The 144,179-nt window shown below is 34.3% G+C and overlaps 1 long non-coding RNA gene and 1 pseudogene across 1 annotated transcript; one reads left to right on the top strand and one right to left on the bottom strand.

The window, feature by feature from the left end:
- Positions 1-43,633: 43,633 nt before the first annotated feature.
- On the top strand, positions 43,634-62,801 carry LOC113262350 (60S ribosomal protein L13-like; annotated as a pseudogene).
- A 32,875-nt stretch (positions 62,802-95,676) lies between these two features.
- LOC130543258 (uncharacterized) lies at positions 95,677-129,750 on the bottom strand. The gene is made up of 4 exons (XR_008958470.1): positions 129,296-129,750; positions 123,808-123,895; positions 97,565-97,785; positions 95,677-95,790 (listed from the first exon to the last, which is right to left on the bottom strand). It is a non-coding gene; the product is annotated as an uncharacterized LOC130543258 (long non-coding RNA).
- Positions 129,751-144,179: the final 14,429 nt, after the last annotated feature.

Here is a 144,179-nt window from a genome sequence, read left to right as displayed (position 1 = left end):
AACAGTAATAACAGTATTAGTAGCAAATATTTATTAATGCTGTAGCAAAGGAATCTATATTTCCTCTAAAGCTTCACATACTCAGAGCCTGGAGATAAAATAGATATTGCTCCCCATTGTTTTTCCAAAGTGTTTTCTCATCCACCTTCGTGATATCATACTTTATTATCTGAGATGTCTTAGTGTTGCTGCCATCTACATGGATATAGACCTTAGTCGTGTATCTTATTCTTAGATACATTTAGCATTTTTCCATCTTCTTTCCACATTCACATCCTTCACCACTTCTGTGGTTTTAGCATCTACACTGGACAAGTCAGGCACTTGGTTCTAATTATATTTTTTAACCCTGTCACACTCATTCCTCTTCCATGGTTAAATTCTCTTTGTTTGTTTTTTAAGTAGGCTCCTCACTCAGCATGGAGTCCAATATGGGACTTGAACTCATACCCTGAGATCAAGACCTGAGCTGAGATCAAGAGCCAGACACTTAACTGACTAAGCCACCCAGGAACCACCCCCTAAGTGGTTATATTCTTGATGTTCAAATCATTGCCAACACTATACAACCATTAAAAAAAATATCACTTTCAGGGTTCAATCTCCTAGCCTTGTAGTTCAAATACACCAGCACTATTCTTCTAATTTTTCTTTGACTTTATTAAGACCTTGAACACACTGACATCACATTTTTTCTGTCCTGAAACATCTACTCCTATACCTTCACTTTCCTCCTTGATGAGACTTAACTACAATTAATTTCATGGCAAATCATTATTTACACTCTCTTTTTTCATCCTGATACACAACTTTATCATGTCATTTCCTGTTTGACATACACTTTTTGTACTTATCCAACAACAACTCCAATATATCATCCACTTACAAATTAGAAAGACTTGCTACCTCTTTCCTATACACCAATTATGTAATGGTAGAAGAAAAATAGGTAACAGGAATAAATATTTTCATGTATAAGATAAAGAATAGGTGGCACAGAGCAGTCAGTAATCCACAGCATGTATAAAATTCTGTTCAGCCCCGATTCCCTGGTTCTGCTTTCAAGATATTGATGTTTCATCTATTGTCTCCATAGTTCTTGATTCCATTATCTGGACGTGGGGGGTATCTTTTCCACCATTCCTCTTCTAAGTAGAGCATTGGAAAACAGCACCCTGACCCCACTTGGTTTGCAGCTTAGTGGCTTTTTCAGATGGTTTCCTGTCTCTAAAAATTGGAGATCCAGAGCTGTTTTTGCTTTGTTTTTAATCTCAAACAATCTTGGTTTCTTAGATTCCAGGCCAGAGGTGATTTGCTATATCAGTATCTCAAACAAGTTGTGGATATTCTATGCATTTGATTGCAGTCGAGTTATATGTACAGATAGTTCCATCCACAATTCATATGAAACACAACTCTCTCACTATGCTACCTGACATGAATTAGGCTTCTTTGGGATCATGACCTTAAGCTTTCCAGGAGCATTTTATTTCCAATTGAAAAGATTTAGTAGTTATAATTTTGATCTTTTCAGAATACTTCTAAATGGATTAGCTAGGTTTTTACTCTGAGGCCATATTTTACTGCAGCACCTTGCATTTGACATTTTCCCTAACTCTGTTACAATGGCCACAACTTTGATTTGGTGAAAAGCACCTTCTTTCAACCATGCAATTTCTCTAAATTCTGCTGACACAATGGTGTCATGTCTTTCTTATTGTATAATACCACCACATACAATCAGTTAGCAACCAACTCCTATTTCAACATTCTGTGATGCATTTTCCCCCACAGAACTAAAAGTTTTTAGACAGATGTAATCTTCTTCCAAGTTAAGGTAGGTGACAGTTTTACTAAATATTTTGCCACTACTTAACACGGAGAACCATTTTCCAAATTTCTGTAACATTAGTCTTGCTGCCCACCACTGCTTATTTATTTATTTATTTTGTAAGATTTTATTTGTTTGAGAGACAGAGCATGAGAGGGGTAGAGGGAGAGAATCTTCAAGCAGACTCCCCGCTGAATGTGGAGCCTGGTGTGGGGCTGGATTCCACGACCCATGAGAACTGAAACCAGCTCAGAGTTGGATGCTCAACCAGCTGAACCACCCAGGCGTCCCCTTACCACTGGTTCTTAATGTCAATACCACATAGTTTTGGTATTTATTACATCTGTGACAACTTCTGTATAATCAGATATATAGTCACAGTAATGCTAGTCTTTTTGTCTCAGTCTCTCTCTGTATCACTGTCTCTTTTCCAGAACCCTATCCTTTGCTCTTTCTTGAAATCAGAGTTTCTAGGTTTTTATCTATTGTTCAAACTTTTCAACGAACCAACATGACCTTGTCAATTTTTGCTGTTGCATGTTCGTTTTCTATTTTTTTGATTTCTCTCTATGTCTTTAATGTTATTTTAGTTCTCATCTTGCTTTTCTTTTCTTTCCTTCTTTTTTTTTCTGTTTAGCTTATGGAGGTAAAGGCTTTATGTCCTTCAACCTATTCTAATAGATACCATCTAATGCTATAAATATTCTTTTATGCACTGCTTTATCTTTATTTCAAAAGTTTTGCTTCTACTTACATTCATTACCTACTTAAAATCTCTTTAAAATGATATTTTTATTTCTTTTTTTGTTTCATAAGTTATTTAGAATTATATTACTATTGGCAAGAATTTGGAGATTGACTAGTTATAAATTAAAAATTGCTTTACTTGATGAACACTGAGTGATGTATGGAATTGTTGAAACACTATATTGTACACTTGAAACTATATAATACTGTGTGTTAACTATACTGGAATTTAAGGAAAAATAAAAGTTGCTGTAAATTTGTAACTTAATTTCACTTTGTTGAGTAGTCTTTGAAATAAGTCAATACTTTGAAATTTGTTGAGAAGATTTAATGTCCCAATATGTAGTTTCCTATGGTAATTTTCCCATATGCATTTGAAAACAGTGTAAATCTCTTATTCTTAAGTGTAGCTCTATATATACCAATTAGACCAAGTGTTTAATTGTATTCATCAGATATTTTTATCATTAGTAATGTTGTACCTGCTTCTTCAATCAGCTATTTTTAAAGTGTTGAGGTATCCCACTATGATTGTAAATTTGTCTATTTCTCTTTATAGTGCTTTCAATTGTTTCTTTTATTATGTGTTAAAGTTAAGTTATTGGTTCTATTATAAGACATGCAAATCTGCACTTGAATTTGTGGTGTATAAATAATACTATGCATTTTCAAAACCCACAGAACTTTACAGCATTAAGAGCGAATCATAAAACCTTAATATATGTAAATTAAAAAATCAACCAGGATATCAGGAGGTCCTGGGATGGAATGCTGACTGAGGAAAAAAAGGAGTCTAACAGTATTAAAAAATACATCATCACATCACCAGAAAAGAGTGAAGAAGAAAGTGCTGACCTAAGTAACTATGGAACATTGTGTTTCAGCCGGAAAGTATAAGTCAAAAAACAACAACAACAAAAAACCCAAAACCAAACCAACTATACATAAACACTGTAGTTGGTAAAATTTTGTATTACAGGAATAAAGGCCAAAACTCAAACTGCCATCTGTATTCTGGTATCAAAAATGCGAGTAAGGGGATGGCAAATATTGGGAGCCAGTTTATTCACTTTCACAGAAGGAAGTCGCAGATAAGCAAGAAGGGAATGCACAGTGAACTGTGTGGTATTAGATTAGAATTGGAGACATTAGTATGAGCTTGTGTATAGCTTAATATAGATACTTAGGTACAGACTATAGATATATAAATAATTACGTGTGTATGTTTTAGTATATTCTGTCATTGGAGGCCTAGATGCAATAATACTCTAGTCCGTAAGAAGCATACTCAGTACTCGAATCTTAAATTCTAATACCATTCCCCCTAAAAAAGAACCAAAGATCCTTAGAGAAATAGTTAGTTCTAGAGCTGGGCAGGGAATGTATGAGATAAGCCTAGGATATCTTGAACTACCGTAGCATTAGGAAAAACTAAAAAAAAAAAAAAAAGAAAAGTAGAGTACATAAAAGGAAAACAGGAACCCAGTGAAAATATTTCCAATGGCAAGAGCTAGGGACACCATTTGGGAAACAAATGAATACATAATGTAGTAGTGAATTATAACTCAAAGTATAAAATATATATCCATGAGTTTATATAAATGAAAAATTTAAGAAATAAATGGATGGAGAAGAGATAAATCTCCTATCCTGAAGACTTCCAAATAATTTATATAAATACTCTCTTCTCAGAAAGCTGGAGCTTAACTCTTATTCTTTAAGTGTGGGCTCTGTATAATGACTTGCTTTCAAATAGTGAATTATAAGTCTCCAGCTGCCGTTAGCGGTCCACCTGGCATTCAGTTTGATTGAAGACATAAGAGTGATTTTTCTACCTTACTTAGTTTTTTTACCACTTATCCATCAATGGTTGAAGGCAGGTGTCTGTCTCCACTTTAGAAAAGCTGCCTGTAGCTCACTGTTTTCACAATATGCAATGCTCCTCTCTTCACGTTGTCCGCAAGTCTCTTCATTTCACAAGTGTTTAGATACTTCATTCCCACTTCTCTACAACTTCCAACTCTGTTCTCAATTGTTCTCCTTTCCTGCTTCCATGTAGCTCGTGCTTTTGTGAACTGCCCTGATTTCCCTTTAGACTAGAAACTACATCTCAGAAGTAACTGGACTAATAGAATGGTGGAATGGCCAAAAACACACCAGAATGGCCTACAGTTACATCACCAGTTCAGAAGAAATCCCATGAAGGTACAGAGTTTTATCTTGAAAGGTGAAATTGATACTTTGAATCAGCAACCGATATATGGCACTATCTATCCCATAGCTAGAATACATAAATCTGTGAGTCAAGGGGTTAAGGGAAGAGGAAACCCTCTCACCATTATACCCAATAACCACCCACAGAATTGCTGCTTCCTGCCCTCAAAATTTTAAGTGCTTCTCCTTGGGAGATCTTGGTTTCCAAGGGGAGGTACACTTCCATCAGGGACCACAATATAAAATCCTGCTAAACTAAGTTGAAACTACCACCATGCCATTTTGTGCTTTTGTTACATTGAATCAAGAAGTAAAGAAGGAGGTTCTATACTCTTTGGAATATTTGATTCTCATCAGCAAAGGGAAATATGATTGCAGCTATTAATAAGATCAGGAAGGACCATGTCTGAATTTCAAGGGATTTTCTGGACTTCCATTCATTAATTACATTTCCAATGGTCTAAGTTAAGGGAAAATTACAACAAATAAGAATCGACGGGACCATGGAGGATTCAGAGATTTCAATAACAAAATTTGGAGTCTCCCTGACTAGAAGAGGGACCAGTTGTGTTCCTGTCTGAGAACTGTATCATAAGGATGATTTCTGTGATTCGTCCTGCATAATGGACCACCCCGACCTGCATGGCATGCAGGCAGGCTAAAGAATGTTGTTTGTGAGACTTGTGCTGCGTAAGTGACCTTGGGAGCCTGGTTAGTTGACATTAGCTGGCCTCCAGGTCAGAATTGGCCCTTCTGGTCTGGACTCCAAGAACTGTAAATCTTGTCTTTACATCCCCTTCAGCATCAGGCTGGGCTGGTCCCTAAGAATGGAATCTGGGAGGGGAGGCAAGCACACCTAGCCCAGGCTTCTTAAAGATGTAAAGACATGATAACATAGAAATGCAGCTTGCTCCACATATTCAAGCAAATGTTTAACTTCAGACTCCATCATTTGCCCTATGGCCCTTATAGGGATGGTCAGTTGGGAGTCACCTGAGTGGGGAGTGCTTTGCCCAGGCCTCTCCATAGGGACTCTGGCCTGTTTGTCTCCATGGGGCTTCCCCAGCTAATGAGATTGGATGCAGTAAGTATCCAATTTGATGTAACTATGTCTTCTTTATTCTTCTTTACTACTTACTATTGCCCTCATCTATGCATAGATTTCCCCTTTCTTCTTTCTGTTTCTATTAGATTTTTAAAATATCAATAAAGAGTTTTTTCTCCCCTTTGAAACCAAGTGCCTGGATGCCATGAATCTTTTCTTCAGAGCAAGAGCAAAGAAAACAGAATGGTCTGGGAAAGAAGGGAGTTATGACAACTTCAGCCTTATTAACTAACAAAATGAATTCTGTAGCAGTGATTTGTCATTTGCAGTAGACTGCTTTTTGTAACGTAGACTGTTACATCCATGGCCTCCAATGGCCAACACTTCCTAATATTTTATCTATGACTAGTTTCCTTCACATTGACTCTGAGTTTGGCTCTGTGGTTACCTTTGGCCAAATGAGACATATCCAGTGGGATGTAAGCATAGCCTTCATACATGTTTTTAACTGGGAGGGACTCCTTCTCTTGAAAAGCTTTTCTAGTTTGCTACAAACTCCTTGGGTGATCTTATTTAATTTCTATGTTTTCATTTCTATCTGTATGCAAAGTAACACCAAATTAGTTACTCTAACCAGAATCTCTTTCATGAGTACTAGATTTGTAATTTTTTTTTTTTTAAGATTTTATTTATTTATTTGACAGAGACAGCCAGCGAGAGAGGGAGCACAGCAGGGGGAGTGGGAGAGGAAGAAGCAGGCTCCCAGCGGAGGAGCCCGATGTGGGACTTGATCCCGGAACGCCGGGATCACGCCCTGAGCCGAAGGCAGACGCTTAACGACTGCGCTACCCAGGCGCCCCTAGATTTGTAATTTTAACTGCCTGATGAAAATAGTTTGACACATCAAAACTAAACTCTTTCTCTTATCTTTTAATAATAGCCATCCTAACAGGTATGAGGTGATATCTCATTGTGGTTCTGATTTACATTTCCCTCATTATTAGTAATGTTTAGCACCTTCTCATATGGCCGTTGGCCATTTGTAAGTCTTCTTTGGAAAAATGTCTATTCATGTTGTTTGTCCATTTAATTGGGTTACTATTATTATTATTTTTTGCATTTGAGTTGTATTATCTGAAGTTTTAAATATTTTGGATAAAATCCTTTATCAGAGATATGGTTTGGAAATATATTCTCCCAATCTGCAGGTTGCCTCTTCATTTGGTTGTTTGTTTGCTGTGGAAAAGCTTTTTTGTTTGATAAAGTCCCATTTGTTGACTTTGGTTGCTAAGTTTTGGACCACCCCCCACCCCCAAACATTGGCAAGGTTATTATGCTAAGTGAAATAAACCAGACACAAAAAGAAAACAAAACCCTGCATGATTTCACTTACATTTGGAATCTAAAAAGTTGAATACATAGAATCAGAGAGTAGAATTTGTTATCAAGGGCAGTGAGGTGGGGGAAATCAGATGTTAGTCAAGGGTACAAAGTTGCAGTTATATAGGATAAATAAATCTAAAGATTTAATGCACAACATGATATAGTTCATAACGATATAGTTAATAATACTATACTGAATCCTGGAAATTTGCTAGAAGGGTAAATTTCAGGTGCTCTCATAACACACAAAATGGTAGCTATGTGAGGAGATGGATATGTTAATTAGTTTGACTATGTATCTATCAAGTAACCATTTCACTATGTAAATACATCATGTTGTACACCTTAAATACAAATATTTTTATTAAAAATTAAATTACAAAACCTTTTTTTCTACCTCTAAGACTTTTTCAAATATCCAGTTGCTCAAGACGTAAACATAATATTTTTTCTTACTTTTACTATTTACCTCAGCGAATTCATTTCAAATGTTTTCAATTTCTTTCTTTTGGGGAGAAGAATGATCACAATAGTATTATTGCAACAGTGTCATAGCTCGTCTTTCACCTGGTTTTCAGTGTTGGTCCCCATCCAATGTACTCTGTACTATAGTCAAATCAAATCTTCTGTTGTATAAATCTGTTATCCTAGCAGAGAACAGGAAAGAAATAGAACTGCCAAAATTTTAAAGGAAAGTGTTGACAGGAAAAAGTGATGAAATAAACAATTGGGAAATAACAGTTGAGATCTTTTTTTTTTTTAAAGATTTTATTTATTTATTCGACAGAGATAGAGACAGCCAGCGAGAGAGGGAACAGAAGCAGGGGGAGTGGGAGAGGAAGAAGCAGGCTCATAGCAGAAGAGCCTGATGTGGGGCTCAATCCCAGACCGCCGGGATCACGCCTGAGCCGAAGGCAGACGCCCAACCGCTGTGCCACCCAGGCGCCCCAACAGTTGAGATCTTGAATCAAACTAAGCATGATATAACTGGAGGAATTTATCTATTATTTTTGTTTTGTTATGGGTATAACTAAAGCATTTCATGAAAGTATCAATTTCTCATATGTAAGAAATTTTAAATAATTGTTACATTCTAAATTTTGATAATATTGGTTTAGGATTATTTACTTTTTCTCAAATCAATGCATTTCTAATTTTTAATAAAAGTGTCTTTAAGAGTTATTTTTAACAGGTTGTCATTAAATATTACAATATTACATATCTATATATTTACAAGTTTAATTGTACCTTATAGCTTATATATAAATGTCATTTTTTACATACTTTTGAGGGTGACATTTACACTGTTTGAATGATGTATACACAATATCTTCTCATGTATTAGATTAAATTATGCAATTTCTTTAAAGTTATTAGTTTTGACCTGGACAACTTTAAAACATAGAGCTTAGCTATGCTCTACCAGCCAAAGATGTAGTCATAACACTATTTAATTAAGGAGAAATATTATGAAGTTCACAAATCTCAGCAAGGGTGAGATTGTCAGTGAAAAAGCAATTCATCACAATGATAATGCAGTCACATGTTTACAACATTTATAGAAGGATCCAAAATAGAAAGAATATCATCACTGTGCTTTAACTAGATATAATTCCTCATCTTATTAAGACTCAGAATCAGTATTAAGACAAGTATATATAGATAAACTTGTTAGTGCTAAATCTATGCATAAAACAGCAAGAAAAACAGTCATGGAAATATGTTTATACTTTCATGTCTTCAAAAATATTAACAAAGTAGGATATTCTCATTATTTAAATAAATAATTTGTGCTGTTGAATCATACACATTGTAGATTACATGCATTTTTTTTCTCACTTGTTTGCCTAACTTAATTGTTCTGATGAAAGTGTCTATATTGTATATATACCCTATGCATTCAATCTGTTTCATTCAAAGACTCAGTGCAAGAGTAATTAGTGATAGAGAGCTGATAATCTGACTTTACAAGTGGGTCATAAACCAGATCTGCTATTGATGTTCTGCAGGCAGAGATCTTTCTAGCTCAATCATGTAATATAATCTAATATTTGATTTTTTACTTAAATCTTTTATGCTTCAGTTTCCTCATCTGTAAATAATGGGACTAATGCTACCTATTTCAAAGATCTGTAACAAGGATGAATGCATACATTTACAATATACCCTGCCTTGACAGCAGTATTTCTTATCAAATATTACTGGGTTTGGTCAATAAAGATGAGGGTTGGTTTACAGATATTTTTATAGGAAAATATAAATCCTGTGTAGTATTTTCATTTTAAACTGAGCTTGGAAATAGTTTGATCTTTTTAGATAGGGCTCTAAAAATAGACCTTATTCTAGTTTTTGCTATCCTATCATGCTGCAAATCATGCTGTCAGACTAATGAACACTAGTTGAAAAGCTTTGAGTTATTTGTAATTAAGCTGCTTTTTAAACCAGTGTTATTATTGTCATCTTAGAGAAACTTTTTGCCTGAAAAGTGTTCAGCACTTGAAAACAGCAGTTATATTAATTGCCTCTGTATTGCTATGGAGAAAAGAGAGAAAAAGAACTATCTTGATTTTTTTAAAAGATCTGGTATTTTGGTAATTGGCCATATTCATTCTACTTGGGGAAGTTTTTAAAAGTATTTCTCAGATTTTATTAAACATAATAGCAAAAGAACCAATAACAGCTCTAACCTATGCAAGTTTAATACGCTAAAAGCTTCAACTTCTATTATTTATTTAGATCACCTTCCCCCCTCCCCAAATTCTGGCATATTACTTATTACAGTCTGAATGTTTTTGTCCTTCCTAAAATACATATGTTGAAATTCTAACCCTTAAAGATGTTGGAATCAGGAGGTTGTGCTTTGGGAGGTGCTTAAGTTGTGAGGGTAAAGCTCTCAAGAATGGATTTAATGCCTTATAAAGAGACTACACAGAGATCCTTAGCCTCTTGCATCATATGAGGACACGGCAAAAGGCCGGCCATCTATGAACCAGGAAAATATCCCCAAACACTGATCTTGAACTCCCTTGTCTCCAGAACTTCGAGAAATTAATTTCTGTTGTCTAGAATGCTACCCAGTTTGTGGCATTTTCTTTCAGCAGCACAAATGGACCAACACATTACTGAACATCATATTATTTTTTTTAAAGATTTATTTATTTACTTCAGAGGGAGAGAGAGGAGGGGGAGGAACAGAGGGAGAGGGGAGAGAGAATCCTAATCCACACAGGACTCAATTTGGGACTCCATCCCATGACCCTAAGAACAGGACCGGAGCCAAAACCAAGAGTTGGTTGCCCACTTGACTGTACCAGCCAGGTCCCCTGAACATCATATTAGATTTGAATTTACAAGAATGATTATGGTGGGTATCCTCCTCCTGAGACGTTAATAAGAGTTATGCTCATTTCTCACACTTAATGAATTACAATTCAAGGTTTTTGTGTGGCCACCTAGAGTGACCAGATATCTTTTATTTTGGGAGCAATCTCCATTTTGTTCAAGGAGAAGGGCATTGTACCAGGGACTAAACTAGATGGTTTGTATGTTTTATGATAGTTAATCCTCATTACTCCTCCGTAAGATTAATACTATCAACCACCCGTGAAAAAAGAACAGAGGTTCGGTGGTCCAGTAGCCTGTCCAAGGACATTCAGTTAGAGCAGCAAAACAAGTCTATTGCTCTAAGCCTCCTATGTCTATACGTTCATAAAGTATTTTCTTTAAAGACATTCCTCTTTATACACGTGTATTTAATTTATATAATTGTCAAACTCTGAGGCTTGAGTTTTTAAAAAATTCACTTAAGGCATAATTATTAAAATGGAAATATCTCTCTTGTGAAGCGCACACATCAAAACCATTAGATAATGGTTTAATAATTATGTCTATATAAGATAGCAGAGTTCTGAGAAAATGAAGTACAGATAATCAATGTTGTTTCATGAACTGAGTTACTATAAAGTTGTCTGTGAATAGTATGTTCCTAATACAGCAAGCAGACATGATTCATAGCAGGAGGTTTTTGGCAGTTAGAGTGGCAAATATGTGGAATAAGAGTAAGGTGGTGGGAGCAGGTTCAACAGAAATGTGTACGAGTAGATTAAAACCCTGAGATGATCATTTATTACATTTACATAAATTAATCAGTGAAATAAAAATTCTCTGTGCACGTACATATGATGTCCTATTTTAGATATAAAATTAAAGAAAAATAATAAAAATTTTGTTTTTGATAGAATTCAGAAAGAGCCAATAAGAAAAAAATCAATAAAAAAGTAACTTTGTCAGCAGAGAAGGAAGGAAAACCTTACTTATGTCCACCAGAGGGTAGTATTGTAACACTGTAGCATTTCAAATGAGCCTGGCATCAGAAACATATTTTGGGTTTTTTTTCTCTCTCTCTCTCTCTCTCTTTTTTTTTTTTTTTTTTTTTACTGAAAACATTAAAAAATTTTTCTTAATTAGTAGTTTTAAAAGTTTTTATTTAAATTCCAGTTACTTAACCTACAGTGTAATATTAGTGTCAGGTGTACAATATACTGACTCAACATTTCCATACAATGACAGGTGCTCATCACAAGTGCACTCCTTAATCCCCAGTCACCTTTATCACCCATATGTCCCCACACACACCCTCTGGTAACCATTAATTTGATCTCTATAGTTAAGAGTGTGTTTCTTAGTTTGCCATCCTCTCTCTCTTTTCCTTTTGCTTGTCAGAACCTCAGCTTTTTCGCGGATAGATCAGTCATGACCCCATCTAGTGAGTGTGTTGTGAGGATTAAACAAATTTACTAATATGACACACCTAACACAATACCTGGCACATGGTAAAGGATAGGTAATTTTGCTATTGTTATGTTTATTTAAATAAAAAAACAAGATCGACAATATGCGGAAAACATAGGAATTATGAAAAACAACAAGGGCAAATTTCTTTCTCCTTTCCCAGATTAGGTCTGGCTCTATTGTGGCTAGTTGACATTTGCCTCATTTGCAATTCATGGCGCCTCAAGCCTAGATCAAAAGGAAAGATCAAGGAATCAAGGGAACACAGGCACAGGAATATTCTTATTTGACAGGCATTAATCTAAGATGGTTTCACATTCTCTCTAGACTTGCCAGTTGTTTTATTAAAAGTTTCCATGCTCCCTTGTGGGTGAGTGCATCCTGTTCTTCCTTGCTGAGCCCAGTGATGGGGAATCTTATCACAGGCAGAGTACCTCCCCTTCAGAGGGCTAGTCAAACTCTCAACTAGCCTTTGGCCTTTCTAGCAGTTCACTATGCACAGTCTTTTGGTATTGGGGTTCCAGGCTGTCTGGCAAGAGCTTTCCTGGGTGGAAACTATTTTTTGGTCTTTATTTTTATTTATTTATTTATTTAATTTTAATAAAAATTTTTATTACGTTATGTTACTCACCATACAGTACATCCCTAGTTTTTGATGTAGTGTTCCATGGTTCATTGTTTGTGTATAACACCCAGTGCTCCATGCAATACGTGCCCTCCTTAATACCCATCACCGGCCTATCCCAATCCCCTACCCCCTCCCCTCTGAAGCCCTCAGGTAGAAACTTCTAAGATTAATTCAAGTTGACTTCTCTAACCCAGGCTCTACCTCTGACCTTAAAATTTTCACTACTTTGATCTGTTGACGTGGATCAATCCTTTCACCTTTAGATTGCTCAGGCTTGGAGCCATCCATCAGTACAGCAAACACATGTAAATGCTCTCTGGGAGACCCACAGCAAGCTTGCTTTATAAAATATTTATAAATCTCTTGAACGACTCAACATTTTTAAGCTCTCAAAGTAAGTACCACTTATTTATTTACTTTTCACTTCATACTTTCTTCCATAGTAATCCTATAAATATAGAAGTTATAATCGTAATAAGAAACATCAGGTATGTGAGATAAGTACACTAGAGTCATTGCTACTTCTAGACCAGTACTACGATAATCTTAAATCATCTTAGAATGGATCAAAGCCTTATTTATTTCTGGGTTCCCAGTAATGCCAAGTAATGTGATTTTCATGTTTTAACATACAACAAAATTAATGACAAATAAATGAAATGCTTAGTTATATTTTACTTTATTTTTTAAAGATATATTTATTTATTTGACAGAGAGAGAGAGCACATGCAGGGAGAGCAGCAGGCAGAGGGAGAGGGAGAAGAGACTTCCCCTCCGAGCAGGGAGCCCCATGTGGGGCTCAATACCAGGACCCTCAGATCATGACCTGAGCTGAAGGCAGACGTTTAACTGACTGAGTCACCCAGGTGCCCTGAAATGCTTAGTTGTATTTTAAATAATTCATTTTATGAGACAGTCATGTTCATCTCATTTAATTTCCACTCCATAGTAAAGAAATTATTCTACTTATTTTCTGCTTAAACTATTCAACTATTAACTGATGGGGAATTTAAAAATCAAAAAAGCAAAATCAAGACTATGAAATATTCTTGATACCCAAACAGCTATGTAGTAGTGGCTAAGAACAAGATGTTTGTACCAAGTGTTTCTAAATATTAGTACAAGTCAAGCTGTTTACTCATTATGGACTTGTCAGGTTGAAGTTTCTAAACATTGATTTCTTCATTTGTAATGTATAGATAATATTCATGCCTTCATCATAGTAGTTTTTGGCCAAAATTCAGTGAAATGCACACTTAAAATAGTTATAACATTTATTGCATTGTAAGCTCTCAGAACTAATCAGTTGTTTTTTGGTACAGCAATGTTATCTTCTTTATTTCTTTGTTATCATTATAATAGTGATTAGGTTATTTTCTGTTGCTGGAACGAAAAATGAAATTCAAATTAGTTTAAGCAAAGAAAAGAAAATCTACTGTCTCATACATTTTAACCATATAGGGTTCTGTAGAGCATCAAGTACAATCTAGGTGTCAAATCATATCACCAGGAGTTAAAAGATCTCTTCTTTGCTCCGCTTCTTCAGTACTTAGTCAATTCTTGATCCTAAAATGGACATGAAAACATTGAGTCCGATAACTACATTCTCTCTCGTTTCGAGCTGCAGGGAAGAGTTCAACGCTATCCTCTCCAGCATTCACAATAAAGAAAAAAAATGTGTTGCAAAATACATCACAAGGCTTTCACTGGGACAGGTGACTAATATTTTACCAATTTTTAAGGTCATTTTAGAAATTTCAAAAACAATTGGCTCAGAACAGGACCATGTTTTTTCTTCCCCTGAAGTCAGAGTTCAGGGCCTTACTTAAAGTTTCGGTTACAAGAACAGGTAAAATGAATATCCAAATAAATGTTAATGGGAATACTAGGAATGCATTCTGAGTACCTACAACATGTTAAGTATTTAATATTTCAAATTGGTAAGCATATTTAATGTGTAAAATGGAGGAATAATAAGGTTTTCATAGCATTTTTTAAAATTTTTTATTGTAATATTAATCCCAAATGAAACTGTGCTTAAATTTAATTTTGTTATTATTTTATGACCACTTTTATCTAACCTTTTCTAAATTGAAACATAAAAACAAATATTACAACTTTTGCATTCTATTGGGATTAGGTCAGAATAAAAATATTTACTTGGAAGAAAAACTTAAGTATAAACATATACAAAAATATTGTGTATGCAAAATATTTTAAATTTCAGTTCAAATAGATACTCTTTGGTATTAGGGATTTGGAGAAAAAAAAAGCAGACAAGTTTTCTATCCCAAATATTCTGACCTACAAGTGGGTACGAGTGTGAGAGAAAATGAAAATGTACACACAAAGAAAGGAAGGTAATATGAGAGAAAGTTAATGTAATATAGAGTGATAAGAGGTTTATTATAATGAACAGTCAAGAAAATTCAAGGATAATTTTAGGACTTGAATGACCAGTTAGAGCTACAGGTAAAAATCTGGAGGTTGGTGATGAGTAGTTATGTTGTCCTAAAAAGAGGGCACTGTGTACAAAGCCTTTACAGGAGTATGTTTGGAAAAAAAGAGAGAGAGAAAGACATATATTTACTAACCTATTCCGTGTGTGATAAAGCATGGAATATATTTAGTCAATGAAGTGAGGAGGAACCCAATTATGATAGTGCACATTATTTTTGTTTATTTATTTGAGAGAGAGAGAGCATGGGGGATGGGGAGAGGGAGAAGGAGGCTCCCCACTGAATAGGGAACTCAGATGTGGGGCTTCATCCAAAGACCCTGGGATCATGACCTGAGCCACTGGGGGATGCTTAACTGACTGAGCCACCCAGGTGCCCTTATAGTGCACATTCTAATCAAAGTAAAAACGGGATTTTTTGTTGGCAATGGGAAACATTTAAACAGAAAGTTATCATGAGACTGCTTCGATGCATGAATCACATATATTTTTATATTCAACTATCCCCATTAAAAGAGAAGGGAAGCAAATTATGGGGATGGTTACTCTGCAGACTGTTGTACTCCTTGGCCATAGAAACCTACATTAGATGTAATCAAGCTTGAAACTGCCAATGCTCACTGATTAAAATATATGGAAAGAATATTTTTAAGAGCTTGCAAATTACTGAAAAAATAAGTTAAAAGATTTGCTGTAGGTAATTAAGATTGCTGGATGAAGATAGCTTCACTGACATTCTTTAAAAAATTGAAAAATTTATTGAGGTCCATAAAGAAACTTCGATTATAGAAAAATTAGAGTAACTGATATGGAAGATACATTGTGGATGATATAACAGTATTTTAAGTGTAATTTTAAGTGTAATTGAATTTTCACACTTTGTGAGGACTTAAGAACCTATTATCCAAAAATGCAACTCCAAGGCAATCATGGTATGACACAATATTGAAATGGAACTTTTATATATTAATTACGCCTTATTTTCCAATGGTCTGCATAAAACAATACAGTCATGTGCTACCATATTCAAAAGTATACATTACTGAAGAAAGTCTGTCATTGCAGCTGAAATTCATGTTTAAGCGTTAGAACAGTGTAGTTTAAAGAGGTGAAGAAATTGGATTTCTTTGGAGATGGTTTATAAGAGTCTGTGCCCTCCTTTTTTTGTTTTTTAAGATTTTATTTTTAAGTATTCTCTACACCCAATGTGGGGCTCACCCCCCCAATCCGAGATCAAGAGTCGCATGCTCTACTGAATGAGCCAGTCAGGCGCCCTGACTCCTTGTTTAACACCTCTTGTTTGCACGATGAGAATGTATCTCCTTCAACTCAAACCAAGTGAGAGAATATTAATTAAAGGTAACTCTTGGAAAGCTTTGTATGTGCTCCAACATTTTAAGGGGGCTTAGAGGCTGGTATTAACAGAGGGCCTAAAACGATTAAAAGTGAAATGCTGCGGCTTAGTTGCCTAGCCTGGCATTCTGAGAATATATTTCCACCGAATATTAGGGTGAGGATGCAGCTTTCTTGAGCTCATTTCCTTTTTAGAAAAGCAATTTGTCCAGAGGGCTTCCCACCAGGAGGAGGCTGGCAAAAACCATCAGATGCAAAAGCTGAGGGGCATGTTTAAGGAAGCCAGCTCAAGGGCAGAATTGCCCATATCAAAAAGCTACCTCTGGAGGCCCCAAAGCAGGTACTCAGAAGACCCATGAGGTCCCTCTAAAGGGAAAAGAAGTAGCGTGGAGAATCTGCCTCACCCAGAAGGCAGCCATGCTAGGCTACATACAGATCACTAAGATACACAGCAATTAAGTTCTTCCCTACCTTTTCCCTTTCCTTCGCCCTAGCCCAGAGGAGCAGAAGCAGACTCTGTTGTTACAGTAAAGAAGCACGCACCTGCTGGGAAAACAGAAAATCTGTCCACATCCATATCCATACTGCCGTTTTCCTGCCTAAAGCGGGTCACAGCAGGGGAACAAAGAAAGCTTTACACTGGATCAGTGCATGGAATTACTTTGCAAAGATGCTGACTGAACATTTTAATTACTGAAATGACACTGTTCTTAGCAGTCAAAATGATCATAAGACTTTTATTATTGGAGACGTCAAAAAACTGTGGTTTCTCTAAGTGGTAGGGCCTCAGAGTGGATTTGAAGGGACAATGCTCAAGATTTGAGTTGATTTTTCTAATTTCCTATTTGTGTCTCATTACTTACAATGAATTATATATATATATATGAATTTATATATATGAATGTAATATGAATATATACAATGCATTATATATATATATGCTTGTTTTCTCATTCACTAGTATGTTTTCTCATTCACTAGTATGTTACACTTTCTCATTCACTAGTGTGTTACACTTTCATAGTCTGTGCCAAAACTTGCCTCAGTGCTATGCTTCTTGAAGTAAATTTGAGTCATGAGTTAAACAAGTACATGGAAATACAGAGTATATCTGGGTAAGCAAAGTGGTGTAGACTTGATCTTGCCCCTACTAGGTTGTCATTACTGGTGATGACAGGGTTGAAGTGGTCTTCTAGGATAATTTGCACAATAAATTAAATGCATAGAGCAAGCTCGAAGAACACTGTTTAAGAGTTTTCCATACCTATCTGTATGTTAAATACTTTAAAATTAGAATGTAGACAAGTATTTTTGAGATAATAGCAATATTTCATGAGATGGAATGTAGAATGTACAATAAAAAGAAATTGAAAGATAAGCCTAAGAAATATGAGAAAAGTTTGGTTCTAATGACAAGAGAACTGATAAAAGAAGTTGAGATGATCCAATGAATATTAAATAAAAATTGCTATTTATAATGAAAATCCTGGTTGTTTGTTCCTTCCTAGCATTTACTCTTTTTCATTCTGCCCAATACCTCTGTTATGTTAAGTATATAGAAAAAAATTGTGTCTTGGGATACCTGGATGGCTCAGTTGGTTAAGCGTCTGCCTTAGGCTCAAGTCATGATCCCAGGGTCCTGAGATCGAGTCCTGCATCTGGATCCTTGCTCAGTGGGGAGCCTGCTTCTCCCTCTGCCTGCTGCTCCCCTTGCTGTGCTCTCTCTCTCAAAATAAATAAGTAAAATCTTTAAACAAAAATTTGTGTCTTGAAAGTGGTAAAAAAAAGATCAGTAGATCTTTTGTTAATTTTTTATGTAATTTCCCTGTCTATGTTGTACTCTGCTGAATGTTTGCATTGGCCCATGTGGTCAGTGAACATTCTGCATATAATGTCTGAATTCAAGTAGCAAATTTTTAGCCTGGTCACTGGGTATCACCAGAGCAGATATTTTAAAATACATTTTATTTAGTGATAATTTATTTTAGTAAACTTCATTCATTTGAAAATTTAGAATTTGATGAGTGTTGACCTAATATGTTGCTAAAACCCTCAAATTATATAAATAATCGCAATGCAGAATGTTTTTGTTCCTCCTACACTGTTCCCTCATATCTCTTTATAGTCTACTCTTTCCTTCACCTTGTTGGCTCCATACAATTACTGATCTGCTTTTTATTAACATATATTAGTTTGCATTTTCTTGAACCTTATAAAAATGGAATTATATGATATATAGTCTGTTTCTGGCATCTTTTATTCCACATAAAAATTTTGACATTAATCCATTTTCTTGCATGAATCAATAGTTGTTTTATTGTTTGGTTCTTTTTAAATTACTGAGTAGTATTTCATTATATGCACATATATTATTTAATCTTTTCATCATTATTGGGTAATTAAATTGTCTTCAAATTTTGCTGTTATAAAAAAGATATGAATATTTGTGTTCAGATTTATGTGTGGATATATGTTTTTACTTATTTTGGTTGAATACACAGCTTGGAATAATTGGATTGTGTTTTAGGTGAATTTTTACTTTTATAAGAATGTACCAGGTTGCCTGGGTGGCACAGTTGGTTAAACATCTGACTTATGGTTTCAGCTCCAGTCCTGATCTCAGGGTCATGAGATTGAGCCCTACGCTGGGCTTTGTGCTCAGCATGGAGTCTGGTTAAGACTCTCTCTCTCCCTCTACCCCTCCCCCTGCCAAAAAATAAATGAATCTTTAAAAAAAATTAAAAAAATACAGAATTAGCCAATTTTTTCTAAAATAGTTGTATCATGTAAAATACTCAACAGAAATGTATGAGAGTTTGCCTTTCTAAATCCTTGCCAGTGCTTAATATTATGAAACTTTTAAATTTTAATGGCCATTTGCTGGTACTTGTCATTTTAATTTTCATTTATTTGATAGTTAATGATGCTGAACATTTCTTGATATGCTTATTGGCCATTTATATATATTGTAAAGTATTTGTTAAAATCTTTACCAATTATTAAAATTTATTTGTATTATTGAATTAAGAATCCCTTGTACTATGTACAATTTTTTTTATCAGATATATGGTTTGCAAATTTATTTTTCTCATTCTGTGGCTTATATTTTCATTTCTCAACATGGTCTTTTGAAGAGAAAATGTTTTTTAAGTTATCAAGTTTTGCTTTCAGTTTTTAATAATTTGTGCTTCCTATGTAACAGTCTTGTCTATGGTGATACTGCATACTATGCTATCTTCTATGAGTTTCACAGTTTAGCTTTTACATTTATATCTATTATTCATTTGGGTTAATTTTGTTATTGTTTTAAAGTAAGGGTAAAAGTTATTTTTAAAAATATGGATATCAAGTTTTTCCAGCATCATCTGTTGAAAAAAACATTTATTGAACACCCCATGAACTAGAATACACTCTGATTTTGGGAGTCATTTTTCCTCAATTTTTCCTTCACCGCAAGGAAAACAACATGCCAATCAGCCCATTGAGCTGCTTTAACACCTTCTTCCATCAGTTTTCCACAGTTAGTCATAGTACAGTCGCCTTCCAGATAGCATGCTGTCTGTCCATCTTGGAACTTCCATCTGTAAACCAAGAGAATTTTGTTGGTCAATAGAGAGTAGATCATAGCGTACTGCCCATTTGTCAAGAAATCCGTGAACTCTTCAGGTGGTTCCAAAGTCAATTCTAGAGGAAAATAGCCTGCCTGCTCTCCAGTACCTCCTTGCATTCCTTCAATAGCATGCCTTTGAATGAACCATTTTAATTTTATTATGGCAATCACCTGGGCACTGCTTTTTTTATTAGAGTGTTTCTTCATCATTATCTAAGACATTATGGATATTTCAAGTTTCAAGAGTATTTTATGTATTTCATGATAGGGACAGTTTCAAATAATGCCCAGTAGTAATCCAGTGATTGTTTCTCAAACAGTATGTACTATAATGTCATGTCTGGAAATTTTCTGATCCAATATTCCAGAGGTCACACTGGGCTTTTGCCATACATTCCAGTCTGGAGAAGTATAAGTTGCAGATACATCCAAAGTGATATCTGAGTGAGCATCACACAGACTGAAAGGCACTGATGGAGTCACACTGTTGTCCAATGCAGATATAGTCTGCTCTTGTTTAGGCCCCATTCAAAGATGTCGTTTTGGGGACATAGGACCTATCAGTATTCTCAGATGTGGAATATAAATCCTCCAAAATACAAACATGACCAGTCTCTACACTTTCTGCTTAGTCCCAGAGATTGTGGATCACAATCTACTTTTAGTTGCCTCTAAAAATCATAAGTGGCTTCTGTCTAGGTTATTTTAAAAATTTCACCATTTGGGCAAAAGCCTTTGGACTTTTGTTGGTTTTATTAAGCAGCTTCTGTTAGTCATGTGTGTCAACACTATGTTTAAGCCAAACCTAGATTGCTCTTCCCTTCCAGATATTAACTTATCATCACTGTAGTGTATTACTATACTCAGGATTTGCATTAAGTCCAAATCCCTTCTAACCAACAATAAGTTGATGAAATCAAAGAACCCTGCAGCATACAGTGAATGTAAATTGGATCTTCTTCATGTGAACGGAAACTGGTTGATTCCTTTTCCAGATTGGTATTGAGAAAAAACAAAACAAAACAGAAAAACATTTACAAGATCCTTGACCACCAATCTTTTTTATTATGTTTTACTTTCTGCACTTTTGAAACCATATCAAGATCTGCTTGTACTAGAGGTGGTATGTGTGGCTTAAGAGCTCAATGGGGCTGGAAGAGAGAGTTAAGCTTTAGATGTCTGTCGCAGTAGCCAATTAGAAAAACAAGCCAAAAACTAAAGAGTTAAACTGTTAATCATTTACTGTGATAGTAGAATTAAGAGTCAAAAACTCAAGAAGGTGTCAACTTCCTCTGTACCATTTTCTCCCATGGAATGGTACACCATTTGAGTGCTAAGTGGGTCAGCACAGATGTGGAGGTCATCTCACTGTTGAGAAAGCCCTGAACAAAAGACACTGTTAGGTTTGTGGACTCTGGAGTGGAGAAGGGATAGGGGAAGGAGTGGAAAAACATTGGGTACTGAGTCAGTATGGGGAAAAGGGTCTTCAAGTTCTCCCCCACCTATCCTCCATAAGGAGGTCTCGGAAGAGGCACCTGAGGAAGCCCTCTGCCCAAGACCTCAGATAAAGAATTCTAGGAATGATATCACCATCAGGGCTGGGAATGTAAACAGGTGAAAAGCTTGACTAGCCAAGGGAATCTGAGTCTTTGTACAACTCCCTTCAGAGACTGGGATGTACTGGCTAGGCACCAAATCTGGTATGGAGAGGGCAGGTTTCTACTGTGAGGCTTGCCAGGTAGAGCCATTGTAACTGCCTATGGTCATGCCAAAAAATCACATATAGATTTTCAACCAGGAGCTGGACTCCTTTAGTATACTTTACTCACATCTTAATAGTCTACTCTTAGATGTCTTTGAGCCATCCATCCTTTTCATGTGTCATTTGGGGTTACCGTACAGGTAATTTGTTGGTACTATCAGTCCAGCTTCTATCATGCTGTTAATTAAAATGGCAGTCTCCTTTTATTTAGCAGATATTCTGTACTGTTTCAGTTCAACAACCTGTGTGGGTCTGGGCATTTCTATTGATTCTCATTTAGCATGTCCAATTAATACAATACTTGCCAAAGGGTAAACTTATATGCTTTTTGTTTTATAATACTTGTTAGGGAATGTGTTCCCTAATTAGGCATAATATCCATCTTAGTATTATATTCAAGTAAAGGAGATGCAACCACTTCCCATAAAGTCTGTTCAAACTTTCCAATTTCTATCCAAACTTTCTCCCCAATCCCATCAATTGTTATATCCCATATCCTTCCAATTTAACTGTAACCCCTATTAGGTTTTCACCAACAGGTTTTGGAATCACAGTGCATTAGGGTCCCATGTTGAGAATCCCCAAACAATTTATCCTCCACCCACTGGTCATTTTATACACACACATGCAAATGGCCTGGGGTCCATTCAAGAAATCCTGTCTCTTTCCTCAATCCTTATCCCAATTAATTTACTGATCTATTGCCCCCAGCAATTTGAGGTCAGTTTTCTCATTGTTCTCTTTGCTTTCTATCTTTTTAACTTCTTTCAATGTAGGGTATATACAGTGGATTCAGTTAGTGCCATTTCATGTTGAGGGACCATCTGGGGATCCTATTCATTCAGGAAACCTTTAACAGTGTTGCATCAGACTTTTGTTTCAACCCCATCAAGGTCCACGTTATTCATCCCATTTCTTAGCAACCATTTAACAATTTCTATCCTGTTGGGAAAAAAACTCAGGACCAGCCACTTTGGCTTTCCTCATTCTCTTATAAATCCCTCTACCTTTCTTAGTATCTATAATAACCCAAAGGGGAAGCAGAGACAGCAATCATGATGTAGCTTCTTAAACCATGGCTTGATTTCGCAGTAGTAAAGTCACACAGTGCTAATGAGTTACATTGTATCTCCCCCCAAACTCATATGCTTAAATCCTAACCCCCAGTACCTCAGAAGGTGATCTCACTTGGACATAGAGGTAATCAAGTTAAAATGAGGTCATTAGGGTGGGTCTTAATCCAATATGACTGATGACCTTAAAAAGGAGGAAACTGGATACAGAGACATACATAGAGGGAAGATTATGTGAAGACTCACAGGGAGAAGACAGCCATCTACAAGCCAAGGAGAGAGACCTGGAACAGAGAAGTCCTTCGCAGACCTCAGAAGGAAGCAGCCCTACTTATACTGTGATTTTGGACTTCTAGCCTCTTGAATTGTGAGACAATAAATTTCTGTTCTTTAAAGCCAATGAGTCTGTGGTAGTTCGTTGTGGTATCCTTGCAAAGTAATGCACATAGAGTCTCCATGCAGAGGAGATCTCCTTAATCACAGGATTTACTATGATCTGGGTAAAGGTCATAATAAGTAGGTGAATATCTGGATGATCGTAAGGTCAATCCAGCATGACTTGCATATACTGGCACGTCAGCTACTTCATCTGGGAATTTCCACTTGACTTTTAATGGATCAAAGGCTAATTTCACTTCTCAAGATTAAACAAGCAAACAAACAAACAAACAACTTATATAAGTTTTCATCTACTCTCCCAGGCTACTGTCCCCTGGGGAACAACGTGCTATATGTTTGGATCATGTATAGACATCTGTGATTGTGCAATCGTAATTTGTGCATTCTGCATCAACCCAGACATGCACCTCTGTTCTGCAGCATTCAAAACCAAGGAGACTGCTCCAAAGTTAGTCACTCACAAAATCCATTTTAGTGATGTTCTTCAAGAAGCTGGTAACATTGACTCACACAATAGGACAGCTTTACAGTGTATCCCCTGGTTTCAGGGGTTTCTTGGTTTCTCCTAGCCCCACCACCTGGGATAACTTCGTGGTGACAAGATGTCATAAAGGTACTAGGTGTTGTTCTAGTTTAATTTCCTCCTTTGATAGAATCCCTGAAGCTTCGTACCATAGTTTGGGCTGATGGAAATCTGAGCTCAGCGCAGTGCCAGGATTTGCCCCAACAATGTCCTTTAATCCCATTTCTTAGCTAACAGAGATAACAAATACCAAGAAATGATATGTTTAGCTTATTTAACGTTTTCTTATGCATCCAATGAGCTAACTCCTCAGGAACTGGGTCTGTCATTTCCTAAATTCCATTGGTTACTTTTATCTTCATTAACTGACATCAGTGGAGTTGTCATCTCATGCCTGACAATGGTCAGGTCACGTGGCAGCTATCCAGCTACCAAAATTTTAGCATTTTCTACCTTCATCCTTCCTTTTCCCAAACCATGCTTTTATCTTGTTTCAGTGAGTCAGTGATGCTTTTTATTTTTTCTTCAGTTTTTTTCTTTGTTTTATGTTTGATAATTTATAATACTGTGTCTTCAATACCACTGATCCTTTTCTAGAATGTCTAATCTACAATTAATCTCATTCAGTGTATTTTTCTTCTCAGACATTAGAGATTTTATCTCTAGGGTTTCAATTTGGGCCTTTTTATAACTTCTTTTTACTAAACATGCTCGGTTTCATCCAACTTCTTGAACATTTTGTCTATGTAATAACTTAGATTTCTTTTCTAATAATGCTAACACATCAGTCATTTTTTAATCATTTCATTTGATTGAAATGAAAATACGACCCTATGCTTTATTATGCTATTTATGCCTAATGATTTCTTATGTGATGCAAGTCATTGTGATTTTTCTTTGTTGATTGCTTGATATTTCTGTATTCATATAAATATTCTTGAACTTTGCACTGGTAGTTACTTAAGTTACTTGGGAATTCTGAAGAGACAATAATGACTCTCCCCACAAATGTCCACATCCTAGTCTCCTTAATCTGTAAATATATTATCTTCTATGGCAGAAGGGACTTTGCAAGTGTGATTGAGTTAAGGATCTTGAGATGGTGAGGGTGTCCTGGCTTATTCTGGTGGCCCAAATATAATGATCAGAGTCTTAGTAAGAAGAAAGGAGGAAGATCAAAGATAAAAGTAGAAGAAGATGTAACTAAGGACGCAGAACCACACGAATGTGCACTTGCCGACATTTCAAAACCCTTTGTATAAAGAGACACATTTTATGTGGTATGTGTCTTTCTCTGTCTGACTTATTTCACTCAGCATTATACCTTCTAGGATTGTCCACTTTGTTGCAATTGGCAAGATCTCATTCTTTTTTATGGCTGAATAGTATTCCAGTGTGTGTGTGTGTGTGTGTGTGTGTGTGTATGTGTGTGTGTGTGTGTATACAACATTTTCTTTATCCATTTATCTATTGATGGACACTTAGGCTGTTTCCATAACTCAGCTATTGTAAGTAATCCTGCAATTAATAAGGGTGCATATATATTTTTGAATTAGTGTTTTCATTTTCTTTGGATAGATACTCAGCAGTAAAATTGTTGGATCACATGGTAGCTCTACTTTTAACTTTTTAAGGAATCTCCATAGTGTTTTCTATATAGCTTCACCAATTTACATTCCTACCAACAGGACATGAGGGTTCCCTTTTCTTCACATCCTCATCAATACTTGTTATTTCTTGTCTTTTTGATAATAGTTATTCCCACAGGTATGAGGTAAATATTTTGTAGTTTTGATTTGTATTTCCCTGATGATTAGTGATGTTGAGCATCCTTTCATGTGCCTATTGGCCATCTGTATATCTTTTCTGGAAGAAGATCTGTTCAGATTCTCTGCCCACTTTTTTATTGGACTGTTCTTTGTTTGTTTTGTAATTGAGATGTATGAACTCTATGTATTTTGGATATTAACTTCTTGTTGGATAAAAAATTTGAAAATATCTCCTCCCATTAAGTAGGTTGTTTTTTTCATTTTGTTGGTGATTTCCTTCACTGTGTAGAAACTTTTTAGTTTCATTTAGTCCTATCTGTTCATTTTTGCTTTTGTTTTCCTTACCACTAGTTCAGATCCAAAACAAACAAACAAAAAACAAAACAAAAAACCCACTCTAAGACCAATGTTAAGGAGCTTACCACCTATATTTTCTCCTAGGAATTTTATGCTTTCAGGTCTTACATTAAAGTTTTTTAATCCATTTTGAATTAATTTTTGTCCATGGTGTAAGAAAGTTGTCCATTTCATTCTTTTGCATGTAGCTGTTAAGTTATTCCAACACCATTAATTGAAGAGACTGTCATTTCCCCATTGTATATTCTTGCCTCCTTCACCATAAATCAATGCATTATGTATGTGTGAGTTTATTTCTGAGCTTTTTATTCTGTTCCATTTATCTATATATCCGTTCTTATGCCAATACCATATGTGGAATCTAAAAAAAAAAAAAAAAAATCAAAATCCAGACTCAAAGATACCGAGAACAGATGAGTGATTGCCAGAGGAAAGAGGGCTGGGGGTGGGATCCAAAATGGGTAAAGGGCATTAATAATTATAAAGTTTTGAGTTAAAAATAAATAAGTCATGGGAATATAATGTGTAGCATGGGGAATATAGTCAATAATATTGTACTAACTTTCTTTTTAAAAAAGATTTATTTATTCATTTTAGAGACAGAGAGAGAAAGAAAGAGCACTCATGGGGGGGAGGGGCACAGGGAGAGGGATAGAGAAAATCTCTAGAGGACTCCCCACTAAGAACAGAGCCTGACACAGGGCTCAATCTCATGACTCTGAGATCATGACCCTGAGACTATGACCTGAGCCAAAATTTAGAGTTGGATGCTTAACCGACTGAGCCATCCAGGTGCCCCAATATTGTATTAACTTTCTAAGGTGATACATGGTAACTAGACTAATTGTGGTGACCATTCCTCAATGTATACACATGTTGAATCACTATGCTCTATACCCGAAGCTAATATAACATTGCATGTCAATTATGACTTAATAAAATTTAAAAAAAGATACGGCAACCAAATTTTTATTTATTTTAAAGATCTTATTTATTTGACAGAGACAGAGTGAGCGTGAGCAGAGGGAGGGGCACAGAAAGGGACAAAGGGAGAGAGAAAGGGCCAAGCAAACTCCCTACGGAGCATGTAACCAGAATCGGGGCTCAATTCCAGGACCCTGAGATCATGACCTGAGCCAAATTCAGACGCTTGACCAACTGAGTCCCGCAGGCGCCCCACAACCAAATTTTTTAAAAAGCCTACTACACTGTTATGAAATAGAAGAATGCTATATGCCTTACAAAAAGAAAGAAATATTTAAAATTTGTCCTAAACATAAGCGCTGCTATGCCTCAAAGTGAACAAAACTCCAAAGTTCCAGCAATTAGAGTTAGGATGAAGCCATGCTTAGCTACTCTCACTGGAAAAGTGGTTGCCATTCTGAAATTCAAATCTCTTCTGTTTTGTAGGGTCCATGGAACCCAGGGAAATGCTTTTTTGTTTGTTTGTTTGTTTGTTTCATTTTGTTTTACCTTCCCAGGCCAGCTTAGAGCTGGGAAAGACTGAAGGGAGCTATGAGCAGACATTCCTTACTACCAGTTTTGCAAAGTACAGATTTCTGAACTATTATGTAACATTGCACCTGATGACTTTAACCATCTTTACTCCAATTGGTGACACTTAGTTCTCATCTTACTCCTGACATTGACCATCCTCCTTGTCTGTATTAGCTGCCAGACATCTTATTAGGATTTGCTAATGTTTCTAGAATGCAATTATTGTGAATAACTATGTTAGAAGTTTTTCTCCTTCTTTCTTTTTCATAAATTATTATTTTCAGATATTTTGCTGCCTATACTAGAGTATGGTTCCAAAAAACAGCTGCCTCTGAATTTGAGGTGGGAAACCGACAGACTCATGATGTTATTTTGAGTGAAATTTCTTTCTAGTGTCACTTCTACCATTTACCTATTTATTATGTCTTCCCGTAGCAGCCATGAACAGGCACCACTGAGAATGCCCGCTGTGCAGTGTAGATGACTGGCAGCACCAGCTGCTGCCCCTCCAGGCCCACAGTGGCAGTCACCCTAAGCCTGACCATTCCCTGGGCTATTCCCGGCCAGTAATTTAGCACAGCTGCAGTACTAGCTTCGACTCATTGTGATGGGTCATGAGACTTGAATAATGGGTAACTTTGGCTCTGGTCTCTGCATTAGCCTAGCTGAAATTTTCAGAATTTTGCTGAGATTTAAGACTCTTTCTATCCAATTCTCATACATTCATCCTTCCCTGTGACATGTCAGACTGCTTTAGAGTCTGAAGGTTATCCTTACCTACTCCTTCTCCACTCTTTTTGCTTCACAGGAGTTTCCTGCAATAAATCTCTCACCATTCTACCCCCTCTTGGCACCTGTTTCTTAGAGGATCCAAACCAAAGCTCTGCCACTGAGGAAAATTGTCTGTATTACCTGCGTGCGCATGTGCGCATGCGTGCATATGTATGTGCGTATGTGTTAGTGGGAGTGCTATTAAAATTCATATCACTTATGGAAAAACCACTCTTCTTTGGCTAGGGCTTCCATATAAAATGGCAGTGATATAAAGATAAAAAAGCTTAAGCTATTACAGTTTAATCATTTAAAAACATTTCAAATATTTTAAAAAATAATTATTAGAAAACAGAGAACTTAATAGGGGAGATAAAAATGTGTGCCAAAAGAAAATAAAGCCAAAACACTAATATAACATTTTATTTCTTTTCAATATTTTATGATGTTCTAAATAAGGAAAATGTCATAAAATTGCCATTAATTAGCTGACTCCTGACATTGTTACCTACATGCTTTAGAAACTGTAAATTGGATAAAAATGGTCAACAATAAGATCAAAATACCTCCTACACATATTGATTATCTGGGGAATGTGCAGCTACAAATAACACCATGTATTCTAGAGATAAATGCTGTTTATATAAACTTAAGAAGGCGGTATCACTTCTGTTTCCTTTCTAAGCCCAATTAAACTTCCTCAAACTTTCAAATGTTCCATTTTATTAACCATTTTGTGTTCTATTCTCTAGTAAAGCCCTGCTGGAATCAGATTATTCCATAGTTCTTTCTAAATAGAGTTGTTTTGTTTTCTCTAATTTCTCCTTTGGGGTTTGCATAAAAATGACATTCTCCCGCTTGATAAAATTACCTTGTAAAATAAGATTAATTTTATTAAGCATATATTTACTGCTAAAGGAGGTGAGGCTATCACAAAATAAAAATCTATTTTCTAATATTTGCCCTTTTTTCTTTATATTTACATTTGTTATATGAAGTGCTGTTAGAAAAAAACTATGACTATGTATGAAGAATGTTTGAAAACATTAAAAATATTTGTTGATTAATTCAGTTTCCCAAATATTCCTTTTCTATGCTTTTGTCCGTGCTGATCTATTTGTTTGAAATTTCTTACCTAACTTTTGTATACAAAAAAAATCAACTAATCTTCTGTGGCAGATCTTATATTCTAAGATTGCCACAGATCAATTCTCACATTTCATAGGCTGTTCTCACAATGAGATGTCATACTTCTCCTATGGAGAGGTGGGTCTATTGCATTCCACTAGCATCTAGATAGACCTGTGCCTACATCTAAAGTATATTTTATAACTTCCCAAAATTATATCATAAAATGCAATACCACCCACTTGACTGTCTTCAGACGCTCACTTTTGAATTCTAGCCACCGTGCTGAAGGTGAGGCAAGAAGAGCTTGCAAACCACTTGAGAGAATCATCTTCACCTCGATTCTTCCAATTCCCAATCAAGCCACCCTATCTCAGGCCGCAAGCAGTCAAAATGAACCTTCCCTGCTGAGTACTTCCCAAATTGTAAGCTCAAGGTCTTAAGTGTTGATTATCGTTTTTTGCTGATAATTGTTAACTGTTGCTTTAAGGCATTGGTTTGAAGTGGCTTATCATGCAGTGATACTAGATGGAGCATCACTGTTTTAGTCTGGTTGAGGCCGCTACAACAAAATACCACAGACTTGAATGACTTCTATACGTAGAAATTTATTTCTCGGGGGGCTTAGATGGCTCAGTTGGTTAAGCATTGGACTTGATTTCAGTTCAGGTCATGTTCTCAGCGTCATAGGATCCAGTCCTACCTCAGGCTCTGTGCTCAGTGGGGAGTCTGCTTGAGATTCTCTGTCTCCATCTCCCTCTGCCCCTCCCCCAGCTCACATGTGCTCTCTCTCTCTAAAATAAATAAATAAATCTTTAAAAAAATTTTTATTTCTCAGGTTCAGAGGTCAGGATGCCATTATGGTCTTGTTCTAGTGAAAGCCCTCTTCTGAGTTGCAGACTGCCAGCTTCTTGCTGTGTCCTCACATGGTGGAAGGACCAGAGATCTTTCTGGGACCTTCTTTATGAGGATACTAATCCTCATGACTTAATCAAACCCCAAAGGCCTCACTTTTTACTATCATTACATAGGGCGTGAGGTTTTCAACAAAATTGGTGGTGGTGGGATACAAACATTCAGATTATAGGAATCACTCTCCAATATCCAACTCAAATATTTCCTCCTTTGTCAACATTCTGGTCAAATCCTCCAGACACCAGTAAAGCATTGCTTCTCTGTACATTAAAACATTATTTTCACATCTGTAACCCAATGCTCATTTATATGCCTAGCTCTTTTACTATACTAGCATGTCTTCCAAAGAGTGTATGATGACTCACATGGTTTTCCTATTTTATTGCCTATCTTAGTGCAGGACATAAGGGAATTTGTGAGAATGTATATTAAATGAATAAATCTAAGTATATAAATGAAGACAGAAATGATTAAAACAATGAGTGATTGACTAAATAGTTGTTTGATTTTGAATATATTAATGTATCTGAATGTTAAGATAATAAAGATATTTTCATTTGTTTTGCTTACATATTTTTTACGTTTACCTCTACTTTATTGCATTTCTTTGGCCAATTTTATGCCCTCATTTTCTGATTTAATATTAGAATCTTAGAATTTAGAAATAAATTCTAAATGGCCTTAGTCATCATCAAATTGTTTTCTAATTAAGAACAAACATACAGAGATAATAATAACTGACCCAGGACTACGTAGTATAAGTAAGAAAACTGGACCAATGACTATTTCTCCTTACTTTAGGCCAATATAATTCCTTTTGTAAAATTTTATTTCAACACTCATATTTTCTTACTGAGGAAACCATAACCCAGAGAAGTTCTATAATTTGCCTTAGATCAAAAAGATAATTGGTAGCAAAACAAAACTGTGTATATTTTAAAACTAGTGTTTGAAATCACAATCTGGTCTAAATCACAAATCAGTATCTCTTATACTCCCATGCATTGTATATGGTTGTGCTTAATAATTTGTTTTAAAACTCAAATCAAGAAAGTTCATCAAAACTTCATAATGCAATATAATGAAAAAAATCTCACTTATTTAGGAAATTGTAGTACTATTATATTCCCCAACACCTTTTCACTGGTCACTGAAGCACTAGTAAGTCATACAATTTTCTTACGAATATGGTGTGTCTTTAGTCTATAAGACTAAATATATACATTCTCCTCAGAGTATAAGTAAAAAGACAAGCCATAAGTTTGTTTCCCAAGTTAAATTTAAAGTTTCACCTACATAAACTCATGACTCATTTTATCCCTATAGTATAAATGTTACACACAGTATTAAATAACAAGCTTCTTGGCATCAGTAATGTGTTTTAAATATCTTTGTTTTTTATTTACTTAGCTAATAATATCTGATGAATTTCATATAGCTACAATTTCTTTTCTAAATGTGTTTGATAAACTTTAATTTATGCTTGCCTAAGTTGTATGTTCCAGATCATTTATTTCCCTGCTATACATTTCACCTTATTGTTAGCATATGATATGCAGAGCAAAACCTCCAATTTTGTTCTCCTATTTGGCTTTTATGCCCCAAATTACTTTTCATGGCATAGAAAATGTCTTATAACCTTTGCAAGTTTTGCTTGCACCAAAAATTTATCATTATTCTCCCAGAGAGTATTTTATGCTTACCCTGTCAGATTGCTTTAACTGTTGCTCTGTGCACTTTCTATCCTATTAAACAGTCATGGCCTTCTCTACATAGTGATGATAAAATAATTTTAAGCCCATATATAATAAACCATGTTTTGCCTATCCTCTTGATCTTAAAGGAATTCTAGAAGTTTGAGAAGCTGCTTTTGTGAAAATATTTGCACAAGCAGCCTTGAAACAATATGAAAAACATTTATAAAACAAGAAAAAATAGCTATACTCCTATCACTCCAACAAGAAAAATGGTTTTAATTTAGAGTTTATTCTTTTCTAGTCCTTCTCCATATCTATAACTAAATTTTACTTAATGATTAAACTATAGTTATTTTGAAGAAGAAAAATAAAATTTTTATTGTGAAATCATGTTTTTATGCAATTGTTGCACAAATCTTTTCTGTGCATTAATTCAGTAGATTTTAATATGAAAGGAAAAGATCTCTGACAAGCCCTGATATGTGGAATGTCTCTAAAAAGCAAAGTGAAATTGAAAATAACAGGAAAAAACATGAAAATGGCAATATACTTTCCTGAGATAATTGTGGTCATGACCATTTTTGGACAAATGGCACAACATTATGTTATCACAAAAAATGGGTACATATAATAGCCAAAACCCATTCAGATCAATTTAAAGTTAATTTTTAATGAATTGAAATAAAATAAAATAAAAATTCAGTTTTCAGTCACACTGTCTATATTTCGGGTGCTCGTAGTTTAATATGACTAGTGGCTATCATATTGGAGAACATAGATTATGTAACACTTCCATCAGTGCAAAAAATTCTACTGGACAGAACTTTTTTTTAATGGAAGATCTTGTATAGGCCCCCATATCTTCTGATAACTAATTAAATCAGTAAGTCAATTTCTTTGAATATCAAGATTCTGTATATAGCTCTTTTTAAACTTCTAATTTCGCAGTTGAGCCCACAAGAGAAATTGGCTTGAGTACATCGATCTCCCCACTATTTTAAGAATTGGTCATGTTTACTTCAGCATCATTGTGTATATGTCACTTGCAGTGTTTGACTATTGTAGATAACTTTTAAGTTAACTAGGAAAGTAAATTATCTAAATTAAAAACGAGTTTGCCATGAGGCAAACCACCAGGAATTTTTGAATTATTGAGAGATAGAAAACAATTTTTTTCCTATATTCTGATTGCCAAAAGGGGAAATTTTCCCCTTAACTCACATTCTTTTACTCCTTTTACTCCTTTATTCATTACACATCTGCAGAAGAGAGTGATTTATGTATTGGTAAATTTGGGAAGGTAGACATCACTCTTTCCTACCCTAATTCTTCATGGGAATGAGACCTGGAAAGAGAACCAGTATTTCCCATTGCCTGTTAAAGCCATCAATATTTTGGTTTGTATAAATCTTTTTCTCATCAGTTAGTCTCAAGCATGGAAACAACAGCGTTAGCCAACCAGTTATTGCCTTCTGAATGTTATCTTCTCTTGGCCAACTCCTAAGGGCAATATTCCATACTACACCAAAGACTGAGGAGCCTTCCAAACAATATCCCACCAGCTTTTTATAAAAAATCACAAGCATATTCTACTATCCATGAGGAAATTCAAAGGATCCAGAATAGGTAAATGATTCTGAAAAAGAACAAAGTTGGAAAACTTAAACTCCATACTTTCACATTATTGTCTGGTATTGACACAAGTATAAAAATACAGCTCAGTGGAACAGAAGGGAGACCAAAAATGGGTGCATATATATATGTTTTCAATTATCTTTTGAAAAAGGTACTGAATTTATTCAATGATGAAACAATAGTCTCTTCTACGGGTATAGGAAAATGATGGGTATCCATATGGAAAAACAAAACCAAAACCCTTAGACCAGTGTTTCTTAAAACTTTTTTTTTTCATTCTCATTTTCCCTTCACAGTAATCTTTTTTTAGTTTATTCTTCCCTAATCACCCCTAAAACTGTGAGAAATAAAATGTCTTTTTCTGACTCTGTAACTAAGTAGAAAGCTCAGAGCTTGGTAACATTATACAGGTTTAGGTGAACTCTATTCTCAATCAGAATGCTATTTAGTTATATTCTAAAGTCTCCCCAAAAAGAAATTTGAATTTAATACAGTCTCAAGCAGAAACTGTAAATGATTTCCAGAAGATTGTGCCTTAGGCTGAAGTTACTCAGCCTTACAACCTGTTTGCGTAAATGATTTTAAACGTGTCTGAATCTAGAATACAAGTCTTTGATCCAAGGCAATCAAATACAGTTATTTAATGGAGACTTCTGGGGTTTTAGACTCAAAGCTGCCTTATGCAGCTTCTTGATATATTCCTACTGAAAAGAAAATTACTGGTTTGTTATTGAGTGTGGAAAGAGATTGCTATCAAGGAAAAGCATACGATCCTTGGTAAAGGGAATAAAAATTTGAGTAGAGACAGAGTAGCTCAGCAGAGTTTGTTGATAAATGGGAAGTGGCATAGCATATTCAAGAGTATTTCACAAGGGGAATTTCAGGAGCAGTTCACCACATATTCAGTAGTCCCCATTACTCATAGGGGATATGTTCGAAGACTCCTAGTGCCTGCCTGAAACCTTGCATATACTATGATTTTTTTCCTATACCTATGATAAAGCTTAATTTACAAACAATTCACAGTAGGAGTACAATAACTAATAATAAAATAGAATAATAACAATATAGTGTAATAAAAGTTATGTGAATGTGGTCTCTCTCTCTCTCTCAAAATATCTTACTGTTCCATGCTCACCCTTTTTGTGATGACGTGTGATGATAGAATGCTTACGTGATCAGATGAAGCGAGGTGAATGACATAGGTATTATAGCATAGTGTTAGGCTACTTATAATCTTCTGCCAATATGACATAAGGAGGATCATCTGCTTCCAGACGTCAGTTGAATGTGGGTAACTGAAACTACACACACACACACACACACACACACACACACACACACAAACAGGGATAAGGGAGGACTACTGCATACATAGACTGCCTCACTGCCTGTGTGGCCAGTGAAAGAGCATTTTGATGGTCAGTCTACTCCCTTTGCTGTAAGGTCTGAACGCTATGAATTTCTCCCTGCCAAGCTAAAACATGCTACTTAGTTCACTGATAGTAGTTCGTTAAATGAAAGTTGTGAATTCTGATGAACTTATAGATGGTAAATTCTGTCAGAAAAAAAAATGAGACTAAATATACACAATGGGATAGCTGAAAGTCATGAGTGTATTTAGCAATTAGTCTCCTGCCCAAGGAACATATTTGGATATTGATATACCATTGCGCTGAATCTAATGACCTTATGATATGTTCAGGTAAATGGGTCCTAGATGGTGGAATGATAAAAAAAATTCACATATAGGGTACTAAGTTAAGGAAGTCTCTAGGGGAATTTAGAGAAAGAATGAAGGTGATTATCAGTTATATGCCCACCATAAAGACCCCGTTGCTGGCTTAGAAGAGGGTCGGAATGCCAAAGCAAGTGCTTCATTCAGATCTCTAAAATTAATGAATTTGGTTCATGAAATGACAAACATGGCTTCATCAATCCATGTACAGAAAGAGCAAATGAAATCCATTATCTCTTCACCAGGGGAAGACACTAATGTGCAAGGAACTGTACTCAATACCCACAGAGGGGAAAATACTTCAAGACGGCTTTAGCAAAATTCTTTTGGATAATTGTTAATAAGTAGATGACCTAGGAAGTCCTTACCTAAGAATGTTTCAGCAGATCTCTTTAGATGGTGCTCTTTAAATTGCTTATGGTAAATTAACTTGAATTTATTGGATGCAGCTAGCTGGAGAATGGAATTATACACATAGACTCTCTACCCACATGCCTAATGAAGTATAAAAACTAAGAAGCTCCGAATTAAATGATTTCCTTTTAGCTAATGTGATGCACACTTAGTACTCTTCCATTACTCCAAAAACAAAACATGTGCTAGTTCAGAAAAAGATGCATTTCTTTTTCCTTCTTTTTCTTCTTCTTCTTCTTTTTTTTTTTTTGAATCTGCATCTCATTGTTTGAGTGTTTTGCAGAGATTGATGATGCTTTCTTTTGCACTTGTTTTTTGCTTATATCCTTTGCTAACAATTACTAAAGTTTGGTGTTGGGTAAAATATGATTGTGTGAGCCTGCTTTTCAATAAATTCTTAGTGATTATTCTCTTTTGAACTTCTTTTTTTTTTTTTTTAAGATTTATTTATTTATTTTAGAAAGAGAGTGAGCAGGGGGCCGGGCAGAAGGAGAGGGAGAGAGAGAATCCTGAAGCAGACTCCCCACTGAGCGTGGAGCCTGATGTGCAGCTCTATCCTAGGACACTGAGATCATGACCTGAGCTGAAATCAAGAGTAGGTCGCTTACCTGACTGAGTCACCCCGGTGCTCCTCTTTTGAACTTCTTATTTAAAGCACCTAACACTTATTTAAAAACTAAGATATTTTAGATTTTTCTCCCACATTATTCAGAATACATTATGGTTTTAAGTCTATGGTCTATTTTGAGTTAGTTATTGTGAAAAGTATAAAGTCTGTGAGATTTGTTTGTTTATATTCTTCTTCTTTCTTTGCACGTGGATGTCCAGTTGTTCAAAAATCATTTGTTGAAAAGAATATCTTTTCTGCATTAAAATTGTCATTGTGTCTTGGTCAAGATCAGGTAACTTCTCTTGTGCATGTACTACGTGGACTTAAAAAAATAAATAGCATTTAGATAAAGTCGGTTGGTGTTGTCATTCGAATATATATAAATGTTTTATTCTACTTTTTCTATCAATTCCTGGTAGAAAGCTGTTGAAATTTCAAGTATGACCTTGAATTTGTCTGTTTCTTAACTCTTTCAATTTTGCTACATTTTTTGATGGCCTATTATTATTTGGATGCATTTTCTTGATTGCTATACATATGTTTTTGATCAATTGACCCTTATTACTAAGATATACACATCTTTAACTCTGGCACTATCCCAGTCTTGAACTCTACTTTGAACATTTAATAAAGCCATGGCAGCTATCCTATATTCATGGTACATTCGTTTTTCATCCTTTTGGTTTTGATTTTTATGTGTCTATGTTTAAGGAGTGGTGTTTTTATAAGAACTACACAACTGTATATTTTTACTTTTTTCTTGTGTAAAAAAAACATATAGAGACAATTTCTATAATAGGGAATACAGGAACACTTTTGTGTGGTGGGAGTGATTGATGAAAAGGAAAAATAAGAGTAACCATCTTGAAGATGGAGGTATGACTGATTTACACAGGAATTAACACAATACCTAACTTAGAGTATAACACAATAATACAACAGAACTCCATATTCAATCTATTTTGAGAGCTTAGTTTGTGTATTTCCACCCTGCACAACCGCATTTTCAGTAGACTTACATTTAAAATTCTTTCTAATAGAAACTTGCCTGAGCGGAATTTAATATCAACAAATTACTGAGATTGTTTCTTATAGAGAATGAGTGTTGGAGAAAGCAACCGTGAAAGGTTTTGGTGTCGATTACATCAGGTAATTTGATGTCAAATTCAGAGTACAAAACTATTTTTATACATTACTCAAGAAATCCCACAAAGAAAATAACAAATGAGCATAAGTTTTATCTTGCCTTACTCCTGCTATTTTATTTAGGCTTAATTTTTAAAAATTCATTTCTTCCCTAGATTGGAAGTTGTTTTGTCTAAATATATAAGTGAATTTTACAGTTGTAATGAAATAAGTTTTCATCACAAGTATTCTAAAACATGACTAATGTTAACTATAATTGTTACAGTCTTGTGTGCCAATTAAAAATAAATAGTAAATAGGTCATGTAAAAATAATGTGCATTACTCTTAAAATTGAAATTTTGTTTGGTTTCTCCATTGTTTATTTATTTAAAAGGCCTCTCTTTAAGAAATGAGTTTAAAAACGAACTAGATTATTAATATCTATAATTAACATTAAAGGAAACAGACATCTATGGTATGATGTATCATTACTATTTATCACCTTTATCCCTAAATATACTCTATTTTGAATCTATAATCTTAAAAGTATGATATCTTGCTTTTAAAATACTCAAGATATCTTTACTTCATCCTGTTTTCTATTAATCCACTTAAATCTAAAATTTCTTAGTTATATACATATAATTCCTTATTTCTGTATTTGATGGAGGCTTTGACTCAACAGAAAATCCTTTTCATTATATAATTGAAATTTCTTCCTGATTTGGGAAATTGGAGGTGGAATGGTGGCTGTCAGATCAATGATGTAAGAACCTCTATGCACAGGAACTGCCCTAGGGACTGGGTTTATCAGTATAGGAGTGAACAAACTAGACAAAATTTCTGTTTTCATGGAGCATACATTCTAGTAGCATAAGAAGGTAGATAGATAAATTGGATAGATGATGATAGATAAATAGATGATAGATAGATAGATAGATAGATAGATGATAAACTAGATAGGTAAAGATAGTGATGAGATTTATGAAGAAAAATTAAGCAGGCCCAGGATTGGAAAGTGACATGTATTTATTTAGATGGTGACATCAGGAAAGGCTTTTCAAGAGAGCTTCAAACATTTGAACTAAAAACCATTAAGAAAGTCATAGAAATCTTTGAGGAAGACCATGGAGATAGATAGACCAAAAAGCATAGAAGTCTAGAAGGAGACTAGATAGAGGGGCTAGAAGCTTGTGAAGAAGGTAGAAAGTGGTATTCAACATCACGTAATCTCATTCTTTGTCCTCTACTCAAACTCCAAAATTCCAACAGTATTCTTCCTCAGATTAAAGCTATAAAACCCCTAAAAATCTGTTCTCAGTGACTGTTTTCTTTCTTTAAGTGGGACTACTTTCAATGTGTTCTCGCATGAGTGGAGAGAATTCTCAACCAGAACAAGTGAGAGTGTTGGCTACGTAGTTTTGATTTAGCCGAACTATGCTCTACCTCGTCAAATACCAGCTACATTCCCGTTCAACTTCATGTACTTTAGTTAGAAGTATGTAAAAATTCTATAGTGTTGGATGGGTTGAAGTTTCCTGATTATATTGACTTAACACATTCTATTGTTAATAATCTAACACAGAATATCTCCAAGTACACATAGCCACATAATTATACCTATATAATTCATGTAGATTTCTAGAACAGTGCTATAATCTAGGTGTTGATTTAGACCAGTCTTGTAAAAGAAATCAGTTTAAGGTTCAAGGTGATCAAAAAGAAAGAATACAGGCACTTGATTTGGGAGACTGAGAATAGTATTTATATAAATATGCAGTAATTGAGATTATACTAATACAAATATTATTTATAATACTAGAAAAGACCCATTCTTTCCATGGCCTTCCTGATTTGGGACAAAGGTCATCAGCTGATCTTACCAAGTAAGACAGAATTTTTCATGTCCTAGCATTGAAGCAGGGAGCTAGGGCCTCATGGGAGCCCCTGTAGCCTTGTCATTTTTATTTCATTCTTTCAGCACATACTTATTTATCTCCCATTCTGTGTCAAAGAACTCTAGCCTGTCAAATTATTCAAGTTTTAGTTTAGCATGTGTCAAGTCCTTTTATTAGTTTTCTATGCAGCCAATAACTCTATTAGCCAACCAGTTTTTTTTTTCTTTATTTTCTCATACCACATTCTGTGGGGAATGATAGATAATTAGCTAGATATTTGATTCCTTTTCCCTGGGGTATCTAAGTTCCAAAGTTTTACTTTCACTCTTTTAACATGGGATAGTGTATTTTTAAGTGCACAGCTAAAGGTTTCATCATCAAATTTAAATGGTTGCAAAAATTTATCATGAACCTATTGTTAATACTGACACAAAAATATTGTACATCATTATTTTAAGTGTGTTAATGAAATCTAAAGATCACAATGATTTCCATAATTGTCCATTTTTAAAAAGTGTGAATAATTGATACTTCTTTCTATAGCAGTTTTAAATTTTCTTTCTTTTCTTCTGAATTTATAATGTCTATTTCACTTTCCCCAAATACTAATGCAAAAAATTTTTAGTTGAAATTTAAATATTTCAATAATATTTTAAATTTTTTATTTTCATTCCGGCTAGCTAACATACATTGTGATATTAGTTTCAGGTGTCAATATAGTGATTCAACACTTCCATACATCACCATGTGCTCATCAAAACAAGTGCACCCTTTAATCCCCATCACCAACTTCACCCATCCCCCTGCCCACCTCTCCTCTGGAACCCTCAGCTTGTTCTCTATAGTTAAGAATCTGTTTCTTGGTTTGCCTCTCTCTTTTTTTCCTTTTGCTTTTTTTTTTAAGTGTTTATTTAAATTTTTGTTAGTTAACATATAGTGTAATATTGGTAATATTGGTTTCAGGAGTAGAATTTAGTGATTCGTCACTTACATAGAACACTCAGTGCTCATCACAAGTGCCCTCCTTAATGTCCGTTACCCATTTAGCCCATCTCCTAACCAACTCCCCTCCAGAAAGACTCACTTTGTTCTCAAGAGTCTTTTATGGTTTGCCTCCTTCTCTTTTTTTTCCTTCCCTTATGTTCATCTGTTTTGTTTCCTAAGTCCACATATGATTTAAATCATATATTTGTCTTTTTCTGACTGACCTATTTCGCTTAGTATAATTAGTTTTTTAAATCCCAATGACCAGGTTGTTTTATGTGTTAACAATCTCTTAGATTGTTATCTTATAAGATAATATTAATTCACACCTGATAAACATATTATATAAGAGAAGTCATGAATAAGTGCATGAAACCTAAAATGGCAACTAAATTATAATTATAACTTTTAAAATTTATAGGACATAGATATATAGGAAAATAGGATATTTCCTATAGATATATAGGATAGGATATTAGACAATGAAATGACCATATGAAATTGAAAAAAATTATTATAGATAGGATATAGATATGTAGGAAAATAGGATATTTCCTGTAGATATATAGGATAGGATATTAGACAAAGAAATGACCATATGAAATTGAAAAAAATTATTTTAGCATTTTACTGTGGGCTGTGAAAATACTACATATTTATATTCAATTTAAAATGACCCCCCCAAAAATAAATGATGTGTACCTTAAGAAAAATTGTCATAAAGGAATAATAAAAAGAGATATGGACATGTGAGGATTGTTATATACGAAAGAGTGATTTTGTGTCATGTTTGAAAACTAAGTTCTGGAGTTACATATTTGACAAAATTTAATAACATCAATATCTGAAAGGGATCAATTAATGCTAATTAAATGAAGTTGCTTTCCTAAATTTTAAGCTATTATGTTTTGAATTAAATTTGGTAACACTTGCACTATCCATATACATAAAAAGATATTCCATTTTGAAAGTGTAATTTAAATGGCATTATGAAAATTACCAACAAATACAAAAAGAAATATTGAGTCTCTGGTAAATAGGGGACTTGAAAATTTTGAATTAAGAGTACTTTAAAGTGCATTATTTATAGAGGAATCAGTAAACTATTCCATTTATGTTAAGCTAAACCTAATAAGCACATGGTAAGAAAGGATAAATGTTCCTAGAAGTAGTTGATGAAGGACAGGGAATAAGATGCTTATTTCAAAGTTAAAAATAATGTATTTGAAATAGTTAATAACGTTAAAGAAACATTCAAAACATTTATTTTATGAATTGAATAAAAGAAATACAAAGCACTGTTAGGACCTATGAAAATTAAACTAAAGATATAACGATGTTTTAACTTACATAGGGAACTTCTCTTCTTTAAATCAAGCAGGAAGACCAGGACACAGGTGTATGAGAGAGTTTACTATGTTTTTGTGTTTTGAGAACAGGGAAGATGAAAATATATTCTTAACAGCAAATCGTTATTTTTCAGCATACTCTTTTTACAAGTCTAAAATATGATTCTAAGATGGATAAATAGTTGGATGAGAACTACATTAATACATAGATGTCAACTTTATAGGTTGGATGAAATAGGGCATGATTACCTTTAATATATCTTATTGATACTTCAGGAATAATTATTCAAGACAATAATTGGGATGAAAGAGTTGAGCTGCTTAAAAAAAACTATCATTTTTCTTTATTTCCAGTGAGAGCAGCAATGTATTAAAAATATGTTTGTGGTACTTTTTTTGGAATCAAATTATATTTTTGTGGACGGGCCCTTCAAAGTAGCTGCTATGACACTGTTGGATGTATAAATCTAAAGTACAATTTTAATCTTACGTGATTCTCCCCTACCATGTAATGTAAGCAAACTTTCTTCACTTTGCATTTTAGTGTAATCATAGAACTTTAGAAATTTATCAAGTTTCACACACAGTATACACATCAACAAATCTCAAATTTTGGATTGTCAGTTTGTGGCTGTGTCATTTGCACAACAAAAGAAAATTAATATCAATATGTTATGATCTACACTAAGGTTTAAAAAGTCCCTGCAAAGCCAAGATGTAGTCCAGGTATGTTTTTTCCCTTTTGTTGAAAACATGGAATATTTTTACTATATCAAAGGTAAAATACAAGAATACTATTTAATATCTTCTAACAATACATGGCCACTATCTGATACCACCTGTGGTAAAAGGAAAATTTTTTAAAAAGATAAGACTTTTTTTTTTTTTTAAGGAGTCTCCACGCCCAGTGTGGGGCTTGAACTCGTAAGAGTTACGTGTTGTACACACTGAACCAGCCAGGTACGCTTAGTCTAGCTACCTTAATGTAAGTAAGCATGGCTGGGAAATAAATAAAACGATGATATATTCCTTAGCTGTTTTGATAATAAAATAATTGATGTTAAATGGAATTTTAAAAACAACCTTATTATAACTTTTGAGAATTATCTAACGTAAGTCCTCACATATAAAAACATTAAGGGGCAACATTTTTCCCCAGGTGTTAAAAAGATGATCTTCAGCCAGTCTGCCCTTTTTTTTACTGACAAGCTGAGTGTCAAATAAACATAAATATTTGAGTTGCCAAAGTCCACCACAGATAGAATTTTGTGATCCTCTCAACTTTATTAATGTCCTCAACAGTGAGTCAATTTATTTTTATTTAATTAGAGGTGGGAATCAATCATTTTTATAGTTCTAGTAAACAGATTTGCCAAGCCTACTGTTTTGAAAAGTATTTTTGAAATTCTTGATTTGATTTCCTCCTTTTCACATTGAAGACCTAGGATAATTATTTCCAGACTAATGTTAATCCAAGTCATTGGTTACAGAAATCAAATCACGATTTTAAACTGCTTTGAAAATTATGCACTCACACGAACTGTAATGCTAATGTGGTTTTCTGAGAATTATCGAATACAATAAGTGGTGTGATACAATCTTGTGAAGTTTAATTCAGTTGCTCAGTGAAATAGTATAGATTGAGTTATCCATCCTTGACCCACTGTTTTAATTGCAGTTACTTTTTGAGAGTTGACTCAATTTTAATATATATAATGCGAGACAGTTACCATTCCCTTTATTGCTGATAAGAATATTGGTGATGATATGCACAGCTATGTCCATTAGAACTAGAAACCAATAAAACAATGTGGTGAAAGATAAAGCACAATTTTTATGTTCTGTTTTCGCTAGCCACTGTAAAAAGAAGAATATTTGTTTGGCCATAGCACAAGGTCAGGTGACTTGGTTGCTACTTCAGGCCGCTATGGCTGACATTGGGCCACAGACCTGGTATGTGCATCTTTTTTCTTTTCTCTATTTCACTTTTGTCTCTTTCTTTTTCTTTCTTCCTTTTATTCTGATGATGCTTTAGTCCTGTAGGCGATGTCTCTAGATATGGTGGTACTCAGAACTAAAGAACTTGCTGACTCTATTAGAACTCACTATGTAATAAATTTAAAAAGTCAGAGAGCTGACTGAATAGTTACTTTGAGCACTCAACACTTTAAGCAAGGCTGGAAATTAGCAGAATATCATATTGTTTCAAGGAAGCAGCTATTTGTTTATAAGGTATTGTGTATTTTTGATGTGAATTTACTTTCAGTCCTTATATTAGTAAATATGTATCTTCTGCTGTCCTTAAGAAGGGTGAGTGTTGATAACGTGTTAGTCTTGTATGTTACATATCCCTATTTTGAGAAATCTCTTTCAAAATAATGTGGATTTACTTCACATAACTTAACAAACGTTTACCAATGTATCTTATGTACAAGACTGTCTCACTCCATTTCTCTATTTTTCATCACTCATACTATTGAATGTGCTTTCATTCTTACAACAACCTTTGATGGATTTTACAGTCATAGTGGACTCATTCTAAACCTACTTCTTCCTAGATTCTCTTCCTTTACTTGACCTATTTCTGGGAAAGATAATGAATCTTATGTTATTATCTCCACTCCCATAATTTAAATCCAGTTCCAGGCCAGCTGTCTTGAAGATAATTCTAGCTTATTATCAAAGCATTATGTAAAACTCAACACATGCCAAATCACCAATTTTATTTTTAAATTGTCAAAATGTCCCTACTCCAAAACTTCAGAACCACCTTGAATATGAGGACAATCTGGTCAAATCCTCTCCTATCCCATGTGGATCAGAACTTGCTCGTGGATCTCTCATGTTATCTGGTGGTGTTCACAGCAGTCCCCGAGAGAGGTGTTTCCTTCCAAATTCTCACTCAGTGTTGTCATTGCTACAATTTAACATTGACCTCCATCATTCTATGTGCAATATCATAGTAATTGCCTTCTGGGAAGCCTATATGACCCCGGGTCCTCTCCTTTTTTCTCAAATACTGTACAATATTTTACCCAACTTCCTAGTGCACTGAGTTTTATATTCGTATCTTGCTTATCATCATTTACACTGGAGATTTTATTTTGAGAAATGAGTAAACCATGCCTAGTGGTCTTATTGCAATAAAGAGGCAAGATTAGATGGAAAATGTGTGTCTATTATCTTCATTCATATATTCTCAGGGTCTAAGAGAGGAAATAAAAAGAGAGACTTTTTATTTGTTTAAGCACATAGTGTGTGTTAAAAAAATATGCCAGATGTCTTGTGACTATACCTTTTCTCCAAATTGACAGTGACCAGGGAAAATATTTGCATGTGTGGGTAACTTATTTGATGGTACTTCTAAAGGATAAAGTGAAATCCAGAGTTCACCTGGAGATAAGGTTGTTGGAGATGATTTAATGTTGTCCAATTTTATTTACGCTACCTTGTTTAAGTGGTTGGCCTTAGTGCAATCTGTGATGAGACTCTAGAGAAAGAGGAGCGGGTCTCCTTGTTTTCCCATGGCTGGATTATAGAAATGTATAATGTATATAATGTACAATCAGGTTCATACATTAAATTAAAGTAGAAGTGATACTGTAGGAATAGTAATAATAACAGTAAAAGCTCAGATAGCCTTTTACTACACAGGCACTACTCTAAGTTATAGTTTATGTATTAGCTGATTAAATTTTTACAATAATCTTCTGAAGTAAATAACATTATCAATATTTTTAGATCAGAAAACTGAGTCACAGAAAGGCTAAGTAATTTGTCCAAGGTCATACAGCAAGGAGGAGCTGGTAGAACCATGATTTTAGCATAAGCCAACTGACAGCAAATCCTCTATGCTCAACTTCCTTGCTGTATTACCACAGGGATGGGTGTGGGGAATAAAGGGATAATGACCATCAAGTCTTTCACCTGGGATAGTGCAGGATTATGGTGCTTTATTTTCATGATGTGCCTTATGGAGGCACCAGGCAGTTGCCTGAGGATAACCTTCTATGGGATTATAGATTAACCACAGGAAAAAATTAGTCATTCAGTTTTTAAATTCAAATGAAAAGAAATCAGACTAATGAGCATTTCTAGATGAAAAATTAACTAATACAGAGGATGTTCAAATGATACCCAAGGAATATCCACTGTTAGGTTTTGAGTATTATATGCTGTATATCTTGTGGTGCCTATGGGGTTTGCCATGGGCAATCTGGGAACTAAAAAGGAGTGATTGCCTAACCTTGAAACAGATATAAATGAGATGAGGATTCTACCTGTATTGGTTGAAACATTTTCACTCTTCAAGAAATAATTATTTATTCTTTTTCTCCATTTGAGCCCTTGAAGAAATAGTCAAAATAAGGATAATTTAAGAACCACAGGGATAACTTAAATATGTGCCAATAAATACCTGGAACACTAGCATCTTTTTTGTTGTTGTTGCATTTAAGGTCAAGATGGCAAATGTGGATAATGAGACAATAAAATGTTTTGATTTTTTTCTATGTTGTTTTATTCACTCAAACTTTTTATTCATTTTATAAATAAATATTCATTGAATATTTTAAGTGTAAAGTGTTTTGTGGGAAATTGTTAATAAATTACACCCTACAATAGATTAAAATTCATATGTTGAAGTTCTAATCCCCGACATGATGGTTTTTGGAGGTGGGGTCTTTGGAAGGTAATCTGATCACGAAGGTGAAGCCCTCCTGAGTGGGATTGGTACCCTTACTTGAAGAGACACAAGAGAGATGATCTCTTCTTGGCCATGTGAGGATATAGAAAGAAGGCAACCACCTGCAGTCCAGGAAGAGGGCTCTTACCAGACACTCAATGTGCTGACAGCTCGATCATGGACTGGCCAGCCTCCAGAACTGTGGGAAACAAATATTTGTTGTTTTAAGAAGAGATTTCTTTACTACTTTATTTTAATTTGATAATTTCTGAGATGCTTAAAAGAGCTAATAATTGAAGTTGTACTTTAGTTCAGGGTTCATTAACTCAAACAAGAAGAGATAAAGGTAAATGCATTTCCTGTAGTTGGTTTTTTATCACTCAAACAGTTCATTCTGATTCTTAATTTTTGGAGGTAATACTTAATGCAGGACATTAGTTCTGATAAAAGTTCATTGATTTTTATGATGAAATCACAGCAATTAGACAGATATGGAATGAGGATCTGCAGACTAGATAAGAAGAAGGCAAATTAAGAAAAGGACACAAAAAGAACGAAGAATGATTCTAAAAAGAGCAAAACAAGTTTAAAGCACTATAGAAAATTACAAAATGGAACAAAGAAACAAAAGTAAATGTGAACAAGGAAAAAAAAGAAAATTGAATAGAAGCAAAGACAAAAGAGACAAGGAAATTAGCTTGTGGGATTTTTTTCTTTCCTTTCAACTCTGGAGATTCAGGTTTTTAAAAAGCAAGCTCTAATTACCTATTTAAAAGTTTCAGAGCTTTCAGTCTTCATTTTACTTAGGATTAAACACACATAACACACACAGACAGTAGAGTAGAGTGTTATGTAGCACAGAGGATTCATTAGGATTTATTTATAGCAGAAATACTTAAGATATAACATTCAAGCAGTAAAATTAATTTTTAGACAAAATACTAAAAACCTAATTTTATTTACTTTTGACTTTGAATACTCACTCCATTAATGTGAGATTTAAATATCAAAGATTCCAAATTCCTTCACCTACTAGAGAATTTCTCTTGAGTATGAGTTAATTTTATTGCAAATGAATTATAATTGTTTGTTCTTCTCATCAATCTTTAAATATATGAATTTTTTACATCTCACCCAAGAATTGCTTCCACTGTAAAATAGGGTGAAAAGTGGTATGCACAAGTAAAATTCTAAAACCTACACATTAGTCAATTATTAGTTAGCATAAATACACATTCATTTTTAAAGCAGGATATCTGACATTTCCAAAGGAGTAGAAAAAAACAGTATTTACAGCTCAACAGGCCCAGAGCAGGTCCTTTTGTGATCAGCTAGAGTGAAAAACCTCATAATTTATGACTCATAGGACATTTAGTAGAATTCGCAGAAGTATTTTGCTTCTGTATTGGGGAAATTCTAGTCCCAGATTAATCACTTCTCTGTACTCTAATAGCAAAATTTAAAGAAAATATCCAAAAGAATTTTAAATGGGTATCCTATTAAAAATTATCATTTATACAAAAAAGTAGAAAAATTTGACCCACTATTAACTAATTGAAACCAACCCAGAAATAATAGGAGTTATAGAAATAGTGGATAGAGGCACTAAAAGAATTATTACAACTGTATTTCATATGCTTAAGAAGTAGAATACATATTAAGTAGAGAAATGGAAGATGTAAAAAAAGACCCAAATAGACCTATTTCAAATCAAAACTGCAATGTCTGAGAATACACGGAATGGAATTAATAGCAGATTAGAAATTGCTAAAGAATAGATTAGTAAATTTGTGAATTTGAGTCTGAAACAGACTTTAGCAAGAGAAACTATGCAAAATAAAATAAATAAACAACAAGAAGGGAAGAAAATGAGTAGTGCATTAGTGAGCTCTGGGGAAGTTTCAAGTGTCCTAATATATTTCTAGTTGGAGAATTAAAAAGAGAAGGAAAAGAAAAGGCAATAGAAAGAATACTTGAGAAAATACAGAATATTTTCCAAATTTATGGAAATGATAAAACAGCAGATCCAAGAAGACAAATAAATGTCAACAACAGTTCCAGGGCTAGGAGAGGAAAAATGAGAGTATATTACCATTAGGTTCTTAGACTATATGTGAAGGGCTATGATATACCCTGGGTGTAGACTGTGACACATTAAAGATATATACAATAAACTTTAAAGCAACCACTATTAACAAAAATAATTATAACTAGGAAGCCAACAAAGTAGATGTAAAAAGAGCATACAGCACTCAACCTAAAGAAGGCAGAAACAGAAGAAAAGGGAAGCAAAGGACAGTTAGGACAAATAGAAATTATAGAACAAGATGGTGTATTCATATCCAAAAATACTAATAATAACACTAAATGCAAAGACTACCTAATTAAAAAGCAGAGATTATTCAATGCATAAAATTTGCAAGAACTAATTATATGTTGCCTACAAGAAACAAATTTTAAATATAAAATACAAACAGGTTAAAGAGGATGAAAAAGATATCCCATGGCTAAACAATTGAAACAAAAAGTTAGATTGACTATATCAATATGGAAAAATCATTTTTAGAGCAAAGAATATTATGAGGAATAAAGAGAGTTATTTCATAATAAGGGAAAGCTTATCAGGAAGCTAGAGCAAAATATTATGCACCTGATGACAAAGCTTCGAAATCTATGAAGCAGAAAGTTATAAAACTACAAGAAGAAATAATCAAATTCACAAATATGTTTGGTGTGTTCAATAGCCATCTCTAAATAATTATTGAAATAAGTAGCAGAAAATAAGTATGGCTATAAAATACTTGAGCAATACCATCAATCCACTTGACCTAATTAACATTTATAAAACATTCCACCAAATAACAGAACAGTAACATCTTTTTATGAATTTGTGAAAGATTTACCAAGATAGAACACTTTCTGAGCCATAAAACAACTGCCAAATCTATACAAAAGTCATCAACTTATACAAAATCTGTCCTCCGATAAAACTGAATTGAATTAGAAATTAATAGAATGATACTTGGAAAACCTCCAAATATTTGGGAACTAGACAACACAATACAAAATATTTTATGGTTCAAGATGTAATTAAAAGGGAAATTAGAAAATGAAAACATGACGTCAATATTAGTAATATGGAGTTAAAACAATAGAGATATTATTATAGCACTAAATACTCATTTTAGGAAAAAAGCCCCGGTCAATGACCTCAGATTCCATCTAATAAACTGGAAAAAGAAGAACAAGTGAAACCCCAAATAAGCAGAAGGAAGGAAATAATAACGATCAGAATGGAAACCAACAAAATAAACAGAAAAAAGAATAGAAAAAACAATGAAACCAAATAGGTTTCTTTATGAAGTTCAATAATATTGATAAACCTCTTGGTTAGGAAAAAATAGAGCAGAAACAAGTTATAAAATCAGGAATGAGATAGGAGTCATCAAAACATATTAAAAGTACGGTAAGGGAATAGTATAAAAAAAAAATTCATGCCCCCAAATTCAACAACACATTAAGTAGGCAAATTCCAAGAGACACACAATTCCAATGCCCACTTAAGGAGAAAGAGTAATAAGATACCTTCTATTTAAAATAAAATGAGTTTAAAATATCCTCACAAAGGAAACTTCAAGTCAGGTGGCTTTATTGTCAAATTTTACCAAATATTTAAATAAAAAATAAGACCAATTTACTCAACAAAAGACAAAAGCAAAGACTGCAAAATGATCAAAGCATTGGCCAATATCTGTCTTGAACCTAGATTTGATAATTCTTTAAAAATTAAAAAAAAATGAATGTAGCAGCTTATGAAAAGAATAATTCATCAACAGTAAATGGGATGTATCTGAGGAATGCTAGGTCAGTTGAAAGTTCGTAAATCAATGTGAGATACCATATTGACAGAATAAAAACACGCGCGCACAAAAATACTATTTCAATAGAACGTGTTCATCGTCGGGTGACTTGATATACAAATTGTGTTATATCCAACACTGAAATATGACTCAGAAACAAAACAGAATGAACTATTACCACTTGCAATACCATGGGTAGGCGAATATGAAAATAATTATGCTAAAGTCAGAAAAAATACACTATAATTCCATTCACATGACATTCTAGAAAATGCGAAGAGATCTTTATTTTTTTTTTAATTTTTAAAAGATTCTTAAAATTTATTCATTTGAGAGAGAAAGAGACAGAGAGAGCACAAGCAGGGGGAAAGGCAGAGGCAGACGGAGAAGCAGACTCCCTACTGAGCTCAATCCCAGGACCCTGGGATAATGACCTGAGCCTAAGGCAGATGCTTAACCATCTGAGCCACCCAGGTGCCCCTTGAAGAGATCTTTAGTGACAGAAAGGACATCGGGCATTTCTGGGGATGGATGTGTGTGGCAGGGAGGTATAATGCAGGAAGGAGAGGAAATAGCTATTACCAAGAGGCATGAAGAAGCTTTTGGGGTGACGATAGTTTCATTATCTTAATTGTGGTCATAGTTTGTGAGTATATCTATATATCAAAACTTTCCAAACTTTACACTTTAAATATTTTCAGTATATGATATATCAATTATATATCAATAATGTTATTTAAGAAAGGACATATTACTTTTTGACCAGTCTACAGTAAAAAAAAAAAAAATTAGTAAAGCTCAGATGAAATGGCTATTAATTTAAGGTTCTGATATTTGAAAAATATTTCCCAGATAATTCTGAAGTAGTTATTTTTCAGCTAACAGCAACAATTTTAAGTCCTAGTATTGAAAAATTAATAAAATTACAAATGGATTAGACACACAAAGTACTTTAATTCCATTTATTCACTCCATCAATAATTACCGTTTGGCAATTATGTACATATATATTTACAATATAAAAACTGTATTCCAATAAATGAGATAAAGAATAGGAAGAAAATAAATGATGGTGATGATAGATAGATAGAAAGATAGACGATAGATAGATAGCAATAGATGTGTGTGTATGATAGAGTGAGTACGAGCATGGCCGGGGAAGTGGAAGCTAATGTTTTAGGTAGAGCTGTCAAGCAAAAACCTCTTTAAGAATATGAACAATTAGAAAGTCATGAAGAAAAAAAAAAAGGAAAGTCGTGGAGCAGTTTACCACCGGGAAATTCCTTCCTCCCTTTCAGAACATCCCTACTGTAGTATGGATCTTTACCTAAAATCTTGGGACTAGATGCGCTCTTAAATTCAGAATTTTTAAAAACATTTTTTTGGAAATAACATGCTCAGTGTTGCTATAAGCTGTACTCTACTCAAACATCCATAGTTTTACAGTAAAACAAATGAAACATTTCATGCTAGTGAGGTAAGTAAAATCTCTAGATAGCTTTATGTCAGCTTAGGTCAGATTTTAATACCATGTAATTTTGGACTAGGACCGGCTTTTCACCAAAAATCATAGAAAAACTTGTATCTGTATTATTTTACTGAATACAGCTTGGAAACCCTAGCCATTCTATCCTTCTCAATTAGTTGCTGATGAAGGTATAATATAGCATAGCTACTTTGGAACTAGAAAGAAAAGGATGCATTTGAGGGATAGAGTAAAATAAAATGTACAGACAACTAATTCTACCTAGCACAAAAAATAAGTATGATAGGTAACAGTTAAGGGTCTGAAACAAGAAACACTAGGTTTTAAACTTGGCTTCACCGTTAATCAGTTATAAGACCTTGAATAATTGACCTAAATTATCTAAAATTCGATTGAGTTACTTGAAATATGGGTGTAATAATACCATTAAGAAAGGCTATCAAAACTTGGAAATAAGATAAGTGGTTATGTAGTAGTAGAGGCCCATCTGAGGACTACTTAATTATTTAGGAAATGTACTTTGTTCATTCCCTGCTCACTGTTTATTAAAGGTCCCAGAATTAGTGAAATTACATGTTACTTGTAGACTTTTTTCTAACAGATATGTAAATTATTTCTGCCCAGTAAAAAATATAGCCTCAAAATTTATGGATTATTATCTTATAGGATATTAATCACATTAATCAGTTTTGTATCTAGACTATCAATCTTATTCAAATATTATTTTATTTAAATATCTATAAATGCCTAGATCTTCAAATACCTTGTACTAGCCTTACCATATTATTCCAGTATAAATTCCAGGATGATTCCAGTAGAACGAATTTACTGAAATCTTTTATACATATGAAGTTTATATTTGTATAGGGGGTCATATTTTTAACATTTTAAAAATTATAATATTAGCAATATTAACATTGTAAGGCTGGTTTGAGAATTAAATGAGATAATCTAGGCAAATGGCAAGTATTCTGTAACTTTATCTGTGTTATTTTATTTCATTATCTTCATTGTTTTATATTCTTTAGAAATTCTCTAGTGCATTTGGTGTAGAAGAATGTAATTGCTGCCCAGATGCATCTGTGAGGTGAAGTGTATTACTGAAGGATATAAGCATTCATAAAACCTCTCAGATCTCAGCACCAATGCCCCAAGTGCTCTCTCTAGCCTTTGGGGCAGTTGGGTGGGAGAGGGGCGGGTAGAAAGTATTGAGAAGGAAAGAACTTTCTTCAGAGAAGAAAGGAATGCAGGAACTATGCTTAATTTTGTCCATTAAGAAAATCTCATATAGCTTCTCCCATGAAGAATGCTGTCAAATTTCATTAATTTCTAGGAAACATTTTGTAATCCCTTTTATATCCAGACAACTCGACTCTTAGAACAGGAAGCAGGAAAAACAAAACAAAAAAACAAACAAACAAAAAACAACCTCATGTTTTATTATAGGTCCTTTTTATCACATAACATTTTATTTTTATTTCATCCATATAGCAACTCTCTATGAAATTAATGTCATCTCCATTTTAGGGGTGAAGATACTGAGGCTCAAGGAGTTTTAACTATTTTTTCAATATCATAAAACCCATTTGTTAAAGAACCTGAATTTTATTTGCCAGTCTCCAAAGCTTTTCTTCTTTCATTGATACTTTACAACCTTTAAGAATGCAGAAAAATACTCAAGACTTTATTTCTTTGGCTGTAATTGCTATGTTTGAAAATTAGGCAATCATACTTTACTTGTACTAGTATGAAAATTTTCTTGCATCAAGACAGTTCTTTTTTCTCCTTTGATACAGTATCTTTTTCCCCCCATCAGATCAGCATTTCACACCTCATGCGGAGAAGTGCTAACAATATGCATTATCTCTTTCGTCTGCATACAGAACACATTCTTTTTCTTTTTACTGATTTTGACTACATTTAACTTAAAAATCCAGAAAATGCTTGTAGATTATCGCATGGATTGATTCATGGCTTTCATGGTTATCCTACTAAGTATTAGGATTCCAGATTACATATATATAATCCATAAATATTCCCGCAGAAACTAATATTTGTTCCCAATTTGCTACTGTGGGAATTCTGATTGTTGTGTACTTTGAACTGTTTGGATTTCTGATTGCTCTGTACTTAGAATGTTCTCAATAACTGACTGCATAAAACACCATAAGCATTTAGGAATGCAAAGTCAGAATTTCTCTTTCCAGAAAGCAGAGATAACAATCCAGTAGGTAGCTGTGAACATTAAGTAAATTTTGCATATATGGCACTTAAGAATTCTCAAACCTGAACTAAACTAATATGATTAATAGCCATTTTATACACATTCAGTAATCATCTTTTTCTGATTCCTGTCAGTACTCATGGAAAATGAGTTGGGGTTGCTGGTTGTCAGCCTGAAGCATATTTTCATTTCCATCAGGTTTGTACTCAGCGAACACTTTTATGAATTGTGTAATTCAAACCCCAAATGGTAAATCATTTGATTTATGGACTGGCCCTACTTCATACAGCAACATTTCTATCTTTTCTTTTCTAGACAACAACACAGGCAAGACACCTCCAGAATACTCACTCTATTCTTTTGTTTTCTGAGCCACTGTGTGACTGAAGACCTGAGTTAGTGGCTTTGTTATCATGAGATAATCCTGCAGTTGCTTTTGAATTACCACACATGACTGTAGTTAGTAATTGCCACTCTGTAAATGCAGATAATGCTTAGCTGCTCTTGAAGATAGCCTTGTATTTAAGCATACCACAGCTCTGTAAATTAGCAATTCTCAAACGGGGGCCGTAATCATAAACTCATAGTTTGCACGAGCAATTTAAGAGAGCTTATTTTAAATTATCACTGCTTTGTGTTTGTTGTAGACTGCCAAATAAGTCAATGTTTTGGTTTTAGTCCTATTATTTAATTTTTAATTTCAAATAATGCTAGCGTGGGAAATAAAATTTCCATGGGTTTATGATAAGCCATAGAGCATAATACCTAAAAGTCTGAGTTCACAGTTGGACTATTTGGCTCAAATCTCATATTTTCTTCATATTGGCTCTACGACCTTGGGCAAACTACTAAACTTCTAAAGAGTCTCAACCTATAAAATGGGAATAATAAAATTTAGTTACTTCATAAGTTAGGTTTTGTGAGTTAATGCATTGAAATTATATAGAACAATGCCTGAAAGAATAAGTGCTTAATAAATACTATTTTATTCATCAAAAGAGGTCACAGATGTTCTTTAAAAATGAGATATACTGTAAAAACCTAATAATATGGGCTGCTAGACTACAGAAAATCTAGATTCTAGTGTTGACCTTGATTTTGTACAAGATATGCAGGTTTCTTAAACCTCTCTATACTCATTGACTTTATTTTTTTTTCTTTTTTTAGAGGATATTCTAAATAATTACTTCAAATCTAGTCCAGTTTTTTTTTTTTTAAAGATTTGATTTATTTATTTGACAGAGAGAGACAGCCAGCGAGAGAGGGAACACAAGCAGGGGGAGTGGGAGAGGAAGAAGCAGGCTCCCAGCGGAGGAGCCTGACGTGGGGCTCCATCCCAGAACACCAGGATCACGCCCTGAGCTGAAGGCAGATGCTTAATGACTGAGCCACCCGGTGCCTATAAGTCTAGTCCAGTTTTACTGATTATCTTTTATTTATTATTATTATTTTAATTTGAGTATAGTTGACACAAAATGCTACATTAGTTTCAGATGTGCGACAGCATAGAGAACCCAGAAATAAACCCACAATCATATGGTCAATTAATCTGTGACAGAAAAGAAAAGAATATACAATGGGAAAAAAGCAATCTCTTCAATAAATGATGCTGGGAAAACTGGACAGCTACATCCACAAAATAAAACTGGACCACTTTCTGATGCCATACACAAAAATAAACTGAAAGTGGATTAAAGACCTAAATGTGAGATCTGAAACCATAAAAATCCTAGAAGAGAACACAAGAAGTCATTTCTTTGACTTTGGCTATAGTATCATTTTTCTAGATAGGTCTCCTAAGGCAAGGGAAACAAAAGTGAAAATAAACTATTAGGACTATGTCAAAATAAAAAGCTTTTACACAGTGAAAGACGCCATCAACAAAACAAAAAGGCAGCTTACTGAATGGGAGGGGATATTTGCAAATGACATATCCAATAAGCAGTTAATACTCAAAACATAAAAGGAACTTACATAACACCAAAAAAATGAAACAATCCAATTTAAAAAAATAGGCAGAAGACCTGAATAGACTTTTTTTTTCCCCAAAGAAGCCATATAAATGGTCAACAAACACATGAAAAGATGCTCAATATCACTAATCATCAGGGAAATGCAAATCAAAACCACAATGACATATCACCTCACACCTCTCAGAATGGCTAAAATAAAAAAAAATACAAGAAATAACAAGTGTTGACAAGAATGTGTAGTAAAGAGAACTCTCATAAACTGTTAGTGGAAATGTAAATTGGTATAGCCACTGTGGAAAAGAGTATGGAGTTTCCTCAAAAAATTAAAACAAATACAATATGATCCAATAATTCCACTAATGGGCATTACCAAGGGAATGAAAACACTAATTCAAAAAGATATACATACTCCATGCTTACTGCCAGCATTAGTTACAATAATCAAGATATGAAAACAACCTAAGTGCCCATCAGTAGACGGGTGGATAAGGAAGATGTGGTGTAAAAACAGAATGGAATATTACACATCCCTAAAAAAGATGAAATTGTGCCAGTTGAGACAATTAGAAGGTATTATGCTGAGAGAAATAACTCAAACTGAGAAAGACAAATACATATGATTTCGTTCATAAGTGGAATTTAATAATATTTGTACTCATTGACTTCCAAAGCATGTTAATATGTACTCTGCTTATCTCATGAGTTGGTTAAGATAGAGTAATATAATAAATACAAAATCTGTTGACATTTTGAAAGTGTTATTATCTTTTAGAATATTAAACAAGTGAAATAATGAGCTATCTTTGATGGTGTATTTTAAAAACATTTTTAAAATGTATTTTCTAATATAAAAAGTATCATCAAACGCAAGGAAATTTAAACAATAACCCTATCCAACTTTAGTTGTGTATATAGTATATTCAGACATTATCCTATATGCTTTACAATGTATTTTTATCATTTACTGCATGACATCAATCTATTATGTTGATGTTATAATATCAACAATAGAGACTTTTTCTCATTTAATTTATAACATTATCAGTGAGGCCTAGAAGATTTAAGGAATGTGTTCAAAGTCACCAAATTGCTAATGGGTGAAATCTGAAATTCCAAATCAGTTGTGTTTTATGCCAGGGCTTAAACTCTTACCACAGTGGTGGGCTGTTTCTCCACTCTAGGTATACACTTCTGTAGTATTCTTCATTAAACTAGAGAAATATTTAGAAAAACCATAACAAAAAGTGTAGTTTTTCACATCATTCCCTGAAATGACAAGAGCTGCTGCAAAGGCTACTTGACAGTGGGTCAGGATGAGAATTTTTAGCCTCAAGAGGAACAAACACACCAGAAGTGTACTGGAATGGAAAAAAATAGTCTGGTAAATATATGGCTTGGATTTCTTAGTGGGGAGTTAAATGACAGGAGGCAGAAAGCAAATGTAAATACCTGATTGAAAGCTATTGGAACACAATCATGTCAGGAAATACTGGTCCAAGACTTGGGAAGTGAAAGGTGCCTGACGCAAAATGGAAACAGAAGAAAAAATAAGTGAATAGTGTGTGAGATGATTAGTGAGTGTTTGTTGTTCAACATTAAGAATTGGAAGCTCTTGTGGAGAATGAGTTTACCAGGCTGGTTTGGAATTTTGAGTAGACTTATCTTGTGATTCACCTCTTCTAAGCTCTGTGAGATACAAAGTAAAGCCTTGGTCCTTTTTACAATCACAATCCACTATTAACATTTTCTTATGTTATTGTTATAAATCATTTTGTTGCAAGTACAGTTCTTTACCAATGTTAATACTTCAAAATGTGGAGTATTAACTCCGCTCACTGTGCTAGTGAAAGAGAGTAAAGGAAAGGACAGTTAACCTTTTTAAACACCTAATATCCACTAACCACTGGGAATATGATAGTGAATTGAATTTTCAAGCCACTGTCCTTGGTTGTATTTTAAGAGTAGGAATATTTAAAAACACTTAAATCATAAATAAGTAAATTAAATAGATTTAGATTAAATAGATTTAGTAAATTAAATAGATTAAATAGATTTAGTTGATTAGATGATGTAATAGGCAATGATTTATCATTTCCATTTGAGCAGAGAAAATCAGGGAATAAACTTGGTGAATATTTCTGGGAAAATAGGTTAGTCAGAAGGAATAACATATTCAAAGGCCAAATTGGGAATGAGATTGACTATTGCTGTAGACTGAATATTGTGCTCCCTCCCCCAAAATTCTTAAATTAAATCCTAATCCCCAATATGATGACATTAGGAGATGGGGTCTCCAGAAGGTGATTAATTCATGAAGATAGAAAACTCAGGAATGGGGTTAGTGCCCTCGTAAAAAAAGACTCTATAGAGCTCCCATTCCACTCCTGCCATGTGGGGACATGGAAAGAAGACAGCCGCCTGTGAACCAGGAAGCAGGCAGGCTTTACCAGACACAGAATCTGCTGATGCTTTGATCTTGGATTTCCCAACCTTCAAAACTACGGGAAATAAATTGCTGTTTGAGCCACTCAGTCTGTTGTTCTTTTATAACAGTCTGAACAAAGACTCCCGCCCAGGGGACATTGAGGAAACTGGGCTGGAATGTGGTGAATAAGGGAGAGTCTGACAAGATACAAGCTCAGAAAAGGAGGTAGGATAGATCATGTTAAACTTACCTCCTAGAATAAGAAATTTGGGTATCATTCTAATACATGGCCAAATATTGGTATGAGTCCTATGATTTATGCATATACATAGCCGTGAGCATTTGGGTGGGTTATTTGAACTAAAGGTAGAGAACGCATAGGAAAGAGAAGAGTTAGGAGTTGGGTACAAAAGCTGACTATAACGTGGAGAAAGCTTATGAAGGTGAGCTTAGAGATAAAAATGATCAAACAAAGGATTTGGTATTGCAATGCTTGTGGAACTTAAGGGAAAATAGAATTCTGGCCTGAGCAATGGAATGAACGATGACTCCATTTATTAAACAGATAAAGTTTGAGATGAACATATTTTGAAAGGGGGGATATGAATAATTGGGTTTTGGAGATTTTAAGTTTGATGTACTTAATTAGCCCTCTCAGGAATGGTGCATAGTGGTTGGAGATAAAATTCTAGAGCTCAGATCCAGGCTAGAAAAAAAAAATGAGTATCATGGGTCATCATATAATGTGAAAAGTGTCATAATAGATGTGTGGCCAATTTATTTAACATGCCTGGCTGGTTCAAGAATGGTTTTACAAATAAGGTTACCTTGAAACAAATTTTTCAAGGAATAAAAATATTTAGTATATTAATGAGCATTTATTTTCTGCCAAACCCTTTATATGTAGTATTTCTGGTTCAGCAATCTAAACATTATGAGGCGATTGAGGCACACCGATGACACATTATTTATCAAAAGCCATTAATGGTAAGAACTAGGGTTAGAACTTGCTTTTGTTTCGAGTGGACACCAATGTCCCTTCCCTCTGTACCACATGAATCCTGGGTTCTGCCCAACACATAGAAAATGCCAAGCACAGAGAAAGCAATAGGACAAATGTACAGAAAGAGATGGAGCACAATTTGAACAACAGAGGCCTCTGTGAGCTGAATTGGGGTATGTGTAGGGGTAGCATGTTTTAGGAGGTTGGGAAGAAGGTAATGGCCAGGTGTTACAAGCCCTCACATGGTTTGTCCAAGAGTTCAACCTTAGTCCATACAAAATGCAGAGGCCATTCAAGCCTCTCAGATGGTGGGTGGAACCATCCAGCTGGGGTTTCATAAACATCTAGTGTGTTGGTATTGTGGGGATGTAGTAACCTACATTTCTTTTTAGTTATTTAAATAACAGAACTGTATTCTATAACACAAGAGATAGATATGAAGAGCCAAAAATTCACAATTAATTGCTAACATCAACTAACATTAGAAATTTCCCAGCAGTTTAACCCCAAAATTTCTTAGAATGTGTTTTTTTTAGTTTTTCAGTATAACTACTTAAAACAAATAAAATTAAAAATCCTGTTATAAGATTTATTATATTCTATAAGAACTGTGATGTTTCAATATCATGTCATGATAACATATCATAATTAAATAACATCATGAGATTCTCTAGTTGAAATTAGACTAATTTCCAGAAATCTGATATTTGTGAAGGAATGAAAATGCATTGGCTTTGGTTATCCTCTATACATATCACCCTGATACAGATAACTGGATATAATTTATGTATGCTTAAAATGTCCATGTATTGTGATATTTTACAATTTAAATATTTCACAAAGCCTGTTACGAGCAGTGATCTCAACCATGCATATATCAATGTGTGTACCAATAATTTGCGGAACACCTTATGATATCCAAGTTCTATGTACTGGGAACATAGGAAAATAAACCATTTCTGTTTACACCTGAGAAGCTGGCATCACACTTGCTTACTCGCTTTCAGACCCTGGAAGAAACACCTTTATTCTTTAACAAAACTGCCTTTAGAAGGAAGATAGGAAAGTTTAATGATTAAGGTTGAACTTAACTGATTGAGGGTCTTAAATTGATTTCACTCCCAACAAAGACAGAAAATACCAAGAGCAAAGTAAAGGTATTATATTCTTATATATCTATTATTTGAAAAATCCCTAATTGCCTCACAAATTAAGTTGAATCTCTATGTTCTCAATGAATAATCATTATTTTCACATCCCTACTTGTTTTGCTTGCAAATGCACACACACGCATCACAAAGAAGACAGATCATCTAATGTGTCAAGGTACATCAGTGATAATACTTTTTAATTATTATTATAATTATTTTCTCATAGGTTATAGCGGCTGAGGATCTCTGAAAATTGAATAGCCAGGATGATCGTTTATTTTCTTAGTGCTGCTGTTCTTCCACTAGGTGTCAGCATGACTCCAGCTCTTTAGGACAGTCAACCAGCAAAATGCCATCTACATCTGTTCCACTTAATGTGCTTTTCAACAGAAATTTACCTGGTAAATTGATAAAAAATAATTATAAAAATGTCTGGTTATTTAATGACAATAGGAAAATTATAAGCTGGAGTGAGGGTATTCAAAATAAAACTTTTTCAAATTGATTTACAAAAACAGTGTCTTCAAGTAATATTCTAATATTCAGTTCTTTCTCTTTTGTTACAGTCAATGTATTGTATAAAATTTCACATATTCTCTGCATCTGGTCACCCAGGCCTGGAAAAATATCAGTCTTCTGAAACAATGAATCCCCATCTTTTCATGAGAAGGTGAGGTTACCTTTAGGTGTCCTCCATTTTCATGGTCACCAAAATACTAAGGAAAGCCCAATCCGTACAAACCAAGACATTGTCCCATTGCAGCCTGCCCTTTATTAGTTTTAAAGTATTCAGAATGATTATAAGCTTCTTTCAAACAAAAGTTATTGGAAGCTGTGGAGACAGATGGCAAAGGGTTTATTTACTATTTGTCTGTGCTTAGTTACTTACTGGCTTTGTGAAATGTCTGAAGTGACATTTCCGTAATGGTTATTTCTTTGCCAGGTTGGAGAGGAGCATGAGGCGTAACCAAAGTAAGTCTGAAATATTCCAGAAAATGCTTCACGATCCTCAAGTTTATTTTGCAACTGAAAAGAAATACTCCCAAGGGATAAGAAGAAGAAACAGAGATAGGAGCGGTATGGTAGGTTAGTATGACATCTATTTGGAATGGGCTTTAGACTAATTTCGGCCAAAAGGGTAATTTTTCTACTTCGGTTTTCCTTTTTTCTAAAACAGTTTGGTCCAAGTGGTTTAGATGTGAAAAAAACCTCTGTAGCTGGAGAGTCAAACATACAGAGAAAAAAAAAAAAAATCTTTAACAGTACTAAAAAGGCGTACAGGGCCATCTTTTATATATTATCTTCTTTTTTTTTTTTTTGTTTCTTTCATGATCAGTTTTATTCTTTTCCTAACAAAGTTTTCTTTCCCTTATTTTTAGTTTCTGCCTCCTTTTCTTCTCTAATCTCTCCCCTCCCATACCTTTTTTTTTTCTTCTTTCTTGGTTTCTCTATGCATGAGAAATTATTTTCCTCTAATTTATTTAGATAAACATATTTAAGAATTTTGTTGTTTGTGTTTGTATTTTTGGTTTTAAAATAAAGAACTGGTACCACCCGGGGTGCTTTGCAGCATCAGTTCTTTTCTGCTGGCTGTTCTCTCTCGGAGCAGCCTGTAGGCAGCAGCCAGGGTGGAATGGCATGATCCTGAGGCCCCACTTACACAAGGACTGTCAGTGGCACGTGGCCACGTGGTTCAACCAGAGGGCGCGGAACATCTGCAGACGCAATGCCCCAACAAGCCAAGGCAGGCACCATGACCCCGCACCCTGCGTCCAGACCGCTCGGGCCCATCGTGAGGAGCCCCACAGTTAGGTACCACACCCAAGTGCGAGCTGGCAGGGGCTTCAGCTTGGAAGAATTACGGGTGGCTGGCACCCACAAGAAGGTGGCACGGACCATTGGGATCTCAGTGGCTCCAAGAAGGCAGAACGAGTCCACCGAGTCCCTGCAGGCTGATGTGCAGGACTGAAGCTGAAGGCCAACCGCTCCAAGCTCATCCTCTTCCCCAGGAAGCCCTCGGCCCCCAAGAAGGCAGACAGCACTGCTGAAGAACTCAAATTGGCTACCCAGCGGACAGGACTGATCATCCCCTTTCAGAATGTTTAGAAGACGGAGAGAGTCCGAGTCATTCCAGAAGAAAACAACTTCCAAGGGGTTGGCAGTTTTTGCACGGCCCGTACCAATACCCGGCTCTTTGGCATCTGGGCAAAAAAGACCAAGAAAGCTGTAGGGTAGGATGTTGAAAAGAAAAAAATAAAGTGCCATTGGCAACTTGTGAAAATTAATTAATTAAGTAAGTAAGTAATATGTAGGTGTATTAGGCCAAAGGTTGAGCATTCATTAGCTCACTTAATTATTTTTTTTAATGAATAAGTGATTTCTTGGGAGAAACCATGCCTTTCAGGAACTACCACAGCTTTCAGCCTATTTAAGTAAATTCAGTATTCCAAGCAATGATTTAGTTCAAAATACATGAAAATACCATTGTTACAGATAAAACTGAAATTCTGCCTTCAAGTACAAAGCATTTAAGTGTTAAGTTGACAAAATAATTGTTATCCTGCAACACCTACATTTCTGTTCTGATGTTATATTTTTAGTAATAAAAGAATTTTATTGCTCGGTCAGGATTCCTGTAGCAGAGATGTTTGTATAATGGTGCAAAATTTAATATATATTTTACAATATAGATTGAAATGACATACATCTCAGAATATATAGATAAATGCATCTTAATTATTTTATTGATATTATTATTATTATTACATACATGTCTAGTGACATCATATCTACAGCAGTTAAGTGCCATATATGTCTGTCCATATATATATATTTTCCCCCCTTCAGGTGTCAATCATTTGTAATCTATTGGTTTCCCAACATTTTACAGCACTTCTCATCAGATTATTAAAAGGGTATTTCATTTCTCTAGACTTGAAAACTTCTGAAGTGTCCAAATTTCCCTGTGCTACAAGATTTGGACTTGCTAAGGATGTCATGTTTAGATTTTTTTTTAAAAGAATTTAAACAGCATTTGTTATGAAGCACTCTTAAGACTGACAAGGAATAGTGCCTTGGTTTACTAATTCACTTTGAATTCTGACATACTGCTTTCTCTCTCTAGGCATATATGTACAGGAGATAAATTTTTTTGTTATGGATTTGAGAGTATTAAGAGGTGGTACAGTGGAGTAGTTGCTTATAGGACAATAACAGGACATAATAAACTGCAGCAAGGAAAGCATCTTACTTGATAGTTCCAGAAAACCACGCAAATGTGTGCGTGTTCTATCGTCAGAATATAGGTGAATCCTTTTGAGGAAAAAGATGCCTGCAGACAACAAATCCAAGAAAAAAAAAACATTAACAAAATTAGACTGACCAATGTCAAATACAGTCATGGAAACAGAGATGATATTAGTAATGGTGTAATATGAAAAAGCTAATTGTCCTGATTTTGTGAAATTCTACAGATTACATACGTAAATGAGAGATTATCAGTAATTCCATATAGGAATGAGTAGATAGGTAGATCTTTGATGACATTGCCTTATTCATGCTTGTAGACATACAGTAAGCACTCAAGCTTGTTTGTATCATAAACTTGCAAACTTTTCTATCAGAGCCACCTTTTCTACAGCAAGTCTGAACTTAAATATTTCTGCAGACATTGAGTATAAACTTGCCTTTATCCTTCTTAATGCACTTTGTCTTTCTTCTACAAAACATATTTTTCTTATCTTAAGTGGGTAATGAATGGCAATTTTACCGATAGCTGATTTTGAATTCACAAACATGAAGTTTAAATGATATTCACTCATTTATTCTCTCACTCTACTATACATTCAATAGATATTAAGGACACTATGTCAAGAAGAGTTCCAGGCACCCAGGGTCCAGACAGAAATGGAGAGATCTGGTTCTTGTTCTTTCCATTTTAGTGGGAGAAGGCAGACAACATATATAGGCTAATAAATTAGAAGCATGGAAAACATCATATAAATAAGAAACTTTAACTGATAAATTTTGTATAGGGACCAAATCACAAGTGACTCCGTAATGCCATACATTCCACATAAGCAGGAACTTTTCTCCACTCACCCCCCAAGCCTAACTAAGAGGTTTAATTTTTGGAAGGTGCTGAATATATAAAGAGCAAAGAATAATTGAAAAGTAATTGTGAGGGTCGCCTGGGTGGCTCAGTCATTAAGCGTCTGCCTTTGGCTCAGGGCATGATCCCAGCATCCTGGGATCGAGCCCTGCATTGGGCGCCTTGTTCTGCTGGGAACCTGCTTCTTCCTCTCCCACTCCACCTGCTTGTGTTCCTTCTCTCGCTTGTTGTCTCTCTCTCTCTGTCAAATAAATAAATAAAATCTTAAAAAAAAAGAAAAGTAATTGTGAATAGTTAGTGGTGCATTTGAGTGATTGCATGGAAATGGATATTAAATGAAGGATTTACTATATTTTTAAGTAAATTCTTAAAATAATTAAATCAAATGTCATATTTGGCTAGATTAAAAGATCCAGTATAGCAACTTCCTGAAGGAAATAAAAAAAAAAACAAAGTTTAGTTTTCCTCTACCTATTTGAGATTACCGAATCTTATCTTTTATCAAACATGACTACACAATCTTTTAGTTTTAGTAAAGGCATGATACCCTCATGGATGTCTTCCTTCACCCTAGGTGAGATTTACCTTCCTAAAGTAGCTAAAGACCTACTTTGCCAGCGTCCCTATCATCATACTTCTAAGTTGTCCCTTTATTCTTCTTCTTCCCCACAGTTTACAAGCTCTGTAACAGCAAAAACTTTATCATCTTATATATAATAGTGTGCCCAGTGTTTGGAAGAATTACCAGCAGGTGATAGATATTTAATGCGCATTTCTTGGATAATTGACCGAATGATGGTTGTAAATAGACAACACTGATTAAATCCAGTTCTTCAACTACTGCACATTGACTTCCCTGCAACTTGAGTTAGCTGAAGAAACATTTGGAAAGCTGAAGATTTTTCTCAACTTAAATTCATTAATACCGACCCATGATATTCCCTTAGTCTTTTCACTCTTCCTCTGTTTTAGAACATTCTTTGTCTTCACTCTTCAAATCCCCAATACTTCCTCTCCCGTCTCCACTGTTCACTATATGCCTTGGTTCCTACTTCACAGAGAAAACTGACTACCTCAGAAGAGAATTTCTATAAACTGCTCTAGCCTGTATCTTTGCCCACATTCTCTGCTATTTTTTTATTCGTACTCTCTGTGCTTCTCTATGTTGACATTTTCTACTTGAGCACCTAACTTTTCTACTCGAGGATAGAGTTCCAACAGTGCTCACCTCCTTCTCCTAAATGAGAGGTTCTTGTTCTGAATTTGATATTTCTGCAAATTTGATCTTTTCCAAACACTGCTAATATTCCCTTCAGGAAAAGAAAGAAAGAAAGAAAAACACATCTTGCCTAGAGGTTTCATCCTCCAGATACCACTCAGTTTTCCTTTATAGCAAGATTCTCAATATAGAGTAGATGCCAGAGGACTGCAGATGGAGTTCAGAAGATTACACAAACAAAAAAAGAAAAAAAAAAAGCTCTTTATTTTAACTGGCTGAAGTATAATGTCCTTCATTCAATTTTTCATGTTGACAATCCACCACACAATATTAGCACTAAACAAATACCCTTTTTATCATGTTAGATTACTGCAATATCACAAAATGTCTTCTATATTCATCATCACTTTGAAATTAGAACACGAGCCTCTTCCTATATATTACTATTTAAAGAATAAGAACTAGTGCTTTAGAGTAATACTCTGAATATTTTGTTGATGTTCACTTTTTAAATTACTTTCTTTCTTACCCCTTTAAAATCTTTTCCAGTCAGGCTTCTCCTCAGACAGCTCTACAAAATAGCTTTGTCAGAATCACTGATCACATGAATTTGCTAAATCCAATAATCAAATCTGAGTCTTCTTGAGAAAGTATTTGTCTCATTTTGCTGGCTTATAGTTAACGCACTGCCTTCTCTTCCAAGGCTGCATTCACCTGTTTTCCTCCTACCTCACTGCTCATTTATCTTTGAGTTTCCTTTGCAGGCTCATCTTCATAAACAGAGCCCATTAAAGTTGGACTACTGCAGTTCTCCGTCCTTAGACTCTTTTTTTTTTTTTCCTTTAGTTGATCCTCTCCTGTGTGATATCAGCAGTTCCATGAGGTTAGGTAGACCTCATGATGATGATTCCCAACTGTATAACTTTTTTTGACCTCTCACCTGAACAACAGATTGCGATTTCAAACTGCGCCTCAACATCTATCTTGAATGTCTAACAGATATTTCAAAACAAACCTATACAATATTGAATCTGGATCTCTCCACCCCCACTCCAACCTCCATAACCTCCACCCACAGCCATATCCATCCCAGTTATGGTGTCTTTTTAGTTGCTTGGCCCAAAATCTCAGTCATCTCACTCCTCTCTATTATATTTCACTAATAATTTATCAGCAAATCTGGGCAGTTCTACATTGAAAATATATTCCATATCTGACCACTTCTTATTTTTTCAACACTTTTCATGCTGGTCCAAGCTCACTTTCGTAACCTAAATTATTTTAAGAGCCCACTAATAATCTCTCTATTTTCACCCGTGCATCCCTTCAATATGTTCTAATGGCAGAAGTCTAAGTAACTTTGTTAAATAGAAAGTCAATTCATTTCATTGCTCTGCTCTGAGCTCTCTATTACTTTTTCATCTCACTTGGGATAAAAGCAGAATGCCAGTACATATGTTGGCTATCTATTTACATCTTTGACATCTATTACTTTCCGTCTGCCTTACTCTGCACAAGGCACCTTAAGCTTCTCTCCTCTGAACACAGAGCTATATCTCTTTCTCGGGATGTTTGTACTTTCTTTCTCTTCTCTCTGGAATATTACGCTTCTATATCTTTGTGACTCACACACCGACCTCCAGTATTTATAAAATGTACATTTCTTACTAAGGTCTTCCTTTGCTCCTTTATTTATATTTTGACAATTGCCACTTTCCCCATTTCTATTCTCCTTTATCTATTTGTTTATCTCTGTGAAAATTATTGTCCTATAACATATATTTTACTTATTGTGTTTGTTGTCTACCCCTTCCCCTCCCTTCAGAATATAAGTTTTATGACTCTGTCTATATCCACCCCCCAGGGCCTGGAATGTTGTCTGACAGTAATAGTCATGCAACTTTTTTTTTTTTAATGAATGAAAGAATAAGTGAATAAATGAATAAATGTGATTTTACCATATATCTCTTCATTTCCCTATTTGAATTATCCACTCTCAGAGGGTATAACAACAAATTATAAGAACCTAATAAACATGAATGAAGTAATGAAGTGATGCTATATACTGTTTAGTTCACTAATTATAGTTTTACTTTTTAAAAGACTACCATATACATTTGGAATGTCTAGTCCCTATTCAGTGTGGGCAGGGATATGCCATATCCATCTTTGGCTATACTTTTATTTATTTATTTATTTATTTATTTATTTATTAATTAAAGATTTTATTTATTTATTTTGACAGAGATAGACATCCAGCAAGAGAGGGAACACAAGCAGGGGGAGTGGGAGAGGAAGAAGCAGGCTCATAGTGGAGGAACCTGATGTGGGGCTCGATCCCATAGTGCTGGGATCACACCCTGAGCCGAAGGCAGACGCTTAAGGACTGTGCCACCCAGGCGCCCCTTGGCTATACTTTTAAAAACAATTAGAAGCCTAACTTGTAATCAAAGAGTGCGAAAATGAAACAAAATATTTTCTAAGTATCAACCAAAACATAGTTTCACATATTAAATCTTATTTCAAAACCCTCCTTTCACAGCTCTTATGAGTTGTACCTCATTTATATTGTTTGACTACCTGAAAGAACAATTTAAATTATTCATTCAAGAAAGTAAACTACAGGCCACTATCTCTGATGAAAGCAGATGCAAAAATCCTCAACAAAATATTAATAAACCTAATCCAACAATACATTTTTAAAAAATCATTTAAAAATAAATTATTCATTTCTTGTTGATTTTTATTTTATTAAAGATAAAGCTATTATTTAATCCTACTTTGATAAATTTATTAGAATTTATAGAAATTATTTGTAGGGGCGCCTGGGTAGTGCAGTCGTTAAAGCGTCTGCCTTCGGCTCAGGGCGTGATCCTGGCGTTCTGGGATCGAGTCCCACATCGGGCTCCTCTGCTGGGAGCCTGCTTCTTCCTCTCTCACTCGCCTGCTGTGTTCCCTCTCTCGCTGGCTGTCTCTATCTCTGTCAAATAAATAAATAAAATCTTAAAAAAATAAAAAAAAGAAATTATTTGTAAATAAATATATATGAACAACTAATTGAAAAAAAAAGTTCTTAAAAATCCAGATGATAATGATAGAATTAGTCTAGGAAAGATTCTTCTCTACCAGTCTATTAACAAATAGCATTCAACAATTAATAACTTTATCCAAACTGACATTTACCTGAGTAGGTTTGAAAAAAGTAATTTCAGTTGAGATGATTTTAAACTACTTAAAAATATTTTTCTTTACCATCTATTGACTAATTGTTTTTCCTCCTAAATAACCTCTTTTATGAAAATAAAAAATGTTCTGTTTCTCTTTACAACCCTGATGAAAAGAGCATACGAACCACAGACTGATTTTAAACTTTTATATCATTTTATAGTATAATTCTTTAGAAAAATATTAAAGGCTTCTAGCAAATTTTCTTTCTATTTAATTGGACAGATAGAAAACATAATCATCTGTTTCCAATAGTCAATATGAAATAGTAATAATTCTACTTGGGATTTCTCTTATTACCAAATTTGAGTTGAATTAGATATCTTAATTATATTAAACATTTAAATATTTAAAAGATATTAAAATCTTTACTTGTAATAATAAGTAACAGATTTTTGAAATTTATTATATAACATTGCCCTATCTAATTGTATGGATTCAGAAACATCTCAAAGATAAAAATCACATAAACCAAAAACATCTTCACACATAAGCAGATTAGATCTGTACAGGGAAATATGGATTGAGGCATAAAACCTAAATTTTATTTTTTAATTTTTTAAAAAGCTTTTATTTGTTTATTTTTGTGAGGGAGAGAGAGAGAGCACACACAGGTTGGGGGGGGGAGGCTGCAGAGGGAGAAGCTGACTCCCCTCTGAGCAGGGAGCCTAATGAGGGGCTCAATCCCAGGATCCTGGTATCATGATCTCAGCAGAAAGCAGATGCTTACCGAATGAAGCAGCCAGGTGCCCAAAACCTAAATTTTAAAATGTCCCAATTACATTAAACCAGATCTTTAGTCATTTCCTTTCTCACATTAAGCTTTCTTCTAAATACAAATGCTCCCAAAATACTAATACAATTATTGGTCATGGACACTTTATTGTAAATCATATGTTAATCATTTCCTCTATATCAAGAAAAAAAAAAGGTCAAGAAATATACTAATTACATTTGTATGAGTGGTTGATGAAGAGGGAGGTAATAAAGATGCCATAAAAGGCAGGCACCGGCCTACACAACATTGCTGAAATTTTGACTCTGTCTAAGAAAAGCTTGAAAATAGGTTTCATTTCTTTGTTATTAGTGGATAGTGGGGAAAAATACCTTCTCCCAAAAATTGAAGAGGAGGGAATTCACTTCAAAAGGCCAACATTACCCTGATACCCAAGCCAGGTAGAGAGACTACAAGAAAACTATAGGCCAATATCTCTGATGAATATACATGCAAAAATTCTCAACAAAATCTAGCAAACTGAATTCAATAACACATTGGAGCATTTATCTCTGGGCAAAGATGTTTGAACATAAGCAAATCAACAAGTGTGATACACCACACGAAGGATAAAAATAGGATAAAAATCCTATCATAGCGATGTGGGGTCACAAACAAATGGTCAAGAAAGAATTCTTGAGATGTTTTTGGTGCAAAAGGTGCTTTTATTATAGCATGGGGACAGAACTTGTGGACAGAAAGGCACACTTTTGCTGTACGAAGCCAGTGTTTATATGCTGAGTGCTCATGGGGGAGAGGAAGTGCAGGAAGTATTAGATCATAAATGTCTTCTTCAAATTTCTACTGGTGAAACTGCTTTCACAAGATTTCTCAGGTGCTTATCATTCAGCTCAATATTAAATATCAGTGATATGTACAGGCAGTCATGAGACCCTTTACAAATGTAACAACTAGCTTGTATTTAATCCTTATTGAAAATATACAAGCTACTGGTCAGCCTTCTGAGCTAAAGATGAACATTTTTCTGCTTCTATCTCTCATCCATAGGATAAAAGTTATATGATCATCTCAACTGATACAGAAAAAGCATGTGACAAAATTCAACATCATTTTATGATAAAAAAATACCTTCCAGAATTCTTATAACAAAAATGTTACAACTATCAGGTAGAGTGTTGGATGTTTATATGATTTTTCCTTACCTAACAGAATATTAGAGAATGCTTCCTTGAAGAAACCTCTGGGTGGGGTAGTCCAATTGTGGGGGAGCCCAGCATAGTCTCACTAATGTAACACTGCTTCTAGCTCTCTCCTCAGTTATGTGAACTTCACCATGATTAAAAATCCATGCCTGCATCCTCCAAGGCTTAAAATCTCCTTGGAAAAGATTATACTCACATAAATTAGTCAACAAAATTAAAATTTGAAAAATTATCTTTTTGAATGATCTGTTGATAAAAGGCAGCTGTAAAAAATGATGGCAAGTATACAAAATATGTGAGAACAGGAGTAGTTAGAAAGGAAGCAAATTCCTTAAGGATCGTGTATTCTCAGTGGACTTTGTTAATGAGATAGAATGTGAAGATGGCCTTGAATATATGCTGTGGTGTTGAAAATAGAAACAAGTGGGTTGTAGTTAACAGGTGGGAAGATGATAGGATCTGTCTACTTGTAGTCAACAGTAATATACAGAAGAAAAGATGCAAAAGAAGAACCAGAAGTGTGTACTGTTTCATTGAAAGCAGATTATGGTGAACCTTTAAATCCAGAGGCCAATGTTTAATTTTAACTCAGGAAGTAATGAGAAGCCAAGATCATTTCTTTTAAAAAATATATTTTTTAAAAATCCTGTGTAGTTAACATACAGCGTTGTAATAGTTTTAGGTGTACAATACAGTGATTCAACAATTCTATACATTACTCAGTGCTCAACAAGATAACTGTACTCTGAATCCCCTTCATCTATTTCAGCCATGCCCCACTCTCCTCCCCTCTGGTAACCACCGGTTTGGTCTCTATAGTTAAGAATCTGTTTTGTGTGGGGCACCTGAGTGGCTCAGTCGTTAAGCATCTGCCTTCGGCTCAGGGCATGATCCCAGAGTCTTGGGATCCAGCGCCGCATCGAGCCCTGCATTGAGCCCCGCATCGAGCCCCGCATCAAGCTCCCTGCTCCGCTGGGAGCCTGCTTCTTCCTCTCCCACTCCCCCTGCTGTTCCCTCTCTCGCTGGTTGTCTCTCTCTCTGTCACATGAATAAATAAAATCTAAAAAAAAAAACAAAACACAAAGACTCTGGTTTGTTTATTTTGTTCATTTGTTTCTTAAATCCATGTATGAATGAAATTATATATGTCTTTCTCTGACTGACTTATTTTGCTTAGTATTATACTCTCTAGATCCATCCATGTTGTTTCAAATGGCAGGATTTCACTCTTTGTTATGACTAATATCCCATTGTATATATACCACATCTTTATCCATTCATCTATCAATGAACATTTGGGCTACTTTCGTATTTTGGCTATTGTAAATAATGTTGCAATAAACATAGGGTGCATATATCTTTTTGCATTAGTGTTTTTGTATTCTTTGAGTAAATACTCAGTAGTGGAATTACTGGATCATATTTATTACTGGATCATACTGTATTAGTGTGGTCCATTTATTATTTCCCCTTTTTTGTGCAAGAAACATATAAGCTAGGTATAATAAATACCATCATCCTTCTGGAAATGAGAAATATGTGTCACAAAATAATTAAATATTTTTAAAACCATTCAGCCGGTTATCAGCAAGTCTCAGAACTAAACTCAGACTTTTTTTCTCCAGAAGTCATGCTTTCTCCATGTTACACAATTCTAAGATTTACTTTTTAAAATTAAACATTTAGGAAAATAACAGCTACTACATTTTAACAAGAATCATGGAATGTTTTTAGCACTATCATCTCATGTTGTACATGTACCTAAACTATTTTAAGAACTTTCCACATGCCAAGAACTGTTCCAATCTCCTTATGAACACCATTATTACCTTTATTACAAAGATGATATGCAGATAAATTGAAAAGCATTAAATGGAAGCAGTTTCATCAGGGAAGCACCAATTATAGAATTCAAACGCATGCAATTGAAGTCCAAGCAAAAATAATTCTGTCCTAGAAGAAGGGTGAGAAAATATGTCTCCTGGAATTTCTTATTTTTAGTTCCTGCAAGACTGAGATGAGGAAAAAGTTATCTATGAGTCTATTTTTTTAGAAGAGCGTATTAGTTATTATTTAAATTCTATTTTATATCAGAGGATGTGAGTAACTATAAAATATCTTAGAGGATTTATTGAGGTAGTACTGGATATATAATTTTTTTAAGTACGAGAAAACCCAAATAAAGCAGTTGTTATGACTCATAGTAAGAGCGACAAATGTTTACTATATGCAATGCATTATGGTAGCTACTTATATATATTTGCTTACTCATTTTTTATGAAAATCCCTTGCAACATTTTTTTTTCATATTACGTATGAGAAAACTTTGTCTCAGGGAAGTTACCTAACTTGTTCAAGATGGCATAGCTAATAATCTGCAGATTGTTAAGTTCGAATACAGAAGTTTTGGGTTGTAATTTCAAAATCAATACTTTTGTAATTCAGTGATATAAAAATAGTGCTTATATTACATTGAAATCAAATTATATTTTAACTCTTTAATTATGCTTTCATATATAATTGCTACCATCATATATATTGTCAAAGACAGTAAAGTGTAAAGCCATGTTCAGCATTTATAACCAGTGTCTGTTTATGGTCATTTCCATAAACATAAAACTTATAAATTATTAGTAACATCTTAGTTGAAAAGGAACAAAAATATTCTTCATGATCAGAAAATAGGACACAATAATGGAGTGTAGAGTAAACTTCTTTCCTTTCTTTTTAAATAAAGATACTTCATTTAAATTTTGGAGTTGAGAATTAACTCTGAATCAAAGATTTGAAAATTTTGCATGCATTTTCAATGCAGCTGTCTGTCACTGCTTCCTCTGGAGTTTCCAGTTCCTGCCGTGGCCTGCATTCTACTCTACGCTACAGTTTCATGGTCTGTAAACCAAGTCCTACCACTGCAGTATTGACACATACATTTGTTGCAGTTGTTTAATGTTGGTCTGATTTACAAATCCGCTCTAGTAGTTGTAGTTTTATAGAGAGTTCATTTAAAGTTTACTTTTGTATAAATACCTTTAATGCACTTTTTATGTGCCTAACATTTTTCTTCCAAGGAGATTTTTCTTAGAAACAGGTTGTATTTTGTGGGTGAAATCGATTTCAGTGCATTCGTACATTTTCCAAGTGCAAATTCTCTTTCATTTGTTACCTGAACTTTATTTCTCTTAACGACATAGATTAATCCCAAATACAGCACAGAGTTTTTTATACTTGATTCAGATTTCTGCAAAACATCTCAAATATGGGCTTTTAAAAATAAATTCAGAAGGCAGTTGTTCTTAGACCCCAATCTGATTCCAGGTAATTAAATAGCAAGAAATTGAGGGCATGGATCACTAGCTTTTCTACTTAAGGAAGTGCAGTTAGCTCGGTGGTTAAAGAAACAGACTGAGTGTCCATCCTTTCTGTCAATGCTTGCTTCTACACATGAATGACTATATATGCTTTTTCACAAAGTCACTTAAGCTCTCTGGCTCTGGATCACCCATCTGTAAAAGAGAAATACAGTAATCTTCCACTTTCCAAAAAAGCTGGGGAGAGTGCAGCTAATTAGTATAGTCAACCAGATTTAGAAACTTCAAATGCAGTGTAGGTATGAAAAATATTTTGGCTTTTGCACAATTTCTTTAGGTATCTCAAACACAACAGCAGCAAAATATTTTTTTCTAAGCAAATTAAATCACCTCACATTTTAATACATACATGAAATGTTGACAATATTTACTGTCAAATAACAAAAATGACTAATACTTGTAAGGAAGGGTTCTAATTTGGCCTTCCTTCCTTCCTTCCTTTCTTCCTTCCTTCCTTCCTTCCTTCCTTCCTTCCTTCCTTCCTTCTTTCCCTCTTCCCTTCCTTCCTTCTACCTTCCTTCCTTCCTTCCTTCCTCCCTTCCTTCCTCCCTCCCTTCCTTCCTTCCCTCTCCTTCCTTCCTTCCTTCCTTCCTTCCTTCCTTCCTTCCTTCCTTCCTTCCTTCCTTCTTCCCTCTTCCCTTCCTTCCTTCTTCCTTCCTTCCTTCCTTCCTTCCTTCCTTCCTTCCTTCCTTCCTTTCTTCCTTCCTTCTTTCCCTCTTTCCTTCCTTCCTTCTTCCTTCCTTCCTTCTTCCTTCCTTCCTTCCTTCCTTCCTTCCTTCCTTCCTTCCTTCCTTCTCTTATTTGCACTCCATGCTCTTGAAGCATTCAACTTCTATGACTTTATTAATATTTTCTTCACTACTGCTAATAGCCAACTCTTTGTGTACTGCACGTTTGTTACTCTGATTGCTCTAGTAACAGCATGAAAGCTCCAGTAACAATGACCTGTATTCCAGAAACTTCAGTTTCTCTTCTTTGAAGAAACTATCCTTACCCTATTATTTTATTATGCTTGTCAGATGGGAGTTGAAATCTTCCTACATGACTCATTTTCCCTTCATCCTATGATGGGGTGTAATTTGTAGGAACTGATCAAGCAAAGCCGATCTTGATATTCCATTCATTTGCCACCAAGATTTATCTGAGGGCTGCAGACAAGCTGGGTGAATTAAAATCCTATTCCTATTTCAGAATTGTTTTGAAGTAGAGCTTGGAGAAATAACCATTTCAGTTTTAATAATTAAGTAGTGGGATTGTAATAGTTAAGTTTCTCCTAGCCACATGTACTCATCTCACCATTGTCACATTTTCATTGCATATTTCCTTATCAATATAGATCAAGCTACAATGGAAGAGAATAGAGCCAATATATAGAAAGAAACAAGGTCAAGAGATAGAATCCTGATGGTATTCAAGTTTCAGGCATTACTATGTTTCCTGCAATTTAGTTATGTAAACCAGTAATCCTCAACCACACAGACTAGCCTAACCACACAGATTATATATTTTTTGGCTTAAAGTGTTTAGTTCCTAGCTTCCATGGCTTAGGATAAAAAAAAAATACTGGCAAATACACTATACTTCTGGGGAACAAACTCATAAAATAAACTGAACATAAAAACATTTATGAAGGAAAAGAGAACTACCTACCTTTTCTATTTTTTTTGATACTTGAATATCTATATCTGAACATGTGGCCTGATAGCTACTCAGTTCAACCACAGCCAACCCAGAAATATGGCCTGAATGCCTGTAGTGTTCATAATAGGTAAAAGTATCTGACGAAGAACAAAGAACTACCATGAAATATCAAGCAAATTGTTTAATGGCAACTTAGGTAAATTCAGTCATTTAATCAATCCACATGGGTAAGGTAGGATTAGAATACAATTGCAGAATACTTTGAACTAAATTTCATACATATTCCCCCCCTTTTATTCTGAATATTCCATACTCTATTTATGACCCATCTATTTTAGGATTCGATCTAAATCTTACATTTAATCAACTCCCTCCCTTTCAGACTATGTGGATTTGTTCTACTTCTCATGGGTTTGATAGGAAAATAATAAGCAATCTTGAGGAACCTAATTAATTTTAATAAAAGGATACTTATTAAAATGGGCACACTCTCTGCACATCAGCAAATGCATGCTCCAGTTTAGGGCAGCTTTAGCAGACTCAGTACAAATGTTGCACAACCCGCTTCCTATCATTAAATGACATTTTAAGTATTTGTCACCAGGAATATATCCAAGAAAAAGAGTTCAGTGGCTGGTGTGATGATAAAGTAGTCAAGGTTCCAGAGTTCTTTTTCCAGTGATTGCAGCAATCATTGTTGAATATTTCTGACACTTTGACATGATAAAATTTCTCTTCTAGTCACTAGCAAGCAAGGAGAATGATGGAAATAAAGTAAATGTAGCTTATCCTGATGTTAGCTACTCCAGGACATCTGGGAAAATCTGAACTTGGTTGCTGATACTTGTAATATTAGCTGTTGTCATAGGTGGAAATTGAAGATAAGGGTTTAAGATTGTCAAAGTAAAGAAGGGTTTAGGGACATCAGTGTATCCTTGTCCTTAATCTTTCACCGTGCTATTTTTCCAATAGTAGTCTTGATAGAAAACCAGTCAAAGATACTTTAACATCTAGTAATTACAGAAATAGATTCTACAGATCAAGCTGGCTGCTGCCTAAATCTTAATTATTACTTTTGCAAGCATTTACACATGTCTGTCTGAATATCACATGTTCTAAGGTAAAATCATCTTTACTTTCTTGGGTGAATTATAGTTGTTGGAGGCATAAAAGAGCTACAAACTCAAAATTTCTGGAAGATTCGAGCCTAGAATATTTTTGTCTAGACCATATATCAATATGCTTCCAATTGGAATTCCTATTGGGCTTTTAACTGAAAGATTGTTTCAAAAAAATATTGTTTCATAGAAGAAAATCACTTTCTCTGTAATTATCAGCACTAATTATCTTTCCTTCCCTGATTGAGTAAATAGCACCAGTAGTGACTCACCCATACAAAAGATACATTTTCATAAAGATAGAAGTTTTATAAGCCATAAAAACTGGAATACGCTAGAATTCTTCCATTTCCTCACTCCTCTCTTCATCCCTTTGTCAGACAGTCCAACAATGCCATTAGCTCTATTTCCAAAATAGCTTCCAGATCTGTCCGTACTGTTACATCACTTTGATCGCCACCAGAGTTCAAGACAGCATCTCTTCTGACTATTGTATGATCTCCTACATGACCTCTGTGCTTCTACTTTTGTCTTCCCCCATCCATTTACCAAATAGGTGATCTTTTCACAAAGAAAACTGTATCTTTTACTCCCCTGTTTAAAATTTTTTTATAGTTTCCAATGCCATTTAGAAGAAATTCCTAACCATAGCACACAAGGTACGATGTGATCTTCCACTGCTTTTCTTTTCTTTTCTTTTCTTTTCTTTTCTTTTCTTTTCTTTTCTTTTCTTTTCTTTTCTTTCCTTTCCTTTCCTTTCCTTTCCTTTCTTTTCTTTTCTTTCCTTTTCTTTCCTTTTTCTCTCCTCCTCCTCCTCCTCCTCCTCCTCCTTCTTCTTCTTCTAACTTCTCACTAAACTCCAGCCACACTGGCCTTCTTATTTTTCTTTCTAAACTTGCAATCATTTCGTTGCCTTGATGCCTTTTCTTGCTGTTGCTACTGTTTAAAAACATCTCTACTGGTTCCTTAGAAGTCTAATATCTTAAGGTCTTAGGCCTGTGCCATCTCATCAGACAGGTTTTTCCCTGATCACTCAAATACCCCTTCTCATGACACCTTTTTTGTTTGTTTATTTTAGGTGCTTATCAGTAACAGATGAGATACCATTAATTGATTTCCTTATTTGTCTCCAATGTAAGCTCTGCAAGGCATATTTCCACTGTCAGCTCAGTGCCTACACTAATGTCTTGGAAATAGAAGGTACTCCATAAATGTTGTTGAATAAATTCATTCATATCCAAATTTATTTGTCAAGTGTGTATAATTATTTTACTTTTTCCTCACAGGTGATTTCTTACTTCACTTCCATTGTTAGTATCAAACTTGCTCCTCCCAACACCAATCAAAATTGTTATTGAAAAGGATACTACAAATCAACACTTAAAACACAGATAATGCAATTTAAAAATAAACATGGTTTTTCAATAGACATTTTCTCCAAAGAAGATATACAAAAGATTAATAAGCGCATGTAAAGATGTTCAGCTTCATTACTCATTAGAGGAATGCAAATCAAAACCACAATGAGATACCATTTCGTACACCTTTGGAAGTCTATGACCAAAAAGATATTTAATAACAAATGTTGGCAAGGATGTTGGGAAGTTGGAATCGTTATAAATTGGTGTCATCAAAGTATGCCGTGATCACTGTGGAAAACTATCTTTCCTCATGATGTTAAACACAGTTAACATGTGACTCAGCAATTCCACTCTTAGGTATATGTCAGAGAGAAATGAAAGCATGAATATTCAGAGCAGCATTATTCATAGTAGACAAAAATAAAGTAAAACAAAACAAATGACTATGAAATGATGAGTGGATAAATGAAAAATAAACAAAAAATTCATGCAATAGAATATTATTGAGCAATAAAAAAGAATGAGGTACTGATGCATGTTGTGATATGGATGAGCTTTAAAACCATTATGTTCAGTGAAAGAAGCCGGTCACAAAGGACCATATATTTTATGATTCCATTTATATGGCAAGTCCAGAATAGGCAAACCCACAAAGACGAAAAGGAGACTAGTGGTTTCCAGGGGCAAAGGGAAGGAAATTGGGCCCTGGCTGATAATTGGTATGGAGTTTCTTTTTGTGATGATAAAAATCTTTTAAAACTAGATGTTAGTGATTTTTACATAACTATGAATATACTAAAAACTGAATTGTACTTTAAAAGGGTGAATTATATATCAGTAATTGCAGCAGCCCCGGCCGAGAGCTTATGCTAAGGATATAATAGGAAAACATGTTTGTGACCTTGCGGGCTTTAGCGTAAACGTCAGAGCCCAGTGGCCGGGAGCGCCCGGCTTACACAGCAGTTGGGAACGCTTAGCTAGCTCAGGGTGGAACGCTGCCCTCAGATAACCAGGGGCCAGGAACGCCTGGTCTGCTACAGGGCAGAACACTGCCCCAACCGAAACGTGATTGCTCTTGACAATAGCCCGTGGGATCCATAGAAACATGTTTAAGATAGGCCTCACTTGCCGAACATTACATCATCCAATCCCGTGACCTTCCCCGTGACCTACCACTATTCACTAGGATATAATACGGATTATTCCCTTGATTGTCTTTGATTGTTTATTGCCAATAAATATATGAGGTTGCAGCTGTTCGGGACAATTGCACTCTTGGTGGTGGCGCACCTGGTGGTTGTCCCCTGCACCCATGTCTCTTTTGCAAGCTAACCTGTCTGTGCCTCGTCCTTCTCCCGAATCAACACCGCGGCGCTGCGGGCAGTGTCACAGCAAATAATGGCAAAAATAATAAAAGAATTTTAAAAAGTAAAATGGTATAAAATCTATTTTGTTGTTTCTTTTTAACATAGCTAAAGCAATTTCATAATTCAAACAAAATCAAAAATTACACCATAACACAAAATAAGCTAGGATCTTAACTAAATCATAGAGTGAGAAAAAAGTTCAAATAAGGAAAATATGAAATCTTTGCAAACATTCCATTTACAAAGTAAAGATTTCAATACAATCACAGCTAACCTGATTCTAAGGTCAGTGACATTTCCTTTATTATCTTATGAATTAACCATATGGTAGCTCCAAAAGTCTGCTACAACTTTATTTGGATTCCTTGGTTCATTGGATCTAGATGAATTTTCCTCACTCTCCAGAAACACTTAATTTCTTGACACTTTGGCCCTGCTAGGACAATCAAAAAACAAAACAAAACAAGACAAAATTCTTCCGAGGATCCTCCTACAAACTGCTCCTTCTTATCTAAGAGAATTAAGGCCGTTTTGTGACGTATTAGGCAGTAGTGTGGAAGCGAATGAAGATCTCACCATAAAGACAAATTCTACTCTGTAGTTGTAATGATAGTTAACGTTATACAATAGTATTTGCTGCACACTTATTTTGAACTTTGGAATAAACAGTCTACTTACATTATTTCACTTACTCTTCAAAAGAATTCAATGAATTAGGCATTGTTATAATCTCTATTTGAAAAATTGAGTAGCAGGCACAAAGAGGGTAAATAAATTAGCCAAGGCTACACAATTACTAATGACAGAACAAGAGTGTGAACTCACGGCATCTAACTGATGGCCTTATGCTGTAATACTTTCCATGTGCATAGAAGCAATAATTTTCCAGAGGATAAATGTTAACATCCATTCAGTGAAAATTACACACAAATACACATTGATTAGATGTGGGATATGGCCTTCATTGTCCTGATAGGACTGGATGTTTCACTTTTGTTGGCCAAAATGTGTTTTTTGCTTTCCTGACTCCAGTGTCTCTATAAGACTAGAGAAGCTAAAATCAGGCATTGGGTTTGGAGAAATTGTTTTTAAATTGCATGATTTTTTGTAAGTCATTCTTCACACAGAATAACCCAGACTCTTGCTACAAGGTTATCAAAAGTAGATCAGCATGAATATATAGGGACACAGAGCAGTACATGTTTAAAGATAAGGGCAGAAATGTGTTTGCCCATGTATAACCCTTTGTATAACTACTATAAATGATACTGGTGATAAATGAGAAACCTGAATATTAGATATATGAATTTTTGAGGGAGGGTTTGCAATGGGGAAAGTAGACCATCATGCTTGATTAATTTTTTAAAATATTTTTTCAACTTCCATTCCTTGAAGGACACTAATTTTTGCACTAATTGGGAATCTAATTTGCTTGTTTAAAGTATTATTATCATATCAACTCCAATAACTGTAGCTTTCCATTCTGACAACCTTCCCTTTATGATATCTAGTAGAGAATAGAAATCTCTTTTGCCTTTTGTGTAAAGATGTACCTTTCCAGTTAAAAAATATGAAAATATTTTAAATATGAAAAATAAGAAAAAATATGAAAATATTTTAAAATTAAATTATGTGTATAAGTAAGCTATATACATATATATATATATATATATATATATAAAATATATATATATCCAAGAACTTATGACCCTGAGATCAAGATCTGAGCTGAGATCAAGAGTTGCATGCTCAATTGACTGAACAATCCCGGTGACCACCAATTTGTAAGATTTTATATAGGAAATGCAACAGACCTTATAGAGACCAGAGGATTAAGTGTTAATTTATTTCTTGGAATGGATTAATGGCTGGTATTAAGAATGTATGTAAATTAACTTATCAATTATACTCTGGAATTGGGATGGTCTTAGAAATCATACTGTCAATATAATCTGAAAATTTATAAATTTAATTTCTAATAAACTACTTTTGAGTGTTTCATAAAAGTTGTATTTATCATATTAAATCATAAAATATATAGCTCCTCTTTTTTATCAGATAAAAAGTTCAATTTATTAATTATGATAAATTTAAAATGGGTAAAAATTGATTATATTTTATATAAAACTTAATTTGTTTTCAATGGATTAGAGAAAAATTTAACCTTATGGTTTTAAATGGTAAATTAGATATCCTTATAAAATTCCTGAAAAATAAATATAATTCAGGATGGTTTATGATAAGGATCAGAATTAAAAGTAAAAAAAAAGGTAGATGATATAATGTAGAGATGATTGAGGCATTTAATGAAATTCCATTTTGTATAATAAATTATTTAACAATAAATTTTTTTGTACTCCTTTATCAGAGAAATTCATTCCAAAGAGAAAGACAAATCCAGACTCACTGCAATTCACTTTCTTTTTTTCTTTCTTTCTTTCTTTTTTTTTTTGAGTAAGCTGTACACCCAACATGGTGCTTGAACTAATGACCCCAAGATCAAGAGTCATATGCTCAAAGAACTGAGCCAGCCAGTCACCCCTGCAATTCACTTTCTTACTATCTTTCTGACTCTTAAAGAAAGACTCTTATAATCTGTGCTCAATTATTTTCAAACATTTGATTCCTTCTCAATAATAAAGGGAAATATTTTGTACGGAATATTAGCACTGTAATCTGAGAGTATTTTCTCCTCTTCAGAGTTTCTTGTGTATTGCTCTTTTACTAACACTTTGTGACAGGTTTTTAACTGCTAAATCAACTCCCGGATGTGGAAAGAAAACATAAGGAATCTGTTGAGAGACACCTTGTCTCAATGTCAGTGTACTCACACCATTAATTTGATAGGGAAGGTGTCTTGCCCTATTTTACTCTGATAAGTTTCAGAGTGTCCGTGACATACATCATAGTTTTCCATTAGGGAGACCAAAAGAAGGAAGGTCTACAAATCAGAAATTTAGATTTTATCCCATAGATTGTCGTAAGTGTTTAGACGTCCTTAAAATATATAAATTATTTGCCTTGCCTTTAAACTTAGACATTTTTAAGGCTTTAGTAATGAAATTAATACTTAGGGTATTAAATTAAGACCAATAATAATTTCAGTTGAATAGCTTGAATAGTTTTGTCAATTACCAATTTTATTTGACCAGATGTGTTCAGTTTGTTTGGATTCCTTCAAAAAAATATTCTGAACATTATTATCTACAATTCTCCAACAAGGAGACCTGCAATGAATGCCTTCATTTAAGAGAAGCTGAAGTAGAATTAACAAAGGAATTTATAAACTTATTTTATAAGCTTAGCAGCAAAATCAATAATAACAACAAAAAGAATTTAGGACTATCTTAATGAAAACAATTATTTCACAATAACTAACACTGTTTCACAAAAATATGTAATTTTTATTAACAAAACATTATATGATGAAAGTTATAAGTAGGCAATGCATTACCCATATATACCATTACCTGTTTAAAGTATTCATTGGAATAAAAAAATAATTACATGTACATTTAACTTACTCAACTCCTGGTTTATTTTCCTTACATTCTTCTCATTATCAGCAAACTGGGTAATCTACATGGACTGCAATTCTTTCTCATTTTCAGTTTAATCCTCAACCTATTTAGTCTAAGTCGCACTAGAGTGCAGTTTTTTCAAAAGTCAATCAATGGCCATCTAATTTTTGACTACTTTGCAGGTTCCACCTTCGTTATCTCTTTTTCCTACTCATAAATTCTAGAGTTTCCCAAGGTCCTTGCTTTAGATCTGGTAATGCTTTAGTTCCTGAATTGTCTTTTAAAAAAATCTCTTTACTCTTAGTTTCTATTGCATGAAAAATGTCAAAAAGAAAAAATTAAGCAATTATCCAAAAGCAATCAACAATTCAATAATTTCATTTGACTTTTTGGATGGCTTTATTTTGTTACATATTTCATTGTTGTTAATTTAGTAGACATGAACTAAAAAAAAAAATCAAACCCATGTATAATTCCATCACTCAGTGAAAACCAATGTTAATAATAGTCTGGTATATAATCATCCAGTGTTAATGCGATAATAATGGCTTTCTATGTGTATTTATCATATTGTATTTTAATTTTTTAACAATCATTACTGTAACAATAGAGATAAGATTCTGCATGTTGGAGATTCTTTTTCTTGAATTTTTAAATCTTTTGTATCATTTATCATACCTGGAACTCACTGCTAAGTATATATTTGATGAATAAATAAATGAAAAAAATAGGTAGATTTCATCCATTTTCAGGCTTTAACTAATATTTATATGCCTATAACTCATGTGTTGAATGCTTTTTAGTTTCATTTTATCACCATTATTTTTAAATCATATTACCACTGCCAGCTCATATATAGTTTGCAGCGAGTTCAAGATCAACAAATCCATAACCAACTTTTTCTGTTTAAGAGGTAAGAAATATTTTATATGTTGCCCTGGCAAACTACTTACCATGTCTTCTAAGTGAGAAATTGAAAAATGTATCTCTGATTCCATCATTTCCCAGTCTTCTAGGAAAATAATTATTCTCCAATGATATTTCTGCTACCTAGGATTTACTCTCCATATTTCAACCTTATTTCTTCTTCATCTAGATATGTACAATGCCACAAGCAAATTTCTTCATTTCTATTTTCTCCCATCTTAAATCTCTCCTCTGCAATGCTCCCCTTGTTGCTTTTGTAATATATAGATTGTCAAGTATATTTTCCCTTACTTTATGTAACAGAGTCAATGATACCCATCCACTAAATGGTTTCTCCTTTTCTCTTGAGCATAACTAAACACTATATCCACCCCCCAACTTTTGCTGAATGGTTTTATGTTTATAGTTCTGTTCAATGGAATATTAAAAGAAATGGTTAAATCCTTGAACTAGACTCTGAAAGGTTGCATATAATATATTTCTTCTTTCTCTATCTTATCCACAACACTGGAAGGGAAGAAATGCAAAATCATAGAGAGATCATAATGAGGTATTCAGACCTCCTTGTCATCAATTTCAGAAGGGATGTTTGGAGTGGGAGTGGGGAGCAACTAACTGTTATTTGTACAGTGCCATAAGTAAGTAATAAACTTTATTGAGTTAAGTCATTAAGAATTGTGGGTTTGTCTATTATGTCAACATAGCCAAGAGTATCCTGACTAGTACGGAAAAAGCGATCAGGATAAGGATGCTGTTTTGACCGAAAACTAAAATACTTATCATTAGTTTATCATTTAGGCAGTGAGTTCCTAGGAAACAAATACCAGAGGCTAGAAACTTTATGACCCATGTTATATAGTGGCAAAACATTTGTTAAAACTGTCATCTACAATAATTTTGGAGACAGAGAAATGTGCTTGCTTGCCTGACAGCTCTAAGAGAAGAGTTAGAAAATACAACGTCTAAGTATTGTGTGCTGGCTACTAATGACTGTTTTGGAAAGATGTTACAAGAGATGGATAGGCTCAGATGTGTGCTAACTGGTTAGAAAAAGTTCAGAAGTTTAATACTTTACAGGACTAGAAAAGCTTCTATTCTGTCCTGAGGGAAATATAATTGAAGAAAGATATTGAATAACAAAGACCCATTAAAAGCTAACAGTTGAATAAGTGACTTGGGGTAAAATTTGAGTTCAACTGGCTTTCCAGGGTACCCTGTTACCCAGTTACACTGAAACATTTGCTTTTCTGTAACCTATCTTATAATTTCATGTCTTCATGAATCTTTTTTAAATTGTAAAACCTCTTTAGTCTACAAGGACTTTCTCCTCTTTTTCTTTTCAGATAAATGTTTAGTTAACCTTCAAAAGCAAATTTAAGTATCATCTCAAATATATAATGTCTTTTATTCTGTGTTTGATTAGCAAGTACTTGGTGTGGGGGCTGCATATTTCATATTCTCCATTGTGCCCAACTTTCCCTTCTGACTAAGAATTGTGTCAGACATTGTATTTTGTAGAATGATTTCCTTCTTGAAGTTTACACACTACATGAGTCAACTCTTGACTCAGCCTCTACTCCAAATTGGGCTTACCATAGTGTCTCTTCAACAAAGGCAGAAATCTTTCTGATGGGAATTAAACATTAACCAAATATTCTTTTTATCACTTTCCTTCATTCTTTTCTCATTCTATGTTTTTTCTTAATCTTTCTCACTTTTCCCCGTTTCTTCATTAAAAACAAATGAATACATACAACATTTCAGATACTAAGCTAGATGATATAGATTTGAGTTTGAATATAATGGGATACTCCGAGATAAGAAACAGTTATGGACTATCTGAGACTGAAGTTTCTGGAATTCTCTTGTTTGGAATTGAATAAGACCTATTTAAATAATTAAAAAATATATTCCTAACTCTAAATAGTCCTTTTGTGATAAATCTACTTGGGAAATTAGGATTCATCTTCCATTGTGGCATTATTAGTCAATGCATTGGCAGTTTACTTATTATTTTTTAGTGATGTACTCTAAATATCATTGTTCTAGGAAAGGGATTGATTCCTCTTCTGCCTTTAAAAAAAGTGAATATTGTATGTTTTTTGTCTCTAAAGGTTAAGTGATTTGTGTGTGTGTGTTGGAAAGCATATGCAATACCATGTTGCAAAAATTGTTTAAAGTGTATAAAACTGAAGTTTTTCAAGTCTTTTTTACCTTTTGTTGTTTGTTTCAAGTTTTTATTTAAATTCTAGTTTCTTAACATATAGGGTAATACTGGTTTCAGGAGTAGAATTTAGTGATTCATCACTTACATATAACACCCAGTACTTATCATAACAAGTGCCCTTCTTAATATCCACCACACATCTAGCCCATTCCCCACCCACCTCCCACCTTCAGCACTCACTTTGTTCTCCATAGTTAAGAATCTCTTCCCTCTCTTGTTCTCTCTTTTTTTCCCCCTTTTCCTATGTTCATCTGTTTTGTTTCTTAAATTCCACATATGAGTGAAATCACAGTACTTGTCTTTCTCTGACTGACTTATTTCTCATTGCATAATACCCTCTAGTCCCATCCGCATCATGGCATATGATAAAATTTCATTTTTTTGATGCCTGAGTAATATTCCATTCTCTCTATATAAAACCTCTTCTTTACCCATTCATCAGTTGATGTATACTTGGGCTCTTTCCATAATTTGGCTGTTGTTGATAATGCTGCTATAAACATTTGGAAGCATGTATCCCTTCAAATCAGCATTTTTGTATCCCTTAGGTAAACGCCTAGTAGTACAATTGCTTGGTCATAGGATAGTTCTATTTTTAATTTTTTGAGGAATCTCCATACTGTTTTCCAGAGTGGCTGCACCAGTTTTCATTCACACCAAAAGTGTAAGAATATTGCCCTTTCCTGGCATCCTCACTAACATCTGTTGTTTCCTCTGTTGTTAATTTTAGCCATTCTGACAGGGGTGAGGTGGTGTCTCATTGTAGTTTTTAAATTAGACTAATTTGAACTAATTTTAGTTTCTAAGTATCATTGTCCAATAAATAGAATCATGATTTCTTAGCAAAAGTGATGATTCCAGGGCTAGGACAGAAAAAGTCCATACATACATTAAAAGTTTCTTTTTATGGAAAAAAGTCAGGATGCACTAAAAAAAATTACAGGAATGTGTCAGAAATTCAAGGGAGCTAGCCTGAATGGGTTTACATTGACTAACAGAATAATTTTGGAATGGACATAAATAATTTGGGAATGAACATGATAGTAATGGATTATAATCCATCAAATAAAGTAAGATTCCTGAGTCCTCCATATCAAAAATTTTTAAAAAATTGGAAAGAAGGAAAATATCTTTCTTACAGTAAAATATTAATAAAGGTAAAAGGAATAATTATTGTTATGCAACACTCAGTAACAACGAATTATGGAAGAATGGATGTTAAAACTAATGAATGAAACTTTGATGATGGACAAGATATTCCTTGTCTTAAAGTATATCATCATTCCCATTTCTTACTTGTTACACAATTAACAATAGTTATTTACAGAGAGTGATCTGGAGGCTACTACTTAAATGAATCATCAAAATTTACATCGCCAAAATGGCACAAACTGCTATCATCTGCCTCTTGATATGTTGCACTAAAGAAGGAGCACTTACATAGTATCACTGTCCAAAATGCATATTCTAAACTAAACGATAAAGAACCATCAGACACATCCAAACTGAAGGACATTAAACAAATAAATGGCCTATGGTCTACAAAATATCAAAGTTTTGAAAGACAAAAAATTACAGATGAATTAATCCAGATTAAAGCAGACAAAAGAGACAGTAAGTAAAGAGAAAAGTAAATGCGATGTGTGATCTTGAACCAGAAAATTTGGCAAAACATGAGTAAAATTGTAGGTTGGATAATAGTATTGCAGCAATGTCAAATTTCCTGTGTTTATCATGGGATATATATATTGACATATTTAAGCAAAAAGTGTCATGATGTTTGCAAGTTATTATCCAGTGGTTCTGAAAATAATGGGAAAAATATACATATGTATCTATACTTACATATATATGCATGTACACATAATTGCGAGAAAGAGAGAGAGAGATTGAGAATAACTCACAGCAAAGTATTTACAAGTGAATCTTGAAGAGTATTTGGGAGTTCTTTGTACTAAGCTTGCTACTTTTCTGTAAGTTTAAATTTGTTTAAAATTATTTTAAAAGTTAAAAACTCCAATTAATTATTTCTTTTTTTAGTTCCAAGTTGTTATAACTTTGAGACTCAATTAGCACACTTTGAGGATGACAGAAGAAAAGCAGGGAATTTATGAATTCAGTAACAATAATAAAAACAACAAATAGAAAAGAGGAATAACACTTTAAGTAAACAATTGGTAGTATAATTTAAGGTAAATACTATTGGTTGTTAAGTCACATTTATTATTGAAACGTTTTACTCATTTTTGGTGTATATCAAGATGCTTTAAGTTAGTGAAAAGGAATTTAAAAAATAATAATAAGTTTTCAAAGAGTAGCAGCAGTGGAATTCAGTGAGATAGAAGGATGGGTCTCTCAGGATTTCTAAAGCTCTTTTCCAATGTGCAGCTTGCCTAGAGGAAATCACATCACACTAAAATTTGTTAGGATGTCATTAATGAGGCCTGTGCACATTTCAGCCCAAATTAACTTTGACATTGGTCTACATGCCCCAAAACTGGTTCTCTGCTACTATCATCAGAGGGAAACACTGTCTCCATGCACATGAAAATGAAACAAGTTAATTACAAATATTAAGACTGTAGGAAAAGAAGAAATATAAAGACCATTACAACAAAGTAACAATTTCTAATATTATTTCAAAACATCCCAGATTCACAGTGCAAAAATAGATTCGGTTAATTTCTTTAACAGACTCTAAAAGTAACTATAAACCAAACACTAATACTCATGTTTTTAATGTGCACTAGCAATTCCTAGGAATTGGAAATTAATGTTATCATAGTCTTATTAATTATAAATATATTAATTTCTCTATCATAGTTACATACATTTGTCGATTGATAATCTAATCAACACATTTAAGTGGATATTTTCTTCAGACTTGTAAACAATAATATTTACATACTAAGTAAAATACAGATGTATTGATTGCAAGTGCTTTTAAATAATGAATAAGATTCATAATTAATGTCAAGCAGTTGTGTATTAAACATTGATTAAAATATGAATAAAGTTCAGTTACAAAATGAACATTTTATCCTTCACTGAACTGTTATATATTAGTTTTTTTCCCTATATGATTAAAATTCTAACACCATATCTGGCATAAAATAGGTTCTATTTTTTCTAAGTTTGACAATATCTGACAATCCATGACAGCTTCTTATCTATCAAAAACTGAAGTTACAAGACTGTCCATTGTTTTTCCCTTTGTTTATGCTTGAAAACTGCATTAAGGATAACGTAGAGAAGGAAATAACCATAATACACCACATTTGTTATTTTAAATCTACTTTATAAACAATACTTGTATCCTTTATAGAATTTGATTTTATTCTATTCTAGGTAAAAGTACCAAACAGCCCTTAAAATATTTTTTTCCTAAAATATTCTCTGCATTCTGGCCAATGATAGAAATAAAGGCAATAAGTAAGAAAATTAATTAATCAATGAATATAATACTAAAACTCAAGCAAAGTGTAAAAAAAAGATTATCAATTTTAGTAGAAATCAGTATTATATACCAATTTCTCTCTCCCTTTTGATATATGTTTTCATTTTCATGATTCAGAAATTAGTGTTCATGGAGCTATAATTGCCCACATAAAGTAATAAACTGTGGTGAAAAATTGACAATCATTATGCTAATTAAATCAATTAAATTGCATATCTCAATATTCTCTCCTCATTCATATTAAATAGTATGTGAATTATTCAATTGGTTGTCAGCATTAGTCATCATTGAAGAAAACTTGATTCTGACAACCTAACTCAAAGTATCCCATCTGTGATGTGGACACTGCATGGATACACCCTGTTCTATTTTCTGATACAGTGTTAGATACAGAACCTGATCAGCATGTGCTTGAGCATTGCAAAGTTAAGCTCACAATATTTTTTGTCATATGAGTGATGGATAATGCCTAACACCAGCTGTCTTTTCAGCTGTGACCTGCCATCTAGCCTGTCAAATAACTCAATCAAAAAATCAGTATGATATGCTATTCCATTTACTGAGAGAAATGCCTCAAGTCATAACATTTCACAATACCCTTTGGTGATTTACATAAAACTGTTTCCATACCACATTTTCTTCTTCTCTTATTGATGTTAGATAATGACAGATTTATATAAGGCTCATTTTGATCATCATTAGACACTTTTCACATTTTTCTTTTACTTATTTATTAGACTCAGTATATCATCTTATAGAAGGCACTAAAGTATCAAAGAGCCCTAATGACTATTGAGCCTAAATTGTTTGACAGATCTGTTTAGTTTTAGTATTCAAGTCTAAGAGATATGCAAAACAAACCATAGCATTTTGTTTTCTGATTAATTCCAACTCCTGAGACAACTCTGTAGATATATATGTAAAAGTTTCGAAATGGGAGTAATGAGATCCTCAACTTTCTATGTAGTTAAGATGACCATCCCATAGTTACAATACTGTGTAAATAACTTACTTTTCCAGGAACTTCATAAACAGGAATGTATTTCCTCTGCCACTTATTTTTTTACTCCATCTTTTTAAGGCAGTCCATCAGCATCATGAAAAATTAATGAGTGTCATGCTTTATTGATGTACATGCTAAACTTTATGAACTATGAAGTATATTTTTACTTCTGCTCCACTTACATTAATAGGAACATTGTGGGGCACCTGGTAGTGCAGTTGGTTGAGTGTCCAACTTGTGATCTCAGGGTCGTGAGACTGAGCCCCACCCCCCAGTCCAGATCTGCGCTCAGCACGGAGTTGATTCTCTCTCTCTCCCTCCACCCCTCAGCTGGTGCTCTCTCTCTCCCAAAATGGATAAATAAATCTTTAAAAAACTAAGGACGTTAAGAGTTAGGAGATCATTATATCACATGACAAATTGAAATAGAACCGAACATCTTGAATTAAATTAAAATTGGATTAAATAAGTAATGGGGTCCAGTTCAAGTCAAATTTTTCTAATGTCTTTATATAAGAAACAGATTCAGAGCAGTGGTTATCAAATTTCCTTGTGCTTATGGGACTCATTAAAAAATGGAAAATAATGATTTTTTTGGCCTCCTTACCTACAGATTCTGATTCTTTAGGTGTGGTATTCACTCGATGTTTCATTTTTCTCAATTCCAGGTACATGGAGATTCTTTACTTTTTATCCCTTTAAAGTTATGTGATGCCATGACCAGTTCTAACCAACCAGATGTGACAAGTTACACTCCGAGCTGAGGCCTTTACTTGAACAAGCTCTTTCTCCTCTTACATTAAGTTGGGGCAAAGGTCTCTTTTCCCATGATGACCATATTAAACATGTAAGATGAGTAAAAAAAACCTTTCTTTTTCAGGGGACTGTGATTTGGTCATTGTATGTTACTGTAGAATAACTTTGTCCATGCTACCAGCAGGCAAGAAGTAGGATTGTACTAAAAGTCAGCATTTTTGAAAGTGTTATCAGTTATAAATTATACATGTGGTCCATGGATCACATTTTAAGAAATATTACTGATTTAGCCTACCCTATTGAAATTATAAATTTTTTTCCATGACACATATAGTGGAAATTTGATAATTTGAAATTTGGTAATCATTGCACTTAGTCAGATTCCGCTATAAGGTAATAGAGAAATCTCAGTTGAAGTAGCAGGTCAGATCTCTTTATTCACTTAATTCAGTAAAATTCAAGATGTTCAGTTTTGTTTTAGTTTCAGTTTTTCACATGAGTCCAGTGTTCCCTTAATGTTTTTTTAAGACCATATTTTTTTATTTTTTCAGACTATTGTTTTAGAGCAGTTTTAGGTTTACATCAAAATTGAGAGGAAGGTACAGAGATTTCCCAATTATCCCTTAGCTCACACATGCATGACCTCCCCAGTATCAGCCAGAATGGTAAGTTTTTGTTTTTGTTTTTGTTTTTTGCAATGGGTGAACCTATGCTGAAACATTATAATTACCCGAAGTCCATAGTTTACCTTAAGGTTCACTTTTGATGTTGTAGATTCTATGGATTTGGACAAGCGCACAATGGCATGTATCCATCATTTTAATATACAGAGTATTCCCGCTGCCTTTAAAATCCTATGTGCTCTGCTTATTCATCCCTCCTTACCACTCCATCCCTGGCAATCGGTGTTCTTTTTGTTGTCTCCATAGTTTTGCCTTTTCCAAATAGCATATTGTTGAAATCATATAACACATAGTCTTTGCAAATTGACTTCTTTCACACAGTCATATGCATTAAAGGTTTCTTTATGTGTTTTTGTCATTTGATAGCTCATCTCTTTTCATTACTGAGTAATATTCTATAGTCTGGATGTACCACAGCTTATTTGTCCATTCACCTGCTGAAGAACAACTTGGATGCTTCTAACTTTGGGCAATTATGAACAAAATGACTGTAAACATCTACGTGCAAGGCTTTGTGTGGACACACTTCTCAGCTCCTTTGGGTAAACACCGAGGAGTGTGATTGCCAGATCATACGGTAAGAGTGTATTTAGGTTTATGAGGAACTGCCAAACTATGGCTGCAATATTTTGCATTTCCCCAGCAATGAATTCTTGTTGCTCCACAACCTGGCCAGAATTTGATGCTGTCAGTTTCTAGGTTCTGGCCAATCTAATAAGTATGTAGTGGTACCTCACTGTTGTATTATTTTGCATTTCCCTGATAACATATGATACGGAGTATCTTCTCATGTTTATTTGCCTCCTGTATTTCTTCTTTGGTGAGGTATCTGTTAAGGTCTTCTGCCCAATTTTTAATTGGGTTGTTTGATTTTTATTATTGATTTTTAATAGTTCTTTGTATATTTTTTGAACAGCCTTTTATCCAATGTGTCTTTTGCAAATATTTTCTCCCAGTCTGTGGCTTGTCTTTTCATTCTCTTGATACTGTTTTAGGCAGAGCAAAAGTTTTAAATTTTAATGAAGTCCAACTTATCAATTATTTCTTTCATGGGTGGTATCTTTGGCATTGTATCCAAAAAGGTATCACCAGTTTCTTAACTTTTTAATGTTCCTATAAATATAAGTAGAATGAAGGTTAAAATATATCCCTTTCTTAGTATGTGCAGTCATTAATTCATGCACTGACTGCTCATTCAATCAACATTCAACATGCTTTTTAGAATACTAACTGTGGGATAAGTATTATCTATGTGGAAAGAATAGGAGATAGAAAAATTCACATGTAAAGGTCTGCTTGGTGTAGGCTTTAGATTTAGTAGTGAATTAAAGACCTTTCTCAAATTTGTTCTAAAATACCTTACCAGTATAGATGTAATGGTCTAGGGTAATTAGATATTTTTGCACTTTATTTAATGTATGGAACCAATGATTTAGTGGAATGGCCTGAAACAAAGTGTCTTTTTTTTCTTTTTAGTTGTTCTCATTTCATCCTTACTGAATGACACATTAGTGGCTTGAAGGAGAAAATCTCATTCCCCCAGTCTTCTGTATTTACACTAGCAAATTTGCTCTTCTACGGTTGGAAAAATATTGACCAGATTTATTATAATTATTCTGGAAAAAAAATAACACTTTTTAAGAGTTTTAAAGAAAAGTAGCAAAAGTAATCTGGAATTAAATATTGGCCTTCGTTAATTTGTAGTGATCTTAGTTAATTTGTAGAGTTTTTAAAACAGACTGGGATGAGTCAGATATGATTGCTCTCTGAATACATGCAGAGGCAATTCCACATGCTACATAACATTTGCTGCCTCAGATCATTTGCTTTTCAACATCTGATAAAAGTTTACAAGGGAGAAAGGACACTTTTGATGAACAGTTTTTCTACGTTAGTCCATCTGGTTCTCTTTGTTTCTTATCTGTCGGTCACATCAAATCACCATAAAGCCATATGCTTGAATCATGTGATATAGTTTCCAAAGTATAGGACTTAACCAAACTCCTTTACAGGATATAGCCATCATTTTAATAAATAATGAGTACATGCAATTTCTGTTTCTTTTTCCTGTACCTCACTAGCGCAAGAATATAAATAATCCTATGAGATGCTTTTCTGCGTTCCCAGAGCAACTACTTCAGTGATTACCATCGAGGCAGCTGAGCCCATGCTGCCCTACATTTATCTTAAGGCTCTACTAAATCTTCATTTTATTCCCCAGGGGACATCCGATTTTGTAATACAAAAATGAAAGTTTACTTTATACTAAAAATTCTGTAGGGAAGTAAGGAGATACATTCCTTCATTTGCCAAATATTTACCAAATTTCCTTCAGGTATTAGGGTATAAGAGTAAACAAAACAGGCTCTATGCTCTCATGAAGAAGACAGACATTTTTATGGGGAAGAAAGATGGTAACAATAAACAAACTAAACAAATATTATGTAGCAAAAAATGATAATAATTGTGAAAAAAATAAAGCAAAGTGAGAGAGCACAGAGGGGGGTGAAATTTCATGTAGCACTGTCAAGGAAGTACCCCTTGATATTTAAGAAGAGAGCTGGAGGAAGTGATAAGCGAGTCATGTGGGCAGCTAGGATATATAGGAAACAGATGGACAAAGGGCTTGAATTATGAGTGTACTTGGGATAGTTACAGAACTGCAACGATTACAGTGTGGCTAAAAGCAGTATAAACCATTGTGGAGGTGATGTATGACGAAGCATGTTCTTGTGCACTGTGCCTGTGCACCCAACTTTCTGTGTTTCTTCCCTCCTCTACATGCTTAGATGTCACTCCCTCCCTGCCTTAGCTTCTTGAAAAATTTTCCCTGGCTTTTGTTCACAGAGTCAGCCTGAAGGATCATTTCCTTTGTGCTGCCTCCCTGTGCTGATGCATAAGCCCCAGTAAAAGTCTTGCTTAGAAAACCTCCGTGATCCCAGTGTATTTCTACTGCTTGGAGGACCCAGGAATCCAAGTGGGTAATAAAGTAATTTAGTCATCACAAGAAGAAGGGTGAGTATACTACAATACGATATTTTGAGAGAGAAAGACCACATTCATATGACTTTATTACAATAGAGTTTTATAATCATTTTATTTTATTTTTAGTTATTATTGTTAATCTCTATGATATTGTGATTTACAAGAAACATATATTTGGTCATTCAGATAACCTTTGTCTACTGTTTCTGGCTCACAGGTCCCAAAACCTGTGGAATTTCCTAAGTATGAGGGGCAATAAAATTGTTTTTGTTGTGTTAACGAAGGTTACCCCGACCTCTGGGAATGGGCTGGAGGTGAAGCAGCCAATGGCCAATGCTTTTGTCAATCACGACCATACAGTGAAGCCTCTGTAAAAGCACAAAAGGACAGGATTCAGAGTTTCCAGGTTAGTGAACACATCAACTTTGGGGAGACTGGGGAGACGTGGGGAGAGTGGAATTCCACTGTAGAATTCCCCAATTGAAACTTCATGTCCTTTCCCCAAAGTTTGCCCTATGAAGCAGCCCTTAATATGGCTGTTGATTTGCATCCTTCATCATATCTCTTACGAAACTGGTAAACAAACATTAGATGTTTCCCTGAGTTCTGTGAGCCACTCTAACAAATTAAAACAACCCAAGGAGGAGGCCTTGGACACCTACAATCTATAGCTGGCTTGTCAGAAGCACAAGTAACAGCCTGGGACTTTAGACTGCCATCCGAAGTAGAAATAGATGAGCAGTCTTGTAGGACTGAACCCTTAACCTATGGAATTTCATGCTCTCTCCAAATAGATAGTGTCAGAATGGGATTGAATTCTCAGACACTGTGCTGGTGTCCGAGAATTACTGTGTTTACGGGGGGCCCCCATGTTGGAATTGGTCCAGGAGCACTGAAAGAATCTCTTACTGTGGCTAATTTACAAATTAAACTTTATCATAGGTATGTATACACAGGAAAAAAAAGTACTAGCCATGGTTTTGGACATCTCCTGGGGGTCTCAGAACATATACCCAACAGATAAGGGGGATTATTGTATTACTTTTTAGGACATATTAAGTATTTTAAATTTCATTCAGTGTAAGAGGGAAAACTATTTGAAATTTTAGTTTGAGGAGTGAAGTGAGGATGCAAAACAAAACGATAATAAAATCCCCTATAAGATAGTTCTCATCTTTTCAATATATATATATTTCTCAATGCACTCCATTTTTTTCCAGATCTTACTCCATTGAACCTCTACAAATCCTCTCTATTGCCCAAAAATCCAGAAAATTCCATGCTGTTTTTACCTAATATTTTCCATGAGCACAATGAAAGATTAGAACTAAGGTCGTAAAAATTATTTGGTTCTTCCAGATTAACTTTTGATTGTTTCCCTAAACCTCCTTCCTACTTCCAAGTATTGTATCACATTATTTACTTTTCAAAACTGAAACGCAAAACAAACGAAAAATCAGTTAAAACTGGTATGTTTCTGTGAGGGGGGAACACTTTGTGGTTCACAGAATAAGATTTTTTCTATATTCTTGTACTCCTCTCTGCCCCCCTTTCTTAGAACACTCATAAATTTCTCATAGTTTAATGTCTCTATGGGGCTTATGTATTTTTATTCCTCTCCATTCAATAACTTTGGGGGAAGTAAATGAAATGATTACTGGCTAGCAGTTCTTAATTCAACATTTTAGTTTTGTGACTGACAAAAATATTAAAGTCAGTTTTAATTAAGCTTTATTGATTCCATTGATCTTAATCTACATCAGACGCAGATAGAATTGACCTGTGAATGCATTCCACCACTTCTGTGTTGTATTTTCTAGGTTTAAATTACATAGTAGAAGTGAATGGATGTATATTTCTGTTTATCTTCTAAAATATCATCACCTGTCAAAATATTTGTTTAATAATAAAATGCTAGAATAACATGCTCTGAAATTTTGAGAGACAGGGTTTCATGAATAAATAGCAGCTAGCGTATTTACCTTGTCTGGAAGAGAAGTAACAGAAGCACTTTGTGTCAATCAATATGAAAATGTAATTTAATCCAATGAGACAAAAATCAATTTTCCCTTTTCAAAGTTTCAAAGTAGTTAAATATCACCTGTTCTGCTTAATTAGTTTTTGATATTTGTACAAACTCACCTTTAAACTTCATAACAATACAGCTTTTGTTTGAGCTTCAGATTTCTTTTCTCTCTCCTAATTGCATTCTGTGTTAGCTGGTGTGAGAGAGGAAGGGAAAACCCTTTTTTTCAGAGAAAGCATGTTGTTTCCATGGTGGTACATAGGACTTTCAGGCTCCGATGATCAGGACAGTCTTCTCCTGCGTTCTCAACTGCTGTAGTTAGTAAGTGAACCTTTGCCTGCAAACCACAATTTACCACAAACCCACCATGATTTTGAAAAAGAATGTTTGAAAGTTATATTGTTGCTGGTGTTTATGAAAGCAGAAAGGAAAGAGGAACTTCTACAACCAGCAATTGCCATATTTCAGCAATTTAAGAATTTAAAATCTGATTTGAAATGCCAGACCAAATGCTTTACATAGAATTAATTACGTAAAGTTGAGAAAAGAAACATAGGTTTGAATGGACATATCCAAATGTACCACATTATATGAACTGGTACTTCTAGGGCAAAATCAACTTCAGTTTAGGAAGAATAAAGCTAGGGCTCATTATTATTGCCAAAGTTAGTTTGTATGTCTCAGGAGAGAAATAGCATCTGTGGATATGGAGAAGTACAACCCAGATTCCTTCAAGGAAGGGGAATACAGGGGCGCCTGGGTGGCTCAGTCGTTAAGCGTCTGCCTTCGGCTCAGGGCGTGATCCCAGAGTCCTGGGATCGAGCCCCACATCAGGCTCCTCTGCTGGGAGCCTGCTTCTTCCTCTCCCACTCCCCCTGCCTGTGTTCCCTCTCTCGCTGGCTGTCTCTCTGTCAAATAAATAAATAAAATCTTTTAAAAAAAAGAAAAAGGAAGGGGAATACATTCTTCTTCAAGGAAGAATGTATTGTCTAAGCTCCCCACAACCTTCAGCTATCAGAATTTTCAGGATAGTCTCAACCACAGAGGGCACCCTTGTTCAAGGTCATGTCCTTTCTGGAGTGACCCATAAGTAATGATTAATAGAGTTGGGGGGATAAGGGAGTGAGAGGGGAGAGGGTGTAAGGGCTTCAGTATTTTCTGTTCAATTCAGGAAAGCTTTGATGGGCCATTTCAACTCCAGAGTTTCTGAGAAGCTGGCTGAGTTTTTTGCACCTGCCCTGTCTTGCTTTGCCTGTTTTCTTTCTTTTTTTTCTTTTCTTTTCTTTTTTTCCCCCATAGCTGTTGACAGGAAGGGTTTTGTTTCTAAGAAACATCCTCATACTAAACTCCTACTTACATTTGGCTTCCCTCAGAATATGACCTATGACAGTACTGTTGTCATGAACCACAGAATATCATTGATTCCTAAGAGATATGTGCATCAATTATAGTGATTTTTTTTATGCTGTCAGCCAAATGTTTTATTGGTCACAGAATATGGCAAAACAAAGTGACAATAATAGGTAGATTCCATGAAGCTTTATTTGCTGTACTGTCATTTCTCTGGGACTATACTTTTTTTTTTTTTTGCCTTTAAATTAGTAAAAGCTATTTTAGAGAGATGTGGTTAGGATTACAGAATTAAGTAAAACTGTATGGACACTAATTAAATAAATAGATACTTTTAGAGAGAGAAAGAAAACAAAAGCATGGTTGTTAAGAAAATGGACTCTCGTGTTAGTCTGATTTTATTCAAGGAATACCTGGCCCCTTGATGATAATGGGTCCTTGACAATTTGTTAGCCTCAGTTACCTCTTCCACAAAATGCGGTTGAGAGGAAACCAAAAATATCAATGTTTTGTGGAGATGAATAAATTGAATAACGTATATAAAGTTTTTATATGATATTTGGTTCATAGTAAGCCCCCAATACATAGCAGGTATTTTTTTAAATAAAAAAGAAGGGAATATGAAATATAAGCTTTGTTAATATTAATCTATGTGCTTAAAAATGTGGAGTTTGTGACATATAAAAACCATGCTGATCAATTATTAAATAGTAATGTTCGCCCTGTTCTAAGAAGGGGGGGGAAAGGCGTAATTCTTCCATCCAACAGAAATGTAAGGAATTATGAATGGGGCCTTTTTTTTTCATGACTAAAAATATATGTGTTGGAGAGAGGAATTCACCTCATTCTACATGCTAAGGGAAGCACTGTTCGTTACTATTATCCCTTCTAAATTACCATCAAAGTGACTTACTTAAAAATATAAAATTTGGGAGAGAAATCTGTAGATAGACCAGAAACCAGCAAGGGTGTTCTGCAGGTTATTCTCCATCTGGCCTGTACTCCTATTCTCTGACTTTGTTTGCCTCGCTCTGCACATAAAAGGTTGTATCCTATTGTATACACAATGGAATATTACTCAGCCATCAGAAAGGATGAATACCTACCATTTACATCGACCTGGATGGAACTGGAGGGGATTATGCTAAGCGAAACAAATCAATCAGAGAAAGACAATTATCCCATGGTTTCACTCATATGTGGAATATAAGAAACAGCACAGAGGATCACACGGAAGGGAAGGAAAACTGAATGGGTAGAAATCAGAGAGGAAGACAAACTATGAGAGACTCTTGACTCCAGAAAACAAACTGAGAGTTGCGGAAAGGGAACTGCGATGGGGGAGGGGGGTGATGGGATAACTGGGTGATGGGTATTAAGGAGGGCATGTAATGTGATGAGCACTGGGTGTTATACACAACTAATGAATCATGGAACATTACATCAAAAACTAATGATGTATTATATGTTGACTAGTTGAATTTGAATTTTTTAAAAAAATGTAAAAAAAAAAAAAATCTATATCCCAAAGGCAGCATGACAAAGATTTCCTGACCAGCTGGCTTCCTGGAAGTTCAGGCGGTGAGGAGATACTTACAGGTTATAGGCGACGGAGAGGAGAGAGATTTTTTAAAAAACATTTTGCTTGTTTTTGATTTTTTTTCTCTCTTCCTATTACTTTATAACATCTCTAGCAATAGCTGTGTCATTCCCGGACTGCAGCCCTTCCCCCACAGCACCTGTTCTCTATTATCTCCAGTGACCTTAGTTCCTCCCTGGGTCCATTTAGTCCAGAGATAGTTTGGGTTCTGCTGTTGCTGATTATTGATTACCTCACAATCTTTGCTTACTTCTTTAAGCTTGCCTCTACCTATGAGAGGATCCTTCTCTTGCAATCCTTTTGTTTGCACCATCTGGGGTGAATTTTGGTTCAGATCAAACCGTCCTCTGTTTATTTATATACGAATATTTGTTGACATTTTGGGGTTGTTCTGTAGCACTTCAGATATGGTAATTAGACTAATATTGTTTTTTCTTTCATTCTCTGAACTTACGAGGACACTTATACATAACACTCGATAAATAACTATATATTAATAGGTATACTCTTTCATTACATGTTAACGTAATTATGGGTATTTAGCTCTCCACTACATGTCTATAGTGTTTGATTCTCTCAGATTGAATCTCATCTCTAAGAAAATTATTTTTTAAGTTTCATTCCAGTCAAAAAAATTTATACAACAACAAATTAATTTCCAAAAATAATAAATATTGCACCAGCTCAAAGCTGAAATAACAGAATTTGGTTTGGAAGTGATCTTTTATTTGACTGAGAAATTTTGAGTCATAGTAGTTTTAATGTTTTGGATATGAACAAAATTTACTAGTTATCATAATCTATATTTTTTATTAAAGAATTCTAATCTGCTTTGATTGCTCAAATCTAAACAATTGCAAAATTGGGTCTCCACGCTTCTAAAATAATAAAAGAGTGATTAATGACTTGTTCATCATTCTTTTAGAAAAATTTTTATAACATTATTGCTAAGTAAAGATTTAAGAGAAAAATTACAACGGTGACTCATGCTGGGAAACAGAAACTAGAAGCTAAAAATATATAATTTATTACAGCATTTAAAATTAAAACTACACCAAAGAAAACCATTTGCAGAGTCTCACATTCTTAGTGGATTCAATATTGTTTTCCACCTTAAGTTCATTATTGGGAGGTCTTAAAATCCAACTCAGTGAAAAACATTCACCAAATTAGATATTTACTGACTAGGAATCATGTAGTGCCTCATTCACAATAAATAGAAACCCAAGAATGTGTATTTCTTCATCATATTTTCTGTTTAAATAATAATATTTTAAACAAAGGGAAAATTTAAAAACATGAATGAGAACAACTTCTAGACAATTTTCGTATTAGAGGACACATACAATAACAAAATAATGTCACAACTTCATAGCATTTAGTAAAATAATGCCAAATTGTTCTTGTAAATAAATAATATTCATATAAGGAATCAATTGTGTTTTAATTGGGTCTCTATGAGAAATATGTATTCATTTAATTACAATGTATAACTCATTAAGTCAATGTCACTGAAATATAAAAGTCATTGTATTGAAATATAAAGTAACTAGGAAAATTTGATCAGATTTCACATCTGATCAACACAGAACCACACATTTCATGTTGTGTAAACTTCTGCTTAGTGAAAATGACATACCTGGAGTGGCTGCTTACTGACATTTTTCTTCAAATATTACAAATATATATATATTTAAATCTCTTATATTACAAGTATTTGTTAGATAATTTACATATAAATTCATTAATTCTATGAAAGCCTCATGAGAATCTCTGTAACTAATTATGACCAATCATGAAAGACTGCCTGGCCTTTTAGTTTCATAAAGATTAGAGACAACAATTTTAGTTTGTCTCTGATTGAGGTCAGGAGACGACATCTTTACCTTGATGGAGCAAGAGATCAGACAGTGAGCTGAGGGTGAGTGTTGACAGTTATCTTGGGATAGCAGAGGCCAGAGAAGAGGTGAAATGGTAAAAATAGAAGCAATTGAGGCCAGTGATTACCCCAGTCAGAAACCAAGTTTGCTTTCTGAGATCATCTTAGGCTGTCTTTAGGGATTCCCAGTTACACATTGGAGAATTCTCAGTGAGGGTTAACACTGAAGCTCAGACATCATTTGATCTTAAGTTTATCCACACAATGATGAAAAATTTGGATATTTTCAATACTGATATATTTAATTAAATATCATTATTATCTCTTTGCCTAGAACAGAAAAATTATATTACGGGTTTTTGTATCTTTCTTGATAAAGTTAAAAATTTTTGCAAAGTACTGTAGAGAAATTTTATGAACATCAGTCTTGATGAAACTTGTTAAGACAAGTAGAGTCATAAGAAATGGGCTCCTATTAAAAAAAAAAAAAGAAATGGGCTCCTATTTCACTAGTAACTTTCTATGATGTGTATCAGGTATTTCACATAAAGGAAGTACTCAGTTAATAATAGATATTTCTTTCATGCAATAGAAGCACTCCTCTCACTTTTAAACTGAGTAACCTATGATATTCACTTCATCATTTGAGAATAAAAAGAACTACCAAATATATAGGCAATGTTATGTTCTATTTCTGAAAAATAATAGGTAATTAACGATGACATATAAAACTCAGAGAAAATTAGGAATTTAAGAAGTCATACAATTTTAGAATTTCTTTTACAGATCATTTAAAATATGCATAATAAAGCTTCTGCTACCTTATGCATAGCTTCTCAGTTGCTTTTTAATTTAAATTTGGTAGCTTATCAGTTGCTTTTTAATTTAAATTTGGTCTTAGTACCAGAAAAAAAAAAGACAGCTTTCTTTACCTCTCCCTCCAATCAATGCAAACTATGATTTCCTTTCTTTTCATGCTTATCTAAACATTATATAAATCATCTTTACGTAATAAATATTAATAAAGTCCGATTCAGTTATAATTTCAGTTAAAAACCCATCATCTTTACATACAGTATAGAGTGACTGCAACAAAATGTGCTACTGCAAACATATCTTATTGGAAACAAAATAGAAGCTTATTAACACTAATAAAGTAGATGATTTAGGGATTAAATTCAGGGGCTGAAAAGTAGAATCAGAGATTTTATTGGCTGTGGTGGCTTTGTAATGTCTCACTTTCTCGCTATGCTGATCTACCTTTCCCAGATCTCCTCTCCCTGAAAGTTTCCATTGAAGATGGGCCACATAGGAGGTCTTCGTGCAAGATTAGGAGGGCTGGGGCGGAGCAGCAGCTGTGTTACAGTTACACATGTGGTCAACAATCTACTGGCTCGTCTCCCTAGCATAAGGCTGCAGGTAGAACTACAGCTGGTCTACCATTCTTGGATCCTACTTCAGCTTTTTCAACTTTTGGGCCAGTTATTCCTCTGTCTTAACTAACTTACCTTGGAGACTCCAGGCTGTAGTGTCAGATGGATGCAGTAACCTTACAGAGAATACCCAAGCAGCTCCCACAATTGTGTAAGATCAAAGCCCTTGGCAAATTCTGTATTATATCCATAAATATCTTCTAATGGTTTAGTGCCTCTTATTGAACCTTGACATACTGGCTCTTAATATAAGCCTCTAAAATGTTTATATGCTTTAAAAGTTCAGTGATAAAACATTTATTATCTCTGGAGAATTTCAAATTAAATTGTTTGAAATGGTTTAATTTCAATTAAATATATTAAAATACATTTACTTGACATTAGAATGCATAGTTGAATTAATGATAAAATCCACTGTAAGTCTTATGTCATTTATAAAACTGCATGAAAATAGCTTTCCCTTTAGGTTACCTTGCTTCTGGGTCTATTCACAATATCCAATTTTAACATGAAATGTGTAATTTGCTTTTGCATTATGCACAGATAAGCTCTAGAATTATATTTTCTTTATTATAAAGGGTCTTTTAAAGTCCTTTGAATTACAAGTACGTTTTCTTCATTGAGAGGTTTGAGAACATAATCAGTGGACTGAGCTAAAACACAGAAGAAACACGGATTTTTTTAAAGGAATATATATCAGACAAATTAGCCCAAAAAGTATAGTCACTCATAGAAATAACTTTGGTAAAGTTTTATTTTGATTTCCTCATGAAGTATTAAATCTACAGAAATTTCAAGCAGTTGTCAAAGGAAACTTAAAGCAAATCAGAGAGCTCTTCTTCACCCATTTTAAAGACTGTAGCTTATCTATAAGAATAGGTGGATCTGAAAATCCAACAGCCTCCAGTAGAGAAAACTTATAGAACAAAATAGTTACAGAAACAATTTTCATAAACTAAAAGACTCATTTATCTTTTTATTCTACTTGAAAACTTCAGGTTTCAAATGATAATTACAAATGTGTGAGGAAAATGTTCTTGTTAGGTTATGATATTGGGAATTTCAGAGAAGTGAAATAATTTTGCCTGTATTCAGTATTTGTATTAAAATCACAGACTAGCAATGCAATTGTACTGTAAAACCAGAAGAGAAATTGGGACAAAATTCAATACTATCAATATAAACACAGCATCTATTTCCTGAATGTCTCTCTTTGGTATGTATGGTCAGACCTAACTTCAGTTTTCCTTCAATGTGGTTAGCTTTGAACTTTACCCATTTACCTGGCTCTCAGATAACTTGTTATATTATTCATCCCTTATGAAAAAGAATAAAGAATATTCTGTTAGTCATATTCTTTCATTTATTCATGATTTCAACTTTGTTCTTTCCCTTGCCAAGACTGAGGACACAGACACAGGTTTCTGTGATGAATTAAAAAACGATCAAAATTCCCCCAAAACATACATTACTAACCATGCTTTTGTTAACAAATTTTTGTCCTTAGCAAATTGTCAGTAAAAAACTTCAACTTGTCAAAGGATTTTCAGACACTGAAGGTGTCCTGCTCAGAGCCTCTAAAGCCCTAATACGTAGAGGAACTCTAAGAACAAAGCTGTCACTGCATACTGGAATTTTGTGGAAAGAATATACATTTGAGTAATAGCTTTGAAAAATAAATTAAATAAAAAGAGGTAAAGGGAAGAAATGAGATTATTGCAAAGAGAATATTTTGACATAAAATATAAACTTCAATACTTATTTAAATGCAATACACAAGAAAAGCCTGCTAAATGTTTGAGTATCATAGAGAAGCAACTTCTTTTAAGGAACTCATTTATCTTCAGTTTGGGGTGATTTTTACTGCCTGAAAATGATAAGAAGGCCTGACACACTGCCAATGCCTATTTCAATGTCAAATTGTTCCATTTTATATGATTTTTCATCATTAGATGACAACTTTTTCATAGTAGAGCAACTCAGAGACTTATCTCTTGGCACTTAGAACAAAGTGTATTATTACTGCTTAACTAATTTTATTATTTTCTCAACCACATTTTGTTCTGGAATATAATTTATTTCTATCCCAATTTGTGTTCAGTGAGTGACAAAATTACTCTGAGAAATGTGTATTATCTCAAGAAGTCTTTCAAAATTCAATCAGATATTATTGAATAAAAAAAGAAATGTTAGTAGGTTTAATGTAGCCAGAGTTTTGGCAGATATGTTTTCGTACTCACGTGTAACAGCAAGAGTGACATTTCCCTATAGATGTAGATTTGCTTCAGTGAATCGCAACAACCTCCTCTTAGTCCCCGTATGCTGTTTTAAGATTAATTACAATAGAGACTACCACTAAAAGATCGTATCCACAGATGCCTCTGAAAGCATGTGCTCATTTAATGCAGTGCTATTCACTTTTCTGTTTTATGTGTCTTCTACATAAACTCTTCGAGAAAAGATAGGAACCTCCAGGTGATCCCCATTTCTGTCCTAAGAGACAGGACATAATTGCTTTCCACATTTCCCTTCTATCACCTCTTATTTTAGCATTTAATCTTTCACTCATTAAAATAACTGCTTGAAGATGGCATTTCTTGTTGGAAAGTCGTAGATATGCTAAGTGGAGGGTGACAAATGAATTCTATCATTTGAAAACCTACTAGCTATCAGGTAGTAAGCAATGACTCTTGCCAGTTTTATTGACTATTAAAGAGACATGATATAGCACCTGCTGCTATAGATACCCTATTTCCAAGTTAAAGCTCGATGCGCTAAATTCTACGTTGGCCCTTTTGATACTATCATTCTGGAGCCAAGGCTTACATAGGTAGATAAAAGTTGTTGTTTTCCACCTCCCCCACCCCCAGGAAAGAGCACATTGTCTACAGCTAAATTATATGTATCAGTACCAACTCTGGGTATTTTAGAAATGCCAATCTTGGTAGAATTTTTCTTTTTTTAATTAGAGAGCATAAACATAAATATGTGTTAAAACATGTGTTAAAATTTATTTTCACAAATTGGTAAGATTTTATTTTTATTTATTCTGTAAGCAATGATGTACTCTCCCTCCGAGTTACCTGACAATTTTCTCTTTAAAGCAGTTCTCATATTGCAATACAGTTCTTTACATGGAGTTATGCGGAGCCTAATAACAAGTCTTACTAAATGCGATGACTTAAGGGTACATGGTGTATTATAGAAAGGTCTTGGAGTTGTGACTTTGAGACTTTGTTGTTTACTAATTTTGTGTTCATTCCTCTGAAAGTCTCAAGTTTCTCACAATTAAATTGTATGGTTGTGGTGAGGGTCACATTACATGAAACATATCATATATACTTTTGTCGTTGATTTGTTGTTGCTGTTTTAGAGAGAGAGTTGGAGGGGGAAGTGCAGAGGGAGAGAGAGAGAGAGAGAGAGAGAGAGAGAGAGAGAGAGAATCTTAAGCAGGCTCCATGCCCCAGAACAAAGCCCTGTTATCATGACCTGAGCTGAAATCAAGAGATGGGGCCTTAACCCACTGACCCACCCAGGCATCCTGAAATGTATTGTATATTTTGAATGGTGGCTGACAAACAGTAGGTCCTTAATAAATATAAATACTCTCCACAAGTACTTATATATCCAGATATCTCAACCGTGTTTTTAAATATTTCATGAAAGAAATAAATACCTATTTTTTAATTCAAATCTCTTCTTCTTAATAATCATTCCAAGAGATGTGCTTGCTCACAGGATTTAAACAATTATAAGGTGGTGATTTATATACAATAAAATCTAAAATTATTTTTAAAGAACTATTGATAAATGTTTGATTCTTTTATAGAAGATAATTTAACATTAGTGTGAAATTTAATTATGTGTTTCCTTTCTCAAAATAACAAACATAGTAAAAAAATCAAAAAAACAGATAAAAAAACTAAAACAAGCAAAAAAGATTACAAACACAAACTGTTTTTCTCTTTTCCAATTAAAATATGACACTTATTTTCAAGTTATTATCTTTTTATCGCAATTAAGATGAATTGCAGCTTTAATTACATGATTCTTTTTGAGGCATAAATAGCCAATATTTTAAAAATCATATTTGAAATTTCTGGTGAAAAATATAGTCACTGTAATAATGCCAAGTGGATCATCTATTTATATTTAAAATAAAAGTCTGTCAACAGCATTAATTTTGTAAAGTTTACCATAATGATCAATTGGTACAACAGTCATTTCATTAGATTTTGCCATGTAAGCTTTTCTAAGAAAATGAATTATTTAAAAGTTTGTCAGCAAATGGAATTTTTCCCTAAACCCATGATACTCTTATGAGCACAGTCAGTATATAGTATAAGACTGGTAAATGTCGTAAATAGGGAACGTGGGAGTAAAAGAGGAAATGTGATGTGTATATACAACTTAGACTATTTTCATCACTTCAAATAACCATTGTTGAAAAGGAGTAACATTTTAAATAAAAGTATTTCTTTTAATAAAATTTTTCATAGCATTGAAAAAGCCAGGGAGAATTACATTATTTCAAAGAGATCTTAGTTAAATCTACATTATTAAAAAAAAAATTCAGACATGCAAATTCATTAATAATCTATGGGGAAATGCTTGTTTCTACATTAAAAAACCACCAACTATATAATGATGTTAAAGCTTTTTACAGATATTTCATCTTTAAATTTATAGCATATATACCATCATTTCAAAGAATATATATTTAGGCAATTATTGTTCTATTCAATATATGCAAAAATTAAATTCCATTGCTTAAAAATAAAAACAACTTGTTGATATGCACATAAACATATCAAATAACAATTTCAGAAGCTATGACTATTTTATTTTACCCATATAGTTATATTTTTAAAATACAAAATTATTCATCAAACTATATGGTTCCTTTTTTTAAAGACTTTATTTTTTTGTCAGAAAGAGAGAGACAGAGAGAGAGCATAAGCGGAGGGAGAGGCAGACAGAAGGAGCTCCTTGCTTTGCAAGGAGCCTGATGAGGGACTTGATTCCAGGACCTTGGAATCATGACCTGAGCAGAAGGCAGCCACTTAAACAACTGACACAATCAGGCTCCCATGGTTCCTTGAAAAGAAATATATTTCCAACAAGACTTTCTTTATTTAGAGAAAAAAATAGATAAAGTTCATAATGACTTATTAATTATAATTAATATACTTAATTTCATGTCATTTTGACAGTTATTTCTAGCTGAATTCTGAAGACACTTACGTTTTCCTTTTAGACATGCAACCAAGTCTTTTAAATCAACTCAAGTAAAATAACACAAAATAAGAACTTCTAAAAGAGCATATTTATGAAATATAAGATGGATAAAATACTCTAGCCACTCCGAGATAGTTCCAACCCTTGGTTTGGAAATTGTCTTTAAATTTCCATAATAATGTCTGTTGAAGCACTACCAAATTTCTAAGGTCTTTACATGTGTCAGGTGTCATATACACCCAACTCCTTCTTAGAAATAGGAAGTTGATGATAAACTGTAACAAAAATATTCCAGGAGTCAAAGAATTGTGAAGCATTATACACAGTTGTAACTCAGGTAACATGTTTCAAATAAATCATCTCAGAAAGAATATGTAACAAAAAAGAAAGAAAGGAAAAGAAAGAAAGAAAGAAGGAAAGAAAGAAAGAAAGAAAGAAAGAAAGAGAGAAAGAAAGAAAGAAAGAGAATATGTAACTATATATTTACTATCACTCCATATTATTTCAGCTTTATTGGTACAAAGAACTTAAAGCTTTTATTTTGTTCAAAAGCTTGCTATACTAAATTTAAATACTGAGATTAAAATAAAATAAAACAAAAAAAAGTTTACAAGCACAAACAACACTGAAATTGGTTGCAAAAGAAGCATCCCTAACTTTCTTTTGTTTTTAAAATTTTATTCATTTATTTGAGAGAGAGAATGCAAAAAAAGAGAGAGCATGAGCAAGAGAGAGGAACCGGAGTAGGGAAGGAAGGAAGAGGGAGAGGGAGAAGTAGACTCCCTGTTGAGCAGGGAGCCCAAGCCAGACTCCATCCCAGGACCTTGAGAGCATAACCTGAGCCAAAGGTAGACACTTAACCAACTGAGCCACCCAGCTACCCCCTTAACTTTTAATTTAATTTAATTTTTTTAATTTTAATTTTAATTTTTTTAAAGATTTTATTTATTTATTTGACAGAGATAGAGACAGCCAGCGAGAGAGGGAACACAAGCAGGGGGAGTGGGAGAGGAAGAAGCAGGCTCATAGCGGAGGAGCCTGATGTGGGGCTCGATCCCATAACGCCGGGATCACGCCCTGAGCCGAAGGCAGACGCTTAACCGCTGTGCCACCCAGGCGCCCCAACTTTTAATTTTAAAGAGTCATTTATGTGGGAATGATATCCCTTGTCTACTCTCTATATTTTAATTTTTTTTTACATTCTTATTAAATTTTTCCAAATAGCATTTTTATTCTTATTTTTTCTTGATTTGTTCAACTTATATTAAGATTAGTAGGGACCAAGATTTACACTTATATTTATATCTACAATCCATATTGATGATAATAGTCACAATGATAGTTTATACTTATTGAGCAAACACTATGGTTGGGCACCATGTTCAACAGTTCACATGCATTTGTACTTTAATCCCCACACTCTTATAGTGTAGATTCTATTATTACTTCAAGTTCACAGATTAAGAAACAGCTTTGGAGATGTTAATAACTCAACCAGGTCAGACATTTACTAATGCTAACCATTTGACACCAACATCCAAGTTCTTAAAGTCATTATTTGGTATACTTTATTAAATAAGTTTATTCTCTGCTCTTGATTAAGATTGTATGACTCTAATTTTTAAATTTTATAAACTATTTTCAGTATAGAAAAGTATACATGCAATAAGTAATAAGCATTCATATACTTATCAGTAAGCATAAGGAACAAATCTGCATAGCAAAAATAAAATTCACTGCTTATACTACCCATGATACAACCCTTTTCCTCCTGACATCAGTCAAGAAGTATCTGCTTATATGTGCATACTCCTAAAAAATACACACAGCATTGCTTTGAGTATTAAAACAACAGCAGATCACATAAGAATGGTATTATGCTATATAATTTATATTTCCTTTGCTACTTGTTTTGTTGTTTTTTGGTTTGATATGTTAGCGACATTCATTTTTATCAATTTGAGTGGTTCCAATTTATTATTTATTTATTTATTATTTATTTTAGAGAGAGAGATAGAGAGAGAGAGGGCACGAGCAGGGGAAGGGGCAGAGGAAGAAAGACATTCCCAAGTAGACTCCCCACTGAGTGCGGAGCCTGACGCAGGGCTCGATCCCAGGACCTTGAGATCATGACCAGAGCCGAAACCATGAGTTGGACCCTTAACCAACTGCACCACCCAGGTGCCCCTGTGGCTTCAGTATATTTATTTTCATGGTTTGATAGCACCCAATTACATGAACAACCAAATAATTTAATTGTCCTTACCCTCACTGAGAAACACTTTTTACCATAACGGAACAAGGCTCTGATTATTTCTGTCTATCCATCCAATCCCAACATGTGAGAGCTTCTAGGGTATGTAACTCAGAGTCGAACTAGGTCATAATTTGCGGGTATCTTTTCCTCTATTAGATGATGCCAAATTAGTTATCAATTGCCTTATGGATAAACTCTCAAACAAATATTTCTATTTCTATTTCTCAACATTTCTACCAGCCTTAAGATAGCAAATATTAATTTTTGGCAATCAGCTTGGCCTTTAATGGTATATAATTTTGTCAGTAATTTGTCCACCCTTAATAAGTAGTAATATGGAACATCTTTTCAAATACTGTATCTAGATCATACATGTCTCTCTTCTTTGAATTTCCTTTCTGTGTGGATATTCATTATTTTTTTATTGATTTGATGTAACTTTTCATATAAGTGGTAAATATTATACTGTTATTTATTTTTTACATTGTATGGTATCCTTTGATAAAGTTGTAAAGTTTTATATGATATAGCCATCTTTTTATGTTCTGTGATATTTTTGTCTTGGCATGGACTGTGATTTTAAGTTACATTAACATATAATATAGCATATATTTTCAATAGATACTTGAGAATTTTTTTATCTGAAATAATAAAGATAATTTATCTTGTGATTTATAAGCTTTAGAAAGAATGCTTTCTTCATTTAGGTCTTTAATTGACATCAATACATTTCGTGTACGCTGTTCAGTAGCTATCAAATTCTTTCCCACAGAGGTAACCAATTATCTAAGCACGATTTATCGTATAGTTATGCTCTGCTCACTGCTATACATTGCCTTTGCGTCCTACGTCTGTATGCGTGGGTCTGCTTTTCGACTCCATACGCCCTTTAACTAATCTGTTATATAATCTGGTGTTGATGGCATAGAATTCATTGCTCCTGACTTAACATATTCTAGTATTTGGTAGGGAAATTTCCTAGTTTTTTTGTATATTAGAAAGTTCTTTCCTTCATTTAGATCTTTGCTTTCCTATGCAAATTTTAAAATCGGCTTCTTGGCTTACATATAAAATTTCCGTTAGTGTTTCTTAATTGGAGTTGCATGGTTTTTTATTGATGAAATTTTGGAATTCATATATTTACTCTAAGGAATCTTCCTACTCATTAACATGATTTAATTTTATTTCTGTTTTCTTGAATGATATTTTTTAAATCATTCACCCTCTTCTCATTGAAGGTGATAGTATGTTTCTTGTCTATTTCTTATTCTTATTTCTATTATTTCTTACTAATTTTTATTTCATGATGAGTGATTTTATTTCCTTTTACCTTCCACTGAGCATTGTTACTCCAATAGTGCCTTCTTTAATCACTGTATCTTTTATATATTTTTTATTATCTAGTAGGACAAATCTGTTTTCATTGCTGTTCTGTATAAGGACTCATTTTATTTTCATTACATGAGTCATCTTTTCAGAAGAATGTCTCTGATATATATCTATATATATGTGTGTGTATGTATATATGTATATATATGGAGCTTTAATTAGACCCATATATCAACAAATATATTCATATATAAGTATGAAGTATGAAAGCAGTTGATCTAATTATAATGAAGTCACTAGAAAATAGCATATTTCCTCATTTTCTGTATTAAACTGATTCTTAGACACTTTTATAAAAACATTTTGATAGAGAGATGCACTTAAAATTGATGATGCCACAGCTTCATTAGTTTTTGTGTTCTATGATACTGGTAGTGTATAGAATAATAGTGTCTCTTACAAAAGAAGTATCTTAGATAAAACAAAGTGAGTTATTTTCCTCAATTTTCAGAATGCTTTAGATTCTATCTTCTATATATTGTTTAATTTTTCCTATATATTTATAACATTCTTGCTGTTACAAATAGGATCTGGATATGTGCTTTTGTGTGTATACACGTGCATGTATGCACCTATGGCTTCTTTTTGCTTATATTGTGTTGAAACCTTCTAACACTATATATTAAACATTTTAAAAAGAGGTTTATCCTTATTGTTTCCCTTTATTCTTAAATGGCAAAATCTTTTCAATTCTTTATATGATTTTTACTTATAATACCTTAAAATATCTATTGATATTTTCTCTAGAAATTTCCAAGAAGAAAGAAGGAAACATGCATTTGTTCAAATTGTCATCTTGACCAGATTTTTCAACAATGGGAAGCAATACATGTCACCATTTTTTTTTTCTTTATTTTCCGGCTTAGAGTTAAGTGTTGGTGTTGTCACTCTGCAATTGAATGAAATCGATCTAATGTCTAATTAGAAGGTCTCATATTTAGAATCTCAGGATAGTGGGACGGGATTGCTTGACATGCTGCTATTCCAGCAGGGCAGGTGCCAAGTGCTTCCTTTCGGCAGTGTCCCCTTACATGTTGGTGTTATCCAGGTCTTTTTTGAGCATGCTGTGGCAACTGTCTGTTACTACCTCTGTCTCCTAGAGCTAGCATTCTTCCCACAGGGCTATCACACAGAGATTAATGCAAGAATGTAATTACTCCACTCCATTTTATCAGTAGGCCATGAAAATAAAAAAGTGAGAGCCTCCATGAAAACAAATTTACTTTTTTTTTTTTTTCTGAGTAAGTTTTTGTAAAGTAGGGCTCTTGGAACATTTCCCGTTTGTGTTCCTATAAATTGGGAAGCAGTATGATAAAATAAAACATAAATAATGTGTAATTGTTTGGCAATTAAGAGAAACCCTAAGATATGTCTCTTCTTTAGATGGCAAGTTGCTTCTTTAGAAAGGGTTTTCACATGACTTGTGCTGATGCTGTCATTGGTAATGTTATTGCTGATGCGGGTAACGTTGGTCCATCTGTTACTAATCAGAAATTCAGAAAGTTACATAAAAATTACTCAAAGTATTTCTAAATGACTGAAGGAGAAAAAAATTAACTAAACTCAGAGCTATAATAGATCACACAGAAACTAGCTGAGAATTCCAGAGAGTGATTTTCTTTAAACTAGATAAACTATGTGTCTAATAGAGCATCAGTTGGACCGATGGAAAACAGGAAAATTTCTAGTTGGTTCAACCATTCTGAGTTCCTTAAATAATTCCAATCAGTCAGGAACTATGCCAAGACTTGTGTCTTTCTGGTTTTGTGGTGTGATTTTGGTCTCTATGTGGCATTAGCCTCTCTACAGCAGACCTGGTATTCACTGTGCCTGAGGTAACTACAGGGAAGTTCTAGGCCTGAAGCCTGCTACTGTGTCATCTAGTGTCAAAAATCCATAAATAACAAAATTAAAACCACACGATCGGTAACATAGTGTTTAGTAAGAGTATTCAGTATATTGCATATATATTAATAATTCATAAATTGGAAGCTCAAGTCAACAGTGGAATGAGGCTTGGAGGTGCACTGTACCAGGACAGCTTACACAGTGAAAATGCAGAAGCTGGTTTTCTTTACAATAATTTTTTTTTTAAAGATTTTATTTATTTATTCGACAGAGATAGAGACAGCCAGCGAGAGAGGGAACACAAGCAGGGGGAGTGGGAGAGGAAGAAGCAGGCTCATAGCGGAGGAGCCTGATATGGGGCTCAATCCCATAACGCTGGGATCACGCCCTGAGCCGAAGGCAGGCGCTTAACCGCTGTGCCACCCAGGCGCCCCTTCTTTACAATAATTAGTGATAGCATTAGAATTTTCCTATCCATGCTGCTATGTGTTAAAAGTGGTCACCTCATCTCATTTGGGGGAACAGCTGAAGTTTCATTTATGATTTTCAGAGAAAAAGAAACAAACTAAGTTTCACTTAGGTTCATGAAATAAGCTAGATTTAGTTTTGCTTATGTGATTTACATGGTTTTATCTACCTAGGAAATTTACAAATCTGGTCTTCATTTTGTGTTTAATTTTAACAATGCACTGATGCTTGTCTCACTTTTCTGATTTATGTTTTACTTTTCCATGGTAATAGAAACTTACCCTGAAGCCTGGCCTTCTTTATTTGGTCCTGGAAACTTGCTTGGCTTCTCGATGTCTTTTCCTCCATGTCTTATTGTCCCAAACTACTTTAATTTTAGGTGGGGTCATAACCGTATATTACTCTTCTGGCCACCACAACTAATTGTCCTGTTACCCGTCTTATTTTTAGTATTTCCTTCCAGACAAACATGTTATTCTCAACTATATTAAACCTATAGGATATAAATCGAACACACACACCAGGAACTGGTACAGTTCTAAAATCTCAATTCCTACTATTTCTGAATGAGAAGTCCTAGAATGCTTCTTGATCAAGTAGTAGTAAGCTCTTTTTTTGGTTATATTTAGATTTAAAAATGTTAATTCCAGAGTCCTTATCCACAGTCCTAATATTCCCTTCAAAGACTGTCCAGTATGTGAAACAACATTTTCTCATTATTTATTTTTATATTTTTATATAGTTCACCTGGAATACAATTCTTACAGTAAATCTATTGCATATATCAACTTCAAAGTGTTAATGTGTTTTTTTTCTCTTTAACAAATAATACCAATTGTAGATAAAATCTAATTTTCAACATTTATAAATATACCCTATATGTTTTCTATTTGGTCTCAGAACTATTTTTTTAAGATTTTATTTATTCATTTGAGAGAGGGAGAGAGCACAAGCAGGGGGAGAGGCAGAGGGAGATAGAGAAGCAGACTCCCTGCTGAGCTGGGAGCCTGACATGGGGCTTGATCCCAGGACCCCAAGATCATGACCTGAGCTGAAGGCAGACGCTTAACCATCTGAGCCACCCAGGTGCCCCTTGGTCTCAGAACAATTAACAGAAGAAAAATAGTAGGTATAAAATGCAATGATTTTGAAATTTTATTTTACATTGATAGTTGACAAAAATAAGTCTGTAAGCTGTCATCTATTTACTTATGCATGCTTTTGAAATATTTATTTAGGGTCTATTATTTGGTAATGTAAATCAGAAGTAAAATAAATCCAGAGCCCAGTGTTCCAATTTTTAATCTAGTACTCTGATCACAGAAGATCTACTACTGTATTTGCAGCCATAATTGGTCCTGATCTATTGGCAAAATGTTGTATTATGAATAGTTTTGGTTGCAAATAAGTATTCATCCTTCAGAAGCTTCATCCTTCTAAATATGGCCCAAAGTTACTTTATAATTTCTACACATATCACTGTGTAAATATCGTGTAACCTGGTAAAATAAATAAGTATATTTGATTTGTTTTCAAAAATATCAAGCACCATTGGTTTTTTGTTTCATCTATTGAACACATTTAATCAACAGAAATATTTATTATAAATATATGTATTTTTTCTGTTAATGGTTCAAAAAGAGAAAAAGTTCTTAAGTTTCCATTTAAAGACTAACCTTAGTTTTGGCAGGTGATTTCAAACTCTGTCTAACCAAGTAAATCCAGAATACTGATAATTGCAGTATAACGTGGAATATATATCTATGATTTATAGATATTGTCATGTGTGTATATTTAATGTGAGAAAGTGGCAACAGTATTTACTATAAAACATATATGAAGAAGTTCAAAATATATTTTAATGGGAAAGGATTGGATTAACAATTAACAAGGACTAGATAGTAGCCAATTGATTTCCTTTTTAAAAAAGATTATTTATTTTAGAGAGAGAGAAAGAGATATAGAGAGTGTGTGAGCAGGGGAGGGGCAGAGGGAGACAGGGAGAGAGAATCCTTAAGCAGACTCCAGACTCCCCACTTAGTGCAGAGACGTGGGGCTCTATCCCACGACCCCGCGATCATGACCTGTGCCAAAATCCAGAGCTGGACACTCAACTGACTGAGCCACCCAGGCACCCCTAGTTAATTTCCTATTAAACCTCCTCGACAAGTATTTCTAGGAAGTGTTCTCTTTTAATTAAATCAGCAGATAGGTATTGTATATTGTAACAGCTACTTTATAAAAACATCTCATCTGTAAAGTTTTCAGGAAAATATTTTAGATTAAATTCTCCATTAGTCTATTAAGGGAAAGATAACAGAATATTTTTGTGTTATAACATTTCTAAATTAATCTAACATAGGTAAGCAAATTTTATTGATCCATTCTTAGGTCTTTGTATGACAATGAGGAATACATAATATCACCTTTATTTTCTCTGAATTGTAAAAGTTACAGTGTTTCTCATGCACACCAGAAACACTAAATCTCTTTGTCTTTTGTTATAAAATCTGTTTTATAGTAGCACTAGGGAGGCTACTTTCATTTATACGTTAATTGAAAAACAATAGTGGAAAAATGTTAGCAAGATGATAAAAAGAAGCCTATTTATTTCATCTAAACTTAGGTGTCACTTGTTCATTCCTGTTAGATAGGAAAATAACAAGACTATCCAATTAATTACTTGCATAGATTGAAATTTTGCAGCTATCTCCTGGCAAAAATGAGAAATCTATTAATCAATGAAAATGAAATGAATCATAAGCTCCCCTGCCCCTTATGCACAATTTTAATTTTTGTCTGATATGGGCTGAGATGTATGTATAGATTTGAAGATGAATAAGCTCATTTATTTAGTCAGATTTCATTCATTAAATTGTTCCATGTGTCTCTGATGTTATGATATTAAACTACTCTAGATAAAATCTTACTCAGTTTTTAAGACAACAGGCTTATTATCCCTAAAGTATTGCTAGAATGTTGAAAGCCAATATGTGATATGTTTATAACTCCCTTGTTTTCAGCATAATTGAGACAATACTATTTATAAAGCAGAGGGAGCAGTACTACTGCATATACTTAATCATACTGAAAAGTTTCTGGTGAAATTATAATGATGTTTCCTATCAGATTAACTTTGTATGTGTGGGTAAAATAGTCTAGCTAACTGTTTACTAAATAAAACTATTTATGAATTTCCTTTTAGTGGGAAAATATAATATTTGTAGGACCACACTTACTGTAGGTTGATTTAGAGTCTTCTAAACTCCTGCATACCTTTTTTATTCTTTCTTTATCTTTGGGATAGCCTGATCCAATGTCTTTCATTCAAATCTGTAGAGAATTCTGTGCCATAAGTTCAGTATTCTATCAAAATAACTATATCTCTATAATTCTAAGTTCATTACAGAAATCATTGCAATTTAGAAAGGAGAACAACAAGAAAATACCAGACCCTTCTATAGTCTTAAAAGTAATGTTATTGACTTGAGCAAACTATATCAAAAACCAGGTTGAGAGGATCATAGATAAATATTAGTTGTTATGAGATAAAAATTAACTAGGAATATTAAATTGCTCTCTCTGTGATTTTATAAAATCTGTTAACATTGAGTAAATCCATAGATATATTTTGGAGATTTCCATCAAGTCAATTAGAAACTTTCCCTTCAGTCAGGCCTCTTAACAGAGTTTTGAAATTTAACAGCAAGAGAGGAAAAGTATGTAGAGCCAGTTGCCAGTAATTTTGTGATATATCCTGGAAAATTGTTTTTATTGTGCCAAACCTTAAGGGCAATGTGTTCAGCTCTACTTAATACTATCAACAACTGAAGAGACTCTCTGAAAATAGGAAGAGACTCTCATCGTCTCTTCTGTCCCCCACTACTTCACCTCCATCATGTATCCATGCAGATCTCAGTGAGATTCCTCTTATCATCATTCCTCTGACCACTTAGGTCCACCAGCTCTCCTTGCTATTTACATGTTACCCTTATGCTTAAAGTAATTTTTCTTCTGTTCCAGCATTGGTAAACCTGTGAAGCTAGGATCTGTCATCATAAATGCAGAGTAAACTGCCTTTACCTAGAATATTGCTTTATCCTTAGAGCTTTTTCTTAAAATTGAAATGATATCCTCTGCTTCAAATTGCACAAGTGTTTCTAAAAGTTTTAGTTACTCCTTGGTGTTTGGTCTGTGGTCTAAAGGTTTCTACCTCTGATATCACAATATAACTCTCAACTACCCCTCCATCCAACCATGTATCCATTGATCAATCATTGATCCATTCATTCATCCATCTACCTATTATTTTAACAATATTTATTGACCATCTACTGAATGTTAGGTTCCTGGTGCAGGGACTACGTAATTACACAAAGCAGATAAAGTTTTTGCCATCATAGTCTCACATTCAGGTAGGGTAAGGAATAAATAAATATATTATGCAAGAAACAAGTGTTGGTGAAGATTTGGAGAAAAAGGACCCCTCTTGCACTGTTGGTGGGGATTCAAACTTGTTCAGCCACTGACGAAAACAGTATAGCGATTCCTCAAAAATTTAAAAATAGAATTATCCTACAATCCAGCAATTACACTACTAGGTATTTACCCAAGGAATACAAAAACTCTAATTCAAAGGGATACATGCACCCCTATGTTTATAGCAGCATTATTTATAATAGCCAAATTATGAAAGCAGCCCATGTGTCCAACAACAGTAGAATAGATAAAGAAGATTATTCTGTCATAAAAAGAATGAAATCCTGCCATTTGCAATGACATGAATGGAGCTAGAAAGTATCATGCTAAGTGAAATAAGTCAGTCAGAGAAAGACAAATACCATATGATTTCACTCAAATGTGGAATTTAAGAAGCAAAACAAATGAGCATAGGGAAAAAAAGAAAGAGAAGAAAATCAAAAAAACAAAATCTTAGCTACAGAGAACAAACTGATGGATACCAGAGGGAAGGTGGGTGGGAAGATGGGTGAAATGGGTGATGGGGATTAAGGAGTGCATTTGCGATGAGCACTGGGTGATGTATTGTTGAATCACTATATTGTACACCTGAAACTAATATAACACTGTATGTCAACTATACTGGAATTAAAATAAAATTAACAAAAAAGAATTAAAAAATGTGTGCCATGTAATTATGTGATGCCTGCTGATAGGGATAAGGAATCTTAGGTGTGTCTGACTATTTCATAGAGGGCAATCAGGCAGACCCTCTATGAAAAGGTCACATTGGAGCAAGTTAACAAAAAGAAGTATAGGAGTGAGCACCTGTGGTGGCATCAGGATGGTTTCAGAGAGACAAAGGGGCAAGTGCAGAGGCCTTGAAATAGTAATCTTTTTGGTGTTTTCCATGCCCAGAAAAGAAGCAAATATTACTGAAGAGAATAACCAATGGAAAAAAAGGTTGAAAATGAAGTCAGAGAACCGGATATGTGGTAGGGAGAAGACTACACATAGCTTTTTAAAGAATTATAAATACTTTGATTTATACTCTGAATAAAATAGGAAGCTATTGTACTTTGTAAAGACTGTTAACATGATTTTATTTTGTTTTTAAAAGATCTCTGACTGCTATGTAGAGACCGCATGTTGGAAAGAGAGAGAACAGTTAAGAGAATATTAAAATAATCCAGGTGATAGATTACTCCAGTTTGCACCAGAACAAAAAGGGTGATTGGATTGTGTGTGTATCGGTGTGTGTGTGTGTGTGTGTGTGTGTGTGTTTGCAAATTATGTGAAGGAAAAATATTTTTGGTATTAAGATGATTTGAACGTAGGGTAAAAGAAGGGGATCAAAAATAGTTCCAATTTTTGTGAGTGTATTTGTGTGTGTCTTTATGCATATGAATGTGTGTGGCACAGTATCTAGTTAATGTGTGTCCACCAACTGAAGTGTCAGAGTGTGAGAGAATAGTTTTACTGAAAGGATGTTTTTTGTCCTGGATTAAAGTTTGAGGTAACTTCTAAATGTAGATATCATGTTTGCAGTTTGACACACAAATCTGGGTTTAAAGGTAGAGTCTTGTGTGAAGATGAAAAGTTTGAAATCCTTAGCATGTTAATGATATTCGCAGACACGAAACTCAAAAACACTCAGTATTGAGTACAAATAAAAAAGAGAATGACTCCTCTAAGATGTAGAGGCCTACATCTTAGAAATTGGGTAAGAATTTACAGAAGGAACTGAGTAGAAGTCACACATATTACAAGAGAACCAAAATGAATAGTGTCCCAGAATTCACATGAAGAAAGTTTCTCAAGAAGGAGGGTATGATGAACTTTATCAAATACTCCTGACAGTTCCAGTAAGATGAAAGCTAAAGGTTTTGCATTAGTTTTGGCAAAATAGAAGCAACTTGTGACCTTGACAAGAAGTTTCTTTAAACTAGCAGGCAGGATGGTCTGACTAGAATAATTTCAGGTAATAATTGGAGGTGAAGAAATGGAGATAGTGCGTGTGAAGATGTTTATTTGTTTGGATTTCAAGGGGAGATGAGAAATGAGGTAGTTGCTTAAGGGAAAAGCAAGATCAAGAAAATATATATTTTTTTCTCTTGGTATGCAGGAGATGTTATAGTGCCCTTTACTATTATACTTCTGGCATTTGTTTGTTCAATCAGAATGATGGTTAAGAGGAAGAATATAATTCCTAGAACAATGTCATTGGTGGCAAGAAGGGATGAAATTGAATTTACAAAGAAGGTTGTCATATAAGTGTTTACCCATCCTAACAATTCTTAAAGCAATTTACGTGGAAGCAAATTTATTTATGTATAAAAAGAATGTGTGGAATGTCTTTTTTAATTGCTCCTATTTTCACTGAAAAATAAATAGCATGTTTATCAATAGAGTTTAGGGGCAGAAGAACACTATTTGGAGGTTTGAAGAGATAAGAGAATTTGTGAAAAAGGCACCTAGGAAAGTGGGAAAGTGGAGTAGAAAAATGAGGTAGACAAATTGGGAAACACATAGAACTTACTAAGTATTTTTGTTTTTGAATATAAAGTGAGTGTAACCAGTGCAGTTTTCTGAGGTTTTCAAACATATCCACCCACCTAGAATTGGGTACAAAGTAGATAATACTTTGGAGTTAACCAGAGTAGGGATTATGACTTGTAATTGACCATTGTGTAGGCTAAACTGAATGGACTTTGTTACACTTTTATATTAAAAATGAATATGAGATTATTTTTACTGGAGAAAATGTAATTTCTTTTTCCCTATGTTTGAATCCATAATAGCTGAGAAAGAGAGAAGAGAGAGAGAGAGAGAGGTGGGAGGATTTCTCTTCCCTTTGTTACCATTCTTACCTTGTATTATTTTAAGGTCTGATGGAAGCAAAATCACTTTTTTCCCCTAACTGACTGCATTTAGGGCTAATTTTCCTAATCTCATTGATGCAATTTAAGGTCAATCCCATGGCTTTTTTTTTTTTTTTACCTTTTTTTAAAAGATTTTATTTATTTATTTGAGAGAGAGAGCACAAGATGGCGGGGGGGGGGGCGGGGAGGGAGGTGGAGCAGCATCCCCACTGAGAAGGGAGCCTGATGTGGGACTCGATCTCAGGAGCCCGGGATCATGACCTAAGCTGAAGGCAGACGCTTAACCCACTCAGCCACCCAGGCACCCCCTTCTTTTCAATTTATTTAGTAAAATTCTCCAATCTCTTTTAGTTAAAAATAAATCCATTGTATTGATTAAAATATATACCTATTTGTAATGATTAATTTTATGTGTCAACTTTGTTAGGCCATGACACCCAGGTATTTGGTCAAACACCAAACACAAAACTGTATTTTAAGTATACCAAAATTAAAGTAAAACTAAAAAACCAGTCTAGATGTTTCATTAGGGTATTTTTTAGATAAGATTAACATTTGAATCAATAGATTTTGATTAAAAACAGAACTATAATCCAGCAATTACGCTATTATGTATTTACCCAAAGAATACAAAAATACTAATTCAAAGGGATACAAGCGCCCTGGTGTTTATAGCAGCATTGCCTACAATAGCCAAGATATGGAAACAGCCCATGCGTCCATTGACTGATGAATGGATAAAGGTGTGTGTGTGTATATATATATATATATGGTACATATACACACATACATACACAATGGAATATTATTCAGTCATAAAAAATTAAATCTTGCCATTTGCTATGATGTAGATGGAGATAGAGAGTATTATGCTAAGGGAAATAAGTCAGACAGAGAAAGACAAAAACCATATGATTTCACACAAACGTGGAATTTAAGAAACAAAATGAATGAGCAAGGGGAGAAAAATGAGAGCTAGGGGCAAACCAAAAAATAGTCTCTTAACTACAGAAAACAAACTGATGGTTACCAGAGGGGAGGTGAGTGGGGGGTATGTCTAATAGGTGATGGGGATTAAGGGTCACACTTGCATTGAGCACAAGGTTTCGTATGGAATTGCTGAATCACTGTATTGTACACCTGAAACTAATGTTTAATTACACTGTATATTAATCAACTGGAATTTATTTATTTTTTAAAATATTTATTCTTTTTAAAAAAGCTTTTATTCACTTATTTGAGAGGGAGAGAGAGAGAGAAGAGGAGGAGAAGGAGAGGGACAAGCAGACTCCAGGCTGAGTGCAAAGCTAGACATGGGGCTTGATCCCAGGACCCTGAGATCATGACCTGACCTGAAATTAAAAGTAGGATGCTTAACCAACTGAGCCACCCAGGCACCCCAATCAACAGGAATTTAAGTACAAACTTAAAAAAAAAATTGAATCAGTAGACTGAGTGAAGCCCACTACCTTCCATTATATGAGTGGGCCTCATCCAATCAGTTGAAGGTTTTAATACAAAAAAAATAAAATTCCCCGGAGGAAGAGGAACCTTTACCAGCAAACTGCCTTTGGACTCAAACTGCAGTTCTTCCTTGGGTATCCAGCCTGCTGGCTTCGCCTGCAGAATGTAAACTTGCCGGCCTCTATAATCACAGGAGGAAATGTTTTAAAATCTCTCTCTCTATTTTATAGTTAGATGACAGATGATAAACACTTAGATACATAGATATATAGATCATTGATATATATACATAAATACACACACACACACACACACACACACTCTATTAGTCTGATTCTCTAGAGAAACCGGATTAATAATAGGCACATTCTGAATTACATGGAGATAAACTTATATTCTCCCTCTGCCTTAGCATGCTCCATTTTAGACTTCTGAAGTGGTGGTAATTGATTCTCTAATTTTCCCCAGTCTAATGCTTCTTTGCCTCACAATCTCTTCAACTTGCTAAACCTGGTTAATGATCCTTCCAATGTTGGAGAAGCAGCCAGGGCAGTCCCAGTTGACTAGTACTGTAATGATCTGTCACTGACATTCTCTAAGTTCTAGGTAATCAGACTCTGTCTTTCATGGAATGCTTTGTAGACTTTTCAAACTGTCCTTTGCAGGGGACCCCTCACCTGTGTCTCACTTAAGAGAAGATATATTTCCACCAGACGGCCACTTAAAATTCCTCGCCTAACTCTCTTGATAGGGTCCATGCCTCCTTAGGCAGCCAACTGAGAAAGATGTAAAAATAGCTGCCCCCCAGCTTTTTTCTTACTCCTGAGAGACAGCCCTAAGCCTTCCTTGCCCCAACATACTCTCGGAGCTGTCCTCAGGAAGGTGCCTCTCCAGGTTCTGTCCTTCATTAAGTCCTCCTGAAAATTACCCTTCGAGCTCTGTGAGCAGACTCCAGCCCACAAATACCAAACTCTGCTCTTTTCATAAAGCCCTTTTGGCTAAACTTAATGCAAGATTGCAAATAATTCTTTCCCTTTTTCCATTGTGAGAGAAGAGTATGGATTGCAGAGTTGTGATACTCACCAAGGAAATTCTAGTATCCAATTTATTGAGGTTTTAATTTAAATCATTTTTTTATATCCACCATCCGAAATGGACACCAGTATTATTTATGTGACAGAGAGACAGCCAGTGAGAGAGGGAACACAGCAGGGGGAGTGGGAGAGGAAGAAGCAGGCTCCTAGCGGAGGAGCCTGATGTGGGACTCGATCCCGGTACGCCAGGATCACGCCCTGAGCCGAAGGCAGACGCTTTAACGACTGCGCTACCCAGGCGCCCCCGGACACCAGTATTATAAAACGTAACCATTAAACCTAAGTGAAGCAAATGTTTTCTTTTCATAATTTCTGTTTTCCTTTGTGTATCTTCGGAATTATAAATTGCAACTCTAATGTTATAATATGTAATTCTAAACATAAATATAAATACGTATCTGATCCTTTCTATTCCAAATAAGAATGTTAATTCCAAGGTTTTGCTGTTTATGTTGTTTTGTTCTGTTTGTGTTTATCTCCACTTTTAAATTTGTTCATTTCTCGAATAGGGCTATTCTCCTTTATTCCTTTAGGGTTTAATTACATTTTCATTAACTACTGGAACAAAAGTACATAAATACATAATAAACAAACACAGAATTGAACAATTGTCTGAGGACCCTGGAAGTTTATCCTGATGATCTGAAGCAGGGATGAACTCAGAGAAGTGACTTCATAGCCACTCACACTGGGAGAATCAAATTGGGACTTGAGCACGAGAAAGTTTGCATACAAACTGAATTTTTAGCCATTATGGGAAGTAGAGATTGAGTTTCTGTTGGAAACTGAAATATGTGTTTCTCTTTTTGACGGTTAGAATATATTTTTTCCTTTTTCAGAAGCTTTCCTAAGAATTTTGAAAAGACGTTGTAAGAAGGGATTTTTGTACCCACATTCACTGAAGCCTATTTTTCTTATTGCTGTGCTAAGACTTTATAGAAACTAATTCTCAGTTGGAAAAAAATCACTAAAATATGTATTATAAACATGATCATTTTTTAAAATGCAGTTAGTGCCTCTCACAGCCTATGTTTTTTATGAGAATGTAGCCGGATGACTTATCTTGTGAATTTCCCCAGAAGCTAGTCTGTTTGTCAAGAAGTAGCAGGAGGGCAAGGAATTAAATTTTTATTAGTGCTATTGTACAAGCTTATGTGAAAAACATATACAAAATACATGTGTATTGATTTATTTTGCTTAAATTTAAACCAAAATGTAAAATTTTAAGAAAGATGCAGAAATTTAGTTTAGTGTTGTATTTCCCTTAATTTATTTGAATTTTTAATTTTATACTACAGAACTAGACATTTAGAAATAATAGAAATGATGGCATTTTATTTCATTAATAATATTTAGATAAAAGGGAGCTTTTATAGAAGAAATATTAAAATTTGAGATATGTTTTGATAGTTTGCTTTAGCTAAACTTATGACTAATTTCAAGGTATTTAAAGGGTTCTTTATGCAAAGACTTATTTGTGGTAATGATTTAGTATGCACATTTAGTGGATATCAATTATAATATACATATATTACTAAAGCTGCAAAAAAGATAAAATGATTCAATTCGGAGGAAATAAGGGCTACAACATATTCTCATCAAATTGTTAAATCATGATTTTTTTTTCTGGATAATTTCTTCTGACAACATGCTTGGTGCTAATCTCGATTTCCATTTTCTGTCCTATTTTCTTTGATCCAACAACTTTATGGAACACTCCTTCTTCCAATGGGATAAGTTTAGTCTGTACAGGAAGCTTGTAGAGTCAGAGAACAGAGAAGTTGTGTTGTAGACAAAATATAAGGATAAGTAAAACTTTGTGGGAGGTGAAACTCTCTAGTGGTGCTCAAATAAAGCAGATGTATAATCAACTGAACCTCGAATACACTCTAAGAAGTTCATATTCAATTATTATTAAAATTAAATCTTCATCAGATTACTGATTTTTATTGAAACATTCAGTATTTTATACATTTTTATTGAATTTTCTCTGTGCTAGACACTGCATTAAGCGTTTGTAGGATTCAAAAACCAAAGTGGATATTATTTCACAAAATTTTGTTATGACTCATCTATTGGAGAATCCATACTGGGGTACTGCCTAGGACACATAACATGTATAATACACTATGTGTTAGAGACACTATAAATTCATAGTGATAGCATTGTAATAATTACTGGATTACTGAGTTATAGATAATTTCTGAATCCAAAAGATATTTTATAACCATGTGGTCTTTTTAAACAATTGGTAGAAAATGTCCCTTCTTTAAGATTTTTGAACTTGGAGACCAAAGGTTTTTTGGTTTTATGTGTTCCTCATAGTGGCTAAAGCTCAGCAGATACTGGTTGCCTGGTTTTCTATAACATATAGAAAGTTAATGTGTAGAAAGAGAGGAAAATGAATTGGAGCTACAGAAAAATATAGAGATCGCAAGTAGATAGAAAAACCCAAACCCAAACACACTCTCTAGCCCTAAGTTATCAAATTCCCAGCTGTGAGTTTGCTCAACCAGACACTTTTTGCTCAACTCCCCTTTATATTTCATGAAGTAGCCCTGTGTCCCAACCGTAAATCTCCCTCACCCACCCTTTTTTGTTTCACATGGTTAAAGTTGATTTCAGTCACTTCCAATTAAAGTAGTACTTATCAATACAGGACATAATATTTTTTTATACTAAGAAGAAATATTTTGTGAAAACAGAATGACATACTCTGATCTGCAGGAACCCTATCACTCAATTCCAATTTCAGCCCAGTTTTTACATACATGTGCCATTTTTCTCAAAATAAGAATTCAGAATGAATGAGTTGTAACTGAAAACATAGTGGAATGCATTCAAATAATCTAAACAAAATAGCCTACTAAAAGAAAAGACCTAATTCTCACACACTTCAGTTATGTTTGCGATAAAAAAGAATATAAGTGACACAGACAAAAATCTTGAGAATTGGCTTTTAAATATTATATATTGTAGGTTTTTAAATATCTTTTAGGATGACTTGTGTATTTATTAATAATATGGTTATAAGACTACTGTGAATAATTATCTTGAGTCATTATATATTCACATTGCTACACTCCCACTCCCATTTGCCCCATGTTTTCAAAGTTGTTGGCAATATTAATATTTTAACTACTGTTTTGTTTTGCTTTTTTAAAGATTTATTTATTTACTTTAAAGAAAGAGAGAGTGCACATGAGCGGGGGGAGGGGAAGAAGGAGAAGGAGACAAGCAGACTCTGCATTGAGTGGGGATCCCCACGTGGGACTCAAAATCAAGAGTCAGAGGCTTAACTGACTGAGCCACCCAGGTGCCCCTTGTTTTGCTTTTAATAAGGAAAAATCAAACTGTCCAGCCTCGAGCCTTATGCCATCTCACTAGCTACATTCTCTTTCTCTGTCTCTTTCTCAGGGATAACCCAATTCTCTTTTTGTGCTATGATTAATCATTTAGTGAAGATCTCATTGTCAGTTCCGAGTGGCTTCACAAAATATTTCTTCCCAGTATATGCAGTACTCTCATCAAGAGGAATTCTAATGAATAACACTACCCTTGCACCATTAAAGTATTTATCAGATAACAATATGCAAGAACATTTGAGCCTAGTGGGGTATTGTGGTCAATACCAGTCAGGGTTATTGGTTGCAAGCAATAGAATTAACTCTGGTTGATATAAGCAAGAAGTAGAATATTTCAAAGGTATGGGAATGTGAATGGGTCACTAAAAGGCTGGAGAAGTAGTTTTTAAATAGGGCCTCATCTAGCACATCTGTGGAAGTTAATAATTAAAAATAGTCAGTCAGTGCATTTCACCCCCTCCTGTATATCACCATTGCCAGTAGATACAGCTGTCCTTGCTAGATACCTCTTGAGTATTACAATTTACTCTTTCTTTCCAATTGAGTCACTCAATCAAGAACCTAAGTCGTTGGCAGGAGAGACTAGGCTATCTATCAATGTCCTGTCTGGGGGGGGGGGGGGAACAGGAAATTGGGGAATAATGTCCAAGGGGAATAATAGAAAATTCCCACAACTTGTTAGCAGATTAAAATGTCCTATGGGCAAGAAATGACAAATGCTGGATCCCTATTTACTACAAAAATTAAAGACATGGACAGCAAGTAATAATAAAGAATAAAATAAGAAGCAGGAAGAATCTTACAGTATTTTTGCTCAAGTATTTTTAATTAAGTTTGTTTAAAATCCATCTGATTTGTTCTAATTAAAGAGTATATTAAATCAATTTAAGATGCACTTTATTCATGAAATGTACAGCAATTAAAAATAGCAATATTAGTATTCAGGAGTATGAAAGAAAATAGTTGTACTGCACTGGTCAGGAATGCATAAACTAGGAAAAACCATACTGGAAAGTTATTTGATAATAAATAGAAAAACATATAAAATATACATATCTTTTGATGGAGCATTTCATGTTAAGGCCTTATAATTACATGAGTAGAGATATGCACTATGCTTACCAATAAATATGATCTCCTGAGAGTCTTTGCCCCACTCTTAACACTCTCCTTCCGCAATCTTGATTGTTCATGACCAGCCTGCCAGCAATTCCTATTTCCTCTTGTTCCAGAATTTGAACACAACGTACAATTCCCACTGTTGCCTCCCCAGTAGAAGTCCATCGATTTTGGCCTTGAGCATTGAAGCAATCTCCTAACTAAACTAATCTCACGGCTTCTCTGTCCACATATTACTCTATCCTTAACTAGATAGCCAAAATAACACTAATTCAGATCATGCTACTCCTTTTTCTTCTTAAAGAATTCCCAAAAGACTTATAGCTTCTTCCCCAGTAAAAGGAAATTCTAAGTATTGACCTTAAAATTCAACATGACCTGACCCTCTGCTACCTCCTAATGTCATTCCCAACTGTCCTTTCATGTCTACTTCAATCCAGCACTTTGGCCTCATACCCATGGTATGCTGCTGCTTTGGGACTTTGTACTTGCTGTTCTCTTTCTGGAATGTTCTGCCAGATACCCATGTGACTGGTTTTTGATTCATGTCTTCATCAAAATAGTTTCTCAGAGAAGCCTTTCCTGATCATTGTAATATTTCACAGAGCAAATCCTGATAATCTGTATATGCTTTTCTCAGTATTTAACACAATACAAAATATTATATTTATACTATTCTATATCATTTAGTATTGGTTCTCACCAAGTAAGATTGCAGATTCTGTTAAGGGTAAAGATTTCTGCCTATTTTTATCACTAGTATTTCCTAATAACAAAGCATAAGAATAGAAAGTTGGAAATAAATCTCTAACAGATAGATAATTGATTTTGATACATCATACAATGAAGTCACTAAAATATTATTGTACAAGAATACTTATTAACTTAGGAAATAATTTATTAAATAATTTTGTATTAAATTGTTTATGATAAACTTTTTAAAATTTCACTAAAGTATAAGTAGTTGCATATACTGAAATGTTAGCAGTGATCATTTTTTGGAGTCGTGTTTAAAAGTGTTTTTTGAACTTTTCATTGCAAAATGAACCTAAATGCTAACTTAATGTAAAAAACACACATTGTTTTCAAAGAAAGTTAATTCTAAGGTGAATATTTGAGGAGAAAATGACCAAGACTTATACGTAACTGAATGACACCAATTCTCACAATCTGTTAGCCCAGTTGACTTCCAAAAATGCTAAATAAAAAGACATCCACATCCAGATATAGCTCAGGGAAACTCCAGAACCAAGATAAAAAGAGGATCTTTAGTGTTATATTTCCCTGATGACTACTGATGTTAAGCATCTTTTTGTGTGTCTGTTAGCCATTTGTATTACTTTTTTTGGGGGAAAAGTGTCTATTCATAAGTCTTCTGTCCACTTTTATCAGGCTGTTTGGGTTTTTTTTTCTTAGTTTTGAGTTGTATATGTTATTTTTATATATTAGATATTAACCCCTTATTGGATATATCATTTGCAAATATCTTCTCCCATTCAGTAGATTGCCTTTTTGTTTTGTTGATGGTTTCCTTTGCTGTGCAAAAGCTTTTTATTTTGATGGAGTCCCAATGGTTTAATTTTGCTTTTGTCTTTCTTGCCTGGGGAGCCATATCTAAGAAAAAGTTGCTATTATTGATGTCAGAGAAATTACTGCCTATATTTTCTTCTAGGATTTTTTATCATTTCAGATCTCACATTTAGGTCTTTAATCCATTTTGAGTTTATTTTTGTGCATGGTGTTAGGAAGTGGTCCAGTTTCATTCTTTTGTTCCATTGACCCACGTGTCTGCTTTCGTGCCAGGACAAACTTTGGTCACTATGGCTTTGTAGTAGATCTTGAAATCTGGGGTTATGATACCTCTAGCTTTGTTTTTCTCTCTCAAGATTTTTTTTGGCTATCTGGGGTCTTTTGTGGTTCCATATAAATGCTGGGGCTTTTTGTTTTAGTTCTGTGAAAATTGTGGGTGTATTTGGATAGGGATTACATTGAATGTATAGATTGCAATCTCTGGATCTAATTTGAACTTTGATCCAATTAATAAACTGTTAGCAAAAAAGATGATCTTAGGGCATTTGGGGGAAATTTTATACCCTGACTAGCTTTTCTGATGTTAGTAAGGAACTATTGTGGAATTATTAAGACATGTTATGAAGGAATTATTGTGAATTATTTAGATGACAAAGGTATTTTAAAAATATTTCTAAAGGATATTTAACTTTTGGTCATGGATATAAAATATTTATGTACGAAATGACATGATGTTTGGGATTAACTGGAAAACAGAAGATGAAAGGGGAAATGGATGAGAAGTGGATGGAGGTGACACAAGACAGCTAAATCAATAAATATTGAATCCAAGTGATGAGTGCATGTGGATGCTGCTTTTCTATACATTTAATTTTTCTAATAAAATGTTTTTTAATATTAAAAAAGGGGGATCTTTAGAGCATCCTGAAAAAAAAAAAGAAGAGGAGGTGATAGATCAGTTATAGAAAAATGAAAAAAACATTGTTAATATCTTAACAGTAACAACAGAAACATAAACAACAAAATAGCATCTTCAAGTAATTGAATATTGACTGCACAGCTAACTAAAAAATAGGAGAAAATATTTCCAGATATACAGTAGCAGACTAGGTTTGTTCCAGCAAAGTATCTCTGTAGAAAATTGAAGAATGAACTTGAGGAAAGGAGAAAATTGATTCCAAGAAATCTGAGAAAAAATCATGATCAAAGGAAACAAAGTGTTTGAAAAATCTAAACAATTTATAGCAATACTGAATAATAATACCAAATTGTGGCATAAGTAACACAATATAAAATAAGCATACTAGAGAACAATAGAATGAATGTTAAGAATTTAATCAGACAAAATAATCTAAAGTTCATTATATTGCTTCAGAACTGAGAAAATCTATCAAATAGCATTCACATTTTTAAGTTTAATATGAGCGCTAAATTTTTTTTTAAAGAGTTTATTTATTTATTTGACAGAGAGAGAGAGCACAGGCAGGGCGACCAGCAGGCAGAGGGAGAGGAGAAGCAGGCTTCCTGCTGAGCAAGAAGCCCAATGCAGGGCTCCATCCCAGGACCCTTGGATCATGACCTGAGCAGAAGGCAGATGCTTAGCTGACTGAACCACCCAGGTGCACCATGAGTGCTAAATTTTTAATCCACTAATGAATATAAAAAGTGTGAAATTCCCAAAGGAAAAGGAATAAGGAGAAAGAAAATAGTGTAACAAAAAACAAAGGATGCAATACAAACCAATTCAAGAAAGTGGCTAAAGGCAGAATAGGAGAGAAAATTATAAAAAGAATAGAAATTAATCCATATTCATCATATTAACATATGAAAAATATGTGATCAATGTAAATAGTCTAAATTCTCCAGTTCAAGAAAAATATTATCAGAGCTGTTTTTAAAATTCAGATTCGAGGGGCGCCTGGGTGGCTCAGTTAGTTAAGCGTTTGCCTTTGGCTCAGGTCATGATCCGGGGGTCCTGGGATGGAGTCCTGCATCAGGCTCCTCTCTCAGTGGGGAGTCTGCGTCTCCCTCTGCCTCTCCCTCCCAACTCATGCACACTCTCTCTCTAGCTCTCGCACGCGCAGGCGCGCGCAGAAATAAATAAAATCTTTTTAAAAACCAAATAAAATTCAGATTTGAGATTTCTTCTTCAAAATAAGTATAATCTGTAAAAGGCTAATTCTTACATTGATAACAATCAGGAAAATAATTTAAAATATAAAAACCATTCATTTTTAGGCATTGGATATTTGTAAAATGAATAGGAGGAAGAGAAGGCATACATTTTCAATAATTGTAGAAACTCTTGGAGTTTAACTGATGACTTTAGTTTATTTATTTCATGGAAGTTTGTCCAATTCTTGCCTTGGCCAAGAATGTAAAAGGTTGATTTAGGTCTAGGGAGAGGACTACCACTGATAAAAAGAAACCAAGAGAAATTTGGCGGTCTCATGGGACTGCAGTGACAAATGTGGATTCTTGACAGAATTTGGACACCAAATCCTGAACAACTAGTGGGTCAAAGAAGATATCAAAAGAGAAATTATATATATATATATATAGAGAGAGAGAGAGAGAGAGAGAGAGAAAGAGAGAGAGAGAGACAAACAAAAATGAAAACACATTAAAACACACCAAAACTAATGGAATATAGCTAAAGTAGTTCCGAGTAGTCTATAGTAGTAAATGTCTACAAAGAAAAAAAAAAGACCAAAAAAAAAAACCCCAAAAACAAAGATTTTCAATAAACAACCTTACTTTATAAGTCAAGGAACTGAAAAATGGAGAATAAACTCAACCCAAAGAGCAAAAATAAATGCAATAGATACTAGAAAATAATAGAATGATCAACAAAACTAAGAGCTGTTTTTTTTGAAAAGATAAACAAAATTGACAAGTTTTAAGCTAGACTAAGAAAAAAAAGAAAAAACTCAAATAAATAAAATCAGAAATGAAAGAAGAGACATTACAACTTATACTACAGAAATGCCAAGGTTAAGGAAAAACTATTATGAACAATCATACACCAACAAATTGGATAATCTAGAAGAAAGAGACAAATTTTAGAAACATACAACCTACCAGACTGGACCATGAAGAAATATAGAATTTGAATAGATCAATAATAAATAAAGAGACTAAGGCAATACTAAAAAGTTTCCCAACAAAGAAAAGTCCAGGACCAGATGGTGAATTCTACTAAATCTTTAAAAAAGGAATTAATGCTAATCCTTCTCAAACCCTTCCGAAGAAGTAAATAAGAAGGAACATTTCCAAAGTTATTTTATAAGGCCAGCATTATTCTGATACCAAAGCCAGGTAAGGTCAACAGGAAAAGAAAACTGCAGGCCAGTATCCCTGATGTGTATAGATGCAGAAATGCTCAGCCTGGCATGGGATTCTGGTGCCTCCAGACGCTTTGTACTGTTCCAAATCCTAGTCTTTGTTCTTAGTGGTCCCAGGAGACGATGGTGTGCCAAGTCTAGTCAGTGCGTGCTCAAAGGCAGGGAAATTCCCACATGCCCGTTCAGACCTCCAGAGGACAACTAATTGCCTGCCCGGTCAGCTCCCAGATACGGGCTAATTGGAAACCTTTCTCTCGGCAGTTGTGAAAGTTGGGATGTCAGATATGCAGTCTAGTTTCTCTCAGGGAGAAACCAGGCGCTGGGTGTTTTTCCCTAGTCGCCCTGTGCTGAGCCGGGGGGGACAGCCACTTGTGCATTCATATAAAATTGCCTCTTTGTGCCGTGTGTCCTGTGGGATCCAAAAATGCAGAGTTCCCAGAGCCATGTGGTGTAGGGGGTGGTCCCCTGGGTGGCAGCCTTACAGGTTGTGCACGTGCTCCTTCTAGGGAAAGCTGGCAACTCTTTTATTGTTGGAGTGAGCTGGGAGGAGAAGATGGGAGACAAAGTATCTATATAAGCCCATTCAGGCTCCTAGGGGATCCCAGTCAGCTCCCAGATACAGGCTAATTAGAAGCCTGACTGTCAGGCAGCAGCTGGGAAAATATACAGTCAAAGCCCACCCAGGGAGAAACTGGGAGCCTTGACTTTTCTGCCTGCTCCTTCTGCACCGGTGCTGCCGGAGGGTTCTGTTTAACACAGTCTCTTTGTTTAACACGGTCCCCAGGGGACTTGCAAACACAAAGCCTCATCCAGCTCTGAGAGCTATGTGATTTGGTAGCCAGTCCCTTGGCTGGCAGTCATGAAAGGTGAGGAGCTAAACGTGTAGTCCAAACCCTTAGCTGGACCAGAAGCTGGGAGCTGGGGTTTCCTTCCTGATTATAAGGCTCCGCACCAGGGCTGGGGTTTAAGGTAAGAGTATGTCTCACCTTTTCCAACCCATGTTAATGTGAACATTTTTTCAGTCGCACCAGGTAGGAAAACACTCAACTATTTTTTTTTTCTCTCAAATGGAATTGATTCATGTACAGCTGTTTACTCAGGGTGTCCGTGAGAAAAGGGAAAGTCAGGAGTTTCTTATCCCACCTTCTTGCTGATGTCTTTCTCACCATTTCTTTTTAAAAATGAGTTCCAAGGGGTGCCTGCACGGTTCAGTGGATTAGGCCTCTGATTCTTGATTTCAGCTCAGGTCATGATCTCAGGACTGTGGGATCAAGCCCTGTGTCGGTCTCTGTGCTCAGGGCAGAGTCTGCTTGTCCCTCTCCCTCTGCTCCTCCCTCCACTTCTGCACGATCTCTCTCTCTCTGTCTCTCGTAAATAAATAAATAAATAAAAATAACTAACTAAATAACTAACTAAATAAAACATTTTTAAAAAATGAATTACAAATCCTAACCAGCAAAATAAAAAGAAAAGCACAGGACTCAAAGTATTATTATTTGCAGGCAATTCAGATAAATACATGAATCATAGGAAAACTATTAAAATGAATAAAAATATTATTTTCTCCAAATTTGAATCACAATCGAGTTCCTCAAGGAACTTAAAGCATAATTCAAAAATTAATATAAAATAGAAAGGAGCCAAACATATACAAGATACTCCAGCAGAGCAATCAAATGACAGGATTTGTCCTAGTTTATATCATAGCTACTTGGAAGGTTATAGTGAAATAAATACTATAGCAACGGTGCAGGAATGGACAGCTTACCTACCCACAGAATCAGATCACTACTTATTTATATGGAAAATTCATATCGATAGTACTGGTACTGCAGGTTATTAGGTCAATAGTGGGTTATTAAGTGAATGGTGGTGATCCATTCATTATACATGTGGGGGAAAATGAGCCATTCATTATAACATAAAAATAAATTCTTAATGAATTACAAAGATATATTCAGAAGGCAAAATTTGAAAACCTTCAAATAAAATATAGAAGACAAGCTTTATTAGCTCAGCAAACGAAAAGTTTTAAAGATCCATAGTGATTAGGCAAAGAAAAAAACTGATAAATTAGACAACCTCAAAATTTAGAAACTAAGAAGAATGAGATATGACAAGTAAAAAGTCTGGTGAATATATTAACAATAGACACAATCAATAAAAGATTTAAACACAGAAACTGTGAAGACCCTCTGCAAATTATTTAAGGGAGCAAACAATTCATTAGAAAATGTAAACAAAAGTCTTGAGGTGATTTTAAGAAAAAAGGAAAAATATATCATAAAAAAATACCTTAGAACATCCACAATCTCATGAATAATCTTGGAAATGAAAATTCAGATAGTAGTGAAAAACCATTCTCCACACAATAGATTGGGGGAAAGATGTAAATGTCAATATCAAAAGCAGAAAGAAGTTGCGGAGCAATGGAAATTTCAGACATTTCTGCTGAATGTTTAAGTGTATGCAACAGCCCTGGAAAGCAATCTTCATCTTCCAGCGCAAGTGAACATGCCTGTACTTACAGCACAGCCATTGTACTTCTGGGTGTTAAACACATAGTGAAATACTTTCACGTGTGTACCACAGTGGTGTACAAGCATTTGTGTTGCAAAGTTTTTGTAAAAGAAAAAAAATTGAAAACAAAACCCCCAAACTCTGCAAATATGTAATACAGATATTAAGTGTCAAATCACAAACAGGGGTGCCTAGGTGGCTCAGTCAGTTAAGAGGCCAGCTGTTGATTTCAGCTCAGGTGATGATCTCAGGGTCTCTAGATCGAGCCCCACATTGGACTCTGCTCTCAGTGTGGAATCTGCTTAAAGATTCTCTCTCTCTCTCTCCCTCAGCCCCTCCCCATACTCGTGCACACACACTCTCTCATTCTCTCTAAAGTAAATAAATAAATCTTTTAAAATATCAGAAATTTTAGTACATACAAAAAAGTGGAATGTCATATCTAATAATTTGTGACCATTTTCTTCTATTGGAATCATTCCTGACAACATACATGAATATACCTAAATCTTAAAAATTGAATGTTTGAAAGAACAGAAGCTGCTTATAAATATTGAAAAGTGGTCTCCAGAGGCACCTGGGTGGCTCAGTCAGTTAAGCATTGGACTCTTGGTTTCAGCTCAGGTCGTGATCTCAGGGTCATGAGACTGACTGAGCCCGGCATCTGGCTCTGTGTTTAACGTGGAGTCTGCCTGGGTTTCTCTCTTCCTCTGTGCACCCCCTCCCCCAACTCTCTCTCTTTCTCCTTCTCTTTCTCTAAAATAAATAAATAAATCTTGGGGGGAGAAAAAGAAAAGCAATTGAAAAGTGGTCTCCGAAACCCAACAGAATATATTATTTAGAGATAAATAATCTGAGATTCAGGGAAAGGTTAACTGAGGAGAAAGCAAGATCCTTTTGCAGGAGGTCATAAAGAGAACTTTAAATGTTATTTTTTTAATGCCATATCATGAAACTTGAGTTTTTGCTTTATTAATACACTTTAAACTTTAAAGATATGTCATATGTGGTATTTTGTATTCATAATATATTTCAAAAATAAAATGATTAAAACCTACATATATAATCATATGTTTAAATATGTATATTTCCTCATATCTACATGATACTCACTATATCTACATAAACATGGACAACCACAGATTGGAACCTATTAGGGTTAAATTCTTAACATATATCTTCCATCACACACAGCCACCTCCATTTTGCTTATAAATATTTTCATTTCTCATCTTCTACTGCAAATGTTGGGGGTTGAAATACAGGTGGTCATTAAATTTTCCTCAAAAGATATGGGGTCAAGCCCAGTTGTGCCCCCTTTATAACTTTGCAAATGGCCTAACTATCCTGTTTTGTAGTATTAAATTGTATTTAATGAAGATAAAACTTAGGACACATGATTGTTCTTGAGTTATAAGATTATTGGTAAGTATATAAAATGGCATTACAAAAAATGTGGCAATTTTATTTGCTGTTTGTGTTCCTACATTGGGGCACATCAGAATACCTATCTATGTATCTATCTATGTTTTTCTGAAGTGCATTTTGAACTTTTGTTAACATACTTTGAAGAAAGAAAAGAACTATTTCCTTCCTTCTATATTAAAAGCAAGCATTATCTCAGGGCGCCTGAGTGGCTCAGTCAATTAAGCATCTGCCTTCAGCTAAGGTGACGGTCCCAGAGCCCTGGGATCTATGCTGCATTGAGCTCCCTGCTCAGCAGGGAGCCTGCTTCTCCCTCTCCCTCTGTCTGCGGCTCCTCCTGCTTGTGCTCTCTCTTTGTCAAATAAATAAATAAAATCTTAAAAAAAAAAAAGCAAGCATTATCTCATACCATATGACTTAGTCATTTGCTAAATTAACGGTGACACAATCAAAATAACACAATGTGCTGGAAGGTTTTCCACACGATGGAACTTTCAAAGTGCAACATGACCTAGCACAGACAGTTGAAGATTATAACTAATGATAGCCAGATCATTTATTAAAAATGTCAGTTTATTTGTTGCAGGTTGGTATTAGATCTTCAATTAAAGTATAAAATTATTAAGTATTTAATTATTTTTAAAGTGTGTAAATACTAAGAAAACTATAAAAACATGTATTTCAATTTTTAAAAATATATACAGTAGAATATACAATGTACATTTGAATGTATAGTTGAATATGAGAATTAAACAATATTTTTCAAGTGAACTTAATTTTTTTCTTTATCAAATTTTAACCAGCAGAACAACATCCTAAGACATAAACAGGTCTTTCCTGAACTCCCTTCAAACACAGAACTTATGAATCTAGGAAAAGCAACATAAATGGAGATTATCTGCTCTAGTAATCTAAATAGAATAACTTTAAAAATTAGCCATACTTTATAAAGTTGAAATTATAAGTAGTGCAGAATGAAGATATGATTCTGAGCAGCTTGCATATATGATGAATATGTTGTTTTACTGATGTAAAACTTCAACACTTTATGTAACATAATACTGGCATCTACCATAAAGCCACTAGAAGTGAGCATATAAGGGATAGTAATGTTAAAGAGAAAATTCCAGATCTCAACTTTCTGAAGCAGCCATTAGCACTAGGTTTTAACACCCCAAAATATATTGTCATTCTGCAAAATGTAAACATTCTTTATTTTAGTGTTAGGGGAATAGTTTCATGACCCATGTGTTTCTTACTGTATCAGATAGAATATTTATTATCCATTCTGTATCAAATCTATATATTTCATGTCAACATTCTATTTAATATTATTCTTTATCACAGTAACTAGATTAGTAGACCATTTCGTTTTGCCAATTCAGTAAGCATCAACACAGAGAAAATAAATACCAAAGAATGACGGGTTGATTTTCATAAGAGAAAAATGAGTATTTTGAAATTTGATGAAAGTACTGCCATATAATTATGTTGTGGATTAGGGAAAAAATGAGAAGCTGTCAGTATAATGCATTAAATAAAATATGCATAACTTAGTTAAAAGAACTATTTCATAATTACTTATAAAACTTTTTTAAAGAGTTGTGACATATAAGCATTTCTTTTAGTTAAATTGTTGTTGGCTACATTAGGTAGTCAGTATTTGTTCTCAAAACTGAGGTGGTTTACATCCATGCTGTTTTTTCACTTAATTTTACGGAAATTCAAGATATCTATTTAGATTGACAGCCAAGGAATATTGGCTCTTCTCTATTATCCTCTTGCCTAATGTAGTCGGCCTGAGAAAACAGGAAAAAAAATCCTAAAAACTTTTTTTTGTTTTTTTTGAGAGAGACAGAGAGAGAGAGCAAGCGAGCATGTGCGTGCCTGTGCATGGGGATGGGCAGCAGAGAGAGAGGGAGAAAACCTTAAGCAGGCTCCATGTCTAGCATGGAGCCCCAGCATGGAGCCCCGTATGGGGCTTGGTCTCACCACCTTGAGATCATGACCTGAGAGGAAATCAAGAGTCCGTCGCTTAACCGACTGAACCACCCAGGTGCCCCTCCTAGAAACACTTTAAAGAAGAGTCAGAGGTGTGAAAGAAATCATGTCTAGTCTAAAAGTTTTGTCTATTCTCCCCTCTACATCAAGAAAAACTTATTATATATAAACATATATAAATATGTATATAAATATATATATATATTTGATTCTGATAGATACAAAACAGCTTTCTCTTAAGATTACTTTCAAGAACAATAATCTATAGCACATTTAAATTGCTTGCCTCATATTTAATTTGTTCAAGATACATTCCATAAATATTTCTTATAAACCTACCATGTTGCTGGCAATTATTCTTGGTGTCGAGGATATAAGTTAAACAAAATAGACTAATTCCTACTCTGTGGAGCTTATATTCTAATGGAGAAAGGATAAAAACAAAGAATTGCATACTTAATGTGTCAAATGGTGATGTGCGTTCAGAAGAATTAAAGGTGGATAAGACCCAGACTTGTGGCCAGTAGGGATGGAGTGATAGGAATGTCCTCTCTGAAATGGTGATATTTAAGCAGAGACCCGAAAAAAAAAGTTTTTAAGTACTCCTGCAAATATCTTCTACAATTAGGGGAAACACAGCACTTCTTTTTATGACATTTTTTCATAGTTCCTGGTATCCTGTATAAGGTAGTTGGTGCAATGTGAACTTTATAATAATTTTATGGTAATTATTCATTTCTATAATTTATTGAGTGCCCTTTATGTGTAGACTGCACTAAACTATAAATGATGTAATGTCATAACAGTGAAAGCCATTGTACTAAAGACGAGCCAAAGAAAACTACTAACACATTTACCAGGAGGTCAAGAGTTGGAAGATGTCGCAGATTCCTGGAAAAGTCCAGATTGCTATTATTATTATTATTATTATTATTATTATTATTATTGTATCTAATCTCATGGCAAATGAGGAATCATTTTAAATTAAAGATTTGTACCCTAATATACTAACCATTCATCTCTTTCAAGTGTTACATAGCATAACCTCATTTATAACAAAAATACTTATTTTTAAATAGCTACAAGCTTAAAAAATAGTAACAATGATAATACAAAGAACACCTGTAACCCAGATTTGCCATTTTTTGACTTGTGTGTATATACTATATTTTCCTAAACTATTTGAAAGTTAGTTAAAACGTCATGGTCCTTTCCCCCTAAATAATTCAACGTTTATTTCCTAAGTACGCTCTCTTTCATAATTATGATAAAATTACCTAACTTAGCACATTAAATCTTTATACAATAATGTTATTTCATATATAATCCATTGTTTCTTCAATTATCTCAAATTCATCTTTTTTTTTAAGTATAATTGACACACTACCCTGTTAGTTTCAGGGAAACATCATATTGTTTCCATATTTTTGTACATTATGAAATGATTCTCATGATAATTCTAGTTAAGATGTCACCATACAAGGCTGTTATGATATTACTGACTAATTCCTTATGCTGTTACATATACATTACATCTCCATGACATATAACTGAAAGTTTCTACCTGATCCCACCTCAACTCAAGAATTAAATATTAATTATTGTTCATGTTTCTTGAGTCTTTCTTCATTTGGAGGAGTTATTTACTCATTGTCTTAATTGTAACTTTTGGAGAATTTAGTACAGATGTCTTGTTTTATTTTTATCTGATATTTTCTTATGATTAGAGTGAGCAACTATTTTTGGGAGGAATAGTACAGAATCAATATTATGTTCTTCTTAGTACCTTATATCAGGGGACACAAAATTACAGCTTATTGCATTTTTGTTTATGTTGTAGTAATAGATCACTTATGGTGATGGCTACCAAGTTTCTTCAGTGAAACATTACATTTTCCTTTGTATTTAGTGATTACTTTATGGGGAGATATTTAAAACTATGTAAATATCCTGTTTCATTGTCCATTGAAAAATTTTTGCCTGAAAAAATTTTGTGATGGTAACAAAGTGGTGTATTTGTAATTCTATTATACCTTATTAGTTGGTATTCAACTGTAAAGAATTCCCATTGTTGGGACACCTGGGTGGCTCAGTTGGTTAAACGTCTGTCTTCCACTCAGGTCATGATCCCAGTGTCCTGGGATCAAGCCCCATGTTGGGGCTTGCTTCTCCCTCTGCCTCTACCTCTGGCTCTCCCCCGCTCATGATTTCTCTCTGTCTCTCAAATAAATAAATAAACAAAATCTTTAAAAAAAATACAGACTTGCCATTGTTCACTATTATGTGATTATATAGACCACCAGAAGATACATTAGCCTGGATTTTATATCTTCCTGATAAGTGATTCCTCTTAATTCATCCAGTGTCACTCCATTCTACCAGTGGAGACAGTATGGCAGAGTTAAAGTATGGCTGTTTTTGACTGGATCATCCCTTCCTAATATAATCAAAGGAATATTCTGGCCCACATACATTCCCACCCAATAATGATATTGACTGTACTTATTAACATAAAACTATATTTATACATCTTTTTATACTGTCTTTAGCATATTTTCATTTCCATTTATTAATTTATTCATTAAACTTTATTGAATACCTGTCATTTTTACACACTAGATGCTATGCTCTATTATTTCAAAAATAGATTAAGATAAATTCTGAAACTTTAAGAAAATGCAATTCTTTTATGAAATTGCATATTATACTAAATCAGAAGACAGAATAAAATGACTATTCAGCACAGTGCAGTTTAATTTTCTTATATAGCAAACATAATGGCCCTTTACTGGTCTGCTTCAGTCCTTAAAAAATTATGTAACTCTAGGTATCATTATGGCTCAATTAAAACCCAGAATAGCTGTGATGTAGGAATGCCAGTCAAGCAACTCATGGGGCAAACTTAGAGTGAAAAAAAGCCAGAAGAGTGTGAGCCTATGTATTTGTCAGGGCACGTTATGTTTACCATTTCATTAAGAGTAAGCCCGCCAAAGAACAGCGCCAATTGCTCTAAATCATCACACACACACACACACACACACACACACACACATTCATTTGTACAAACAAACATACTCACAGATAGATGATATTGTATGTGAAGGATCGCTAGGTTTTGAAAGTGTGTCGTTGAAAAATGTGTGTGTCGAACATTTTGCAGTCACAATTATATTTTAAGCATTGAACGTAAAGATAAATAATAGGCCCCTATATATATATGCTTAGCTCTGTATATGTATGTGTGTGGTCATGAAAAGTGATGCCAGGAAGTGATTAGGAACTTAGACTGGTTTGTGACCACTTTTTGACTATCGCTTTGGTCAAGATACTTAAATTCTATACGTCAGTTTCTGCATTTAGAATAAACGCCGTCCTATAGAGTTGCTATGTGGATAAGCATGGAGTACACTGCCTGGATCATAATAAGCCTGACATGAGCTTTGGCTGTTACTCTCTGAATACCAAGGACTTCAGCATAGACATCTTTTCTTTTTCTAAGTAGATTTAAACTATGTAAGTCTTGTGGTATAAGATGTATCAAAATGAAAACAATATGGCAACGCCAGAGAATCGTAAAACAAGATACTTCAAATATTGATAGTCAATCTCTCTGCTTCCAGCTGAAAATTCACTTTGAACATCTCAGGCCTTATTACTTAAATTTATTTAAATATGCATTTAAAAACTTGAATAATAATAATAATATTGTTAAACTTTAAATTATGAGGATGGTAAATACCGTCACTCTGTATGCTTCATTCTCATTTCTCTGACGTATTTTACGTTTTCTTGAAGATCTATGAAAGCAAAGAAATTCACCTGCTTCAATCCTACCACCTGAATGAAAAAATCAGCTACATGTAATAAAAAATTAACAAACTGAGTTCTTGATTCTCAAACTCAACCTTAGATTTTTGTTTGACCATGATTTCCCCACAACTTACCAAAGTAGAGGGGGAAAAAAGTTCATAGGAAGTATTGAATTTTGTTTCTCTTATTTCTTTTTCAGGTTCTTTTTGAATGTTATGATTAAGAAGCTTTATAGTTCACACCACTCCTGACAACAA

Source organism: Ursus arctos, unplaced genomic scaffold, assembly GCF_023065955.2.
Source record: "Ursus arctos isolate Adak ecotype North America unplaced genomic scaffold, UrsArc2.0 scaffold_9, whole genome shotgun sequence".
Lineage (NCBI taxonomy): Eukaryota > Metazoa > Chordata > Mammalia > Carnivora > Ursidae > Ursus > Ursus arctos.
The sequence above is the reverse complement of the archived record's forward strand: the minus strand, read 5'-3'. Positions and strand labels throughout refer to the sequence as shown.